Source organism: Vanellus vanellus, assembly GCF_965231255.1.
Source record: "Vanellus vanellus genome assembly, chromosome: 2".
In the NCBI taxonomy this organism is placed as follows: Eukaryota; Metazoa; Chordata; class Aves; order Charadriiformes; family Charadriidae; genus Vanellus; species Vanellus vanellus.
In genome coordinates this window covers 85,703,719-85,847,897 of record NC_138906.1, presented here as the reverse complement: position 1 = coordinate 85,847,897, position 144,179 = coordinate 85,703,719, and positions in this window count along the sequence as shown.

Genomic DNA, 144,179 nt, shown 5'->3' with positions numbered 1-144,179 from the left:
GATATTCATCATTTCATTCTAATATCAGGTATTTTCATATGCAGTATGAATACTGTCTTAATTTACTCGACTAAAATCTGTTGCTATATGTTTTTTAACTCAAGTCTTATAGTTCGCTGAAGTAACTCAATCAGTCTCCTGGCATGGCCTTTCCATGCCATCACTATGTCATGGATACAGATCTGTGGAAGTCTGTTGTCTCTCTTATTTTCTGAATAAGACTGAATGACCAATTCGGAACCTGAAAACACAAGAGAGACGTTTCATCACAATAAAGTAGAGAAAAATAGCAATATAGTACACTACTATCATCCAGAACCAGAGCAGGTGTAAATTTGGATAGCACCATTCATGTAGGTGAAGAGCAGTGGGATATCTGACCTAAGAAAAGCTGTATTGGTGCTTGATAAAGCTCATACACAAACTGCGCATCAGTATATTAGCAGAACTGGGGACAAAACTGCAGGGAGAGCCTTGGGGGAAAAAAAAAAAAAAAGTGTTACCTAGCCTTCATTTTCTGCTGTAGTATGTACAAAGCATTCAGCAACCAATCTTTCAAAATACCCATTAACTAAGGGACCAACAATACATCACTTAAAAAAAAAAAGTTTTCCTTTTCCATTCACTTAAGAATGAGCTGGATCAAACCCACAGTATCTAGGGAGTGAAGAATTAGATTTCAGTCAGAATAATGTCCAAGGCAGCTTCTTTGGAATGGGGATGCTATCTAACTGCTGCATACCATGACTACTGTTTCTGTCTCTTCTGCTAGTACTTCTCACCAGTATATGCTTCTGCTCATTGTATTGCAGTGATTTAAAAACCTGGCAACACTGATTTGGCTTTCACTCTGTTTGCTGCTGGGTTACTCCTCTATTCTACTGTTCTCAGTTTTAAAGATGAATTTGCATCAAGTACAGCTGTATTTATATAGTAGCTTATGAATATTTTTATACTTTTTATTTCAAAGCTTTTTTCCTTAGCTTCTTTTACGTTTTTCCACCATTGCACAAACAGGAGATATGTCTATATTCAAAGCAGGTTTAGAATCTGTAGAAATATTTTATTACTATTGTTCATCTCTGAATATATACTACATTTGTAATCATTGCACGTCTTCTGTTTACGTTTAATACCGTGTACTGAAGCTGTACTCAATATAACAGAAAGTATTTGTATTCCTAACAAATATTACACTTATGAATTTATGCCATGGAATGGAGAAGTGGGCCAAAGTGCTGTTTAAGAGTTTTCACAAATGGGAATAAATGGCTTTAAGGAAATGGTCAAGGAGTGATGAGAAGAAAAAACAAAACAAAACAAAACAAAACCCAACAACAAAAAAAACACTTGCATTCCCTTCTCTTCTGCAGTGCCCATTTCTCTGAAAAAATACAGGAACTGTGCTGAAAGACACAGTAACTCTTTCTTCTTGAAGTATTGCAATATTAAATCTGAAGATTTTTGTAACAGTATCACCACTCCAATGATGCTCTATATTTTGTTTGAAGGTCTAGCTTTTGGACTCCTTTAAGTACATGTGAATATTAGCCTTTGTTAAAGAAAAACACAATTTAAAAAATCTTTGCAGAGGGGGGCATGACGCAAAGCCTTTGACCCAAAGGCAACCTTGTATTCCAAAATTTCTTCTAAAAGAACAAATGATCAGACAGAAAGCCTTCAAGAGAGTAAGTTAAGTCAGTCTGAATTAATGGGTATTTAAAAGACTATGGAACAAATCTTCATCCAGAGGTGAAATGTAGTGCCTCATAGTGAAAAGCAATAAACAGGATTAATGCTTTGATTTGTCAAAGTATTTCTGACAGCAATCAGAAACCAGTTATTCTAACAACCCTGTTTCTGTGGTACCCAGGCACTGAATGAAAACCTCATATTATTTCCTGGGGATGCTCACAGGGTTAGTATGGAGCAAGGATAATTAACTCGGTTTGTCGGATGCACTTTCATTAGTCAGACAGAAGAGTAATGGAACTGAACAGGGGAGTCTGAAGAATGTTATATTTATTCAGGTAACAAATACATCCAAGTAAGGAGTACACTATGTAGAGAGAGTCTTCTGAAATATACTTCAGTCCATCTCTGCTCATCTGTAGAGACTTACTTAATTAGCTTGTGGATTTAGCTTCCTTTTGATGTGTTTATTGACAGTCCATGAATCCTCTCCCTCTTTTGAGAGCAGTAGGTTATTGCTTCTCATTTAACAATCGGCCTTTTGTGAATCCTAAGAAAAATGCAAAGGGTCATCCTATAGCATGAATAAATAATAAACTACAAAGCTGTGTTTTAAACATGTTGTGTATTAAGAAAATCATGCCACTTCTCAGTACAAAGCTCAGAAGTAAAGCAATCAGGCAAAAAAAGCCAGCAGTTCTTTGATGACTTCCCTCCAGCTTTAATGCGCTTTTGTACATGCAACATAAGGGGTTTTCCTACGATAATCCATGAAGATATCATGTGTTCTAATGTGACACACACACACACACGCACACACCCCTTTACTACATATTGATAATTGTTGTAAGACACGCGGGCATCTTTAGATTTGGCCAACCACTCTCGCTGCATTCCTTTTCCTGGATAATACACCACTGTCGTTTTACTGTAATGAAGGTTACTACCACTTCCTAATACTGGCCATACTAAAAGCAGTATATTTTAATGTGTCAGAAAGTAATAGTAAACATGGAAGGATAATACCTATTTAATTTCTGAAGAATAAAGCATAGGGCAGGCAGGAGCAAAGGCTAGGGGACAGAGATCAGTGTGTGCTTGTATGCAGGGCAAGTTCACCTTCATAATCTGACTTGTGAGTCCACAGATAGTAAAATAAGGAGAGACATGGAAGAAGAGGATATATGACAAGATCCTGTTCCACATCATCACTTTGAGAAACAGTAGATGCATGAAGCTTGGCACATTCCTTTGTAGAGCAAGATATAATTTTTTCACTGGTTCCCAAGCTACCTTATATTTTAGTGACGTGATCTAGTTGGATGTATCTTAGTTAATACCACAACTGTTAATACTAATACTAAGTCCTCAGAAGGACTTTAAGGTTAGACTGGTGCTAATAGTTGCCTGGACTGGTGCTAATAGTTGCCTGGTGAGGCCACAGAGAGGTGTTTTGGTCAGAGCCAATACCCCTGGTAACCATATTTTAGAATTTAGGAGTTGTATTAAAAATGTTCATATTAATGTAAAAGCTTCCATTAGGGCAACCTAGATCATTTCCATGAAATAGACTGGTCTTCAGAAATAACAGCATTTTTTATCAATATTATTAGCTTAAGTTGTATCAAACATAGGCATACAAAAATGGTAAACTACATACCAGGGATCATTGTGCTGTATGAGGAGGTTTGGTACCTTTCAGTTAAGAATCTCTGAGAGAAGTTATATAGTATGTGCTTTTATTACCAGTTGATATTAGATCTAGAAGTAGAATCACATTCTGTGATCTGCACTTCTGCACTGAAATTACCGTCTGGCTAGTGTGAAAACCCATAGTATGAGAATTTAAAGGAAACTCCACTGTGGTACAACATTTAGATATCAGTATGTTCCTCAGTGGCTGTAGGTATTTTAGAGCAAGTTTTAGGTGCAACAGAGGAAACTTGAAGGATATTTTAGAGGCAGTAGCTGTTTAAAGCAAAAAAAAAAAAAAGAATCCTTTGATGTTTTTAGTAGCAGAATGTCTTGTTGCTGTTGTTGAAGCTGGTAATGCATTTGAGGTCTGTCTGGGCTCATGTGAAAAATGATTATGTTTGTATGTATGTATGCTTGAATATGGGTATCATTCAGTATGGAATAGTCGAATAACTGTGTATCACCTAAGGTGAAAAAAAACACCCAAACGAAAACAAGATTTCTTTTACCAGTGGGTAGGACATTGGGAAAAGAAGTTTTTACTTGTTTGCTTGTTTAACCTGTGATTCTCCATTTTCATAGGATCTTTGTGAGGGATGGAGTTTTTATCATCTTATAGCTTCAGGAAGTAAATGTTTGAATCGGTCATCCAAGTCTTGGGAGGTAAGACATGCTCTGCTGGATCAGAGTGAACTGTGTGCACATAACAGATGCATCCTTTCTCTGAGGAATATTTTTAGCCTTAGTTTTATTTTGTTTCTGGGTTTTATGTTTTCTGAGTTTTTTTTTAATTTTTTTTTTTCTTTATAAGATGGTAGGGTCAAAAGAAAAAAACATAAAACTGTGGGTTGGGGAGGCAGTTAAGTTCCATGGTGCAAACTGAGGAAAAGGAAATGCTTTCTATCTTGATACTTTTTTTGTTTTGTGCTATGTTTGCTTACATTTATTTTATTTTTCTGAAACACTGAAGGAAAGTAAATACTTCTAAAAAAAATGTCAGACAAACCCAAAACATAGATGCATTTCAGGAAGCTGGCAGAGAATAATATATATTTTCCTCTAAAGGACACGGTAGAATATGTCTCTAAAAGCTCTCTAGTCAGTGCTTATCAGGCCATGCTTGGAGTACTGTGTCCAGTTCCAGTCTCACAATGCAAAAAGACACAGAAAGATTGGAAAGGGTCCATAGAAGGACCACAAAGATAATGAAAGGGCAAGAGAATCTGTCCCATGAGGAAAGACTGAGGGAGGTAGGTCTTTTCTCACTGGAGAAGAGAAGGCTCAAGGGAGACCTCATCACGGTATTCCAGTACTTAAAGGGTGGCTGCAAAGAGGACAGAGGCTCTCTCTTCACATGGAGCCACATGGAGAAGACCAGGGGCAACAGGTACAAGTTGCACTGGAAGAGGTTTCATCTTGACACAAGAAAAATTTTTTACAGTGAGAACAGTCATTAACTGGAACAACATCCCCAGTCATGTGGTAGAGCCCCCGCATCACTGGAGGTTTTCAAGACGTGACTGGACAGCGTGCTATACAATCTCTATCTAGGCTCTCTTTCCCATGAAAGGTTGGACCAGATGATTTTTCAAGGTCCTTTCCAACCTGGGATGTTCTATGAGCATGCTTGGAGCACTTGCTCAGAGGAGATGTTAAAGAAAAATCCCAGAAGGAAAGAACAATGTTTTGGAAGGATTCCCGGAAGCACTGGTGCAGACTCATGTTGAATACCGTGTGCTGTTCTGGGTCCCAGGATTCAAGAAGGATATGAAGTTCAAATGTGTCTAGAGGAGGGCAACAAACCTAGTGAAAGGACTGGAAGGAATGTCCTCTGAAGAGCAGCTAAAGACTTTGGGTTAGTCTAGTTTGGAAAAAAGGAGGATGAGGGGTGACTTCATTGCTCTCTACAGCTTCCTGAGGAGGGGAAGTGGAGAGGGAGGTATTGATCTCTTCTCCCTGGTAACCAGTGACAGGACACATGGGAATGGTACAAAGATGTGTCGGGGAGGTTCAGACTTGACTTTAGGAAGCATTTCTTTACTGTGAGGATGGTCAAACTCTGGAACAGGCTTCCTAGAGAGGTGATAGATGCCCCATGCCTGTCAGTGTTTAAGAGGCATTTGGACAATACCCTTAATAACATGTTTTAACTTTTGGATAGCACTCAGTTGCTCAGGCGTTTGGACTAGATCATTGTAGGTCCCTTCCAACTGGAACTATAGCATTCTATTCTGTTCTGTTCTATGCTACAGGACTGGAAACAAGGCATTGCTTCTACTGCTGTTTTCTATGTACTCTCCCAAAAAGTTTATGGGAGAAAAAAATTTTACAACTTCAGCCATAAATATGCAGATTAACTTTTCACCTTATTGCAGTTTTCTGCATTAATGTGACTTGTTAAAAGTACGTGAATGTGAAAAGTATCCTAGGAGGCAACATTAAAAGCTTTCTTGGAGTGGAACTGGAAGGAGCTTGTACTAGATGGTATCTAGGGGAAAATCTGGTGTAGTTAGGAGTGAAAACAGATTGACCTCAAAAACAAACATCCAGAGGGTGGTCAGTTCTGAGAATAAAGTCATTTCAAAGAAAGATACAGCAGTTTTGAAATAAAAATGGTTCTGCAAAGCAATATACCAGCTGTGAAAATAGACAGAATATTAATTTCTTTCCTCATAGAGGAAAAGAACTGATGATTCAAACAGTCATAAAATGGCACAGGAACCTATTTTGCTGGTCATCTTCATTTTTCATGGGTATGAACCAAAAAGTTACACAGTAGATAAAACTGTGTCTCTGTCCTCCGGAGCCACAGTATCTTCTTCGATTTTTCAAACAATATAGGGGCATATATTTTCAGTTCTTACTTTGTTCCAGACATCATCTTATCCCATTTTCATTGCCATAGCCTTTCACTGGGTTTAAACAGTGCATTAAATGGTAAGACTTAAGATTTCCCATATATGGTTTCATCTCTCATTATTTCCCTACATGTGATTGTTTCATATGCTCGACTGATACTAAGTGATGATAACCTTCTCAACTTTTTCAGCATTCTATTTGCAAAGACTCCATAGAAATGCAGCAGGTATTTTTAGCTAATTTCATAATAGTATTTTGGGTGACAGTCTGATTTTCTTTCTATCTGTCTAAATACATCATTTCAGAGAAATGCCTTTATTCTAATACTATTGTGTAACAGGCATCAGAAACTGGACACTAAAAAAGATTTATTTTTTTTTGCACGTTATATCTTCACAAAGGGTCCTAATGCTCATTTTTCCAACAGAATTGTATAGTTTTTGGGCACTGAAGAGTAATCATAAATTAACATTAGAATGAGGAAAAATAGCTTTGTAATAAGTAATTTGGCAAAAATTTTGCTTCAGCTAAAAATGAATGTGTGCTCGCTATGGCTTCAGCTAAGATGGGTGTGTGCTTGCTATGCGTTTGGAAAAGAGATAGTTTTAAATAGGATATCAGACGAAAGCAACAGTTAGAACTACCGAAAATTTGCAGAACAAAGGGTGGTGTAGTTAGCTAAGATAACCACGGAGGTGTAAAGAATGAAGAAGCCACAAGATAAAGACTTTGTCCCTCCCTCCATGGACTATCAGGAAGACCCCGGAGGAAGCATAGCGCCTGGGAGGGGGGCATGTTGCATTCCCAGAACTCATTGATTATGTATTTGGGGGTGGGTCGCGTTGCAAAACCTCATTGATTATTCAAACTATGTTCCAAGAAGAAACATGAATAATTATAAGGAATACAAAATAAAAACAAGCGGTTGTAAAGGGAAAAATGAGCCACAGAAGGAGAAATCCCCTGTGTAACTCCCAGCGCTGTAATAAATATTCTTTGCTCCACCGAATTTGCCCCAGACTAAAATTCAATACAGTGAGCGCGTTTCTCACAGCTTCCTAAAGCTTTTAGTGAAAACAGTATTCTCAACAAAATATGAAAATAAAACTCCATAGGATTAGGGAAATCTGAGAAATCTGGCATCCTGGCAAGAGAATTTTAAAAAACGCAAATCAGTCAGGCTTCTTTAAACTTTGTAGTCCTCCACAGTTTCATCACATATGTTGTCTTACCATTAAGATACAATGTGCAAGTGTCTGAAAATACAAGAATCAAACTATTTTCCTGAGAGATTAGAGGCTGTTATACTTTTGAAGAAAGCTGGGATCAGGATGATCAATACAATGTAACAGTCTAAAAATCTGATCTAGTGGGAGAAAGACTACAGCAGATTTCAAGGTTTAGCTATCACATTCATCATGGAATAGCGTATCATATTAATTTTTAGAAAACAATATACTATTTCCTGATAACAGTAAACATTTAATTTCAATATAGTGTTCTAATACAGTGTAAGAGGACTTTAATGTTTTATATCCAGTCTATTAAGAACATTGCTTTGGTGGTTTGAGCTGTGGTTAGGTATGATAAATGAAACACAATTTTATTGTTGTAACATTTCCATGGTTTGCCCCTTGGAGAAACATAATAGTACAAGCTGACTTTATTTTTTTAATTTGCAAGTGTGAATTTGTTTTCCCGCTGACTGACAAAGCAATTCAAATGTCAAGCAAGTGGAACCACAGTTCTGAGGTGCAAATACAGATAGATGTGAGAGCAGCTTAAATGAAACTGTTCATGACATTTTGCAGCCCAGTAAGCTTAACAACAGCCCTTAAGAATTTTTTTCTGAGATAGCAAGTTAGAATTTGCACAACAGGAATACTTTCAAGATAGTTGTGACTAATGCTTATGCATCTAAAAACTCCATTAGTAAGTCATCAGTAATTCTTAACACCTTAACATGAAACAAATGGATACTTAAAATGAAAAGCCTTGACTCTTTTCCTTTGTAACTCAAAAATGACATGGATTCAGGAAAGTTAATTTATTTTCTGTTAGAAATAGATTTTCTACTTATAATTTGCTTGTCTATAATAACATTTCAAGTACATTTTAAAAAATATTTTATTAGCTACTGTAGTATATATAGACATTTCTTTCATAGAACTAGGAAACTTTAACTTAATTTCAGTGTGAGAATCAGAGAGAGATGACCTTTTCTATAACCTGAAATCACTGAGATTTCACAGACCTGACATGCCAACAAAACAGTAAAAGACAGGAAGGCTAAGCTGCAAAACCCAAATGTTAATAGAGGGAAAAATGAAAGAATTTTCAGTGAAAGTGAAAATCTAACAGACATTGTAGGAATATAGAATGAGAAATGAGAAGTTTATTTTGTTTATCACTCACAAATTTTTCCAATAATACATACAATCTCTTTGCTTTAAAAAAAAAATAAATCCTGAAAGTCACTTTTTGAGGTGCCTTTCACTTTCATAGTCTTTGTGAGTCAATAAAGCTTTGTAAAGTTTCTTCTGTTTTTCTTTTATCTGAAGAAGTGTGTGAATTAAAATGTTCTTTGAGGATGAAGGTGGAAGGAAGGAGGAAACATAGGATGAATTTGGAGTCCTTCATTCAATTTAATTCGTTAGAGACTTTTTAGCTGGTGCTAAAAACCTTAATGTTGACAGTTGAATTAAACAATCTCTCTGTAAAGCGCCTCTTTTAACTCTGCCTTCTTAGCCACGTGAATTGTATTTCCTTTGCATGGCTAGTACCGTAGCTAGGAGCTTATTACCATCTGCAGAATTTGAGAGAAAATCATTTCAGTAGAAGAGTGAATCATAAGTAGCAAGTTCCTGAAAACAACCTGTGACTTTTTCCTTGAATTATTGATGGATATCTTTAGTAGGCAAGTATCTTCCCCCCGCAATAATAGACACATTTTCAATATTTCAGCTGGGAGCCCCTTGGCTTTCATTTCATTCATTCCTATTCCATTTATTTCATTCATTCATTTTTTCATTTCCTTCCTACTATCTTATCTGCTAAATTGTTTTTTTCTGAGTGTGGTTAGCAACCACCTTTGAGATTTTCCTCCATCTTCTCAGAAATGAGAAGAGTGACCACTTGATTGTATTGTATTTCTCACTTCTCTGTGCAAAGCTGTACTGATCCACATAATGATCCTCTGCTTAAATCACCATTAGACTGAAAATACAGGAGCAAAGTAGTTAGTCATCTCAGCAGGAGTCACTGAAATCAGATGCATGGGCTGAACCAAGATTGTAGGTTTTGTATTGAGACTAATCCTGGAAATACAGCTGCTGAATATACTCAAGCCTATCACCTGACTGTTCTTCCATATTCTTTAAGGAGGTTCTGTTGGTTGGTTACTTGAGAAACAGACCACTTTGGATCAGGAATGTGCAGTCAGCGGAATGATTAGCACAAATGTCTTAACAGAAAATAGCTAGGACAGACCTACAGGTTTATCCAGGACAGGTGCTTGAACACTCTTTTCATTTTTCCCTTTCTTTCCCTCTAATGTTTATTTCCCAAACGTCTGGTGGCAGGACCTGCTTTCATCATGAAAACAAGGCTGCTACCAGTGTCTTGTAGAAGGCCGAAAGTGGAGTCGTGGATCCACATACTAGAATCTGGGCCAAAACTTCCTACTTGAGAGGAGCAAGATCCTGAGAAGTGGAATGAGTGCTCCTGCTGTGCTTCCAAGGTTGACCTGGTTCTCTGTCCTGCTTCAGTTCTGTGTGTGTGCAATAGGCTTTTCCTGTTAAATGGAAATGATCATCTCCATGTGCTCAGAGAGGTTCAGTTACTATATACACTGGTAGATGACTGAAATAGGAGGAGGATACAGAAATTTGCAGACTTCCAATTCAATATAATACAGCGGAAGGAAGAGGTACTTAAAGAGGGAGATTTCTAGAACAAGTAGAACAATTCTAATGATGCATATATATATATATCTGTATAAAATATAGAATATAGCTATAATACAGAATATATGTTTTGTATAGATACAAAATTCATATCTATATAAAATAATAGCTATATTCATTATATTCCTTTTAGTAATATTGGTTTAATTTTAAAACAAGGAAAACATCTTCCTGAAAACAAATAATTGACTACTCATCAGTCTGCAAATCTGTGCCTGGCAAACATAGGAGGGTTATTAACTAGTCTAGCTTTGGCTTTTAGAAATTATGTCGATAAGACTCCTTCTCCAACTTGATAATTCCTTGGGATGATTAAATTTTATGGGGATGTCTTTTCTGGTCTCCATTATACGAATTAACAACGCTGGTGCTAAATAAAATGTTTACGGGTCAGGCAGGTGCTGGTTGAGGATATACACTGCTGTTAAACTGCTCTGAATGCCTCACACCAGGTCTGTACGAAGTCACTGCCTCCATCCCGCATGCCTAGTAGGCTATCATCCCTCCAAAGCATTTTGCGATACTGCCCTTCCCCTTCAAGGCCAGTGTTTGTCTCAAGGCCAGTGCTTGTCAATGTTTGAGACATAATTTTGATCTTTTTTGATCATTCCATTGATCCACAGTGCACCTATGACTGTGAGAATCAGACTGCGCGGTCGAGGGTGCTCTTTATGCTACCTTGAGTTATTGTCAGAGGAAATAGATTTTATAGCTGGGAGAAATCATTAGATCATTAACCTGTTTTCACAGTATATCACAAGCGTTATATTTCACCCAGTTATCCCCATAACAGATTTCTGAGATTAAACATTGCTAAAAGGCAATGATTCTTTTGGAGGAAGCCCCACTGTTCCAGTTGTAAAGATCCTTTTAATACAGATAGCCTCTGCATGGTCCTATTCAGCTTTCCAGATAGGAAGACTGTTTTTCACACCATGATTGGAAGTTCCAGTTCACACAGAGTATGCAGCCATAGATGCTAATTAAAGCCTGAAAGGACATTAATAACTTGACATATTCTTTAAACTGTCACTGGCTTTCTTGCAAACAATATATTCTAACTCAATTAGAAGTTACAAAAAGTATTACTAGTTGAACATTTTCTCTGTTATGTGGAATATCCTATTAAATTGTCATAACAATTTCTTTGGCTGTTAAAGTATGAGCAGCTAGAACTTCTGTTATTGTTACTAAGAGAAATCCAGACGTACCTTCTGTTCATTCTCTGTTGCAGCAATTTAAATATAGGCTAAATAAGCTGTAATAATTTTTATCTCCAGCCACTTTGGTAGCAAGCAAGTAATGTTAAACCATATGTTCACAGTTCGGATGTTCAGAAAGGGAGCCGCCTCTATCAGCAGTTTGTAATTCAGCTGCACTCGTGCCGTATTTTGCCACCTTGCTGGGTGAAGGGAATGAATGTAAAGAAGAGTCATCTGAAGATAGTGAACAGCTGACTAAGCATTAAGTTTAATGAGAGCATTGAGAGCCAGCAGGAGCTGTTGGAAGGGTAAAGTAGCACAGGTGAACCCAGCCAGTTACGTCCAAACTAACTGTGACAATAAATCAGGAAGTTGGGAAATGGCTAGGCCATATACCTTGAAACAGAAACAAAAAGGAAAAGATTGAATTATTTAGTCTAAGGACCTGATGGCCAAGGTGAATGGCCTTTCTTTCTGTATGACTTTCATAGAGAAGAAAATCATGACAAAGGTGAATTCTTTATTTATGGTTATAAATATATCTTTCATTTAAAAAGTACTGAACTAAGGCTAGGATCCCAATTCTGTCATTTTTAATGCAGTGTTTAAAAAGGAGGCGGTTTCCAGTTTGCTTTCCTTCCTGAAGTCCTTCCCTCTCTCTTGTCTGAAAACTCCGTCATGTGGAACTCTACTGCTGAGCCAGAGGAGTAACTGTGCAGACTACTGCCATTTGAGTAAATAAAGTTACAGAGTTGTTTGAAAGAAATAATTTGGGGTGTTTTTACTTCAAGTATGAGAACGAGAAGGTGTGTTGATGAATGTAAGCTTCATCCTATTTTACCTTTGTGTGCCTTTTTTCCAAATGATTTCCATCTGTCTCTTCATCTGTAGTTCTTATCCCAGGTTCATTCTCCTTGTCTCTGTAATTTCCAGACTTTGGGTATCTCGTTGCACCTCCTCCAACTTCTTCTCCATTTTTTTACTGACATAGGTTAGTTTGAGCACTTGCATGACACATTTCCCTTCTCCCCCGTTCCATACAAGCTTTCCCTAAAATTTCTCATGTAATTGTTCACTGATAGTCTTTGTTGCCTACTTTTTATGCTCCTTATTCTGGTCACATTAAACAAATATTTCCTTTGCTTCCCTGCATGTTTTAATCCCCAGGTTCTTTGTACAGCCAGTCCAGTCCAGCTCTCAGTACTGTCTTCTTTTTCCCACTGATGTCTTCTGTTATAGTCTAAGACCTTTTCGTCAGTCTACCCCTGCCCTCTTTGTCTTCACCATAATTAATCCAGCACGCTCCTTAGGCCTGAGAGAAGAAAGTCTCCTTATTCTTTGTCGAGGTATTTTGACTATTCACAAAATGTAGCATTTCAGTGCTTCAAGGAAGATTCTAAGTGGTTCTGTCCTTGAGCATGTATTTGTCTGGAAAGTATGCAGGGGGACAGTGTGAAATATGGATAAATGTTGGAGAACTTTATCAAAGCAACACTTCTGCTTTTTTATTCTTCTCCATGCAGTCTGACACTAACTCTGACAATGCGGGGTGGGCATGAAATGTTAAATTCTTGTCTGCCATCAAAATGAGTCAGAACAGATGGATTCCAGTTGCTGTGTAGAATGTTTCATTTCAGTCATACTATGTGGTAGTGAGAATTTAAGTTCGGTTGCAAATGTATTTATAATAATGAAATTATTTTATGGGAAAAAAGTTGTTTCATAATGACTATGTTCAATAGCATTTTCTGAGTTTCAAGTTTCTTGAGGTTTGCTTTTTATTTCCCATGTTCCCTGTTAATCTTAGTATTGCAAACTATAAATTCATAATACCCAGAAGATGATTTTTTTTAATTATTTTTTTTTTAGTAGTAACATATATTCGTGCCAACTTATAAGAAATAAGCGTTAAGGAAAATTCTCACCACATTCTTTTCAGCTAAGTGTATAGCACACATTTTAACTTACTAGTTTTTTATATGTTCTTTATTATGTTGTAGTTTATGAAAGCACTGGAAAGAACAATGTAAATGATTACCAAGATTGGCAACCTTAGAGGTATCTGGTGGAAGTCAGAGGGCAAAGTAACAAAAGGCACAAGTAACCCCTTAGAATGAACTATGCAAGGCAAGTCAGAGAAGGATCCTACTCCACCTTGGCACCAGATAAGTCAGTGAGTTGAAACTCATTGGAATACAGAAGAGTCTGAGAAGACATGAAGTTGTTCCTCTTTTCCATGGATTGTCTTTCTTCATATCATGAATCCATTCCAGGTTTTCTCTTCTGCTAAAGCAGTTTTGAGAGCACAACTTAGATTAGGGAAAAAAAAAAAACCATCAGTTTTTTTGGGGGAATACCATTATAAGAAACGATTTATATATCTTTTTTAGAAAAAGAATCTCTGGGACAGACAGGAACAACACTTTAAGTAAAACCAATACAATTATTCTATTAATTTCTAATCAAATAGTTTTGCAAGATAAACTGTTGACAAACAGTATGTATTGCCCCTTAATACCTCTCCTTAAAATTTTACTGTTGCTTGTTTTGCTTATTTCAGTTGTCACAAACACAAATTTAACTCATTTAATTTCAAAATTTTATGAGGAACTTGATTTTCATAGAATACAATAAAAATATTTTTGCACGCACTGATGACAGCAGCTCAGTTCAACCATACTAAAGTCAAGAGAAGGCTTTCTATAATATGCAAGGGTTGTTTTTCATTGGATACTGTTTTGTGTTAAACTACTTGCTGCTTCTCTAATGTAGAAAAGCATCCTTGAAGCTGAAGGCAAACAGTGAAGCAGCTTTAACATGCCTTTTACATTGTCTAATACAGGGCTACTCTGCTGCCTGTGACATAGCAGAAAATCATGGGAACTAGTTCTGTAATGCGTGCTTTATGTACCAATGTGCTGTGCAAAAGCTCCAGAGTCCCACAGTACCTTTTTCACCCCCAGCCATGTTAGTGGCTCACCAGCTCTCCCTCTAGTCAGATTTTCAGATGCTCATTAGTGGGTTGCCTTGTGGCTGTTTTCCTCAGTTCCTGAACCAAGGGAATCCTCCTACAGCCAGAAATAAGACTTTGATAGCTACTCTGCCTCATGGGTCTTTGGTACAATGCTTAGGATAAGTTCAGCTCCTGAAATAGAATGCAATAATTCTAGCTATTTTTTAAAAAAATGACATTTTTTTTTGGTGAGAGATTATACAGCTCTTGTAGTTCAATTAATGTTCACTTGTAAATATAAATCAATACCAAATAACCTAGTGGATATAGCCTCCAAATTATCAATTACTATTAATGAAGAGCTCTGAAGAAGTCATGATTCTTTTTCAGAAGAGAAACAGCAAAGGATTGAATGAATAGGGGCACAAAGTCTCCATTCCAAGTTACTTCAGTCTTTGTGTGCAATATATCTTGCTGCAGCCAAGTCTTCATTATTAGTATAGCTGAAAATTGAGTGTGAGGTTGGTGTGCATATGCAACTCATAGCAACTCAGCCAAGGTACGCTTAACCTAATCTATTAGTTGAGACAGTGTAGATATAGCCCTTGGTATGAAAAGCATCCCATATTCAAGGTGTTGTGTAGAAAGAAAAAGTCATCTTGTTTGATACTTTAAGTTATGATAAAACTTGCATGAAACCGCTTGGTTTTAAGAAGTCTGTTAATTTACAAAGACCTGGTTAATATACATAGAATAATTTAGGTTGGAAAAGACCTTTAAGATTAGCAAGTTCAACCACTAACCTAGCACTGCCAAATCCACCACTTAACCTTTCCCTAAGCACCATGTCTATGCATCTTTTAAACACCTTCAGGGACAGTGATTCAACCACTTCCCTGGGCAGCCTCTTCCAGTGCTTGAGGACACTTTCAGTGAAAAAATTTTTCCAATACCCAGTCTAAGGTTCCCCTGGTGCAACTTGAGGCTGTATTCTCCTGTCCTATCACTTGTTACTTGGGAGAAGAGACCGACACCCATCTTGCTACCACCTCCTTTGTTGTAGAGAGCAATAAGGTCTCCCCTCAGCCTCCTTTTCTCTAGACTAAACAACCCCAGTTCCCTCAGCTGCTCCTCATAAGACTGGTTCTCTAGACCTTCCACCAGCATCATTGGTCTTCTTTCGACAAGCTCCAGCACCTCAATATGTTTTTTGTAGTGGCAGGCCTGAAACCTAACACAGTATTTGAGGTATGGCCTTACCAGTGCTGAGTACAGGGGATGATATCTTGCCTTGCAACTTAACCTTGTTGAACCTCATACAATTGGCTTTGGTACATCAATTCAGCTTGTCCAGATCCCTCTGTAGAGCCATCCTACCTTCAAGCAGATCAACACTCCCGCCCAACTTGGTGTCATCTGCAAACTTACTGAGGGTGCGCTTGATGTCCTCATCCAGATCATTGATAAAGATTTGAAACAGAACTGGTCCCAATACTGAGCCCCAGGGAACACCACTTGTGACTGGCTGCCAACTGGATTTAACTCCATTCCCCACCAGTCTTTGGGCCCAGCCATCCAGCCAGTATTTTACCCAGCCAATAGTATTGCCCATCCAAGCCTGAGCAGCCAGTTTTTCCAGGAGAATGCTGTGAGAAACGGTGTCAAAGGCTTTACTAAAGTCTAGGTAGACAACATCCACAGCCTTTCCCTCATCCAATGAGTGGGTCACCATGTCCTAGAAGGAGATCAGGTTAGTCAAGCAGGACCTGCCTTTCATAAACCCATGCTGACTGGGCCTGATCACTTGGTTGTCCTGTATGTGCCACGTGGTGGCACTCAAGATGAGCTGCTCCATAGCCTTCCCGGCACCGAGGTCAGACTGACAGGCCTGTAGTTTCTTGGATCCTCCTTCCAGCCCTTGTTGTAGATAGGCATCACATTTGCTAACCTCTGGTCAACTGAGACCTCCCTGGTTAGCCAGAACTGCTGATAAATGATGGAAAGTGGCTTGGTGAGCGCTTGCACCAGCTCCCTCAGTACCCTTGGGTGGATCCCATCTGGCCCCATAGAGTTGTGTATGTCTAAGTGGTGTAGTGGTTTGCTAACCATGGATTATGAGGGCTTTGTTCTGCTCCTTGTCCCTGTCTTCTATCTCAGCGGGCTAGGAACCCAAAGAAGAACTAGTCTTCCTGTTAAAGACTGAGGCAAGGAAGGGATTCAGTACCTCAGCCTTTTCCTCATCCTTTTTCACTGTTTCCCCTAGCATCCAATAAAGGTTAGAAATTCTCCTTAACCCTCCTTTTTTTGCTAATGTATTCATAGAAACAATTTTTATTGACTTTTATGGCAGTAGCAAGATTAACTTCTAGTTGGGCTTTGGCCCTTCTAATTTTCTCACTGCATAACCTCACGATCTCCTTGTAGTCCTCCTGAGTTGCCTACCCCTTCTTCCAAAGGTCATAAACTCTCTTTCTTTTCCTGACTTCCAGCCAAAGCTTTCTGTTCAGCCAGGCCAGACGTATTCCCCACTGGCTGGTCTTTTGGCACATGGGGAACATGAGAGCACATTGGTACTCCTGCACCTTTAAGATTTCCTTCTTGAAGAGTGTCCAGCCTTCATGGCCTCCTTTGTCCTTCAGGACTGCCTCCCAAAGGACTCTGTCAACCAGTCTCCTAAACAGGTCAAAGTCTGCCCTCCAGAAGTCCAAGGCAGCAGTTCTGCTAACCACCAGCTAATTGACCATGTTATTGCATAGTTTTTCCTTGTTTGTTTGTTTGTTTTTTTTTTCTACTGTGTTCCATTAATCTATAGAATTACTTATTTGTACAAATAAAATGGGATTCAGCAATTATTCTTAAATAGGATATTTATATCCTTCATATATATATATATATATATATATATATATAAAACTCCTGAGGGAGATATATATATAAATATATTAAATTTCCTGATGTGAATGTGCATTTTTAATGGCTATTTTATGTAAATCAAAGGAGAGAGCAGCTACTCATTGGCCTTTATTTTTGTTTAATTCAGTCATTGTTTAGTGATGATTGACTATCAGTCCTACTTTTTAATTGCTATTGCTACTGCATAATTATTGTAACTATAAAATATACTTTAAAAAAAAATAAATTGTTCCTTATCATTATAAACAAGCTATTGTTGTGGTTTGGGCCAGACTGGCCACTGAAACAAATCACAGATGCTCTCCCCACCTCTCTCTCCAAGGAGAAGAGGGAGAGAGAGAAAGACTTCTGTGAATTACTTAACTAGAGTAAGTTGTGATACATCATTGATTTCACTTGAGTAGAAGTGACTTTTGCAACTGAAAAACAAGCCTATTCTGTTTCAATAAAACATGCCTTTAAAGAAAGAACATGCCTGCTTAGACTGCCTAACGCTTAAGGACACTATTGCTGCATGTATTTCTTTAGATAGAATACTGAATAATATAAGCTAATATTAAAAATTACTTATTTGCGGGAAAAAAAATGTAAAGACAATTTTATTAACTATGCAGTTACTCTGTATCTTGGATTATAAGTAACTTCAAAGTATTAAGTTATTTTTAGCTAAAAAAACACAACCCAGATGTTTCTTTTAATCTGTTGCTTAAAGAACAAAGCAGAAACAATATGCCTTATAGCTTCAATATTATATTCCACTAAAAGTCTGTGACTTAGGAAAAGGGAGATTTCTCCCTGTTTTCCTTCTCCATAATGCTGTACTCTTCTACACATGACCTAGTATTTAAGTTTTGCTTGCAGGTATCAACAGGGAAGGCTCTAATGTTGGGTGAGTTGATGAGGACAGACTGCTTTAACCGTGTATATGCTACATGCAGAGCATGCTGGCAGATCTGATCAAGAGCCCACAACGTGACTAGATGGGGGTGGAAGGTAGCTCTGAAGAGTAGGGTCATGGCATAGTCAGGCTATGGAAAGAAAGGAGGATCTTACAAAAATCCGGTGGTCTGTGGGGATAAAACACAGGATGAAGCATATGAGGTCCCAGTAGAGTGATTTTCAATTCCATTTATTTTTGCCATCTGATAAGACTGGAGATACATGTTTTTAAAAAGGTTGTTCTAATTTCTTGTAAGAGCTGAGCCTAGTTCCACGATCTCTCTCATGATTTTGTGGTGGATTGGCTCTGAGGACTAGATACAGGCAGATCAATTACAAAGCTCCACGTCCTTGTTCTGTCACAGCAGTTCATTATTAAACCTAACCTTTTGTAGGTTCTTTGTGTTTTTCTTTAATCTCTGGTCTTCTATTGCTTGATCCCTAATATGACATTGTATTGTCTGGTGTCATTCCTCTCTTCTGAACTGAAAAATTATTCTCTTGACTGAAACAACAGGTATGGTTTTTCAGACTGAGTTTGACTTACAGCTGTTAACAAGAGAACATTTCCCTCTTCTCCCATTTCCCTTAAAAAAAAAAAAAAAAAAGAAAAAGGTTTGGTTAAAAAGAGCTGTGAACATGAAAGGTTTGCCATCTATATATAAAAAGGGACTGACAATACCTTTTGTATTTACTAACAGTAGTGGTGCAATTTCTCAACCTTGTTTGACTGTGCTTTTGTTCCCTATAGCATCGGGAGAAAACTTGAACTCTGCATGGATTGCAGGGCTGAACCTCATCTATTTCAGTGGGACTTAGTGCAGTATTAAGGATCTGTCTTCATAAAAATATGTTACAGAACTGAAATCATAAGCTGTGTACCAATCTAATTGAAAGGTCCAAGCAGAAGCTTCATTCAGCACCATTTGCAGTGATGCTGTTACTGCTATTAGCTGATTTTCTGCCCTCTTAGGTAAGAATTAAATATTCTGTCTCTGATTATATCTGAAAACTGTGTGTTACTGTTTAATCTGTTGGTGGACTTAGATTGTGAGAAATACCAAGGATAATAAAGGCAGCTATAATGTGCTTGACTGTGCCAAGAAATGTCCTGTTCAGAAGATGGACACCTTTGATGGACACCTTTATGTTGAGTGAAGAATAGTTGTCTCTGTATCTTCAGTGGTGGTCTTAGCTTGTGCCATAGTATGGAGCTACAGAATGTGTTAACAAACATCCATAAGTCTGTTAAAAAAGGAAGAATGAAAACAAAAATAATGTATGTGAATAGCAGTAGCAGCACAAATGCAGATGTTCCTATGAATATTCATACCACATGAAACCTATCCCTCCATCCATTTGATTTCTGCAAAAGCCAAGGCTATAAAGTAATTTGTTATTGGATAAAGATCAAACCTTTAAGAGATTGGATTACTGGTCTCTTTTAAAAAAGCACAGTCCATTAGAAGGCTCCATGTCAGTTCAGCCAGGGTGCTGTGGTTGTGCCGGGGTCTGGTCCTGTCTCAAGCTGTCCCTGAATAGTCATTGAGCTTTCATGGATTGACCTCAGTCCTGACTTGTTAACCTTGCCTAAGGCTGAGGGTCACAGGACTGTCATCGGAAGCTGTTGTTGTCACTGTCTGGCACTGCTTATCCTGCTCAGGTGCTGCAGGACAGTGCCCTAGCAGTGAAGGCACTGCCTGTACTGTCACCGTTGGTTCCTGCCCCATCCTCCCTTGAAATGCAACCCTGCTCTTGCTGTTCTCTAACAGAAGCTTCCAAAACCAGACCCTAAGTAACTGCCTTTACAGTTAAACTGTTGAGTATCATGCAAGTCAGAAACTGAAGCAGGAAAAGTCATGGTCAACCAGTCTGTTTGTGATCTCACTGACCTTCATGATTTACACAGTCTGTTCTTCCTGTGAATCATCTGCTATTACAGTGGAACCGTGTTGTACTTGGCAGTTACTCATGGGTTCAAGTGAAAGTAGTGTCAGAGTTCAATACCCTCTGACTGGCTTCTTTTAGATATTCCGTGCATGGAGGGCATAATATTTAATATCAGCTTTACTTATTTAGAGATAGTCTATGTTACATGCATTTTCTGATTTAGCAGAGTGATATAAACCATAGTGAAAATACAATACAGATGTAAGTTACACTTAGAAAAATAGAGCAATTGCAATATACAGTTCAATGCCAATACCAATGTGATTCCCATTACCAGTCTATAATATGTTCACTGTCACAATGCTGGCCATCTCCAGTTGGCAGGAAGGAATATGTGAGTTGAAGAAAGCTCAAGCCCGTTGCTCTGTCCAAAATTCTTTTACTACTTGTCTAGTTTTTATACTTTATGGTGGCCTGGGCCATGCATTCATTCCCCCCATACTGGTCTGGCTAACTCAGGGAGACATTCACACTCTTTTAATCAACTTGGAGAAACATTTACACCACTCAACTGTTGATAGCTGTTTATCTAAAACAAAGGCCACCCCCTGGGTCTCCTTTGTGTTGAGATATAGTCAACTTCTTTGCAACAGCTATGGTGAGTCACAGCCTGTATGATTCTCTGACTTTCATGGGCACATTGCTCTTGCTCATCTCCATTCAGCCTTCTTCCATTGTAGGGGGCACAGGCAAATCAAGTCATTTGAACTTGGGCAGTGTTTGTTCATGTAGTGGAGTTACCTTGTTATATGTTTTTCCTTTAGCTGAAGTTTTCTCCCTCCCTCCAACCTTTTTAAAAATTTTGAGCAAACAATTTAGAGTTGAGAAATCCTGCAAAAATACAGGTGAATGTTTGGACTTTAGACCTAAGGGATACTTACTTTTTGCATGAATATAGAATTTATAGGGTGGGAATTTGGTGAAGGAGGATTGTGAGACAGGAGGGAAAGAAGGCGAAGGCAGGCAATGTCTAGTTTTAATGAAGTGCACAAACACAGGGTAGGTATCTTCCATCCTGGTCTTCTTCCTAGAAGTCAACTATAAATTGCCTCATGTCTTGGCATCTTATCCTTGGCAACCCTCCATGCTGAATGCCTGATGTTTCGGTAATTCTACTGCCTGCAGCTCTGCCACCCCTATGCACAGGCAAGCTCTGGTCCCACTCTTTTTCAAGCCCTTCTCACAGAGCACTCTGAAAGGATGGCCATGAGGAATTCAGCATCTCTGTCACCTGTGACACCACATCTTGGGTGGTGTGTTTGGTTTTGGACTTCCCAGTACAAGAAAAGACACTGACGTTCCAGGGTGTGTCAAGCAGAGGGCCACCAAGTTGATTAGTGGGCTGGAGCACATGACATGAAAGTAGAGATTGAGATAAATGGGCTTGTCCGGTTTCAAGAAAAGAGGACAGAAAGGAAATTTTAAGTCTGACTACCACTGCCTGTTGGGAGGACATCTTGAAGTCGGTGTCAGACTCTTTGTGGAGATGCACAGTAGAAGGATGAGAGGCAACAAACACTGGTTGCAATGTGGGAAATAACTACTTGATGTAAGGAAACTATTTTTTCCCGTGAAGATGTTCAAACACTGGTACAGGTGCCTCAGGAGGTGGTGGTATCTCCAGAACTCAACTGAACTGTACAAGGTGAAAATATTATGGTTTTCTTCAAGAAGCAGCTTTTGTATCAGTCTCCACAAGCTCCTTATAATTCACACCAACTGAATTTATTCTTCATTTCTCTACTTACTATATACATTCTCTACTTACTATATACAAATTTTAGTTTGGCATAGAATAATTTTACTTGCCATGTAGGAAAAGTTGTGCGAATTGACAGATTTTTTTTTATAGCCTTATACTCCAAGAATGATGATGGAAGGAAACAATTTAGCATCAGTTACATGGACACAGAGAAAGAACAACTAGCAGTCTCTCATAGAAAGTAAATAATTTGCTACAAATATAAATATTCTTCTGATCACATAATGTACTCCATTTCTGATTTGCATTTTATCAAACATGGCTTTCAGGAAATACTTAGTTTTACTATTGCAAGCATTTGTGAGTACTCTAGTAAGTAAGGCAAAAATAGTACATTTCAGTGAACAAACACATTTATGAGACATCTTAAAAATTTGTCTTGAGGTACTTTACAGCATTCTCATAACAATACTAGGAAATAAAGGAACAGTCACTTTCTTGGGAGGGGGCGTGTAGACTAGACAAAACATTAAACAAATAACAGCTTTTGCACAATTATCTCTGCTGCAAGGTTTTGAATGTCTCATTATGTCAAGTGCAGTGATTTACTGAACAAATATTTACACTGTCTTTTTCTATCTCTTTGCTAATGACAACATATTAAGTTCTGATTAACTATTCTTTATTGTAACAGCTGAGAGACATGTTCTACTCACACATTTTTCGTGTTTGAATGAGAAAGAATTGATTAGACCATGTAAGTTTAAAAGATTAAAAAAAAAAAAAGAGGAATGCTTAATTTATGAGTCTGCATTATTTCCAGAAGACAAGCTTCAGGTACCTTATGCAGAGTTTTTGTAATTCTTAGTTTTGAAAGCTGCATAAGAACAGGTAGATGTTCAAAGAAGAGTTATCAATACAGTTGATATTTGTACAGTTGTATTTCATTTGTAATCATAACTACTTTACTTAAGGCTTCCAGTGCCTTACCTAAGAACCTTCCCTACCAAAACTGTGATGTATGACAGAGTATTGTAAGTGAAATTTTGATACTTCTTCATTACTGTATACTATCACAAGCAGGAAGAGACTTAGAGTACCTCATTTTAACCTTCAGTCTAAGTCTGCAGCCCCTGTCTCCAAACTTATTCCGAAGAATAGATGTGGTCAAGCGTTGTCATATTTTCATTCAGGTTTTTAACAACCTCCTCCTGGTATTTTCTCTCAGAATAAACTATTGTAGGTACAAAAGAAGGAAAATTCCTCACACAGAAAAATGTGACTGAAATGGGAACAATATTCAGTTGAAATTAGATTGCTTTGGCAGTCTACCAGTAGAGATCTACTCTACTACAAGCAATATAACTACATGTTGTACAGTCTCAGATGCTATACATTTCTCAGGAAGAACCCTATATATAGTAATATGAACCTTGTGGCAGACATTAGCATAGTCCTCTTTTTCCCTGTAACAAACTGTGTAAAGACAGTCATGCAAGCATATGCTGAACTCTCTGTTGCGTTAAGGGGCAAAGTAGTTCCTGCAGAAAATACCCCCCCTTGCATTCTAACACTCCTCACCGAGGTGGGAGGCGAGGTGTGGCTAGGTTTAAATTCTGAGTGATGCCCAATTCACCACTATCAGTCCAGGCGTGTTTAATGTATTAAACTGTTATGGTTCTGGATATACTAATAGTAGACTGCACCTTCAGCCCAGTCATGGTCATGAGCTAACACGGCCTTGCTTTGGTTGCGTTCAATGAGAAACCCCAAACGACGAGCTGCCTGCACAGTGCAGTTTATTTAAACAACAGATACACAAGTTCTTTTGGATTGCTGGTGATAGTGACTGTCTGCAAGGCACGCACGGATACTACAGATGCTAGCAAGATAGCTCGGTTACAAAAGCGTTAAGTTATAAAACCACTCTATATAGAGATTTCTAAGTTTCCCGGGGAAGCACTTGGTATAGCCAAGTGTTCGAATCTTACACACAAGCGTCCTTATGGGAGGAAAATGAGAGGCTCAGGCCATCGACTGGTCCCAGAAGTCCACAATGTTGTCTTCCCTCACATCCCCCTTTTCTTGGGCTATTTTTATACTATTTCTTATCTTCAAGGTGGAGTTTGAGTGACTCTAGTCATAAATACTTTCATTAAGATTGGTGTAAAATTTTCTCGCCTCGCATTTAAAGGTATAGTTTACGAAAAATTCAGGGCGCAGACTCAAGGAGGAGTGGTCGCACCTTGGAGGCAGGTAGCATTTGGGATGGAGGTGTGTTTTGGTATTGTAATGACACTATAATGAGCAAATTTCACTAAAGGACAGCATTTCATCAAAAAACCAACAGATTGTTGGCTCAGGGTAACAAATGGGCAGTTCTACAAGACCTTCGAGGGCTCCATTTGGTCCTCAAGTTCCCAGTTTATCACAGAGTTTTAGCTGCAGTGTCTCCACTCTGCTCCATCCTTCACACTGTTTTTCTTCCGTGGTGCCATCTCGTTCTCATGTTTTCTGGATTATGACAGGGTTTGGCCTTGGAGTCTCCACCCCACTCCACTCCCCGTGTTGCTTTGCGAGCAATATTGTACAGGGAATCGCAGATGTAGCAGATTCTTCACATACCAGCTGCGGCTGTATTTTACCCTAGAAGCCTTTTGATTTTATACCTTTCCTTAATGCATGACCAATGCTGTATTATTGATCATTTTTAGTAATCATTCCACAACTCTCTACAATATATAGTAGAACAGTATGCCAATCTGTATGAAATTAATCTAATTATTTTAAGTTGAAAACTCAGGGTTTTTTTAACAATACTTTATTGAAGCCACAGGAGTTTAAAGAGGCATTGGCACTTACCATGGCACTGTTCTGAAAAACCACGTTAGTTATCAGTCAGTTGGCAGCTAGCATGAATTTTCTGTGACCACAAGCGTAGATAGAGAATATGTTCATTTGAGAACCACTGAGTTATGCTCCTTACAAGATTCTTCAGGATGAACAAAAAAGAAAGTGAGATAACACTTATCATTTAAGCTAGATGATATAAAGGACTGGGGGAGCTGGGGTGCAACCCATTGAAAACTTTATGCTCAGAGACTGAAGATGGGGTAGAAAACAAAGATGTAAATCCTGCTTACCAGTTGTTAATATATTTAAGAAACAGTGTCAGCAAAAGCTTAATACTCCTGTTTCCACTCTAGTACCTAATTCATAGAGTAGTTTGCTCGAATACTCATTCAGTTTGTTGTGCTACAGTTTGTGCATTCTGTGGGACAAAGGAACACACCCTACATACAAAGCCAAGAATTTAGTGTTAGCCTAAAGCTTAAAGATCTAATCAAAGAATTACTGTTATTATTGTTTTTCTCGTTGCAATGATGATAACACTTAACATTCAAGTGGTGTACAGAATCACAGAATCACAGAATAGTCAGGGTTGGAAGGGACCTCTGGAGATCATCTAGTCCAACACCCCTGCCAGAGCAGGGTCACCTACAACAGGTTGCACAGGACAGCGTCCAGGCGGGTTTTGAACGTCTCCAGAGTGGGAGACTCCACAACCTCTCTGGGCAGCCTGTTCCAGTGCTCCACTACCCTCAAAGTGAAGAAGTTCCTCCTCATGTTAAGATGGAACTTCCTATGTTCAAGCTTGTGCCCATTACCCCTCGTCCTATCAATGGGCACCACTGAAAAAAGACTCCTCCCATCCCTCTGGCATCCTCCCTTTAAGTATTTGAAAGCATTAATAAGATCCCCCCTCATTCTTCTTTTCTCTAGACTAAAGAGACCCAAGTTCCTCAGCCTTTCCTCATATGAAAGATGTTCTAATCCCCTAATCATCTTCGTAGCCCTTTGCTGGACCCTCTCCAGCAGATCCCTGTCTTTCTTGAACTGGGGAGCCCAGAACCGGATGCAGTACTCCAGGTGCGGTCTCACCAGGGCAGAGTAGAGGGGGAGGATGACCTCTCTCGACCTGCTGGCCATACTCTTTTTGATGCACCCCAGGATGCCATTGGCCCTCTTGGCCGCCAGGGCACATTGCTGGCTCATGGTCATCCTGTTGTCCACCAGGACTCCCAGGTCCCTTTCCACAGAGCTGCTCTCCAGGAGGTCAGCCCCCAATCTGTACTGATGCGTGGGGTTATTCCTCCCCAGATACAGTACCCTACATTTACCCTTGTTGAATTTCATGAGGTTCCTCTCTGCCCAACTCTCCAGCCTGTCCAGGTCATAAAAGAAACAAAACTTCTAATATCTATCCATTTCTCTTCTGTTCTGCTCCGACTTCCACTGCTCATGTGGACATTAATGTCAGTGCTGCATTCTGGTGATGGAGTTAGAGTGAGCCATCAGCATCCAGAGTCATTCACCAGGAGAAAATTGAGGTTGAGGTTTTCTTCCTCTTTACTCTTTTGTCTGCTTGTGGTACTTTTTTTCTGTTTGCTAATACCTTATTCTTTCTTCTTTTTTTACAGTTCCCCATTATGTCCAAATTTACTATATGTAGTGTCTTAGATAGATTCTGGGTACTGTTTGGGTTTTTGTTACCCTTTAAACTGTTTTTGCCGGCTGCCATGGTTGCATTCTGTTAATGAGCAATGAAGGACCATTGATGACTTGCTCATAGCCATTGGGCCTCCTTTGCTTGTACTTCTGTACCTGTACCTTTGATTCTAGTATTATAGATATTTAATTCCACATAGATTGATTATGTTATTGTCAAGGTCCTGAGCACGACCTCTTCCCTCTACCTCCCATGGCTTTTGTGGTTTGGGCTCTGGTGCAGTTGAGTGATCTTGAATTGGGCTGCTGATGAAAGGACTAATTGTGCAGATGAGCTGCGAGAAGTGTGTGCTCAGGAGCCATGTCAGAGCCCCAGCCCATGGCCTGCCAGGGCTGCCCCAACAGTTATTACAGTAGTTGTATGTACAACAACAACCATGACATAATTAATAAAGCTAAGCAAAAGCTAGAAATATAAAAGGGTATAATAATCAAGCGATGGTTAGATAATTGCTGTTACAGCTAGGAAATGTTACACACAGCTCCAGACAGGCCAAGATGAGTCCAAACAAGGCCTGCCACCACCCACGAGCCTAACACAAGGCCTGTAGCCTGTTACTAGCAGTGGCAATGCCATCTTCTGTGGGCTACAGGGCTACACTACATCTCTCATTCTTCAACACTCTTAACATTTATTCATCTTCACCACAATCTGCGTCTCTTCTGTCAGCCAAATAAAACACATAGTGAACTGCTAGGAAAAAAAGCTGTGTTTTGGGACTGAGAGGAGAGTAATAATCTTTCCTTTCTGCATGGAGACTAGTCAGAGTACATTCTGACATTTAGAAATATGATTCACCTATTAGAAAAAAAAACAACCACCACCAGAAACAGAGAAGAGCTACACTGTTACGTCTATCCTTAACTGACTAGGCAGACTTCTATTTGGATTTGCCTTATATTCTTGATTTTTAAACCCTGTAAGGCTCATTTGATATATTTCTTATATTTGCCTATTTTCTAAGCTACTCTGGTTATTGTTCCCTGAAGCTGACACACTTCTTTTTATTGTTTTTCACAATATCAATATTGTTGATGAGACATCTTTTCTCTTACGCTTCTGCTGTATTCTGTCATATCCTTTCCTTTTTTCAGGAATAGTTCTGGAAATCAGAAATGCAGGGAAATACATCTGTTAGCTTCACGTGGCTGGTTCTCTTAATTTTAATTTGCTATGTATAATTTTCCTTGGGAGGTCTATCTAAATAAAAAGAATGAGAAAAGAATGGTACTTAATTTTGGCACCTTATTTCTATAAATTGTTATGAGTCTTTTTAACATCTTGCAGAAGATGAACTGATGCTCTGTTCTACTGATTTTTAGGTAGGTGAAAAAGCATCCTGGCAGCTGTACAGCTAAGTTAATTTGGGAATACTAGACATTACAGGTATAGTTTTTTTCAACATGTTTATGGATACATGATTCCAATGGGCCATGCCATTTGTTCAGCTGGCTGTTTGCATCATTTAAGACTATTTACCGTGGTTCTGTTATCACCTGCTGTGAAAATCAGTTTGACTAGTAGCTTGTCAATTGCTAGAAGTATTTTGATAAAAAGTTCTTGAGTACCGCCAGTACATACAGGTCTGTATCACCTGTCCTAGTGCACTCACTATCTGTTTTCTCCCTTTCCTTTCTTCAGCAGCCTTTCACGTATTTGAATACTAGCATCATATGTCTGTTGCTTGTCCAGCAATGTTTTCTCTGAGAAAGGAGACTTCATTCAGTCTTTTCTTTAGTTGCAGTTCTGGGAAACATAATTGTATCAATGCTTTTCAAATATGTTTATCTTACTCAAAATTTAGCATTCAGAACTATTCACAACATTATACCTGAGGATTTAATGAGATACAGTCAGTCCTGTTTATTTTCACAGTGTAGCATCTGTCTTGGGTAGAACACTATAGCAACATTGACTTCAATTGATCTTATGTCCTGCTTTCATTCATGGCTTCTTTTTCCTGAACAGCTGCAGCCTAGGATATTGCTTCTCTTCCTATAATTGTGCAGCTGATGATTTCTGCTTGAATATAGTATTTTGCAGTTAATCCTGCTGAATTCTATCAGGTTTCTTTTTCTCCTCAGAAATCTGAAAAAACACTTCAAGGCTTACTTTTGTGGTCATATACAGGGAACAGGATCTAGGGTTTTCGCACTGCACTGTGATTCCAGTTTGATGTGTCTTAATTTTCAAGACTACTGAGTACACTGTAACAAGTTTTGTTCTCTCGGCAATGCCTATTTGTATCACAGCTTGATAAGCTTTCCGTGAGGTTATATCTGCTTTATATTTCTAAAGAACATGTGCACCTGATATTGTAATGGTGCCTTACATCCCCTTTTGCCTTGGCTGCAAAATTTGTGAGATTCTATATGCTTTAATGTGCTCATGTTGAATGCAAGTAAAACACAGGGCAAGATTGCAGTCAGTTCAAAGGATCTGCTCTTTTGCTTTGTTTTCAGTTTGAGATTTGGAATGAGAAATGTTGCATGAAAGTGATTTTTTGCCCTTTTTTTTCTGTAAGTACAACTTCTCAGTTTTACTGAGACCCTATTGTTTTTCTCATTCTAGGCTTTTAGGTAGACATAAAGAAGAACCCTTTCAGCTTATGCTCAGTAGCCATTTCCAAAGGTTTACCATGTTACTTTTTTCCATGTCCCAGCCAAGTAACTGTAAAAAGTTCCCACACAAATGAATAAGATGCTTTCTAGACACAAACCTGCTAAATTGCAGCGGCCAACCAAATCTTTGCTATATGTGATATTTTTTATTGTCTGTTTGTACCATTTCTTCCACAGTTATACAGTGATAATGTTTAACAAAGGATATGTGGGTTTTTTCATGGCTTAAATTAATTTATGTTCAGTATCTTCTGTAGATAGCCAGAGGCCTTGACACTTCATTAAAAGAGGTTTCCTATTATACAACCTACTAAAATAAGTTGTTTTGTTTTTATTATTAGATATTATTCAGTATCCTCATCAAATCTAATTCTGCATTCTGAGCAGACTTTTAGAAAGATTACACACACACAAGCTTGGATTGATCTAATAAACATCTGTTCATTATGACACCGGCTGTAATTATGTTCTTAAAACCAAATAATTTCAGTAAGGTATGAGACATTCAAAATACAATACGAGCACCCAAGCAAAGTCAAGTCAACTCTATATCTGCTATATTCTCTCCCCAATTGTGGTTGCCATTCAGTTCTCTCAAAACTGTTAATTTGGTGTTTCATCTCTTTCTGTAGTAAACTATTTAATATTTTTTCCTGAAAATGTCAACTATCTACTTATACATATAGCACTAGTGTCAGTTTAGCTGAGCCTATTGCTTTATTTATTGATCAGCTTTATACATATAATTTTTCATCAAGACTCTTAATCTCTGAACTGGCCAACTATATTTGTAAAAGACCAATAAGATGTCTCAAGATTTGCTTACCACTAGCAAAATTAGCAATAGGAAACCAGTAGGCTTAAAATTCGCTTACCACAAGCACACCGGCCATGTCCCGTTTGCGATAGGGGATGGAGGCACCTGAAACTTGCCAAACTAAGCAGGCACAAGAAACTTGCTGAACTAAGCTACAAGATGTGCTAAAGTTGTCCGCCAGTGTGGTGTACATGACCACCAAGGGGTATATCAGGGGTGACTGTCTTCCAAGATACTTGTTACGACACATGACCAACTGCCAAAGATTGGCCAAGCCAAAGTGGCCTCTATACTGATTAGTCAAGTATCGAGCAGACTTTAACCATGAATTAGTACCTTGTCCCTCCACAACTGGGACCCTGGGACCTCTGCCATCATTGTGACCAGAGGATCGCGAGTCAATGGGGTGCTGCTGATGCAAAGAGGACCGTCGGGACACCGAAAGGGTCCTATGGTGGTGACTATACTCTTGCTGTGCTCCGTAATACTGTTTCTCTCTCCTGCCTTTCCTTTGCTTCCTCCTTTAGTCTAGCACTTGTTCCAGTAATCAAGGCTGGGAGATAACAATAAAGCTTTAGCAGACAGCATCTGACCTCATTTGTGTCTTAATCTCACATGTGAAATCGTTACGGGTCCTCCCAGACCCCCCTGCCATGTCCCGGTCGGGATGTGACAATATTTCACAGAGATATTGAACTGTGGTTATTTCAGGCAAGTTGCATAGTATTTTTTCTATTCCTTTACTGGAGTTTCATCATTCATAACATGCAGAAGGCTTAAGAGCATCTGGCCTCTGATCCTCTGAAGAAAGAATAATGTAAACCAAACTGGCAATTTTATGTACTTTACAAGTTTTTCCTTTCTGAGCCAAACAGTGGTATGTAATGTATCACTCCTGGAGGAAAACAAAGGAATGCCTCAAAGAGGAAGTTGTCAAAATTGAAAGTGTAGCTTTCTACCCCTTTACATATAGGTCATGTCCTTTACTTGAAAGTCAATAGTAGGTTGCAATAGCTGCTTCAGCCAGCCACGAGAGGGAGGCATAATTGCATGCTCTGGATCAAAGTATGTGAAGAAGTAGGAATGTAGATTATACTCTCATGTTTTGTACTTGGCTTACTCTGCCTGTTTTTGAGGTGAGCACTTGGTCTTGGCGCAAGCTGTGGGATGCACAGGTTTTTTTAAATGGACTGCTGTGAAAACTTTGGCAAGTAATGTCAGAAGTTTGGTTACTCTGCTGTTTCAGTTGGTATCCTATCCCATGCTTGGTTTATGGAGAGACACAAGAGCATGAGACCTGAATTAAACTGAGCAAACTTCTGATTTTAATAGTTTATGAAAAGGTAATTCAGTAATACATTCCTGAAGGCAATTGGACTAAATACTGTCTTCCAAAAAAACCCATGTCCTTCACATGGTCTGCAATAAGTGCTTCATATCTGGGAAAATGAATTGCCTCAGCTTTTCTCAAAGGCAGATTTGTCTCTTAGTAATTTGTTTATTTCCTTTTGGTATGGGACTATAGCTAATGCTTTTAAGTGGAAGACAAAAGAAACTTTGTTGTGGGTCCTGCAAGTGTGAAGAAATGGATGTAGAGACATTCTACTCACTAGGTAGCCACATAAAAAATCCTAGGTAATCTAGTTAGACTACAGATTTGTCCTTTTTTAATAAAGCTTGATGTGTCATTGTACTGAGTTTTCTCAGCAGAATCACAGAATCATGGAATGGTAGGGGTTGGAAGGGACCTTCAGAGATCTAGTCCAATCCCCCTGCCAAAGCAGGTTCACCTAGAGCAGGTTGGACAGGAACGCATCCCAGGTGGGTTTTTAATATCTCCAGAGAAGGAGACTCCACAACCTCTCTGGGCAGCCTGTTCCAGTGCTCTGTCACCCTCAAAGTAAAGCATTTTTTCCTCATGTTCAGATGGAATTTCATGTGTTCCTGTTCATGCCTGTTGCCCCTTGTCCTGTTGCTGGGCACCACTGAAAAGAGTCTGGCCCCATCCTCTTGACACCTGCCCTTTAGATATTTATAAGCATTGATGAGATCCCCTCTCAGTCTGCTCTTCTCCAGGCTAAAACAGCCCCAGGTCTCTCAGCCTTTCCTCATAAGAGAGATGCTCCATTCCCTTGGTCGTCTTTGTAGCCCTCTGCTGGACTCAGCCCTCAGCTGGCTCTTTTACAAGCCAGTCCTATACTGCCTGTGTTTTTTGTGTCTAGAAATCATGGTGAAGTGGTGGAAGTACTTTTAAGAAAGAAGGAGAATAACAGGAAATAAAAGATCTCCTATAAGAACAGAAATTACATTGTTTTCCTCAGCCATTGAGGGACACATGCAAAATTCCTTCCCTGTCAGGACTGGAATTGGATGCAGCCTTTGCCTAGTCATGTTAGATTTTAATGTTCTCAGAATAAGAAGCTACATTTAACCCCAGTAATTTGTGAGGAAAAGAAATTTTGCAATTATTGCCTGTATTGTTGAAGTGCACGTACACATTGCAGTGAAATTTAGTAAATGTTAAGAGAATATTTCTCAATCTGTTTGAAGTGAGCATTATTTGGTTTGGGTACGAGAGTAACATTAATAGCAGTTACTGGAATTTGAGCGAATGACAGAAAGATTACTTAAGGCTGCATTGTGATAGTGTCACAGGAAATGGAGCCATGTGTCATGGCAAACCTGTACGAACTGCAAATAAAGAGGAAAATTCTACTGTCTTCTGGTAGCTATATATTGTAGCAATAGGTCCAGTTATTAAAATATCTGAGGATCTCAGTCTTTAATGTATGTAGCTTCAAAACTACTATACAACTAAATTTGTGTTTAAAGATCAAAATCAACTTCTTAAAAAACACTCAATGTGAGAGCCCGTTCCTAAGAAGAGTGTGCCTACAAAAGGGAGCTGGGGTTAAACTCAGTGACCCTTATGGGTCCCCTCCAACTCAAGATATTCCGTGATTCTGAACAGTGCCTTGAAAATGAATATGTCAGAATTTTATCCACTTGCTCGTTTAGTATACATATGGTATCTAATGCAATGAGATTTAGGTGTTACATCAGCTGTTATCTCCCCTTAAGAAGCATTTTGGGTTCTGGGGAAACAAAATAATTCTGTCCTTCCCATCTCCACCTCTTAAGGTGTGTAATCTTCTTCTCTCGCTTCCTCCTGTGTAACCTTCTTCTCTCTGGCAACTTCTTGCACTACAGCATGCATATTCTGTACCTATCCCCTACACGTAATTCGAAAGTGGTAGAAGCTCCTCTGGTTTGAAGCTAGCTGGAAAGCGTTGTGTCAGTGTTCCCCCCTGAGCAGTAGTCTGGATTCCTTTATATTACTAAACCCAAAAGTACTAGCCTGGCTACTGCCTCTTCTCTCTGGGATAACTACTGTTATAATACTGCAATATAATATGGAGTCAGAGCTATGCTCTCTCAGACTTGTGTTCTTTTAGTATTGAATACATTCAAATTGACAGATGTGGATACAAAATACATCACAGCAGAGAGAATGGATGAAGTACTGATAATTACAAACAAAGAAAATGGCACAATAAGTCTCCTCCTTTGATTAAAAGCTTTAAAAAATTGAAATTAATGGGAATCAAATAACTTTGAATAACAATGGTTTGATGGCATTGGTTATCATTTTTTGGTATTTGTCAGTACAGGTGGTTTAGGAACATATACAGTTGTATTTTTTTCATTTCTGTGATTATGTATGCTAGAACAGCTTCTGTGACTGATGAGAAACTAAAATGCTAAGCTTGAGTCAGGCCATATGTAGCTCTACTCTGCAGCTGTGTGGCTTCTCCATTCCACAGTTGCTGTCAGTCACATGCGCTGGGTGAATGTACCTCTGCAGGCAGCAGTGCACCATTACACGTACATCTATGCTTGTCTGAAGATTGAAGCTTTCTGTTTCCTAATGTCAGATTGCAGAGAAACATTGAAGGGCTTCTAAGTATACCAGATAGAAAGTCTTTCCTGCCTGTGGAACGGAGAAGAGAAAGTAACATGGCAAAGCAATGCCAGCAACAAACAGTGCAGTGTCTCCCTATCTCATGCATAACAGGCTGCAGGACTTGGGCACCGTTTAACCCAAGTATAGTATTTTATTTATGTTCCTCCTCAGATTTCAGTTATTGCAGAACTCTTGCCTTGGATGCCAACAGCTTAAGTACTATTGCAGTTTCACAAGTAAGCAAATGCTTGTTTAATTCCAAAGGGAAAGGAAAACATTAAAAAAAAAACAAAACAAAAAACTAAGCCTGCCCCAGTATTAAGTCTGTAGAACTGTCAAGGGATACCATACGAGGGTGATTTGAGCAATCTGAACTCTGTATGTCTTGGCATGTATATAAATTAGTACATATCTAATGTAAATTAATACATATTTCATAGAATCATGAAATCATAGAATGGTTTAGGTTGGAAGGGACCTTGAAGATCATCGAGTTCCAACCCCCTGCCATAGACAGGGACACCTCCCAAAAGACCAGGTTGCTCAAACCCCCATCCAACGTGGCCTTGAACACTTCCAGGCATGGGGCGTCCACAACTTCTCTGGGCAACCTGTTCCAGTGCCTTGCCACCCTCACAGTGAAAAACTTCTTCCTAATGTTTAATCTAAACCTGCTCTCTTCTACTTTAAAGCCATTCCCTCTCATCCTATCACTACATGCCCTAGTAAAAAGTCCTTCCCCAGCTCTCCTGTAGGCCCCCTTTAGGTACTGGAAGGCCGCAATAAGTTCTCCCCAGATCCTTCTCTTCTCCAGGCTGAACGGCCCCAACTCTTTCAGCCTCTCCTCATAGGTTCTCAAGGTCCCTTCCAACCTAAACCATTCCATGATTCTATGATTCTATGTAAAGGTTGCATGAAGTTGCATGTAAAAGTTACAGAGTAATAATTTGCTGGTTTTCTAAATTAACCCCTCAAACAATTACTATGGACTCTATTTGAGAGATAGTACTTCATCAACTTTTCACAGACAAGGTGTAACAAAGCAGTTTAATAAGTGAACTACTTCCAGTGTTTACATGAAAGTAAACAGCCATATAATAATGGTTGCATGCTCTGCTTTTCACTTCCTAGCAATGCTGCTGTTTGGGAGAAGGAGGAATGGAGATGAATACTACATAGCACAGGTCTGCAGAGAAAACTTAAAAACATATATTGTAAAAAAAAAAAAGAAACCTTTGTAAGAAAATTCAATTGACATGGCGGTCGCAAACGTGATAGTTAGCTTAGAGTATATGTAGGACAGTGAAAAGTAGCTAAATACAATGTGTATCTGAAGATACAGTAAACCAGAATGAAGATTTTGGAGCTTAGAGAAGAAAATACACAATGTTTTAATTGAAAAGCAGGATATGATAAAAGCTGAAAAACAGATTTATACAGCTTGAACAAAAAATATGAATTGAAGCTATTCTACATCTCTATATATGTAAATGGTAATCTCATTCCATATTGTGAAATGCTTTGGGCTCACTCCATTCAAATGGTCTTTTAACACATATTTTGGTATTCAACTTTCTTAAAGGACTGAGGTTAACACAACTGTAACAGCATTCTTAGATGCATCACCTTTGGGAACTTCAGAATCTACAATTTAGCTAGTGCTAAGTACATTGCTTATACTATCCTTGTGGGTATTCCTCTGTTTATTTTTTGAGAGGGAAGATGATCTCATCAAACTTTATGTTTTTTCTTATTTGCTACTTATGCAATTTAGTAAGGATAATCTTATCCCTGTTTCGCTAAGCATACAAATATGCATACTGTGGTTTTTATCTGCAAAAGGAATTCATCCAAGTCAGGGAAATAAGTTTAAAAAATTTTGTAATTCTGTAACAGCTGTATTTCCCTTTGGTCTTTAAGGATTAATTGTCAAAGTCTTTAATTAGTAATTTAATAAAATAGCGAGCAAGGTATATGCAGTACTAAGCAGAGCTATATGAAATAGAGAAATTGTAAATAGCATTTTATAAATCGTCTTCTATGTAACTTTCTTTGCTTTTTTTACACAAAAGGAAAAGTTCTTTAAATAATGGAAGATCAGTTTTGTGTATTATACTTCAGGTCAAAAAAATGGCATGAATGCAGGGAGTTTCAAGGGAACACTTTCTTTCACTGTCAAGAATAGAAATTCATGGTATACAATAGGAAATGACTTCATGACGGCAATATAATATCAATAGCTGGCAACTTCAATTAGAAGATTTTTCTTAAATCCAACTTTGAGTCAATCATTAAAACCTAGTGGGATAGATTAACCTGCCATTCAGATCTTGAGAATTAAAGGTAACGTTCTTGATTTAGAGTAGATTTCTCTTGCTTACGCTGGCAGAGCAAATGCATTAGGGATCTTAACTATTGGAAATATGTAAAATTTTTCTTTTGCTGCAGAGGAAGTATTAGTAAATTTGTTTACCTTTTTAACAGGAACTTTCTGTGTTTTGGGACTTGGAGAGAATTTGTCTAGAAGCTGAAAGGCTGAACACAGGCAAATGGAAATGTTTCAAAATTACTTAAAAAGGAAAATCTATAATTTAAAAACCCCACTTTTCAGAGATTTTTTGAAGTTAAGAAACTTTTTTTTTTTAAAAGAATGTGCAGAAAGATAGGAAGGTGATAGGGAAATTACTGACAGTAAGTCTGACACAAGAATTCCTTTATTGAATTCAGAAAATACTTTAAATTTATGGACATTGGGTCAGTCTTTACTACTTTTCCTATCAATAGCAAATGTATGCATATGTGTGCAAACTCAGACACTCTCCGAGGGTAATCATAAATTACTCATTTATGAAGGAAATATGAAGCTACTGGGGTGGTTGTATGAAACCATGGATAGTTATTTCACAGTTGCAAGAACTGAGACAATTAAGAGTTCAGTTGTAATGAAGACAGCATGTGGACTACCCATGCAAGGCTTTTAACAGCTTACACTTAGTCTTATTAAACAGCTTACACTTAGTCTTATTAATTTGATGTTTTAAAGATTGGATTATTATAAGCATGTTACCTGTAGATAAGAACGTCTTTAGATTCCCTTCTTCTAGTGCCAGCAGACACCTTTCAGCTCAGCAGTGGACCTGACACCTTGGAAAGTCTCAACTAGAGTAAGTTCTCAAAAAAATAGTGTGACTGGTATTCCTATCTTCCTTCTCTCTCATCTGGAATTCCTAGCTGAAGAAGACAGGAGCACTAGGCTATCAAGTTCTTATTATAGAAAAGACAAGTAAGAGGGATAGCCTTCTTTTGATCTCTAGGAAGTTAGAAAATAGACACTGCCATCTCACTGGTACTTCTGTAATTGTTCTGCTAGCACTGACTCGCTAACAAGGGATCAATGAGATATTTCTGGTTTTCCTTTACCCAGTTGCAGCATCTTGTTGCTGACTGTTTTGCAAAGATCACGGTCAGATGACTTCTGCGCATTGACACTGATGGTCCCATTAATAGACATGTTCTCTGTTCTACATCCTCCATCTCTTGCTCAGTGAATTGAGGTTACTAGATGTCTGTCTGTACTCTGACCTTAGATGTCCTCATCACACTAGCTCTTTTTTTTTTTTTTTTAACATTAGTTTTGTGCTTTTGCATGATTTATGTATAAAATCTGTGATGTTTTTGCACTTCATCAGTCATAACACAATGTCACAATAATAAAAAAATTTCCACTGGCTGAATGCTGATTTAAGCATACCTTAACAATTTTCATAAACCCCTGGCATACTGATTTGGTGTATCAGGTTGCTGGCGTATTCAGAGCACAGAGAAGTGAAGGTGAGGGGAAGAAAGTATTTTGCCTTGTAACCCAGCATGCCAGGCATAAATTGTCTGTAACTCTTTGGGTGAGCTGCTGACATGGTTGGTCACTGAAAACTTTGAGCCTGAATCCAAATAATAAAGGCATTGACTTTGAAAAGACCTGAGCATGCAAATAGCTTTCATCTCTTGAATACTCCTATTGATTTTGATGAGACTATAGAAGTTCATTAAGTCCTGTGGGTGCATAAGCTCTAGGATCCAAGCCTGAGGCCAGAGGTGATCTCATTATTTTAGTGTTTGAGATTCCGTAAGGCAACAAAGAACATACCTCATAAATCAGTTCACATTTAGCAGAGGTATTTTCTTTTTATTACTTTTGCTTTCCAGGTCTAGAATCACAGATGATAGACTGAAAACTGGCACAGATCAGAATTTTGTCTTTGGCAGAGAAATATGTCGTAAGGAAAACTAAAACAGCCCTTAGCCCTATCAGTAAAAATATGCAAATGATGAATGTGACAGAAAATATTAGTTGTGCACTACCTACAGAATTGATAATAGCATTACTAAGACTATGTTGACCTCTTGTGAGAGAAAAGATATGAGAGCCCTTTAAATTACTAGGCATTTCTGAAGTTGAATTAAGCTGTCTTAAGCTATTTCCTAATAATTTAAGTATCTGTGGAGGCAATTGCTCCAAAATCTAGGTGAGTTAGACCACTTTTTGACCCTGCTAATTCATGATCTGTGGCATAGCCATCTACTGTGTTACTCAGCCACAGCTGTCTAGAGGGCCCCATCTTGTTCTTGAAGCATAAAATGTAAATGAGTGATCGAAGGCACGGGACTTCTTGACCTTGGTAAGCCTTAGTAAGAAACCAAGGGACTGTGTATGTATAACAGCCATATGTCACAGTCTTTAAGTCAGGATTAATGGCTGGCAGGTCATATATATTTAAGGTATCTAAAAATATTGTAGTAGATCAAAATAGGTATATCACTAAAGCATTCCTCAAATTATGGTTCCAGCAACTGAGCTTTATTTATTATTTTTGGTTTTGCTGAATCAATACTGTAGTATTCCGTACATTTAGACTGTCTAAAATACGGAAAGGGAAAATAGAGATGCTTCTTGTGCATTTCATATGGCTTCCTCTGATGGTTCGTTGTGTCTGTTTTCAGTATAACATCAGGTCATGTGGAATCTGATATGTGTTTGGAGAACACAGCTGGGCAAGAATGCCAGCTGACTAACTGCAAATGCCAGCATGGATTTAAACTGGTCCTGGCAAGGTCTGGGTGAAGGTGATGGGGTTTGTTTCTACGTCAGAGCTAAGAAATACTTGAGTTGCCCGCTACAAAAAGAAGTCTTACATCCAATAGCATGCTATCATAGATTGCAATAAGAAGAGATTCGTTAGTCTGAGCTCAACTAAAAGAAAGATGTTTTCCTACAACTCGCTCAAATTGCTGATTTGCTCGCTTGTTGACTGAAATAGCCAGAGTCTGTTGATCTGAAAGGTCTTTTGTGGGTTTGTGTGGTTTTCTTCCTTATGAACAGCTTTTTAGTAAGAAGGGAGCACTGTAAAAGTTGGTAAAATTAGGTGATTGAAAGGTAAGATTTGGAATTTTTGAAAATTCTGGGGATTTGTTTAACTGTCCATTAGATAAAAATAGGCCCATTGCATTCTTATCAGCCATTATTTATAAGATAGAACACAAATTCGTTCTATTTCTTTTATAGTATGAATTCAGAATATGGAAGAAGTAGTTACGAAAGTCATATACTTATTTCTCTTAAACTGAAACCTTGGATTACACGGTATCCTTGTTTTGCTTCATTTCAATGATTCTGAGAGTTTCCAAGCAGCATGGTGGAAAACTTTTAAAGAACTGTTGTACCTCTTTTTTTTCTAGACTGCTTCTATTTTTGAAAACACAATTACTATTTCATTTAGTGAGAATTACTTTTTAAGTTTGACCTTGAATAAAATCCATAAGAACATTTCAGGTTGGTGACAGAAAATTAGTATCTTAATCCCATAACTGATAAGTAAATTAAAATGATATGACAAGTTGAAGGAATACTGCATGTTTGAATTTAAATGCTTCTTTTTTTGGCACCTGGTATTGGGAAATTGTGCTTAGGATTTTTGTTTGCTTTCAAGCACTTTATGCAAATTTTTACAGAGCTGGAAGCTGATTTCAAATTTGATGTCATACTTTTAGTCATTTTAGTCATACTTTTTATTACTGCAAAACCTAACCATGCATTTCAGCGGAGACCGTACCTTTCTGCCATATGTTCTTTTGCTGCTGTTTTTATTCAAATATGTTACTTCCAGACTGAATCTGAGTCCATGCAACCACTAGGGGTTTAGTAAGGATAATTTTTGCTGGTCAAGATGCGCAGCATTCCTGAGAAAATAACTTGTCCGTGTCATAGGTGACAAGAAGTGAGCACTGCACTCCTTGATATTAATGTCTCAGGCACTCAGAAGTGCCTGAAGAGTCCACGTCAAGTGTGTGTTAGCTATGCGGAGCTAGGAAAGAAATAAAGACTAATGGAAGGAGAAACTAACTTTTTTCAGAGTAGTAAAATAAAACAAACCCTCAAACTTTACCAAAACAAAGGTAAAGCAGTCTTACTACTGCAAATATCACTGTCTTGATGGAGGCACTGTAAATCCTAAAAAGGAGTCACTAAAGCTATTTTTATGCAATGCAGTTTCAAAAGGGAAGCTATTGGCAGGCACAGACAGTAGACATAGACATGTGCATCTGCATTAATTGACCGCCTCTTTCTGCTGAAGTAGTATCAGGCAATTAAAAGATTAACTACAACGGAGAGGGGTAATGTATTCAAAAGTCCTATAATAAGAGCTCCACACCGATGCTGAATTCTTTGGATGTAAATTGTTATGCAGCACAAAGGAATAGTTACAATAAGTGGAAGTCAGGCTGCTGACCTTGTTGAAGATTAAAAATATGTAACATTTGACAATGGTCTTATTATAATATAGAAAAGGCTGTGCACGAATTAGTTTGACTTTATAAAACTATTTTTTAAAGTATTTCAGTGTGTCCTCTTCACCCAGTGGACCCCTCCTTAACGTGGACTTATGAACCATACTTTTTAATAGCTCTAGTTTTGTACTTCAGCTTAATGTACCTTATTAAGAAATTTTCAGCACCTGGGGAACATCATGAATTTGTCAGTGTGGTTAGACATTCATTTCAGTTTGGAGTTGGCCATCTCTCATATATTTTGCATGTTTTCTCTTCTGCATTGTTTTTCATTCTTTTTGAAATATAACTTTTTATTTTCCTCATAATACTCATGTTCAGCATTTCTGGTCAGCTTTTTTTATTATCAGTACAGCATAGCTGGGAAAAACTTCTGAACATTTATACTGATGGATTGATTTTAGAACAATGTATAAGCTAAAAAAAAAAATTAATTTCCTGGGCTCACCTTTCACCTCAGGACCTTTAAAATGGTTCATAGCAGATTTGCAACTGTGTTTTTATAAAATTAGTAAAATTTGGATCTCTGGATGTGAATTAAACTCCATTTGTAGTGAAGTTCTGTACTGGTTTTGGCTAGGATAAGAGTTGATTTTCTTCATTGCAGCTGCTATGGTGCTGTGTTTTGGATTTGTGACCAAAACAATGTTTATAACACAGGGGTCTTCTCTGTTATTGCTGAGCAGTACTTACACAGAGTCAGGGCCTTATCTGCTTCTCACGCTGCTCCATCAGTGAGTAGGCTGGGGGTGCCCAAGAAGTTGGGAGGGGACACACCTGGGACAGCTGACCCCAACTGACCAGAGAGATATCCCACACCATGTGATGTTATGCTCAGCAAGAGAAGCTGGGGGGAAGAAAGAGGAAGAGGGGGACATTTGGAGTGATGGCATTTGTCCTCCAAGTAACTGGTACACACGCTGGAGCCCTGCTTTCCTGAGGATGTCTAAACACCTGCCCGTTGAAGGGAAACAGTGAATTAATTCCTTATTTTCTTTGCTTGCGTGCGCGGCTTTTGCTTTACCTATTAAACTGTATTTATCTCAACTCATGAGTTTTCCCACTTTTACTCTTCTGATTCTCTCTTCCATCCCACCAGAGCGTAGTGAGGGTGTCACTGGCTGGCTGGGTCTCAGCTGCCAGCTGAGTTTAAGCCAATAGAAATAATATAATAGAAGCTTCTTTTGTTATCCTGATTTTTACATAACTGTATTACTTGAAGTTCTTCTTTTAAGCTACGAGAAGATAAACACTAGGTAGCATTCATTTCAGATCGTGGTAGCTCTCTAATTAACTACAAAATTAAAATAGGGACTTGTACTTTGTTTAGTTTCTGCATAACCATTTTTCAAAATAAGCAGAGTAAGCCCAACTAAAATAAGGTTTAACCAATATTCCCTTAGATTCAGTCCTTCTATTGTCTCCATAAATACACGTTAAGCCACCTACCAGCTTGCAGGTGCCTTGAAAAGTAAAGAGTTACAAATACAATTATCTTCAGTCCTGTTTAACTACATGTGTTCAAACCACAATGGAATTAATTCAATTGAAAATTATCACCAAGAAACCAAGCTTCTTAGCAAATAATATCTACATTAGTGTGTCCAACTGCATAAAGCAAATATGTTATCAGGTAAAACTCCTTCCCTTTAGTGTGCTAATCAGCATTGCCACTGCCCTCTGTTGATTATTGGTGAGGAAAAGTAGACCAGGTAACATTTAGCGAGCAATAATAGCTGTGTGACAACTCTGGAGTAACATAAGCTTGTCTCATGTATGCACATGACTACTGCGTCTTTTGGCTACGATGACCTGAGTTACTGTCAAGCCACTGCGTTGTTGGGAGCAATATTTTCTATCTCCAGGAAGACATATTTAGTGAGCTTATACTTCTGTTTTTTATTTCTTTCAAGTGTTTTCTAACTAGACGGCCTAAGTTGTTACTAATTCTCTTCTGTCTGGGATTTCAGCAAACACCTGAAGTGCAGCACTGATATCTTGTTTCTTCATTAGATTTTTTTTAATGTAAATGTTTTTTTAATTAATTTTTTTTGGTCTTAAATTCTCCCCTACTACCGAAACTGTAATCTGAATAAATGGCAAGGGACCTCAAGGACTAAAACCTGTTTTGACTAGACTTTCAAAATTTCACATCTGTATTTAACAGTTCATAAAGAAAAATATTTCTGAGGGATGGAAAATAAAATTCTGAAACCATTATTTCTTTTAAAAAAGAAACTAGGGGGAAAAAAAGTCACTACTCAGTTCCTTATTGGCACATTCAATACAGAAAGTGAAATAGATATTAAAAACTGTACCTCTGAAATCATATGTCAAACTGGTAAATTTAACCACCAAGCTTTTCAACATCAGTGTACTTTCATAGGGTGAACAAAAAAAAGATGTGTCAGAGGTTGTGGAAACAGATAAGCGGAGAAATGGGTCTGCAGCTCACAACAGGTTACTGCAGGCAAAATGTTTTGTCTAGATACAGCAATTTTATATCAATCTTTATTTAAAGTTCTTTGGAATATGGAATATAGGCTCACAGGTCTGTTACATGGAAAGCATTTGCTTTTTCTCTGCAATTGGAACTTTCTGTAATACTCAGGCTTGCATCCAGCTTGGTTTTACCGTGGTCTAGGCCTTTTTGTCATTATGTCCTGGAATTCTGTGCAGCACAAAAATACAACTTATGACTCAGTATAGATGTACATTTCCTATAGTGGCACTCTGTGTTGAAGCATACTGCTTTAGTTCATTCTGTTCTGTCTCTTTGCATCAGCAGTCAGAGATCCAAGTGAGAGATGGAGGCCAAACCCCTACCCCAAATAGCTTTCCACACCCCATCTCGGATGCTAAAACGCAGCCACTGTGCCATGTGGAAGCCTGTTAATGACTGATATACCATATGCGTTACTGAAAAACAACATGATACTCTGGGTTTACGTTATAAATAAAGCAAAGGGGTTTTATTTTTTTTTAATCTTTAGTGTTTAAAGGAATCTATGATAATTCTTCATGCGCTACAGTTAAGATTGCTACGTGCTACAGCCTGCCTGTATGATTAAGTCAGCTTAACAAAACACCTTACTAGCTGATATATTTTGGCCTGATTCAAGCCTGACTGGGAAACTATTAACCTACTGTGGGTTTTACTTAATCTCACCAAGTAACCTGGTTAGATGACATACTCAAATTCCAAACATTTCTCAGCAGAAGCAGCATGGCCACTCAGGAAATGTTTGGAGGAATCAAGGAAACCATAGAGTCAGTTCTCTGCTCTTTTAATTTCTCTCTGTTTTTGGAACGGTGGGTGCAATTCAGCTTTCAGGAGGGTTAATGAAGTGGGTCTTCGCACTTGGCATGAAGTAATTATTTCAGTCTTCAAAATAAAATATTCAGGATGTTCTCAAACTAATTTATATTACTCTAAGCCTAAATAAAATGGTGAAATAACTGCAAGTAAAATAGCTTTTCCCAGACTCCCTTGCGTTGCTGAAATAGCAGACAGAAGGTGAAAACTCAAACATGGTTAGGCTGATAAAAGAAACCGCATGAAAATAGACTGCCATTTTATTTCTGTAGTTTTAAGTTCCTCATATAATAAAGTATAATAACAAGAAGTTCCAGACTTTTTCAAAATCATGCATTATCTAAAATAATTTAAAATTGTTACCACAAATAGTTTACTTTTAAAGATTAGGGGTGAAAAGTCTAGGGATTCCATTCTCTGCTGGACTGTCTGACAGGCGTAATGCAAGAAACACTTTGGTACAGTGATAAGAAGAGCTTCACATAACCTTGCATTTGCCAGTCTAGACTTCTAGATGGCCAATATAGTTACTTATGTAGATCTAAGTAATTAAGAAAATTTGTATAACTTATGAAATAGCAATTAAATCAAGAAATTAACATGTCTCTAGATTCTTGAAGTACCATCACTTTTTTTTTTCTGTCCAAATTGATACTTGAAATGTAAAGGTAACACTTCTTAAGATATATCAATTTCAATAATTATAGTTAAAGGTTTCTCTATTTTAAAGTTCAGAATATAAAAATATTCTTCTTATGATGGAGGAGAAATGAACATTCTTAAAACTTTAAGAACAAGTTTCAAAACTATATGTGATTTCTATGTAAGAGTTTGCACAAACAACAACACGCCTCATTTGGGGAAATATTTCTTCTTCTTGAAGTCAGTCTTCTTCCTCTCTGTTGTTCCTGATTTATAGGAAGCTATTGTGAGATGGGGTAAGAGCATGCAAGTTTCCCTGCTTTCTGTACAGATGGCATCCCTGTAAGTCCCTTACATCAAGTACAGGTATCTCTTGTCCCAGTTTTCCCAAAGTCACACTAGAATTTGCAGCTTCATTGAAACTGAATGGAGGAGACAGTATAGATCACGGTGTTTGAGAGGAAGAAGCAATCAGACACAAGATCCCTACATCAAAACTCTTCTGTGTCTAAATGGTAGTTACCTGCTGCTAGTCTGGACTGCAGTGATTTTTGGATATATGTTCTTATCAAGGGTACAAATTATGTGTGTTTCATGGCAAATTGCCAGATGTCAGCTGCGTCTGTGTGGATGGCTGGTTGGCTTGGTGGCTGAAATAAAGAATTGATTTTTTTTTTTTTTTTTTGCGAGTCATACAAAATATTTGATTTGACCCAAATTAAATGTGTAAACTGGCAGACATTTTATATCTTTATTTCTTCTGTGAGTAGATCGCTCTATCCAGAAACAGTTCAGATGACTTTCACTTCCACTTTGGACAAATAAATTATTCATCTGAAAATTTTCTCTCAATCCTGATTAGCACCGCACAATATTATACTTCTGAAGTCCAAATATACTCAGCTTGATTGCTTTGGTTCCTACCTGTTCAATGATACACATTCCCTGGGGAACTGCTGGGTACAAAGCACAGCAGCCCCATTGTTTAGCAAGTCAGGTTACTGTGAATACATGGTCAAAGTTCTTTGTATTCTGCTTTGGTGTCCCACAGGGACCCAGTGAGGATTTTGACTTTAATATTCAAAGCCATTTATGGGACCAGACCGTGCTATGTCACACACCTGGGTAATATTTTCTCTTCCTCAGGTTAATCCTGATTGTTGGTGCTGCCTGATGATAGAAGGGTAGGAAATTGCAGAAATACTGTGATGAATGCCAATTTTGGCCTTGCTTCTCTACTGTAATATCCTGTGTGTTTTATTAAGCAGGGCTTGTGAAGGTTGAACTCTTTTCTGTGTTTATAGAGAATAAATGCACATGTTGTTTGTTTGATTCTGTTTATGATATTCAGGTAGTGTTCACAGTATAACTGACAAGTACCAGATTTTGACAAAAAATTGTCACAATACAGGGGGCTTGGGGGGAATGTGTTCCTAATTTGTCTGCTTAGATATCCTGATACGTTGTCTGGAAATCCAGGCAAGAATTCAGCAATTTTGTCTTTCATTTGGATCTATTAGACAACAATAGGAGTCAGCTGCATTCCCCGAGGCTTCTCACGCATCAGATTTCCCTCTCAGTAACCTTTCAAAATCAGTCACAAATGGTCTTATTCTAGATCATACTGGCATCTAACCTTTGTAAACTTGGACACTGGAGAGAATTAAAAAAGCAAAGTGTAAAAAGAGATACAATCTTCCATTTCAAAATGTTATCATTTCTGAAAGCAGCAACGATTTCGTGACATATAAAGTTCAAAGTTGTGCTAACTTACTTTTCACTTTTCTTATCTTTTAACCTTGATAATTTCTTATGCTTGTCCATATTAACTGTTAATTTGTCACACTCAAAATGTTTTCAAAAATGCAGAATAAAGGCTTATATGGGAATTTGAGAGGTTACGCCTTCATGGACAGAGAATGCCACAACATTACTTAGGGATATAAAGTCCTGGGTGCTGGGTCATCTTATGAGACGCTGCAGAAGAGTGTTTCTCTTGAGATATGCTGAACTACTGCCCTGATTTGCTGCAGTCGACTGTGTGGCCCCTTACATACAGACTTTGTGTGACTTGAATCTGGTAGATCTGGTCACAGTAACAGAGTTCAATCTCTGTGGTTCTTCAAAACGCTTCCTTAAGGAAAGGGACATAACAATGTATCATATTTAGCAGATGACCAAAAAGAGAAAAACTGGCCAAACTTTTTGTGTATCCTTGGAGTGTTTTCAGTAAAATATGGCAACTAAATACTATTTTTTTTCACCTAAAGTTGCCAAAATCTTCAAATCCATTCCAAAACTCTGATTTCTTCATAGCTGATAATGAGGGACTATTGGAATTCACACAGGTAGCAACAAATTTCAGCCATTGCAGTCTTGTCCTCCCTCTCCCCATCATATAGTATGGGTATGATGTCTTTCTACCTTGCTTTAGGTGCTCAAAAAACTAATATTGAGAAGTAACAGAAGCATAATTAGAAAAATTGTATTACCTTGCTAATATCCCTTGTGTTTAAAGTCACCGTTGCTAGCATTGCCAAATACCTTTTAAAAGGGAGAATACCAGTTATTGAAGCAATCTCTTCAACATAAATGCATGTAAGTGTCATATTCATAGATCAGAAGGGGCCAGTCTGAGTTTTGATTCTTACCTTCTGCATGATGCAGGCCAATGTATTTTGTGAGAATTCTAACCGATAAATATTTTGGAACATTTTCTGGATGGAAATGTATGGAAAAGAAGAAGTAAGGGATCTGTGGTAGAAACAGAAGGGAAAGATGGTTTTGCTTGCTACACCGTTTCCCTAAAAATCCATTTCTGCTGCAGTTCTCATCTCAACAGACCTTTGTCCTGATGCAGTACAGAAAGCCTTGAATAAAGCAGCTAATCTTAAGTATACGCATTTTGGATGACGGAAAACACAATCTGGGTGTTTATCAATTGTGCCAGTGGTTAATAAATAGCAAGCAATAAGGGACATAATGTTTTGTTGCATTAAAAAATTTCTCTTCGTGTTTCCTGGAGTTCATTCACTGTCTCGTGCTGCAATCTTTGCACTGTAGTAACAGCTACTGTAGCGCACTGTAAGCACTTTATATGATAGAAACTTTGCCTGCAATCCCCTGAGGGAGACCCTGAGTAAGAATGCACAGTATTGAAAGCCTACTTTACGGAGTACAAAAAGAACAACCGCTAGGCCCATATTGTTATTGCTCTGCCCGCCTTGCAATTTATGTAGGCTAAAGAAATGCACATAATATGTAGTGCATATGTTTTGCTTGAATGTGCAGTTTTTGCTTTCTCTATTAAGCTGTCTGTATCTCAGCCCAGGAGTTTTCTCACTTTTACCCTTCCAATTCTCTCCCCCATGCCACAGCATTTGGACAGTAGTGCGCAACGCAAGCGAGAGCTGCTACCATAACTAATAAAAGAATAGCATGATCACAACATTATCTAGATATTAAAAAAAAAAAAAAGTCAAAACCCTAAACCACCAAAAACCTGCTATAAAGTCTCGATACTAATATGATTGACTCAGTATCTCCAAGACAAACATATACAGGGGTCTGATAAAAGACAATATGCCTTCAGAATTCAGCAGAATTGATATTTTTCTTAATATCAAAAAATATCACTTCTGTTCAATATTATGCTTGGAAAATAGGGGAGGAACACAAGATGGATGGAGAAAACTGCCTTTTTCTTCTGACTTGATGTTTCCATTTTGAGCAGATTCATCATGTCTCTGACTGGTGCCACGGTCAGCACAACTGGAGAATAAGCAGGTGGAAGCAGTTCCCTTCAGAGTGAGATTAATTCCTTGGTGAGAGACTTTCTAAACTTCACACATTCTTGTTGCACTGTGGTACTGGTCTTTAATGGTCTCTGTGTTGCATTTTAGCCATACTGCTGTTACCGTCTGTTTCATAAAAGAACGAAATGGGGGAAGAAAATGACTGAGCAGGTAGCTAATGTTTTGCCAGAAGTAATATGCTTATTGTAGTGTTTGTATCCAGTGGAGGAAGCTTGTCTTTTTACTTTTATTCTGTATCTTTTTTTTTTTTAACATTATTCATTTGTTGTTCTACTCAATTCCTGTCACAAACGCACAAGCTTGAGTTTGTCCATACAAAGGGCAAAGATCTACCATGTAGCCATCTTTTGCCTCTGAATGTTTTCTTTCTCCTTTCTGTGGGATTTCTGTAGTTTTCATTCCGTGGTTTTATCCCTAACGGGAGGCTTTGGATGGATCACAATGATGAGAGGTGGAGAGAATTGGCGAAAGGTAATCTTATACATGCATCATGCATCCCCTGCTACTATGAAATTTTCACTTTGGAATTAATTTTGCGGTATCTTCTGTGATTCCTATAGAAGTGGTAAATGATGTATGAAATGAAACATTTTTCTTGACTGATTGTACCGAGAATTCAGAGAATAATGTTATAGTCACTGCTGAGGCATATTTAACTTATTTGCCATAATACTTGATATTAAGACAAGCTGTGAAAAGTTTACTTGGGTAAAAAGAGTGCGAATGAGGGCAAGGGATTTTTAAGGCAAACATACTAAGGAAAAGCAAAAGAAAAGAAAAGCAGCATTGTCACTGAACAACCCAATTGTTAGAGCTTATCTCAGAAGTAGGTCACCTTTTCTGAGGCAGGATGAGATTGCCCTAGAGATGGAGCAATGTAAGGTTAATACAATGATTCAGGTGTTAAAAATACTTATTAGAAATAAAGTTTGCACCTATTATGAGAAGCAGAGCTTAGTCTATAATATGTACTTACAGTTATGATTACAAAAGAAACAAGAATTCAAACCAGATGAAGAGCTTAATGTTTATTGTCTATATGTAAATCAGTGGGTTCTGTGATTTACTTCTCTGTGTCTCTTGGATCAGACCCTTAAAAGTTTTTCTTCTGAAGTCCAGAGAGCTGTAGGCTCAAAGCAGCCTACTGACAATAGGCCAGCTTTTCTTCATCAGCTTGTGTGAACCCCTAGGACTTACAGACTTTGTGAACAGTAGATTTAAAGTCATTGTTACGGGGTAGTCTGTCTTGCTGTTTTAAGTGGTAACTTAAGAATGGCAAACTCTTTTCTTTTAAAGGTGAGTGAACACACACCCGCAAAAGCATTCAGAAACACTGACGCCTGCATTGAAATTTCGTGATACAATCCGCTCACTCGGGTTTGCTTTCATCTTCACAGCTGTTGTGACTCATATTTAGTGTTACTGCTGTTGAGGTCCTTAACTTAGTGGACTTACTTGTGTTCTCTGTTGTTGCTCTTTTGACCTCCGCACTTGAAACTGTCAGGAGAGAGACCTGACAGGTTTTTGCAGAACAAAAGTCAAAGACTCCTTTCTCTGCTTCCTCACTATAATTATTTCTTCTTACCCTGTCTAAATCACAGATTGGAAAAAGAGGCAAAACAAAGTGTGCATCTGCGCAATAAATAACTTATGGTGCAGCCACGATTTTGTGTTCATTGCCTTTCTGCAGAGGCATTAGCTTTGTTTTATAGGGGAGAATGCTGCTGCATTTAATATAGGAGTGGAAGCACTGACCTCTGAGTTCTTTCTTCCTCTCCTGCAGACTTCCAGCAAAAATTGGGTGACTTCATTGTTCAGTGTCTTTAAAGCAGTCAATATATCTTGCTGTGTTTTAATGTTACTTGGAATACTTTCTGGGGAAATTGCCTGCATTGTTGTTTGAGTTCACAACTGATGGTTTTATATGGAGAAGAACTAATTATAAGAAAGCAACTACTGCGAAATGAAGAAATGTGGGAATGTTCCTGCTTTTCTTCAGAAAGGTAATTTTTATCAGGTTAGGCTTTCTGCAAAATGTACATTTCCCATCCCACATATTTGCTGGAGTCTCAGGGAGTAAGCTAAAAATCTACCATGGAAGACATAGTAGAATATCCAGAAGATAGTTTCCAATTCAGTTTTTTCTTTTTTTTTTTTCACTTTTCATAAGAAAGTGAAAAAATGTGTAGACTCCCACCCTTGATAGTTCTTAACCAGAATAGACAGAACTGTCAAAAAAACAAACAAAAAAATGCTTTATGAATTTTTAGCTGATGGATAGACTTTTCTCTTGTAAATAGAAGAACAAAGCACAAATTTTTAAATGCAGAACAAGTGCTCACCTTTTCAGGTAATCAAACCATAACATGCAAATTTTTACCATTTTTACCACGACGAAGGCATAGTTACTTTGCATGTGAAAAGAAAGTATAATGAAAACAATTTTTAGTTTCATTCTTCTTGTTCCATAGTTTCGTCTCTTTTTTTTTTCCCCTCTTTTCATTTTAAGGCGTGTTTTTCCTGTTTTTCACTTAGTAATAGCTGATGCGGTGCTCCGATAAACTTTGTCTCATTAAGTGTTAGTGTCTGGTACAGCCCCAGTAGCCCTCAACAAGACTCATCGGAGGTACAGAGCAGATCGAAAAGCAATTAGCATTCTGCCTTGTGATAATTACCCACAGTATGGGAGGCTTATCCAAGATGTAGTTTCCACTGTGTCTAATAATAGGATTCTTTAAACACTGATATATTTTCATGGACACACCAGTGCTCTCATTTCAATTCTGCCACTTATCTCAGATAGGGGAAATAAACATCCCTCACACATTTTTTTTCCTTCATAAAGTAAAGTACACTGCTGTTCTGACAACTTGTAGTGTCACCTGAAAGTCACCTTGAATCATGTTTTAATCAGCTGAAACAAGGCAACATCTCATTTATTTCTGCAGTTTCCTTGCTCTGCAATGCACTGATTGCCGAGACATAGAAATCCAAATTGAGCTCTGATTAAAACGGAATGAGGATGCAGATGCTGCTGTTGGTTCAGAGGGGCACTCTGTTCTGTGCTAGGAAAGGTCAAGGTGATTCAAGTTCCAATTAAAACAAAAAGATTTGCTATAGTTAGATAATATGTTGCATTGTAACCAGTTTATGCTGTGACAGGATGAATAATTTCTGAATCATTTGTCTTTGATCTATTAGTTTTTATTAGCACAAGAGCTTACTTAAAAACAAAGTCAGTGTTTTTCGCATACTGCAGCAGGACCCAATCCTGTTCTCATAAAAGTATTGTTTCAGAAGCTTGGAAATCGTACATCACTTCCCAAATGTAGCCAGTACTGTGAAGAGATTTGAGGTTTTGGTGAATTTTGATTTACTGTTTATTTTTAGCACCTGGACAAATAAATTATTAGTGCAAACACATTTTTATTTTGAACTAAATCTAAAGACACAATGCATAAATCAATGGGTGGTTGTCTAGGTGTGCTTGAGATGAGACACCCATGTCGTCTTTAACTCTTAGCTAAATATAGCTAAAGAAGAAATTATTACAATAATAACCCATGCCACACAGATTTTAAAAATAGACACTGATGGTTGAGTTGCAGTATACAGAAATCATACCTCATTTACACACTTCAGGCTATGCCTGCTACGAGATAGTCCATTTATTGTTAATGTTGTACAATGGATGAAATTGCCTATTAATTGAAGTGCTCTCCTGTTAAGCAGCCCTATGGCCACAAATATGAAAGAAACAACATGATATTATTCTTAGCTGCAGAAATCATGTTTTGGGTTCTGGGAAAGCCGTTATGTCATGTCACTGAGGCAGAAAGTGTAATAACACCAGATGTTTTTTAAATTTACTGTCTGGAACCTTCCAGGAAATAGTGACAGAAAAAGACTGAGGAGTGGGCTAAAATAAACACTGATTCGACTTGGAGACTAAAAATAGATAATGTGAACACACTGGAAGAACGGGGTAGCTATTTTCTATTTTCTAATTTTGTATTTTTGCTGACAGTCTTGACAATACTGACAATATTGCAATTGGACATTTTTCTGAATTAGTACTGCACAGCCTCCTTATACTTACAACTGTTCTCAAATAAAGTACAGTCACAGTGCAGTGCCTCACCCTTACACTGGAGGAGGCAATAAGAAAGGGAAGAAAAATACAGCTGAAACTGCTTCCTAAACTGCTCGTGAGATTGAGAGTGTGGTGACTTACTCATGAGTAAAATGTGAGAGCACTCTCCATTTGTGGACCAAAACTACGCAAAGATACTCCGCAGGAAAGTGTTAGGAACAAAGAAAAGGCCTTGCTGAAGATACCCATGGGAATGGATTTCTGAATGCTGTTCCTTACTGACAATGCAGCAGTGACCCAGCTACAGCCAGTGATTTCTGAAGGAAGGGGGGGTTTGCATGCAGGGCCAGAGAGAGCTACAGCCTGTTCCCACAGGCCCTTTGCTTGGGGCAGCGGGGGAGTCGGGGCTTTGTGGCAGCCTGGCAGTGTGTACCCACAGAGTAGTTGTGTGCACTCCTGTTCTTGAGAGGCGCAGGGAGACTGTTTAGGGGAAGAGCGAATGGAGAGCCATGCTAACTTTACTTGCTGTAAGGATACATCACAAAGATTTTCCCCTCCCGACTCTTTAAGCTCACTTGCCCTTTCCTTTCTGAGAAGCTGGTAGTTCAAAGGTTCAGCCTTTCGGTGTGGCTTTGCTTGGTCGAGTATCTTTGCTTTTATAGCCTAGGTGTGGGGAGATTGCTTACTTTGGGTCACTTGTGTTTTCAATCCTTGACAGAGACCGTTGTTCAGAGAAAACAGTACTTATGCTATATTAGAGAATTAAACTGCTCCATCAAACTTTTGTTGAGTGGCCTGTCGCTGGCACAAACCGCTGACCCCAAATAACAAAAACGGGGCTCTGATCTGGGTAGGATTGGGAAGACAAATTAGTAGTGGGTGCTGGAGGGTAGTTAGTCATCTAATGCCCACTGTGCCTCTGAAAATCTTTTCCTTGTGTTATAACTCTTTTTGACATCGTAAGCTATCTACAATGTCCTGTTCAAATAATTGAGGATGCTAAATTATACTTCATTTTTCTAGACTCTCACATAGGTAAAAGTAGACTGCTTGAATCTATAGATATTAGCAAAGAAAAACTCCATTCATTTTTTAAACGGATGATTTGCTGTGCTTTACTCAAAAATTGTAGTATTTCTCAGCCCTGTTTTCCAATATCAATGGAAAATATTTACCGCAGAGACATTAGTATGAAATATTTCTATCCTTATTTGAATATCACTAATGATAAATGAAATGTGTTGAATATTAATGACAGTGACCAAATCACATAATCCAAAATTTGACTAGCATAATACCTGAGAGTTTAATAGTATTTCGGGGGTTTAATTTTGAGGTAGACTTCATACTTCTTTTGATTCAATACTTCTAGTTGGTCAGTCAGCTTTTTCAGTGGTTTTCCACTTTACGGAGGCTACAATCCTGTTAGTAAATGAAGTCGGCCAGAATTCATTTTCTGGCCCTGACAGCAAGTGGCATGCTACCATTCTTGTGTGCACCCTTTCCACACTGTATTCCCTGGGGTTCATGTGTGCACCCTCATATCTTACTGAATGCCAAAGACCTTTACATGTCAGCAGCAGCCACTGCGGGGTGCATCTGCCTCCCTTGGCCCCAGTGGGACCATCTCTTCACCTGGTGCACACAGCTCAACTGTGCTCAACACTTTGGATGCGTTAAATAAGAAGCTGAAGTCCTTTGCAATACTAAAATATTCCAGAATCTTGGTTTACAGATTTGGCGTGCCTTTGAGGAAGAAGTGCATTGGTGTTAACCAGGCATCTTAAATCACACTTGGACTAAGTTAACTCAAAATGTTCCTAATGCAAGCACTTGTTGACAGCATATAAAACCGGACAAGAAATACAAATTTCTGTTACAGGCATAGAAAAAGGAAGAAGAAACTATCTTCATCTACTTACATTAAGAAAGGTTTCTTTCCTCCTCATTCCGGGCAGTTCCTGTTTCCCTGTCTTAATTGAGACTGACCTTGATGCCAGCGAGCCACTTCGAGTAGTGAGGGGTTTGAGAAGCCTGGTTTCAAACTTCTTATTTTTCAAAGAAATCATAATACTGTCCTCACAGTTTAACTCACTTCCTTTAAAAAACAGGTAATCTCCTCCAGAAAGGTTGCTGACAACAGTCCCTGGCCCATGCAGTTCCCCAGTCTGTGTATGGGTGTTGTCTGGGAAGGTGCTAATTTGGTATGCTCCTATGCCAAAGAGCAGGCCAACAGTTAGGCAGTATGGACAATCATATGCCAGCACTTGAGGCTAGGACCTGGCCAGGTATACTTTAGAATAAGCAAAGCCTGAGAGTACAAAAAATTTGTTGTTGTTTTTTATCACTCTAGAAAAATAATAGGGTTAGGTTTGAAAACTCAAAAATCTTGTGGTCGTTGTTAAACGGTTTCAGAACTTCTTTTTTTATTAAAAGGATTTTTATTGTGTCTTTGATTTCTCATAGCCTGAAACAAAATCTGTTGCCCTTCAAATCCTGTCATGATCATTGGCTATAATCAGGGAGGGATTATATAGACCAATGACAAACTGAATTTCTTCAAGATACTTGTGACCAATTGTGTTCAAAAAAGAATGTTTTGTTCTGTATTAAATATTCTGTGCTTCACTAGGGGCGGGGGGGAAGGCTGTCTTCAATTTTACTTGTATTTATTATAATTTGTAAGTCTGGATAATCAACTTTAATGCTTGTTGTGCTAGCAATTAGTGTCAAGCTTATACACAGATGGTGCATTGTTCCTCTGCTACAGAAAGGACCTATCTCTGAAGAATTAAGAGGAACACTGATTGCTTCTATGCTGAATATGCAAAATTCCAGTTGCTTAAGAAAACAGACATTAAACGAACTTTATGTCAAAAATTGCCCTCATCTACCACTCTACTCTTGCTGCTGGTATTTCAATTGCAGAAGCTGAATTGCAGTTTATAAATTAAGATGTGTAATTTTACCTGTTGAACAAAACGATATGAAGTCAAAGCTAGGTTAAAGTGCCTGCTCTGTTATAGATTTCTTTTAAGACTGGGGGGTAGGGAGCCCTTCAGTCCAGATCCTCAGGTGATTTTGTGCTGAGTCTCCAGTGATACGAGTTAAATATCTTACATGCTTTTTATTACAGGCCTTAACCTCATCAATTATTTTTAAGCTCTTACTTGAAATGTGTGTGTTGAAACTGAATACTGGGGTAGGAAACAGAGCCCTGAGATCCACAGGAATTTTGTTTTTCCTTCCTCCCTGCTGGCTAGTAGCCATGTTGTGTTTGGGTTCAGAGCACCTATGCTGCAGAGAAGCCTGGATAAGCTTCTGATGCTTGTTTCAGCTGGAGCATATACTGGTGTGCCCTTGGCAAGTCTGAGCAGACTCCACGAAGAGCCCATTCTAACATGCTGAGGATGGTCACGCTTTCCTGTGGTGAAGAGGTCTGGCTTGCGACTCTCCAGAGCTAATCCTTGTATGTAAATGGGTGCTGAGTCTTCTCTTGAAATGACTTGTCTTCTCTTGAAATGTCTGCCATTTTATTTTGCCAGAAATTCAGGCCCATCATATGTGTAAATGATATAATAACTGGAATATTTCAGGGGGATGCTTTGGAATAACTGAACAAAATGCTGGAAATAATCTCAGACTTTGCAATTGTGCTCCTGTAAGACTCAGAATTTTACTTTATTCTTATAAAGATTCAGAAAGAAGAAATACTATTGATATGGATAAACATTAAAAATAAGGCTCTAGATCGCCAGCTGATGTAAAGTAATATGGACCTTTTTACCTAGAGACTATAGAATGCATTCAACTTCAGCTGAAACTCCAAGCCCTGTAACTTTTTCTGCTTTCCCATATTGTAAGGTATGACCTTGACTAAGTTTGTTGTCATGAACCTTCCTTGATTCAATGAAAAAGAAATCTGATCATACATGGACTAGGCTAAGAGCTGAAGGTGTAGAATGTACTTCTCTACAGAATATCTATGCCTCTTTAATAGTCTCCAGCTCCTCAAAAAGATGGAGAATGTTCCTTGCACTTACGCCTTTTTTTTTTTTTTTTAAGGAGCACTCGGTATGGCGTAACCTTATTTTTATGGTCAGTGGCCTGAGTGGGAACAGAATTAGGTTAGTGTTAAATGCTTTGGAAAATTGTATAACATATCTAGTTATGCTTCTATTGTTGCAAAAACTTTTCTAAAATTCTTAACTTTTTAATAGCACTTTTAACTGATAGACTTTTTGCCTGGGAATATATCTGCATTTCTAGTACTTTTGCAGAGAAAACAAAATTATCTAGGGTCAGAAGGCAGACTGGGAGTTCTAAAGTTCCCACTTTAATATTTTGGCAATATTATTTTAAAGATTTTATTGGCATAATCTGTTTTAGGAAACTAACATAGTAACCTCTGCTATCTGCATAGTCAGTGAAGATGATAAGGGAGCGGTCTCCTTGGAAGCATGATCCATATGTACACCTCTCTTCATAGTAGCTTTAGGAGGTCTTGATTCCTAATAGATTAGATACTTAAAGCAAATAGTATGACAGACACACAGTTTTTAATACTGACATGATGAATGTGGAGAATTATGTGCAAGAAACCATAGTAGATGTCTGTGTAAGAAGTGCCTTTACTTGGTCTTCTTAGGAAGATGTGGCTGATATCATGTTATTACTTAAGTAATCACTAGATTAAAAGGTATAAGAGATGTCTCTAAGCATGCTATCTCTATTTCCAAAATGTTATTGTATTATTACAACATTAAGATGACTGTAGACACAGGAATATTTATTATGTAGTGGCTGATCAACCTCCAGTTGGGTCAGTATAAAGCCAGTGTACTTTTACAATAGCATTCTAAACTTTTCAGATATTCTGAGTTTTGAATGCGTAGGGAGCTTTGAAGAAAAAAAAAAAGACAAAAGAATAGTTGCAAATAAGTCAATAAGAATGTGCAGTGTACAATAGTTGTCAAAATTTTAGATGCTTACATACATTTAGAAAGCAACATATACATAACTATGACTACTTTGCATTTTCCTCCAGAAGACACTTAGTTCTTCAGTAATGTACCTAATTAGTCCCTGACTTTTAAGAAGGATCACTTTGAGAATGTGACATGGCTCAGAGCACAGAAATTGAAGTAATTTTGTATCGAAAGTTAGATAAAGTTTAGGGTCACTTGATAGCACAAAAATAAAAAATCAAGAAGACCTGACTTAGATGTGCAGAATTACTAAGTTTATAGTGACTGGTTTTGGTACATCCACTATATTCTGATGCAGCATAAAAGATCAAAGGATGTTTTAAAAAATCGTCAGTAATTTTGGGGGGTGGTTGAGGGGATAAGGAAATTTACCACCTGTAGTTTATAAATCAGCCTGTGAATGACTAATCCATTCTTCAAGAGATCACTGACTCCAGTAGAATGGATAGACTTGAAGTATGTCTAACATCACAGCTATGCAAATTAAATAAAGCCTAATGAAAGTTCATGCTTCATATCACAAAATGATCACTTTCTAGGGCAAGAAAGTTTTTTCCCTTGCGCAGCTTTGTACACATTGGCTAGCTGGATAACTGGGAGGAGTTTAATCACCACTTATTCTTCAAGTAGAAAAACATTAATTTTCTCCTCACTATGTTGTTCAAAAAGACTGAATACCCTGACTTTTTCAGCAGCTCAAGGAGATGTACAATATGTTATCTTTGTGGGTCTAAGAGAACAAGGATGTGTGTGTGGCATATACTCTGCAGCTCTACCTCCAGTCTAAAACCAGCTTTCTCAACAGACCGTCCGAGTCTCATGGGGCAGCTCAATTTGTTCTTTTTGTTTTACAATGGTAGGGATCTCGGCTCGGAAATGTATGACATCTCTACAACTCTCTGGAGTCCTTGTATGCACTCCTATAAGTACGTATTTTTTCTTCTAGTATTCTGTGTTACCAAGACAGAGATTAATATGTCATACTGGTAGCTGTATGTGAACTTCTGAGTCTTCATCATAACAGACCAGTGCCAAAGGTACTAACAATTATAAAAGTTCACTTGTAATAGTGGCATCCTCTGAGCAACCAATGACAACATGCAACTTATGATCTTATTAGAAAGTAACTTAAGCTTTTTGAAAAAATTGAATACTGTAGGAGATATTCTATGCCTTCATCTAAAAATATAAAATGTGAATAGCTGGTTTTGCTTTCCAGTGCTACAAATTGGTTTGTAGCTTAATAATGTTCTGAATTACTACTGAAACGTTAACTAATGAATGTAACATAACTCTTTTGCATTTATTTGACTGTACAACTCCACTAGTCAAGGTTATCTTTTTTTTTCTGTCCAGTAATATTAATAGTTTGCAAAAATTGCCATTCTCCAATTAGATGTAGTATGGACATTTCATATGTTCCTTAAACATTTATTTTTTTTAAAGTAAGAATGATTATTTAAACCTCCCCTGTTTTGATGTTTTGGAGGGATGGTTATTCTAGTAACATGAATTTTTGTAAATATACCAGATGGCTACCTTTTTTTTGCTTGTTTGGAAATCATTAATATTTGTTGAGAAATAAAATAACAACCTTAAAATGCAATAACAAAAAATTAATTGGGAAAAAGTTCTGTCAAATTAGCATTTATTTAAAATGCAACAAAAAAAGAGGCAACCTCCCCGTTTCTAAGAACAGTCTTGATCCATTCATCACAAAGAAACCCCTCCAATGTCTCTGTCTTTCAAAGATTCGTGTAATACCTCACAAAATTGATTCCACTACTGGTCAGGTACAATTGATAGCAGCTTACTTTAGAATATGAGTGCTGAGGTCTAAAATGAAAACCTTTATCAGAAATCTTATATTTTTTACAAAGAATGAATCCTTGTGACAATGAAGTATTTCGTTATAGGCTGCTTTAAAACAATTATATTTTCTTTGAAAACTAGATTGTCTAAGCCATTTAAAATGTAGAGAAATGTATAAGTTATTCAGTTAAAGGTCTGTGTACATCCCTGGGAACAGAGGTTTTACAAAATGCACGTCTTTTCTTTCTAGTAACACCTACAGTAGCTGTGCTTTTCTCTTCAAAGCTATTTCCACAAATTCTAATTACACAGTTTTTCTCTTAATGCATTTTAAGTCATTCATAAACATAAGCTGACTGAAGAGATTTGCAAACATGAATAGATTTTTCTTAATAGCAGGCTTCACACAAAATGTGATCTCACATTTGTGATGCAGTGCTACTTATTAAAAACATAGAATCATAGAATTGTTTTGGTTGGAAAAAACCTTTAAGATCATTGAGTCCAACTGTTAACCTAGCACTGCCAAGTCCACTACTAAACTATGTCACTCAGTGCCATCTCTCCACGTCTTTTAAATACCTTCAGGGATGATGACTCAACTGCTTCCCTGGGCAGCCATTTCCAATGCTTGACAGTCCTTTTGGTGAAAAAAAAAAAAAATCCTAATATCCAATCTAAATTTCTCCTGGTGCAACTTGAGGCTGTTGCCTGTTGTCCTATTGCCTGTTGCTTGGGAAAAGAGACCAACACCCACCTCAATACAACCTCCTTTCAGGTAGTTGTAGAGAGCTATAAGGTCTCCCCTCAGCCTCCTTTTCTCAAGGTTAAACAACCCTGGTTCTCTCATTCACTCCTCACAGGACTTGTTCTCTAGGCTCTTAACCAGATGTGTTGCTCTGCTTTGGACAAGCACCTCGATGTCTTTCTTGTAGTGAGAGGCCCGAAAATGAACTCGAAGTGGGGCCTCAACAGTGCCAGGTACAGGGGGCACGACCATTTCTATAGTCCTGCTGGCCACAATATTTCTCATACAGGCCAGGGTTCTATTGGACTTCTTGCCACCTGGGCACACTGCTGGCTCATATTCAGACAGCTGTCAAACAACACCCCCAAGTTCTTTTCTACCAGGCACCTTTCCAACCACTCTTCCCCATGCCTGTAGCATCACATGAGGTTGTTGTGACCTAAGTGCAGGACCCGACACTTGGCCTTGTTGAACCTCATGCCGTTGGCCTCGGCCCATCAATCCAGATTGTTCAGATTGCTATGTAAGAGCCTTCCTACCCTCAAGCAGACCAACACTCCCACCCAGCTTGGTGTCGTCTGCAAACTTACTGAGGGTGCACTCGATCTCCTCATCCAGATCATTGGTAAAGATTTTAAACAAAACTGTCCCCAGTGCTGAGCCCTGGGGAACACCACTTGTGACTGGCTGCCAACTGGATTTAACTTCACCAGAACTCTTTGGGCCCATCCATTCATCCAGTTTTTTTACCCAGGGAAGAGTATGCTGTCTCTGAGCCATGAGCAGACAGTTTCTCCAGGAGAATGCTGTGGGAAATGGTGTCAAAGGCTTTACTAAAGTCTAGGTAGACAACATCCACAGACTTTCCCTCATCCAATGAGTGGGTCACCATGTCCTAGAAGGAGATCAGGTTAGTCAAGCAGGACCTGCCTTTCATAAACCCATGCTGACTGGGCCTGATCACTTGGTTGTCCTGTATGTGCCACGTGGTGGCACTCAAGATGAGCTGCTCCATAGCCTTCCCTGGCACCGAGGTCAGACTGACAGGCCTGTAGTTTCTTGGATCCTCCTTCCAGCCCTTGTTGTAGATAGGCATCACATTTGCTAACCTCTGGTCAACTGGGACCTCCCTGGTTAGCCAGAACTGCTGATAAATGATGGAAAGTGGCTTGGTGAGCGCTTGCACCAGCTCCCTCAGTACCCTTGGGTGGATCCCATCTGGCCCCATAGAGTTGTGTTTGTCTAAGTGGTGTAGTGGTTTGCTAACCATTTCCCCTTGGATTATGAGGGCTTTGTTCTGCTCCCTGTCCCTGTCTTCTATCTCAGGGGGCTGGGAACCCAGAGAACAACTGGTCTTACTGTTAAAGACTGAGGCAAGGAAGGGATTCAGTAACTCAGCCTTTTCCTCATCCATTTTCGCTATGTTTCCCCCACATCCAATAAAGGATGAAAATCTTCTTAGCCCTCTTTTTATTTTTTTAATATATTTAGAGAAACAATTTTTATTCTATGCACTGTTGTTGTGCAAGTCATCCCACCATGTTTCTATGATGGTAACTATATATCACATAGTTTTCCTGCTGTACAATGGCTTCTGAATTGTCTTGTTTGTTGCTCATGTTGTGTGCATTGGTGTACATGCACTTCAGTTCGGCTTTTGATCCCACCACCTTTTCGGGGAGAAGAAGCCCTAATTCCTACCTGACCATTCTCAGGAGCTTTTGTGGTTTCTAACACATCAATAACCCTTTGCTGCCGCGTGGACCTCCATCTCCTACCTCCACTGAGACAGCAGACTGAAGGACCTCGCTAGGCCACTGAACCTTAAACTTCGGCATGCTGCCCCCAGACTTATCTCTAGCAAGCCTGGTTTTATCCTTTTAATGCCTTAGGTCAAAGCTGCGTTACCACCTTTTCTTGTTTTGGGTTTTAACCATGGTATAGACAAGGAGCTCTGTTTCAATACCTCTGTTTATAAATGGCAGATGTCAAGCTCCATTTTTGGCTATATTGCCCCTTTAGTTTCTGGTAACGTGGAAATGTATTTTAAAATATCTTCACGCAGTGACACAGGATTTCAGAGTGACACTTCAAAAATAACCTTTCTGGGAAGAAAATTGGTTTTGAAACCAAAGCATTGCCTAGAAATTATTCCGGTCTCCAAACCATTCGATAAATTGTTGCTGCATATTTGGTGAGTCAGTCAATCAATACCGATGCATTGTTGAAAACAATCACATTTTCTATGTCCTGTCACTATGCAGCTTATTTTTTTTTATTTGATACTTTTGCCTCTTGAAGCTCATTGTATGCATCTGAAAAACGTCATCTGGTTATCAGCTGGAAACTGGGAAACTGCCATACACTTTTTCATAGCCCTTGCTATCAGCACATTAAACTCCCAGTAGAAACACTTCCATCTGTTTATTCATATGTATGAAAACTAGAAAATGAACATCACAAAAAGTCACTATTAGTTTTCATTCCCACTAGGTGTTCAGCTGGGATGTATTTATGTATGTATACATATAGATATAAATATATGTAAATGTGTGTTTAAGTGTTTGTTGGTTTTGTTTTTTTTTTCCTTAGGAGACAATTTATTTTCAAAGCACTTAGTAGCTCTAGTTTGTTTTCCTCAAAAACTTACAGCATTAACTCATGCCATCTTTAGACACACAGAACTACTATTTCTTTCTATCTATAAAGTCATAATTAATGAGAGAGCGAAAGGTATTTTTATCTGATAATACAAATAATTACGATTTTTTTCTATTCTTACCGTATACAAATAATCATGTTAATATACACCTGAATTAGTGTATAATAACCTGAGTAGTTGATCAGACTCACTAACATGGTACTGCTTTATGACAAAGCCATATCACTGGAAACACCTTTCTGATTAACATGCTAAAAGAAAGCCGTGTGTAACACTGGAGCAAAATTATCACTTTTCTGATTAGTGATGGCATACTCAAATGAGGTTGTTTTATTTTTAAACTGAAAGTTTGTTTTTTCCTCAGTGTCAGCATTTTCAACATTGAAATACACATTTAGGACATACAAGAGCAAGACAATCCAATGCTCATTAAATTGAATGGATATATTCTCACTGAACTTAGTAGGAAGCACTGAGCCTAAAACTGATGGAAAAGTCAATTTATGGGAGTAAAAGTATAAGAATCCTGGTTTCATGGGATGTAACTGGTAAGCTAATGATTAGGGCTACAACAGTGGACAAATTATTTCACTTCAGTTTTCCTTATTATCACCAACTCAACAGAACATAAGTAAAAGGCAGACATTTAACAGGAACGCTCCAACACCAACTGGCCTATAAACCCTGAACAATTTTTATGAAAATCACCTAGTCACAACACACGCTTTTTTGACAAGGCAGGCTATAAAATCTTATGTTTTTTCCTATTAGCCACGTCTGCATAGGTCCCTCTGTGTGACCTGCAGGTGAAAGAATTTTCCTGGTTCCAGCCTGGAAAGAGACTTTGTAAAAGGGCAACTGATGTAAAGAGCTGCGTATTACTGAGGCTATTTGTCTTCTAGGCTGAATGCAACTGAGACCAGAAATCAATACAGACAATAAAGCCATGTGAAAAGACTTTAGTGGAGTTTATATAGTTCCAGAGTGAGGTTCTGATCCTTCCCTCGGTGATATATTAAGACTCTTGATGTAAATAGTTTTAAAGAAACATTTATAAATGCTTCCCCTTGCAAAGCAAAATTGAAGATTTAAATGCCAGTATACTTAGTTTGTCTTTTCCTGGAGCCATCCTTCTGGTTGGTTTTTTTTTTTTTGTTTGTTTGGTTGTGTTTTTTTTTACTTCATAAGAAACATGACTGGCCAATAAAGAAGATAGTTGTGGTCAGTGGCAGAAGCTGAACAGTGAATGGGGATCACTTGAAACAGTATTTTTGAAATGTAAGAGAAAAATACAAAGTTCTATAAATAATGAAGGTTGGCTTTGATTTTTTTTTTTCAGTAAGATAGGATTGCAGTGGATAAAAAACTGCATCAAGATAAATAGAAGAAAGGACACAACCAAATGACTCTTCCTTTTCAGTTCATGGAAGGTGAGCTCAGAAACTTAAGTGTTGCTATCACAAAGGAGATGGATGTTATATCTATGATGTAGGAATTATTCTCTCTCAATCATTTATTTTAAAGTTAATTGAATCAGGGTCTTGATGCTTATATGTGGAAATAAATGGAAGTTCTGCCTTTGGCTTTGATCCCAGTTCCAGATGTTCACAAGATTTTTTCAATTTTCCCTCTACTGAATTTCAAAAGCAACAGCTCAATTTTTGGCTATGAAGTAAAGCAGTATTAAAAATGGCTCTTGTGTTAATATGTATATCAGCACATTTCTTCTCTGTACACAGACTGTTTTTACTGATACTTTCAACTTGGCTGAATGGAACGAAAATATTTGGGTATAAACAGATGGTGTTAGCTGAGTGAGAACTACTTTCAAAGACAGTGCAATGTTAGCAAACTGAATGTTTTAGTACATTTACATTATAAGATGGAAATTGGATTAAAATTTCAAATAAGAACTATTTTTAGGGTTCTGTAGCACTTTATACTGAAGTGGCTGAAGTTTTTGGCCATCCAATTCATGCCAATGGAGTACTGATTCTTTGTATCTGTAGGTGTGCATGCATAATTACTTAAATTAAGGCAATGACTGGAAGTTTTAATTAACGATGAAAACTGTTTCATGTTTATCTAATCATACTCAGAGACATCCCCTGCCCTGAGAGTTTGCACCTTTAAAGAGACTGAGTCTCCTAGACTACAGAGGAAGCAAGAGGCAAAAAGGAGTTTGTTTCAAGATAATTACAGATACAAAGTTATTGCCTAAACTCGATTTATATTTCAGTTGTGAATGGCACATAAGCTAATGCATTCTAGTGGCATCTCTACTTCCCTCTGGCAGCTTTCAGAAAGTCCTTCCAGGCAAAAATAGATTAGGATTTCCTCTGCGTCTGCCTTAGAAGACCTTTGCTATAGACTATCAGATTTGGATGAACAATTAGAAAGGTCAGAACTCAACTGAGACCTTAGGTGACATTTGATATCTCGACACTAAAGGACAGAAGACATTCCTGTGAATGCAGAATGTCTACCTGAACCCTTCCAGAGAAAGTAGGTCAAACAGTAAACAGTTACCTAAACATGCCTGAATTCAGAAAACTCCGTTGGGTTGTAACTCACTCCAGGTACTGAGTGAGAGTCTGGCAGTTGTTTTAGAAAGGGAAGGTCAGTTCCCATACAATACTTGAAGGGTTAAACTGAGAAAGGGAGGGAAATTCATTTGGAAGTCTGAATTTTTGTTTTCAGACAACAGCATGGGTAAGTGCATCACCCCATCCTGCACACATAAAAGGGTGCTGGTAGCTGTACTCACTCAGCAGCTGGCAACATCAGTAAGATTCCTGATAGCAAGCAAAGGGAAAAATAGTTTTCCTCTGTGCTAACTGGGCAATGATGAAGGGCTACGTGGCTCTAGAGACTTTTCTGACATGAGTGACCAAGAAACTGCTATCAAGATGCCAAGTAGATTCTCTTGCTGTAGGTACTGATTCAGTAACAGCATCAGTAAGGCTGCACCATGAGCAGCAATTTACATGAGACCTTACTAGAAACAAGGCTAACAATATCACATCAACAAATGGCAGCTTTCTGTATTTCTGTATTTTCTAATGTCTGAACAAATCATAATCTCAAAACTGAATTTATAATTTTGCTTGATACTAGCCCTATAACTTACACTCATCAAATTTCTGAAAATTCACCTGGATAAGTGAAATTCCAACCCATAGTGAACAGTTCTACTCTAAAAGCAAAAGAAAGAAAGAACCCTATTATGGGACTTCTGAGCATGTTTATGTATGTATACAAATGTGCGGCCAGCAGGTTGAGGGAGGTCATCCTCCCCCTCTACTCTGCCCTGGTGAGGCTGCATCTGGAGTACTGTGTCCAGTTCTGGGCTCCCCAGTTCAAGAAAGACAGGGATCTGCTGGAGAGGGTCCAGCAAAGGGCTAGGAAGATGATTAGGGGATTAGAACATCTTTCATATGAGGAAAGGCTGAGGAACTTCGGTCTCTTTAGTCTAGAGAAAAGAAGAACGAGGGGGGGTCTTATTAATGCTTTCAAATACTTAAAGGGAGGATGCCAGAGGGATGGGAGGAGTCTTTTTTCAGTGGTGCCCATTGATAGGACGAGGGTAATGGGCACAAGCTTGAACATAGGAAGTTCCATCTTAACATGAGGAGGAACTTCTTCACTTTGAGGGTAGTGGAGCACTGGAACAGGCTGCCCAGAGAGGTTGTGGAGTCTTCCACTCTGGAGACATTCAAAACCCGCCTGGACGCTGTCCTGTGCAACCTGTTGTAGGTGACCCTGCTCTGGCAGGGGGGTTGGACAAGATGATCTCCAGAGGTCCCTTCCAACCCTGACTATTCTGTGATTCTGTGATTCTGTGAAATGTGGCGTACCACAAAAATTGTTTTTAAGCTCACTGGAAATTGACACAACTCATATATAAAAATACAAGAACAAAACACAAATTTCAGATTTCATATCTGTATTTGTATTTGTAAACCTAAGCTTACAAAGCAAATGACAACAATAGAAAAATGGAGATTAAAATTTAATTTTAAATAAAATTGAATATCTGCATCAAAGGAAACACTTTCATATTTTACATACTTTCTCCGTAAATGTCAAAATAATAAAATAAATGTCAGCACCTTTGGGTATCTTTAATTTTTTTTTTCTGGACTCCAGATGAACTCGGGGAAAGCAAAGCATATGATAAAAATTCATTCTTTGCTCACTGTAACTAGTGAATTTTTCCCAGCTGTAGTTCAGATAGATAGACGATTCAAATTACATTAGAATCAGCTTTTCAATTATGCAGAGTTGTCTTAATATCATAGACAACTATAAAATGGTACAGTTTTTCAGAAACTCTGTGATTGGCAATTACTCTGTAATGCTGTCTAGACAGAAAGCAGTATTTCATTACAAATTATTTCAATGTGTGAGAGAGAGAGTTTGTCTTGCATATTGTTATCCCAGAGGAAACTGAAAGAGTACTTCACAGACTACTACAAACTTTGATCCGGATAAATCTCATGGTAAATTGCAGCAAGAATTTTCAACCTTGAATAATTAGTGTTACTTAAACTGAAAATATAAAACTAAAATCAGTGCAGGTTCAAGCGTGAATATAAGAAATAGACTACTGTTTAATCTGCTCTGTGGAAAAAAATGTGGAACATATTCATAGCTTGTTCACGGCAGGGCTTTAAATATTGGAACTTTTGCCTTTCATATTTAAAATCTGTTTGAAGAAGAATGTTGTAGTTTAACCTCAGCCAACAACTAAGCACCACCCAGCAGCTTGCTCACTCACCCCTGGTGAGATGGGGGAGAGAAGGGGAGCGGTAACACTGAGAAACTTGTGGGTTGAGATAAAGACAGTTTAATAGGTAAAGCAAAAGCCACACATGCAAGCAAAGCAAACCAAGGAATTCATTCACCACTTCCCATGGGCAGGCAGGTGTTCAGCCATCTCCAGGGAAGCAGGGCTCCATCACATGTAACAGTTAATTGGGAAGACAATGCCATTACTCTAACCAGCCCCCCCCTCCTTCCTTCTTCTTCCTTCAGCTTTACATGCTGAGCATGATGTCATATGGCATGGAATGTCCCTTTGGTCAGTTGGAGTCAGCTGTCCAGGCTGTGTCCCCCCCAACTTCTTGTGCATCCCCAGCCTGGCAGGGTGGTGTGAGGAACAGAAAAGGCCTTGGGTCTGTCTAAACACTGCTCTGTAATAATGAAACCATCTCTGTATTATCAACGCTGTTTCCAGCACAAATCCAGAAAACAGCACATACTTATACCATACTAGCCACTATGAAGAATATTAACTCTATCCCAGCCAAAACCAGCACAAAGAGTTAATAATAATGTTGCTTCAAGTCAGCTTTAGGAAAATGACAGAGAAAAGTAAAAAATTAGTTATATTGATAAGTACCAACCCATGTTCTCAGAAAATGTGGCTAATTTCTACCAAATCTTCTTATCACCATAGAAACCATTAAAATTATAGGGAAGATACCAGGGTATGCGTTCAGTAAAAGACGAACACAGCCTAAATTAAGTGATATCTAAAAGTAGTTTAACCCAACTGGACCTGTGCTGTTATTATCTTATGAGGGTACTCTAACTGGTGACAACTGAAACTCAAATAGCCATGGACTGAGGTCAAGATGAAGGAATAACTTACTTACTACTTAAGTGTGCTAGTGATTATTTCAGAAATTATGGATATGGGACAGAGCTGAGCTTTGACCACGCAGCAGTTTTTTGGTGGCTTGTTTGTTTTTTTTTTTTTAATTTATTTTGATTTTCAGTAGTTTTTTATTCCTCATCACCTCCTAGCAGTTGTTTTTAGCATGGGTAGTTAGTTAGGTAATTTATTTCTTGGGTCTAACTTTTGTGTTTTAATAAAGGTACTTTCAGTCCTTCTGGTACCTTACAGGAGCTTCTGCGGGGCACTGCCTATGTTATCTCCTTTCTGATTGGTGGGTCCTTGATTTGTCAGCTGTTGTCTGATTGGTGGGTTGCTCCGTAACAGGGGCCTTCAGGGTGGGGGTTAGTGAGCATTTGGAGGATCTTGGTGTGGGTGAGGTGGCTGTCAATACCCACAGACTTCAGCAGGCAGCAGTGCCTGAAGCCTGCTCTAGGCTATGTGGAAGTGTAGATGTTGATGCCCCACAGGACTGGGTTCCTGGGGGTAATACCTGGGCACATAGAGGCTGTGGCCCAGATGAAGCTCCTGAGAAGGTGGCTGCTCTTTGACTCTGGAGCAGCTGGGATTGCCTCGTGGAAGCAGCAGTGGTCTCACTAGTAGGAAATGAGTGGCGGTGATGCATCCCAACAAAGAGGAAGTTGGGCAAAAACATGAGGAGGCCTGCATGGATAACAAGGAGCTCCTGGACAATCTCAAACACAAAATGTAAGCCTAAAAAGGGTGAAAGCAAGGACAGGTAGCCTGGGAGGAAAACAGAGAAACTCTCTGAGCATCCAGGGATCAGGTTAGGAAAGCTAAAGTCCAGATAGAGTTAAATCTGGCCAGGGATGTCAGGGGCAACAAGAAAGGCTTCCATAGGTATGTTGGTGACAAAAGGAAGACTAGGGAAAATGTGGGCCTTCTCTGAAGGGAAATGGGAGACCTAGTTACCTGGGATATGGAGAAGGCTGAGGTGTTCAATGAGTTTTTTTTACCTTGGTCTTTACCAGCAAGGGCTTTAGCCACACCATCCAAGTTGCAGAAGGCAAAGGCAGGGACCAGGAGAATGAGATACCACCCACTGTAGGAAAAGACCAGGTTTGAGGCCATCTAAGCAACCTGAAGGTGCACAAGTCCATAGCACCTGATGAGATACATCCACGGGGCATGTACATTCCTGAGGGAACTGGTGGATGAAGTTGCTGAGACACTGTTCATCATATTTGAAATGTCATCGCAGTCCAGCAAAGATCCTGCTGACTGGAAAAGGGGAAACATAATGCCCATTTTTAAAAAGGGAAAAAAGGAAAACCATGGGGAGCTACAGGCCAGTCAATCTCACCTCTGTGTGTGGCGAGATCATGGAGCAGATCCTCCTGGAAATCATGCTAAGGCACATGGAAAATAAGGAGGTGATTGGTGACAACCAACATGGCTCCACTGAGGGCAACTTGTGGCAGACAAATTTGGTGGCATTCTACGATGGCATTACAGTATTGGTGGATAAGAGAAGAGCAACTGAAATAATCTACCTGGGCCTGTCCAAAGCATTTGGCACTGTCTCATGTGACATCCTTGTCTCTCAATGGGAGAGACATGGATTTGATGGGTGGACCACTTGGTGGATCAGGAATTGGCTGGATGGATACACTCAGAGTTGTGGTCAAAGGCTCAATGTCCAAGTGGTGACCAGTGATGAGTGCCGTTCCTCAGAGGTCAGTACGGGGATTGGTACTATTTAACATCTTTGACGATGACATGGACGGTGCACCCTCAGCAAGTTTGCTGACACCAAGCTGTGTGGTGCCGTTGACACGCTGGAGGGAAGCGATGCTATCCAGAGAGACCTTGACAAGCTTGAGAGGTGGGCCTGTGTAAATCTTGTGAAGTTCAGCAAGGCCAAGTGCAAGGTCCTGCCTGTGGGTTGGAGCAATCCCAAGCACAGATACAGGCTGGGTGGAGAATGGATTGAGAGCTGCCCTGAGGAGAAGGACCTGGGGGTGTTGTTGTATGTGAAGCTCAACATGACCCAGCAATGTGCACTTGCAGCCCAAAAAGCCAACTGCATCCTGGACTGCGTCAAAAGAAGCGTGGCCAGCAGGTCATGGGAGGTGATTCTGCCCCTCTACTCTGCTCTTGTGAGACCCCACCTGGAGTACTGCATCCAGCTGTGGGGCCGCCAACATAAGAAGGACATGGACCTGTTGGAACAAATCCAGAGAAGGACCACGAAGATGACCAGAGGGCTGGAGCACCTCTCCTATGAGGACGGGCTGAGAGAGTTAGGGTTGTTCATCCTGGAGAAGAGAAAGGAGACCTTACAGCAGCCTTCCAGTACCTAAAGGGGGCCTACAGGAAAGATGGAGAGGGACTCTAGGAGGGTGTGTAGTGATAGGATGAGGTGTAGAGGGTTAACAGTTTTAAACTGAAAAACAATAGATTTAAATTAGATGGTAAGAAGAAATTTTTTACTGTGAGGGTGGTGAGGCACTGGAACAGGTTGCCCCGGGAAGTTGTGGATGCCCCATCCCTGGAAGTGTTCAAGGCCAGGTAGGATGGGGCTTTGAGTAACCTGGTCTAGTGGGAGTTGCCCCTGCCCGTGGGGCAACCTCTTCAAGGTTTGTTCTAACCCAAATCATTCTATGATTCTACGAAATCCCGGAGTTGCTGGGTTGAAATTTATCCTGCTTTTGGATCGTAACAACCCCATGCAATGCTATAATCTTGTGGAAGAGTGGCTGGAAAGCTGCCCTGTGGAAAAGGACCTAGGGGTGTTGGTCGACAGCTGGCTGAATATGAGTCAGCAGTGTGCCCGGGTGGCCAAGGCAGCTAATAGAATCCTGGCTTGTATCAGAAGTAGCGTGGCCAGCAGTTTTGGGCTCCTCACTATAAGAAAGACATTGGGGTGCTGGAGCGCATCAAAAGAAGATCAGCAAAGCTGTTGAAGGGTCTAGAGAGCAAGTCTTATGAGGAGCGGCTGAGAGAAATGGGGTTGTTTAGTCTGGAGAAAAGGAGGCTGAGGGGAGACCTTACCGCCCTCTACAACTACCTGAACAGGAGGTTATAGTGAGGTGGGTGTCAGCGTCTTCTCCCCAGTAACAAGTGATAGGACAAGCGACAACAGCCTCAAGTTGTGCCAGGGGAGGTTTAGATTGGATATTACAAAAAATTCTTCATTGAAATGGTTACCAAGCATAGGAAGAGGCTGCTCAGGGAAGTGGTTGAGTTGCCATCCCTGGAGGTATTTAAAAGACATATAGATGTGGTCCTTAGGGACATGGTTTAGTGGTGGACTTGGCAGTGCTAGGTTAACAGTTGGGTTTGATGATCTTAAAGGTCTTTTCCATCTTAAATGATTCTATGAAATATTATGGGATGGAGGTGAGCAGTCTGTGTGCTATTAGGGAGGATAAATGGGGGGTTGACTGGGGCTTCATAGAAACATTGCAGAGGGAAGAGTCCAAGTTTTATGATGTAGGGAAGGAAAGGCAGACATATAGAGGCTATGTTTGAGTGACTCAGGGTTGGAGACCTGATAGATGGGAGAAGCTTGAAGCTTTTGACTTTCAGGTGTAGGAGAAAGGCTACTTCTCTGATGTCAGACCTGAACTTTTAGAAATGGGTACTGTTCTGTAATAGCCAATACAGAGGAATGGGCTCTGTTAAGAGGGACATAGGAGAAAGCTGGGTCTGAACAGAGCACTAGCACCAAGATGGAGATCCCCTTCTGCTGGGAATGGAAGCACTTAGCTGCTGACCAGACATTCTGTTACAGAAAGTTTACTGCTTGCCATGGATTTAAAACCTGGATTTGTGGCGTTGCAGACACAGCAGAGGACCTGAGACTGTTAACTCTTGCTGTGAGAGGGACCGACAGAACTGGCTGTCATCTTAGGATGGTCTTCAGGCTGCTTTCTGTCATCTTAGGATGGTCATGGAAGCCAGGAGAGGTCCTTGATGACTTGAGACAGACAGACAGATAGATATTGCACTCATCTTAAAGGGTAAGTGGGACTATCAGTGGAACTGCAGGTAGAGGCTGGTCAACCACACTTCACACCCTGGTAATACCATGGTGTGAATGGAACACATACGGGCCACGTGAAGGTGATGGGGAATGGCCAGTGTGAATTTACCAAGGGTAAATCAAGCTTGACTAACCTGGCTGGCCTTTACGAAAAGATTATCCCTTGCCACTGGGCTTATGGTTGTAGGGAGAGCAGTGGCTATTTTCTGCCATGACTAGGAAGGCTTTTGACCCTGTTGACCAGAGCATCGTTGCATTCAAAGTGGGATGTTACAGTGTAGATGGGTGGACTAATAGCTTGCTAGAGTGCTGGCTGGATAGTTGGGCCCAAAGGAAAGGGGTTAACAGTTTGTACTCTACCTGGAAGCCAGTTGCGAGTGGAGTTCCTCAGGGGTTCATCTTGAGGCCTATCCTGTTCCATGTTTTGATCAATAAGCTGGACAAAGCGAGAAAATGCACCTTTATCAAGTTTGTGGAGGACACCGAACTCTGGTTTACAGTTGGTATGTTCCAGAGCATGGCTATAAATGACTTCTCTGTGTGGATGAATGGTGTTAATAGGTAAGGTGTAAGCAGATTGACTTGGCTTGGAGACCAATGCTATTCTTTGTTGTACCTGAAACTTGTTACTTCCATGGCAGTCAATTCAACAAATTTTATTTTGCAGAAATTCTGAAATGAGCTTATGGTAACTTCTGATGCCAGGCCTTTATGATTATGACTTTAAGTGTTGTTCTTGGAACATTTGTGCTTTGGTCTGTATTTTAGCTGTATATACAGGTACAAACACAGGTATGCATGCATATATAAAATGGTATATCACTATAAATGGTAATGATTTAGTGGCATCTGCTATAGTTGTTTTTCTGAACTGACAAAGCAACTCAGTTCTATTCATCATAGTAATTCACTTCATTTCTTTTTAAATAAGGCATAGTGAAACACCCTATTTTAAAAACTTGTTTGCTGCATTTTTTAACTTTGAGGGTGTATTTCCTATGTGTCAGTTCACTGTATCTGTCAGTATTTCCAGTTACCCAAGTTGTGTCGATCAATATTGTTTTGATAACCTGCGGTTGTAGCTGAGGAATTGAATATGATGTAAAGCTCTCTGAACTAGTGTCCAGTGTGTGTGTACATTCACATAGCACAGGGCAACAAAGTGGATGTTAGATTAAATTCCAGAAATAGTACATCAGGTTGGCATGGCTGAGGAGTCCTGCTCATTCATCTGGACTTTCTGTGCTGTCCTGAAGTAGCTACATTGCTTTCAGTTCTAAAGTGAATATAGTCATTTAATTGCCATTGTGTTGACACAATCAGTTTTCCCGTAATATAGATGTGATGAGCTAAGCGTAGCAAAGTAAAGCTGCTAATTCTGTGCAGAGTTCTACAGTGATGTGATTTACATCAGAACAATGCAAAAATCTGGTTGCAGATCTGAGAGTTGGCTTTCAATCATATTAGTACTTGTCAAAATAACTCTGTATAATTATCTCTGCAGAAAATAAGCTTTCTGCACAATTAAAAATCTAAGCTAATGGCTGTTATGAAGGATTTTTAAAATTGCTTTGCATTAAGATGACTGAATTTCGCATTACGTTTTTAATGTCACTGTTTACACAAATGCTCTCATAACTAAAAACACTTGCAAAAATGTTAATGAAAGTTAACACTCTTTGAACCAAGGAGTAAAATACCTGCAATTATTTCTAATAAACTGTTCCAGTTACACTTCCATTCTGTAAAAAGGTTGTTGCAGTTCTAGGGTGGGACTTACCTTGGTTTTCCTGAGCCATCATCCCAGGTATGTATTCTGTGGTTCTTAGGAATCAACTCCTGAACAGGATAGAGTGCTGTGCTGTAAACTGCAGTGATTAAGGGCCTGCAACAAATTTGTTGTCTCATTATACATACCTAGCATCATATGAGATGCCAAGGGTATCCAGCCAGGCTTCTGGAGGCTATTCAAGAAGATCCTAGGTCTCCTGCAGGTCCTGTAAAATACCAGGCAGCCTGTGGCAATATAACTTCATCCCATGCTTTACTGGTTTTGGCTGGGATAGAGTTAATTTTCTTTGTAGCACCTCATATGGTGCTATTTTTTGGATTTGTAACCAAAACAACATTGATAACACAGGGATGTTCTAGGCCATTGCTGAGCAGTGCTTTTCTGTTTCTCACACTGCCCCACCAGCAAGTAGACTGGGGGTGCACACGAAGTTGGGAGGGGACACAGCTGGGACAGCTGACCCCAACTGATCAGAGGGACATCCCACACCATATGATGTGCTCAGCAATAAAAACTAGGGGGGATGATTGGAGTGATGTCATTTGTCCTCCCAAGTAACTGTTACACATGATGGAGCCCTACTTTCCTGGGGATGGCTGAACACCTGCCTGCAGATTGGAAGCAGTGAACAAATGCATCATTTTGCTTTGCTTGCACATGCAGCTTTTGCTTTCCCTATTAAACTGTCTTTACCTCAGCCCACGAGTTTTCTCACTGTTACCCTTCTCCGTCTCTCCCATCCCATTGTAGGGGGAGTGAGCGAGTGGCTGTCTGGGGCTGAGCTGCATACTGGGCTTAATCCACAAAAAATTATTATGGAGTGACACTCTAATTAAGCATGCATGCCCATGCACTGTGAAGCAGGTGGATGGGAGGGGTGATCTGATACACAATCCCAAGCAGAAGTTTCTTATTTCTGTGAAGACCCTGGAGAATATTTAAAGTTCACAGGCCAGGTTATATCCTCCTTGATAGATGGTTCTTAAAATTAATAAGAGTACAAATTTAAAATCCAAAACACTTACCTTTAATTACAGATATGAGGCATCTAATCAAATTTGATAAATAAGTATTTATTTTCCTTGTTGACTGCATACAAATTGTAAATTATAAGGAATTCATTTATACCAGTTTACGAGGATTTATTTGCTTCATTCTACGATACTTTAGTTGGGTTCCAGTTCAGTTGAGAATTATGACGATCACTTACATGTACAATAACTCCATGAAAATCATTGTGTATAGAAACAGAACTGTTATGAACAACAGTACAATTTAAGGAAATAAAAAGATGTGCTTCAAGTACTCTTGTTCTGAAAACAACTCTTTTGTACTTCATTCTTTAGTACTTCTCCAATCCCAGAATATGAATAGAATTATTTCTTCCTATTGTATAGTGAGCTTTGAGTTGAGGAGACAATGATTAATTTTAATAATATTTATGTGGAGAATCATAGAATCAGAGTGGTTTGGCTTGGAAGGGACCTTGAAGATCATTGAATTCCACCCCCCGCCGCCATGGGCAGGGACACCCCCTACTAGACCAGGTTGCTCAATGTCCCGTCCAGCCGGGTCTTGAACACTTCTGGGGATGGAACATTTACAGCTTCTCTGGGCAACCTGTTCCAGTGTCTCACCACCTTCAGAATGAAAAAATTGTTTCCTCATATTTAATTCTAAATCTACCCTCTTCCAGTTTGAAGCCATTAATCCTCATCCTGTCACTACGTGCCCTTGTAAAACAGCCCTCTTCAGCTTTCTTGTAGGCCCCCATTAGGTACTGGAAGGCTACTATAAAGTTTCCCTGGAGCCTTCTTTTCTCCAGGCTGAACAACCCCAACTCTCTCAGGCTGTCCTCGTAGTCATGCCATGTTTCCCTTCCAAGTAAGATGCATGAACTTCAGATAGGTGTGACATAGACTTTGACCTCTGAACTGTCTGGACTGTGTTTATAGGATCTGCATATACAAACAATTTTAGAGCAATTTATCTGTTGAGGGGGCAGGAGCATTTACTTGGTTATGTGACTTGTTGACTGGACGTATGCCTGAGAAGTAGTCTGGGCAGCTGTCCGCAATGTAGACATTGACACCAGAATATCAGCTGCACTCCTGCTGTCTTTGCATTTTACCTGGGGTCATGAGTATGTTAAATAGTAATATGATCTCTGGGGCTGTGTGATCATTTTGGGCTGCATTTTTTTTGCAGTATTGGAAGTTTGAACTCCATGTCCTTAAAAGTTGGAGAAAAATCTTTTGGAAAGATGGAAAAAACACTGGCATTCTGCTGGATTTTCCCCATGGATTTTTAAAAGCCTGAGAGCAAGCACCTAAGACTTTCTGCCCTCTTTGCTATTTCTAGGTCATAAGTTCCATTTATTACGTCTTGTGTAAATTGCAGCAACTCAATTTAAATCACATATCTATCCTTGTTCTTGCTGACACCTTATTAAAAAAAACTTTGGGATGAAAATGGCATGGTTGTTTTATAGGGACACTTCTAGAAAAGGGTATGGTTGAAAATTTTGCAGTCATACCTCATCTGTCTTTGAACTTAAGAGCTTCTTAAGGTTTATTGGACATCTGAATGAAATAGTGAAGATCAGCTTGCACAGAAGTCCCAGTCTAAGTCTAGAACTGTAACCTCATTCAATAATGTGCAAGTTCTTGAAATGACAGTGAGTGAAATGTCATATGAATTTCTAGATTTGCTCAGTCCCTGAGCCAGAGAAAGATCTAATTTTCCTGGTGGAGCATAGTTTGAAGTTCCATAGCTTTGCAAGCCACTGAATATAGGAAACTGAATGTGTATGAAAGGGAAGACTGAAGTACCTTGTGGGTGGAGAGCTGTATGATAAAAGTATAAGCTGTCAAATGATGAATATATCAGGTGCAATGGGGCAGGGGGAAAAAGTGCTGCATGTTGGATATTTTGTACCTGTGGTTCTAGTATAGTAGTTTTAAATGTATATTGGAACTTCCAGACACCTAATGCAGCCATTCCTTAATGAAATAAAAATATTATTACCCCAGATTAATTTGATATCACCGGTTATCAATTTTAGCTTCTAATAATGAAAAATTATCTTTATATTAATTTCTATGTATATGTGTGCAAGATGGTGGAAGTATAAGTGAAATTTTAATACTTAAGCTCCATACAGGGGAATTTTCAGCACTTAAGTCAGAAGCTATGATTTGCAGAAGGTACAGTTCTTGTTCTTGCCCAATACAGTTTTGAAACATGAAAAATAAGACTAGAAAACTTAAGAACCTTTACTAAACACAATTCAGTTAAATCTCTTTATAATTCATACATAAAGATTGTACATGCACAGAAGTCAGAAACGTTTCTAGGTGTGTACAGTTGAACATGTGAAAAACCTTAATGAAAAACAGATTTCAAATATAACTTTTATAGATAAAGTGTAATGTTAAATGTTAACAGGTTTGGGTTTTTTTAACTTATTCCAATTAGTTGTAATATATTTTCTAGTTGTTGTGGCTTTTATTTTTTATTAATTATTTAATTTTCATTTTTTTCTGTAGTGGGGTTTAAGGGTTAAGCTGAAATGCTTGGATTTTGCTTATTGAAAATGTTAGAGTAGGTCCTCATGAGTCCTTAGCACCATTAGCTTTCACTGAAGCTAATGAAATCTTATGAAGAATCCACCTTATCTCATGAATTAGCAACTCATAGTAAGTAGTTTTATGTCAAAAATGTGCTTGCAAGAAATGTTATTTCCTGCTACGACAGTTTCAGTAGATTTTGGATCTACCTATGCTATTCTATTTTATTGTTACATGTACCAATAATGAAAATTTATGTTATTAAAACTGAAGTCAGAATCTCAAGCTTTAAGGAACCGAGAAATTGAGTTTAACTTCTCTATTTGCTATGACTTTACACAGTGGTTGTAATTGTTCACAGTCTTACCATAGATGGAAAGTAAACTAACTGAAAACCTTTCCAGTATCTGAGGAGAAAAAATTAATAACGTATTAGCTCTTCTTTAACTGCCGTACTTAATTTGTTTCGGTATCCGTATGTGGATGTAACTGCCCAGTGCAGTCCCCAGTAATACAGCACAAGTGATTGCAAGTGTTGTGTCAGGTTACTGGGCACAACAGGATCTGCGCGGCACCTTGGGCCTTGGCTCTGCTTAGGGAGGAATGCCAGATGTGTTTTTCCTCAGCTGTTTCTATATTCTCACTGTGTATGGCTCAGTTAGCAAGACTTTCATGCATCAAGTGGATTTCCCTTACCTGTTAAACTGCTGCCCTCAGAAGGTGTTTTTATATCAAAGTACACATCTATAAGTCCATGATTAGGTGCAAAAACAGTCACTGCATGTGTGAAATCCCATCGCCTTTAATGTAAGCTACCATTTACTAATCTGCATGATGTGGTGTACTTGCACCGTGGTCTGGATCACTTCAAATATTCAGAGCCTCCCCGCCCTACCTCCAGATCCTTTGCGTTACTTTTCCCATGCTGTATAATTGACTGTATTTGCTTCTGAGGAACTGACAATTTTCTTGCTAGCATTCTTTCTGAGAGGATTTTTGTTTATGTAGGACATGTCTGTTTGCTAGGCTTGTATAACCTTGAGTGTCTGAACTGACCACACTGGCTAAGATGGAAGTCCAGATGCTGAATCTACATTTGGCTATACATCTTAGAGGTTGCAGCTGGCAACAGGAACCTGTGCATCTGTCTCTGTATTTTTAAAGGCTTCCTCTGACTTCAATATAAAGTTTGGAGCTTTGGCACATGCGACCTTTCAAGGTTGGCTGTTGTGAAAGCAGCCACGCCTGAAAGAAACCTTGTGTTCTGGTAGGGTCTTCATCCTGCTGGTTCTGGCATGAGCAGTACTGGAGGGCAGGTACTCATTTCATCATCTTGGGGTTTGTGTCCTTTGTATGTAGCAGCTTCTGTGGGGTTACCTGTGTAGCTTTGCTGCCAGTAGTATGACTGCATCATCTTTTCTGGGTCTGGGATAGCCAGAAGATCTAGAGAAAACTTGGAACAGAAGGACTGTCAGGGTAGATCTCATGGTACATTAGGGTCTAAGTCTATTCTGTCGGTGTGTTACAAGGTCTGGGAAAATTAGCATAGTGTTTTTCCAGAGTTAAATCTGGTCTCTGGGCTAGTATTTGTAGGCTTGCTTAGAGATTTACACCTCTCCTGTCTAAAACCTACCCTTACTAAAGTACAGGACTCACTCTGGAGTCAAAAGTTCTTTTCTATTATTACTATTACAGTAGGAGTTCTGTTCCCTCCTGCACAACAGAGCCCAGCTGAGACCCATGAGACAGGCTCCAATGGTAGCAAATTTCTCACGCATTTACTCAAATAATCTGCTTTCATCCTGAATCAGAAGAGTAGATTTTCCCACTGAACATCTGCTCCACATTTGGAGACAATGTGTCTCCATGTGTATACCCTGTAAAAAACAAAATCAAGCCCATTGTCTCTTTGAATGTGAGAATTAGAGAACATGAGCGAAATCAGGAGAAACATACATACCAAACAAAAAAAAAGTGTTTCTTTTCAACATGGTTAATGAAACTGTGCAGTTCCTTGCTGCAGAATATTCCGGTCTACTAAAAGTGAGGTCAGAAAACCGGCCAAAAATCATGGAAGCAAAAAACATCTAAAGCTACTGAATGTGGAGGTTTTCTACATCTGACTTATTTTGAAGTTCTTTATGTAGGGAGTCAGTATAATGGACCCTATTTCACAGGATACCCTGAATCATGAAGAGATTGCATAACTTGATGAAATCCATAAGCACTTGGTGCTGAGAAGATAATCTAGTCCCAGTGGTCTTGTCTAGGGAATTACTGTGTCATCTAACATATTTTATGCCATATAAATCATACATCATCTAAGATGCATTGTCATCCAAGTTGCCCCCTATATATGTATTGTTCATATGACACTTCATAATTATTCCTTTTCCCAATAACACAACTGTTAAGAGTACTGGTTTCAACATGTAGTTACACTACCTACTCCATGCATCTAAATCTTAAGCAAGTACTCAGTTTATAGTTTAAGAATTTCAAGCCATATACAATAAAGGGGGTTTGGCCTGGCAACACTCAGTCTTATCACAGCTGAATTTCAGGACCCTGGATCCCTGTGTGGAATCCAGATTCCTCGGTCAGATGACTGCAGTTAAGTCTGGAAGGTGGGGGAGCCAGCTGTGGGCTTCTGTGTCCAAACCCTAAAGTGTTTGGAAGCTGGTTTATGATGTTAACTTCGGTTCATCTCCTTGCTAATACCTCGTCTTCGTCAACCTGTCTCTTAGTAATGAGGCATCAAATTCACTGCCTAAAGCGCTGAAGCTCCCATCTGATGAACTGCAACTTTTGTGGTGCACCTGTAAAGCATAGCACTAAAAATATCACATTAAGTCTTCAGCTAGTGAAAAATGATATATCTTCTTTAATTCAACAGTGCAATGCGTAATAAGAGATTCTGCCTCTGGTGTATTCATGTAGACATATATAACAACACAGGAAGGTGAAATTTAAATGGGCAGTCTTATAAAGTCAAATGAAACTAGCGGGATTTGTTGATTTAAATTTCGGTCTTGCTTAGGGAAGAAATGTGGCTCTCTACAGCACAATTGCATAAGCATATTGGCTGTCAAAGCCCAATCTTGCAGTTATAGTCCCCTAACAAGTCAAAGATAATTTTTTTAAATGCCAACTATTTTTGTCAGTTAATAATTTAAATAACTCATCCCAATCTCCCAATAAGAGAAATGATCTAACAAGAATCTTCAAAGGGCTATATGGTGTCAAGCCATATCCTCACGTAGCCTAGTATCTTTATAACAGTGGCCTTGAGCAGTTGCCAAGAGAAGCCGAAAAGAGTATAACGATTATTCTCAACTGCTCTTGAATCATGAAATGTGAAAGCACAGTAGGCTTTGCCATTGTGAAAACAGTAATATTTTCAGTTAGTCATTAATTCCCAGATTTATCATCCAGGGAGAAGAAGCTAAAAGGAAAATTGCTAAAAATTTGAAGTTACGCACTGAAAGTGAGGCTTTGAAAGTGCTCACAAAAATGTGAGTTGGGAAATAAGAATGTTGAGTTGCTCTGAAATACCTTAAGCTTTCAAATATAGTTTTACTATTTTCATTATTTTTTTTTTTTAGTTTAAATGATTGGTTTTGTTTCAGGTGGGGAATTGCTTGTTTGAATAGCTATTAATAGTGTATAAACACCTGATGTTATCGCTTGTATTACATTTGTGCTTAAAGGAACCAACTGAAAATCTTTTTGCACTTCTCTATGATATCAGCCAAGATGGTTCCCGCTCCTCAAGTATTTTCTAATCCAACTAGAAGTGATATAAACTGATGTTAAAATGACAACATACAGTATGTGTACTATGAAGCTTGAAATGCTAGAAGTATTATGATGTAAAATGTGCCAGCATCTCAGCCTTCAGGTGACTCGTACAGCCTTTGTCAAGTGGATTGGCTAATTTATGTTTGAAGGAAGATGTTATACACAAGACTAAGACCACTATTTTAGTAAACGGGTCAATAGGTTTTGACTGTTTCAAAATTAGTTGTGAGCTGACTTCTTAAAAGGTTTCATAAAACTATTGAATTGAATATGTCAGACAGAACAGTTTATTTCACTTCCTCTCCATCCTATGACTTCCCCTGGTAAGACTTATGGAAAGCCTGAGTATGGCAAAATTTTAATGTGAGCTCCTCTCATAGTCGCACTCCACTGTCATTATGACTCATATAAACTGATACATCAGATTACTGCCACATTTTCACATCTGCTATTTATTGTTCTTCTGATCAGTTGCATTATGACAATCTTCAGATCTCCACTTAACTGTAGCGGATCCCCGATTTTAACTTGCTTCTGGAATGCAGTCCCATGTTGGCTATGATAATATGAAGTTAGAAATATGTCACTGCTTTTATCGAACCAGATCCTTAAAAGAACCAAAGTTAGTCTGTGTGCATACTTTAAACCGTAGCTTGCATTTGTTGCAGACAGCCTACTTGGGAGCCTCAGTCAGGGGTTTTGCCCAAAAGGTTGCGTTTCTACCAGATATCCTTAATAACAACCCTTGCAACTTGCCTTCAGTTAACTTCTCTGATTTCTAGGATTGGCTCAGGTTTTTTGTATTTAATTAAACATGTTACCAGTCTCCTTGTGAAGTCTTTCAGAAGTTCAAGACAATATTTCCTTCTGAAGCTTAATCTTTTCTGTCCTACTGTAAGAGACAGCCTGGTTATTCTTAAATTGTTTCTTTTAAGTATGTGGATGCGGCTTTGTTAAACAAGGAGCCAGCTGCTCAATTTACTTGGCTAGCAGTGAGCTTCTGTCCTGAAAAGCCTTTCTTCTTTCCCATTGGGATATTATCCCTCAGTGGGAGATGTGTCTTAAACTTGCATGAGGCCTTTCATTCTATACCAGTCTGTTAAGTTTACTTAGTTTATAAATGGGATAAATATGTGTACCTACCACTAGCTCTTGACAGAACACAGACATGGTTATAATTAATCACTCTAGGGTGGCAGTGGATTAAGGAACATTGATCCCTAATGTCCTTCTTAGAAAGATGTTATACATGCATGGCATTGCCTTGTTGACTCTAAGTTTTATAATTAAAGGATTATAAAATAAAATTACACTTAGAGTTAGTAAGGAAAAGTTTGAGTGACAATGGACTCATCTCGTAAGGAGTAATACAGAATCCTTGTTGCTTGAGACATTTGAAAATAGACAGGGCAGCTGACCTTTTCCATCTCTGACTCCTATGCTTCAAGCTTTGATTTTAAACAGCCTCATCAAGCATTTGTCTTTGATATTTTTATTTTAAGCAATGAATTTTTGATGTTCAGTAGAACTTAGTTTGCAGAGAATACAAAAGTAAAATTTTTAGGTTTAACAGTTTAATCATAATCCCTTTTGGTTGAAGGCATAATACACTTAATGCTCATATCCTGATTCAGGAGAGGCAGTTAATTGAAAAGAAGGATAACTTTATTTCAAATATAAAAAGAGTCTCTTTGTATTATGTTAATATTTCATTTTTTAATGCTGCACTTACTTTTATTTATGGTACCTTTAAACCCCCAGTTTCTGATAGGAAATAGCTCTATAGTGTTTAATTGCTTCCAGCTGGAAGCTTTATCATAGAAGAAACAACTCATTGGGAAAGCGCAATGCACGAACAAAGCGTATGTTCAAGAATGGATTCTAAAAAAGATGTGCTTCTGAGAAATTCCTTTCACAGAAAGTGTGTTTCTTTCCAATTCAGCTGGGTTCAAGTAGAGAGGGAGGGCTATTAAAGTCCCCACATTTGCAACATCATGGAATACTGTCTTATGGATGTCATTCTTTTGCAAACTGATGATAGTGGTTTAAGAAGGGTAGTTCTGAGTGCATTAGTAACAGAGGAAATTCATGTCGTGCGGAAGGTAACAATTTCTGTAAAATGCAATGAATTACACTATGGTTTTGGAACTGTAGAAACAATGTGAGAAAACACATATAATAAAGGAGATTCTTTGATATCTGTACAAAGAAGAGTGAAGAACAGAAGTATCAACAAAAAGTATATGCTCAGTTTTGCAATTGTAATCCCTTCTGTCACCTGTACTGGAGAAGGTCCACTCAATTAACTCCATGTTTCAGTATCAAATAACCCCAAGGATATAAAAAGTTTCAAAGTTCATATTAAATATATGTGCAGATTAAGAGGGCTCATGAACTTGATCAGCAAGGAAGAGTGGCTGTCAACAGAATCTGCAAAGAATAAAGTATGAATAGTTGAATAGAGAGACATCTTAAGTAGATTACAAGTTGGATTGATGACTGAATACTGCAAGGACAGATTGTTTAGAGACCATTTCTTCCATGAATAAATTAATTTAAAAGCTTTAATCAAAAGGTATTCCAGCTTGCCAAGTGCAGTTAAAATATAGAGTTGGTTGTAGCCGCAAAGTCCGCAATACTGCAGAATAAAATGCTGGAAAGTGTTGCCATTTCTTTTGTGAAACAGAAGATCCCTAGACTGACTGTGCAGCTGTAAGGTTCCACATACATAAAATGTGAGTAATATGGCCCATCCATTCAGCTGGAACTAGCTGTGTCCAGCACAGGGTGACTCCGGCCTCTCCTCACACAGGCCGCGTTTGCAGTACCCCTGCTGACAGCACTTTGCCGTGTAAACTCAATGCAGAAGGTCATTTAAGTCTCCTAAAACTTGAATGCTTTAGAGCATGGGCTGTGTCTTCACTGGTTACATAACAGCAAGCATGTGGATATTCCAATTATGCTATTTCAAGATGGAAAGCCTAGTTGTCTCTTTCTTGCTTTTCTTGTCACTTGCTTCTGAGCAGAGTCTATCCATGAGACACTCCTTATGAAGGCAGCCATCTTTCAGGCCCAAAGGTAGAAGAGCTCCGAATCTGGCAATTCATAAAGCTATCAGAGGAAAAGGGAACTGTCGTGTGCTCTTGAATTCTTCAAAAAAAGGGGCTAGGGTGGGGTATTATCTGCTTATAAGAGCTACAGCTACAGACAGGAGAGGAGAAGAGAAAATGGAACCTCTAAACAGCCTGAGTGGAAGCCTTCAGGCTAACGTAAGCTGGCACAGAGTCACAGTCCAGTACCAAGAGAGGGATAAAGCTACTTGGAAGAAAGATGTTGAGAGAAAATCAATTGTAATGTGCTGAGAATAGGAAAAGTAATTGATCCGTGCCCAGGGCCCTAGTCCTCACAAGCAGCAAAGCTGAGAAGTGTGACACTTCGTGTACATTTAGGGTGCCTCTGTCACTTTTACTGAGTTCCTCTGCGTGCTCCGTATGTGTCAGAAGTGAGAAGTAAAGCAAATGACAACTTCTTCAGGGCTGGAGAACATACAGTAAATTATAAGATTATTAAAAGACTGAGACTAAAAGGCTTCAAAAATAATTAAGCTTCAGTTTCAGGACAGAGTATTGGTAGTCTTAAATCGAACAAAACACACGGAATTTTTTTTTTCTTTTTCTGATGGGGGTGTATTTTGCGTTGTGGTATGGTTTGTTTTTTTTTTTTTTTTTTCCTGTTGGGAGCATGAGCAGTGAAGAGTGCAGCTGCATTTAGCTTGTATACAAATGGAGAAGTGATGTGTCCCAGCTACATGGTTGGGAGAAAGTGTATGGGACGACTGGTGAAAGGACTTCTTTCATATCTTTAATAAGTTTCGGGCCTCAGTAGAAGACACTGGATCTGGTTTTATGGTTGTGATCATGTATGTTCACAACTACTGTTATATTTAAAGATGTTGCACATCAACTCTGACTCATTCTTTCTGTTAATCAATTGCAGCTGAAATTTATTCTTATTGTAAAACTCATTACTGGTAAAACAGTGCTTTTTCACTAGCTTTCAATTGAAGATAGCAGAAAATGTCTCCTTATAAAAATAAGAGGAGAAACAAGTGAAGAGAGAGATAAGGTCTCTGACTAATGAAAATCAGGAAAGTTCTTCTGAGTTTGGTGGAATAGTTGCCAAGGCTGGGAGCTGGGACCTGTGAGGTGCAGTTAGACTTCTGTTATGTCGAAGTAAGCAGCCTGTGAAGTATCTTTACTGCATTGTATTTTTTTCTCAATAATTTTTTATTTTTTTTAAAAAGTGTCTGATTTACAGTAATGCTTTCCATGAAGGCTAAGTATTAATTTATTATACATCTTCTACGCCACAAACACTGTCTGACTTTATTTATTAGGTAAATCTTAAAGAGAAGTCAAGGTGAATTGACTTTAGCGATTCCTGAATAGATGGATTAATTTTATCCTGCCATAATGTGACTGAAGCCAACAGAATCATGTAAGAGATTAACTTCACCCACAATGTTGCTACTTTTTTTTTTTTCTATTGCATGCTGTAGTTTGCCATGTGGCTAAAGAACATTTATGTCTTTTTATCTTGTTTTTTTGATATTCTTACGCATTCTTCCTGGGTGGAAGTGCAGCCTTCAAGTTTACTCTTGTGGCTTTGCTACTTTCAATCTGTACACCACCTTGTTCCCTTAAATAGGCAAAATAACTTGTTCAACTTAATTTATGAAAGAATAAAAAAATTAAAAAAAAATCTCTTCAAACACAAAAAAGCCTATGGGAGTTAGCTTGAATTTGGGGGGGGGGGGGGGGGAGGGGGATGGAAGAGGAAAAGAATGTCTATGATTCCCTATTTTTGATTAGACATAGAATTAAACAAAAAATAAACTTTTCAAGTGCAGCATCCTTACTGGAATAAGGGAAAAAAACAAACATCCTCCTGCCCCCACCCCCCCAAAAAAAAAAAAAAAAAAGAAAGCACAGCAATTACCACTGTTCCACAGGAGCCATAAAATCCTGAATGCCACTTTGGATTTGCTTCTCAAAAGAACAGTGTCCCTGTGGCAGTTCTGAAGCTTGAAAAGCTTTGTTCTCAGCTGGAGTGACAGACTTGGCTTTATTATTGATGTTCAAATGCTTCTTTGCAACTCAAGAAAATCATTCTTTAAGAAGGCTCATGGGGATTTGATCCTTCTGAGAGATGGATCAAAAATGGCAGCCACACGCAAGTCTTCTGTCAAATTTCTATTGCCATTTAAAATTTGAGCACTGTATAATTAAAATCTATATAGAACCCCTCCGAGAAACAATATATTTTAAGCATGACACAGATTAAGGAAGATGCACATACTTTCCAGGAAGGAAGATGAGTTATCCAAACTATTTGGAGATCCCTTTCTGCAGCATTTGTATTGTATGTGTTTTATTTGAATAAATGTCATGAGCTAATGGATGCTATATGATGAAAATGTAAACAAAGCCTCTGCCCTTTTAATTGTGGTTGAAAATTTTGAGATGCAGAATTTCAGGCAGGTGCAAGTTGCAGTATTTTTTTTCTCAGAGTATCTGAATACAGAAGAAAACAATGTTAATAGCTTTTACTATTTCTTTATAGTAAGACAATGACTCCCTTGCTTGAACTCTCACTGTGATACATATTTATAAAACTCCTAAAACTTGTGCAGTGTAAATAAACACCCGGACCCCAAGAGAGGCATGGGAGGACAGCTCCCAGCTCTCCTTGTTTAAAAACAACGACCCCTTGTGTTTCCCTACTCCTTTGTAGACATACAGTTGCAAAGTACAAATAGTTACTGTGATAAAGGATACTGATCCTTATACCAGTTGAACATTTAAACTTGATATTCAAACAGTACTGTATGCTTTAATTTCTACAGAGCTGTCTGAAGGTATATCCATTAATATGTTTTAAGGTAATAAAGCTTATTAGGCTTTTAAATTTATTTTATGATGTCTCTTCCTTGAGCACTAGCTTGAGTGGGAAGAGTGCATTTCTAAGAAATCTGACCACTATTTCTGAATTGCCTGTATCCAACTATATTAAAATAGACCATTGTACCAAAAGGTGTGGAAGTTGACTTCAGAAGATGAGTAGACAATGCTAGCATAACAGATTACATTGTGTAGCTGGCATTGTCTTGTTTCAGTGAAACATGGTTTAATCTGTATGCTTGCTCTTCAGTCATAAATGGCATTTACTTAGACTAACAAAAATTCAGGCGGTTTTCTCAATGAACTGTCTGAAGGGAGGCTTCATGATAAGCAATTGCACATTTTATTCTGTGCTATGTTATGGAGTCTGTTTTCACACAGGTTTAATTTTTTTCTTTCATATCTCATTCTTCCGTTACAGGCTCTATAAGCCCAGAGAAAAAGGCTGTTACCAGACTTCTGAATATACCTATTTTGTAATATTTCAATAAGAATGCAAAATAATTTGAAGTCTCAATCATGAACGGTCCATGATGCACACTATTTTAGGGGGAAAAATCAAGGAATTATTTCAAATAGCATTCTTAACTGGTGTGCGTTCTGCTCTGTAATTCAGCTTTTATGTGCCCTGATGTATACGTTTAAATTATACTTTCATTCAACTGAAGATAGTTATGATGAAAATTATGTATATGTAAGAAACTACGGTCTAACTGTTTCAGTTGTGTCCGAAGTCCGGGGTTATTTTCAGCTATTTCAGAAGGCAAATATCAACATGATAATTTGGAAAGATGGTAGCTATAAGCAGTTATATCTTTTTAGCTGTTCTTAAGAGTAGAATAAAGCAAATATTCTATATTTCCCTTTCAGATTTTGAATGTTGTGAATTCATTATGCAAAATTGCTGTTTACATAGAACAGCCTCAGAAAATACTGTCTTAGTGCTTACTATCTTTAAAGCCTTGCAATATTTTTAAATCTAGAACATGACTAGTTGCTTTTGAATCCATTTAACTTAAATATTATAAATCCCTGTCCAGATACTTACTGCTTCTTTTGATTCACCTGAAACTGATTCCTAATTGATTTAAGGTAAACCAAAATGAACCCAGCTTAATTAAGAGTAAAAGTTTGTTGGGCATCTGTGATCACAGAATCATAGAATCATTTAGGTTGGAAAAGACCTTTAAGATCATCAAGCCCAACCATTAACCTAGCACTGCCAAGTCCACCACTAAACCATGTCATGAAGTGCCATCTCTACACATCTTTTAAATACCTCCAGGTGTGATGACTCAACCGCTTCCCTGGGCAGCCTCTTCCAATGCTTGACAATCCTTTCAGTGAAGAAGTATTTCCTAATCTCCAATCTAAACCTTCCCTGGTGCAACTTGAGGCCATTTCCTCTTGTCCTGTCAGTTGTTACTTGGGAGAAGAGACCAACAACCACGTCGCTACTACCTCCTTTCGGGTAGTTTTAGAGGGTGATGAGGTCTCCCCTCAGCCTCCTTTTCTCCAAGCTAAACAACCCCAGTTCCCTCAGCCGCTCCTCATAAGACTTAGAATCATAAGATCATAGAATGGTTTAGGCTGGAAAGGACCTTAAAGATCATCGAGTTCCAACCCCACTGCCATAGGCAGGGACACCTCCCACTAGACCAGGTTGCCCAAGGCCACATCCAGCCTGGCCTTGAACACCTTCAGGGATGGGGCCTCAACAACTCTGGGCAACCTGTTCCAGTGCCTTGCCACCCTCACAGTGAAAAATTTCTTCCTAATGTTCAATCTGAACCTGCCCTCTTCCAGTCTAAAGCCATTCCCCCTCGTCCTGTCATTAGATGCCCTAGTAAGAAGTCCTTTCCCAGCTCTTCTGTAGGGGGACAAACCCTTCACTAGCTTTGTTGCTCTTCTCTGGACACTTCTCCAGCACCTCAATGTCTTTCTTATAGTGAGGAGCCCAAAACTGAACACAGTATTCGAGGTGTGGCCTCATCAGTGCTGAGTACAGAGGTACAATCACTTCCCTAGTCCTGCTTGCCACGCTATTTCTGATACAAGCCAGGATTCTATTGGACTTCTTGCCACCTGGGCACACTGCTGGCTCATATTCAGACAGCTGTCGACCAACACCCCGAGGTTCTTTTCCACCAGACACCTTTCCAACCACTCTTCCCCATGCCTGTGGCACTGCATGGAGTTGTTGTGACCAAAGTGCAGGACCTGGCACCTGGCCTTGTTGAACCTCATACCATTGGCCTCGGCCCATCAATCCAGCCTGTCCAGATCCCTCTGTAGAGCCTTCCTACCCTCAAGCAGATCAACTCTCCCACCCAACTTGGTGACATCTGCAAACTTACTAAGGGTGCACTCAATCCCCTTGTCCAGATCATTGATAAAGATATTAAACAGAACTGTTCCCAATACTGAGCCCTGGGGAACAGCAGTTGTGACTGGCCAGCAACTGGATTTAACTCTGTTCAGCACAATTCTTGGGCCCAGCCATCTATCCAGTTTTTTATCCAGTGAAGAGTATGCCTGTCTAAGCCATGAGCAGCCAGTTTCTCCAGGAAAATGTGGGAGTGCAGTGTGACGATTTAACTAAACGGATTTTCAACAACATTTTCAGTGTAACAAAAAAAATTATTTCTTCGAATTTCACAAGACTGACCATCATAGGAAATAGCAACGTAATGCTTGCACAAGGGATGTTATCTTAATAAATTAGAGGGAGTTTGTACCTTTCCTGTCTACAAAGGGAAAAGCTCAACAGAATAAGTATACTTGTAATATTTAGATCAATAAAAAGAATATGTTAGTCATGCCTCTGCAGCATGTCAGTTTTCTAAAGCAAGGAAAATTTTTTTCCTTTCTTCAGCTGATTGTTGTAGAGGATCTGAATCCTGCTAGAAGGCATTAATTTTCAGTATCTCCTCATCTGTAGCACTCATTATTAATATTGCTCTAGAATGAAGCAGAACTAATGCTGTAGTATGAATAAGATAGCAGCAACGGATATTGGATCACCTATGTTATCTCAGCATAGCTTGGTACACCTTTCCCTTAAGCCAAGATACTTAAATAGAGGTTTTTCAAAACAGTTTTGAAGGAACAAAAAGGAAAGACATTTGAGATGTTGCAAAGAACTAAAGCTGACCTTTTCTAAAAGGTTTCTAACTTTACTCATTCTGGCACTTTGAAAATTATTATAATTGCTCCAAATATTTGTTATACATGAATAGTTTGAAGCAGGAGTGGAGATATCCTCTCAACACTTCCATGTCTCCTTGTCTGTAAAACAAAGAGAGGCACCGAAACGTGAATTAACTCGTTCAGTGTCAAAGGGTTCAAGTACATGCTAAGTTACCAGACCTCGTAGAATTACAAAGTACTAGCTGATCCATGGCAACTGCATATTTCAGATGTAAGATAAGGCACTCAGGATCAAATGTTTTTCACAATGATCATTCCTAATGTATTGGGTTTGTGTGGGAAGGTTTTTGGCAGTGCAGGGTTGCAGGTGTGGCTTCTGTGAGAAGACACCAGGAGCTTCCCCCGTGTCCAATAGAGCCTGTGCCAGCTGGCTCCAAGACGGACCCACCGCTGGCCAAAGCTGAGCCAGTTGGCAATGGTGGTAGTGCCTCTGTGATTTAAGAAGGGAAAAAAAATGCTGCACAACAACAGCTGGAAAAGAGGAGTGAGGATATCTGAAAGAAACAACTCTGCAGACACCAAAGTCAGTGCAGAAGGGGGAGGAGGTGGATTCTCTGCAGGAGGGATTCTCCTGCAGCTGGTGGCGAAAGACCATGGTAAGGCAGGTTGTCCCTGTGCAGCCCATGGAGGTCTGTGGTGGAGCAGATATCCATCTGTAGCCTGTGGAGGACCCCATCTGGAACAGGTGGATGTGCCTGAAGGAAGCTGTGATCCCGTGGACAGCCCACGCTGGAGCAGGCTCCCTGTGGACAGAGGAGCCCACGCTGGAGCAGATTTGCTGGCAGGAATTGTGCCCCCATGGAGAAACCCGTACTGGAGAAGTCCGTTCCTGAAGGACTGCGCCCTGTGGAAAGGACCCATGTTGGAGACCCCCATGAAGAACTGCAGCCTGTGGGAAGGACTCATGTGGAGATGTTAGTGGACTGTCTCCTGTGGGTGGGAACCCATGCTGGAGCAAGGGAACAGTGTGAAGAGGAGGGAGCGGCAGAAACTACGTGTGATGAACTGGCCAGAACCCCCATTCCACTCGGGGGAGGTAGAGAAGATCAGGAGTGAAGTTGAGCCACAGAAAAAGGGAGAGATGGGAGGAAGGGGGTTTAAGATTTGTTTCTATCTTTCATTATTGTACTCTGATTTGATTGGTAATAAATTAATTTTCCCCAAGTCAAGTCTATTTTGCCCACGATGGTAATTGCTGAGTGATCTCTCCCTATCCTAATCTCAACCCACAAACCTTTTGTTGTATTTTTCTCTCCCCTGTCCAGTTGAGGAGGGGGAGTGATAGAGTGGCTTGGTGGACATCTGGTGTGCAGCCAAGGTTAACCCACCACACCTACCCTGCATCTTCGATTGAAAAAATTCTGTCTCACTCTCACAGGAAACAAAACTGGGAAACTAAAGTGCGGACTGAGTTCACAGATTTTAACACAAGATTGTGTCTTCACTTACAGAAATAGTTATCCATTCTGATACTATTTTTTACATTAAAAAATAATAAAAATATTGTACCAAATGCACCCTTGAAGAGGGCTTCAGTTCAGCATTTTGGGAGGATAGAGAAGAGCTGAAGGAGATCTGAGTGAACCCCTTCAGTTTTCTCTCTCTAGTAAAGTATAAGAAAACTTCTGTGGCTCATGCTTATAAAGACGGAAGGTAGCAAGCATCTCAAATGAAAAGAAAAGTGGGTGGTAGTTGTTCTAAGTTGTGAGAAATACAGCATCAAGGTCTCTCTTTCTTAGTCATCTTTCTTACTGCAAAAAGAGGGAACGGGGTAATAAATGCCTGCAATGAAGACAACAGAGGAATGTAGCAGCAGAATTCTCCTTAACAAGCTGTACAATGATTTGGGCCTTGCTATTTCTTCAAGATTGAAGTAACAGAGGACTTTTTTTTTTTCTTTAACATATTTTGTTTGTTTCAGCTCTCCTCTGCTTCCTCCCTGCATTTCAAAGGACCCGGCAGAATAGAACTGAATTCAGGCAACTCCTTGATGTTTTTTGCTTAAAGAAATTTTACTATAGGTTTCTCCACTCTGGTGAAGGCAAAAGCCCAATTTGTTCTTGAGTACTCTAAAGAACAGGCTGGGAAGGGTTCACAATATTTTTCTGATTACCTGTAGTGGTGTTTATTCTCCAAGAACTCATGGCACTACCAACGAAGAAATGGAGTAAGTACAAGGAAAATAATTGCAATATTTGGAGCTAAAGATATTTTTTTTATATATCTATCTAAAGCTTAGTTTTTCCTTTCATATAGAAGGCAAGTTTAGTAGGAGCTTAGTTTTTCCTTTCATATAGAAGTCAAGTTTAGTAGGAGAGATTCAACTTTACCTAGACCCACCCGTCTACACTCATCCTTGCAGTGTCTCTGTCTCCTTCTCTGTTCATTGATAGTGATGCAGTGGGAAAAATCTGATAATTAATGGCGATAGAACCAGCTTTTCAAATGAGCACCAAAATTCATAATTAGTTTTCAGAAACAATCCACTCTGTAATCCAGGTTGGAGAGGAGGACATGATGTCATCTTGCCCTGTTAAAACTGGAAGGAGAATAGCATCACAGCCAATAAAAAATAATAAAAAAGGACATGTTAGCATTAACAACCCTCTACTTGGCCATGACTATATAGAGTAAAGAACAGAATCTCTTTATGGTGGCAAAACAAGTGACCTTTGGAAATAATCACAAAATGTAAATAAATCCAAAGAGAAGTATAGCATTATTAGAGAATACTTTCTGACATCTGGGTAAAATCTTTTGGTTATTTACCAAAAGGGTTTATGCTCTAGTGCTCAGTGAAGATATTTTTATTCTTTCTGTGCCTGAAGTGTTTAATTTTTACTTATTGAATGCTTAGCCATGATTAAAGTAATGATGTCTGAAAGCCATCAAGGAGCACCTTTTTTGCCTCTTCTGTCTCTGTAAGAAGAGATTCATTGCTGTAGTAGCGATAAGATAGTTCAATGCTAATCAGCTCCTGGAGGTCAGGTTTTGGCATGTTTTTACTGGCTGCTTGAAAGCACCTATGACTCTTGTAGCTCATGATTTGACTTATGAAATCAATAAACTAAACATACTATATTCACACATTTTCTTTAGAAACTCCTGCCCACTTGAAATACAGATATACTCAGATGCTCTGTAAAACAGAAGAGCATTTTCTTTACTATTTCTGTATAACTGTGATTCTGTTTCTCGCCTAAATCAATTCCAGATCACTTGATCCTCATATACCCAGATCCCTGCAGATCCAACCCAGGAATACTCCACTTTGTAGTATTTATTCACTAGGTAACAAATCGTGCTAATTCAGGATTTCCAACTTTTTCACAATCAACTTTTTTTCCTTCTGAAAACCTTTTTTCTCTGATTTCTGTTTCACGTGCTTATAGTTGCTGTCATGACAACAACACAGAGTTTTCTTGCAACACATCTTAACATGTTAAAGCTCTACTTGGAGTTCTCTTGGAAAGTGGTAGTAGGATTATTCAGCATATTGGTTAAGACAATCTAACCTTTGACTTAGGGTAGGACTAAAGGGGGAAGAAGGGGAAGTATTTGCCTGTTTATTTGGTGGGTTTGTTTTTTTTTTCAGATGACAGCATGAGGTATGTCATATTTTGTTATGACTCAGAGATTTATTTAGTTCTGAACATTCTTCAGAATATTCAATCCTATTGATATTTAGCAGCACCTCTTCTGAAAAGTGCTGAGACCTTGGAGTTGATGTTTAAATTGTATATTAACCTTGGAGCACAGTAGTGAACATACAATAATCATAAGACCTCTGTATCTATTATTCTCTCTCACAAATATGGAAAGATATTTGTGCATTCAGTACAGAGCCTGGCTGAATGCCTTCACTCATTTTGAGATAGCTGTAGTTCTGCTGCCTCTCTTAAACTTTACTGTACCGTTTTTCTGATTTCTGTTCAACCACTTTTTGATTTTAAACTTCCACTGCTGTGCTCTACCTAACTCCCTTCCCAAATTCATGGCGAGGGAATCAGCAAAAATGGAGCTTTCAAATGCTCGGTAGATTTGCTCTAATATAGCTTCAATAACAGCTAACCAGTCTTGTGCAATGATGTTGCTGTATAGAAAGTTTGCAGCTATCTACTCTCAGCAGCCATGAAGACTGTACCATCTCTTGGGATGTACACAGTCTCACTTGGGGCAATAGATAAATATAAAAGCTCATGATAATGCTGTTACGAGCAGGCACAATAGGAAGAAGTTTGGCTGTTAAGGAAGTACGATTGAACAGCCTTTTCCTATTTCATCTAAGGAAAACATGGCAAACTGCTTTCAGTCTGTGGTCTGCTCATTGGACCTCACCAAGTTCCCGTATATCAATCAGTTCCAGTGTATTTTCATACTTTAGATCAGTCTTTTAATTTGAAATTTAAATCTTGTCTTGTGTAGCTTTACTAAGAATAATAGTATAATTGAGTAGATTTTAATATGAAATATACATGAGATATTTTACTATGCAGTGGTGTTGAAGGTACTTGTAATTACCCAGTTGACTTTTGCTATAACAAGGCTTTTTTCAGCTGATAGATAGTTGAGCTCTGTGAAGAAAAGCGTCGACAGTTCTTGCTTTTCCAACTCTGCATTATAATTAGAGGTACTGAAATAACTCTGCAGTTCCCTGATTTTGTATATTGTCTTGCAAATCTGTTTCATAGTCTGCTTGTCAAAACCAGCTAAGCAGGAAAACTAGCTTTGAATAGTATTCTGTGGTGCAGAAAGAGAAGTTGTTCTACCTGCTACAGACATGATAAAGGCTCTCAGTGTACAGCCACTTGTGCAGTAGTTTTGAAGCTGCTGGAATTAGTTTTTAAATATGATATTCACTGTTAGCTAGAACAATGGGATTTTGACTTGTTGCTTGTATTTATTCTTTGTTATAAATATTTTTATTCAGTGAAATATTTTTTGTTTGATATTTCACTTCAGGAAAGATTCGTGATGAAAGTATGTTCAATGCAAGAATATGTATTAATGGGTTATACTATAAACTTTTTATCTATTGAAACTGAAATGAGTGAATTTATTAAAATGTTTTATTTGTTTTTGCAGAACAGTGCAGAGTTATTTGTGTCGTGTGTGCGTATGTGTGCGCTGCTTTTCACAGTAAATGAAATTACTTTGGTTGCTGTTTGTGTGAGAAATAAGGTAGAATGCATGGAGCTCTCCCTGGTGTCAGATGATGAGCCAGCAAAGAACTGGTAGGTGTCCTGGTTTCAGCTGGGATAGAGTTAATTTTCTTTCTAGTGGTTGCTGTGTTTCAGATTTGGTTTGAAGGGAACTCTGATAATGCATATTGGTTTAGTTTTGCCAGGTGATGTTTATATTAGTCAAAGACTTTTTTCATCTTCCCGTAGAAACTGAAAGGGAGCACAGACAGAAAAAGATGGCCAAAGGAGTATTCCATACCATAGACATAATTCTCAGTATATAAATGGGGGTTGGCTGGGGAGCAGGGATCCGCGATCGCTGCTCGGAACGGAATAGGCAATTGTTCATCGAGTGGTGAGAGCAATTTGTGTTGCATTGCTTTATTCTGTATATTCTTTTACTATTGTTATTATCATTATTGTTATTTTCCTTTTCTTTTACTGTTCTATTAAACTGTCTTTACCTCAGCCCACGAGTGTTTTTTTTCCTTCCCCCTCCTTTTCTCTCTCTTCTCCCTACCCTTCTGGGGGGCAGAGGGAGAAGTGAGCGAGCAGCTGTGTGGTCCTAGCTGCTGGCTGGGGTTAAATCATGCAAGTGGGTAAGGATTAAAGGGCAGACCAACATGTATAAAGTTGTAAGACCACCTGATTAGGAAGTAGTGTATGAGGCCTTCTTCAGACAACTGGAAGAAACCTTGTGTTTGGAGGCCTTGGGCCTTCTGAGGAATTTCCAACACAGGTTATCAAAGAGCTGATGGGGAAGATGTTCTGCTGTACCTGATACATACGGGTAAGGAGGAACTGGTCAGGGATGTGAAGGGCAGGGGTTCATTGGTGGAGCTCAGGATCTTGAGAGAAGGAAACAAGGCAAACAGCCAGAACACAACCATGAACTTCAGGAGAGCAGACTTTGACCTGTTCAGGAACTTGCTTAGAAGAGCACCATGCCATATAATCCTGGAGAGAAGAGGAGTCTAACAAAGCTAGTTGATTTTCAACAGTCATCGAATCCAAGCCCAAGAATATTCCATTTCTATGTGGGGGAATTAAAACAAAAGAAGCAGGAAGTTTGCATGGATAAATAAAAGGCTCCTGAGAAAACTCAATTGTAAAAAGGTGGAAGCAGCATCATGTGATCCAGGAGAAAACTGGGATTGTTCAGAGTTTATGACCACACAATACAAATATTTCAATCAATGCTCAAGGTCCCACTCCAGCATTAAAATTGCCCTGTGGTGAGACTACCTAGAATTGTTGGTTTAGACAGTTGTGATGTAAAAGAGATTATTTTATCCTGTTCAGTATATTAGTATGATCTACCACTCATGTATCTCAACCTGGAAGCTGCAAATGAATTCAGAGTTCAAAGCCTGGTCATATGGTTGGTCAATGGTCATTTGAGATTATTCGTGTTAGATGAGGAAAATATTTTGCAACTGTATCCAGAAGAGTATATTCTATACTGAAAAATGTTATGTAGGTTAAAAGTTACATATGCTGAAAACCCAATCACTCAGAAGTAAGCAAACAGTATTGGTAGTGTTATTTCTGTTTAGTTCACCTGTACACACACATTTTCATCTTACCGTACACTTTTCTCACAGGTTCTTGGTCTGTTTCAGTTCACAAATTGCTGTCTGAAAAAAAAAGTGCATGGATTGCAGAGATAATTGTAAACATCTCTGTGGAAAGGGACCTGGGAGTCCTGGTGGACAACAGGATGACCATGAGCCGGCAATGTGCCCTGGTGGCCAAGAAGGCAAATGGCATCCTGGGGTGCATCAAGAAGAGTGTGGCCAGCAGGTCGAGGGAGGTCATCCTCCCCCTCTACTCTGCCGTGGTGAGGCCACATCTAGAGTATTGTGTCCAGTTCTGGGCTTCCCGGTTCAAGAAAGACAGGGATCTGCTGGAGAGGGTCCAGCAAAGGGTTACAAAGATGATTAGGGTGTTAGAATATGTCTCTTATGAGGAAAGACTGAGGGACTTGGGTCTTTTTAATCTAGAGAAAAGAAGAATGAGGGGGTGATCTTATTAATGCTTATAAATACTTAAAGGGAGGGTGCCAGGGGGATGGGAACAGTCTTTTCTCAGTGGTGCCCAGTGATAGGACAAGAGGTAATGGGCACAAACTCGAACATAGGAAGTTCCATCTTAACATGAGGAGGAACTTCTTTACTTTGAGGGTGGCAGAGCACCGGCACAGGCTGCCCAGAGAGGTTGTGGAGTCTCCCACTCTGGAGATATTCAAAACCCGCCTGGACACTGTCCTGTGCAACCTGCTGTGGGTGACCCTGCTCTGGCGGGGGGATGAGACTAGATGATCTCCAGAGGTCCCTTCCAACCCTGACCATTCTGTGATTCTGTGATTGCGTTTTCTAACTCTGAAATATTTACATTCTTAACTATAGAAATTTACTATTTGAAATAAACCCCTTTAAAAATTAGCTACCAAAATACTCAACTTGTAATGAAAATTGATGGGTGTCATATTTGGGTGCAAGACTCATATCTGTGTGAAACATAGCACAGGTGTTTTTTTCTGCAGAAAACAGACTGAGTAGGAATAGGACTCTGGGCTCTCTTCTTGGATCTTTTTTTCCAGGCTGAATTAACGTAATGAGATAAACAGGAGGAATTAGAGGTAGTTGCATGTGTTTCTATAGTACAGGCAGAATATACGTAAGTGATCATAAGTTATTGCTCCCTCTGTTTTTCCTCAAATTATTCCATGCAAACAGTCTGAAAATGTTCCAGTTTATAACTGGCAGTTACATGATTTAGGTAGAAAACAAAACCAGCAGCAACCATGACATCCTACACCAGTTTATACCTTAAGCCAGATTTCCTGGTTTTGAGCTTCATTGAAGAGAGAGACAGTTCTGCTTGTATTCACAAATTTGGAGCCAGGAGAGATGCCAGCAGTGCTCTTTGTTAGTGCGCTGGAACTAGATCCAGATGAAAGATATATTTGGGGAAGAAGTCCTACACCTTGAGATTTTTGCATCTATACTTTCTCAGAAGTTTTGCACTGATATGGAACTTTAATATGTATTGTGTTTCTCTTCCTTTTTCTTTTCTTCTCTGGAAACAGTATGTTTTCCATGGTATATGGATTTTGTGGCCAAAATTACTTGTCTACAAAGTTTTTCAAACTTTGCTAGCACTGTGTATAATGTATGAGGTTTCCGGAGTTAAAATTCTTTTAACCTACTCATATAACTCTTCTGTAATGGATACCTAGAAGAGTTGGGTTTTGAGACCTACAAAATAGCAGCTGGGAAGCGTTCTTAGTTGGCAGAGAAGACTGCACTTTAGGTGGGACACCGCAATATGCTACAGGCTTATGGGGTGTCTGTGACTTAGAAACCAGAGTGTTTAGAAGAAGAAAGATTTGAACAAACATTGGACTTAAATGACAGTAATGAATAGACTGCTTATTGCAGACAATCGGGTATTGCACCAAAGTGACTTTCAAGTGTCTTGCATGAAAAGCATTGCGTATTTTACTTCTAAAAGAAGGGCTATTGTTAGGACTTTAGAGACTCTTATTTTTTTTCAAGTTTTGTTCTTTCAAGAAAGAGATGTAAAGACTGGCGTGGGAGAATAAGGAGAATCTGCCTTTTATTGTTGTTACTGTTACTGTGACAACCTCTTAGTAGGCTCTGAATAGTCAGTGAACCCCGTCTTCCAATTATCAAGTCAATAACAGATTGGCTTTCAAGTTGATCTGAATTGCTGTGTCAAGATGGAAGGCAGGTTTTAATCATCAGTGCTTCATGCAACAACAGATCGGGTCTTTGGATATTACATGGCTATAATCATTAAGATTCAAAATGAAAAGTATTTTTCACTGTCTTGGAAGTTACACAAGATAATAAAATGTAAAGGAAGCTGTCTATGAAAAACAAGGAAGTCATATGTGTCCGAGTGTTTTGATGAAAATTTATCTGAAATACAAAGCAAGGCTTCTGGTCACCCAGGATACACTGGTTTGATTGGGCACATACAGCTCCACACTGCTTCATTGCGTGCTCTGTTCAAAAAACCAGGCACAAACATGAGTTACAGAGCACAGAATGTGTATTTCTGCACAGGTTGGTAAAAATTATCCAGTGGTTTGTATTGTTGCTAGGTCAATCTACTAGTTCAAAGGAGTTCTTCTGGGAAAAGGTATGAGAGAAGATCTGTCAGATAAGGAAACCATAAAAAGAATTGACACCATGAGTCTCTCTTATAATAAGGGTTATGTCTGCATTTCAAAGCAGGTACCCTTTGTGATGTGCCCTGCATTTCTGATTGCCTAATTATTCAAATGGACATTCTCTGTCATTCTGAAAAGTTCCCTCTCTGCCCTGTTCCTATGCAAGTAGGATGTGGGAATATAGGCTACAAGGTGCTGTTTTGCATTTTCTTGATTCACTGATTGTTTACAGTTGCTGTCATTACATTTCCAAACTTTAAACTGTACTTTCTGTGAATGTGTTTAACCTATTTGGGTTTTTTCAGTATTGGTCCACATATCAGTCAATGCCCATTGAAGTTCTCCTTTGCCCATACCAATACTGTAATACCATGAGCACATTTTTTTACCAGAAGTAAATATTTGTTATCATGCTTACCCAAAGGAGCACACCAGTACCCTGTTCTACCTGCAAAATGGCTGGTTTCAAATGCCTGAAAAGTACTTTCTTGCCTTGTTTTTGTCTTATTCTTTCAGTATATTTTCTTTTTCAATTTGGATCACTCTCTGTTTTGGTGCCTATGCTGTGCGAACGCTCCATTAATCCCGGGATATTTTCTGCAGTCCAGCAGTGAGGTTTCCCCCCAGACAAAACCTAAGGCGATTCAGTTGGTCTAGGAGCTACTTTAAAGGGCAGTACTGTGCCAGATCTCATTCCATCTGCCCACTGTGGTCCTTCAACCCAAATGGACAGGCATCATGCTATAAAAACACATGTATGTCAGGTAGCTAGGTAGACTTTGGTGTGTTATAAAAGTATCTATATGATGCATTTTTTAAATACATCAGGCCCTTCAAGAGTTTACATAAGGCTTTTGCTGCAGTCTACCTCAAGCTATCTTGGAGCAAAGAGAAGGATTTCTGCCTTCACAAATCTGTCTTATTATTTGTAAGCAAAGCAACCTCATGCTGAGAGTTAGAGTGGAGCTCTGAGCAATCTGAGTAGAAAATAAAAAGAACTGCTAAAAATAGCACACGTTGATAATTATCATAAGGTGGCCTGGTCACATGGAACCACAGGAAAAAGAGATGTGTTGTATAGGATGCAACTGATATATCAAAGAGGTTTTTGAGTGTGTACTGAATTTGTAGTATGCCTTTCTATATCTGACAATACTGATATGGGAAGGGACAGTTGTGATATAAAAGAAGAGACTTAATCAGTCCTTTTGCTTTCTTATGTGTGTTTCCCATGTAAACTGACTTAATTTTACCTTAAACTCTTTGTTATAATGAGAGCACCCATATGCCTGGGGGAATAGAGTAAGCAAGTGGGTTAGAGATGGAAGAATGGGATTGCAAATGGGACTTCGAATAGGGGAGTTCTAAAACTACCTGAATACAGGGAGCAAGTGAAAGACCTGGTGGAAACAGGGGAGACAATGTTTGAATAAGAAATCAAATATAATATAGTGGTTTTTTGCAGTGTTGGAATAGAAGCATGAGATCAGAGGATTCAAAAAATAGGTGGAATGCATAATCAAAGTAAAAGGGATTGAGGTGTGTAGGCAGGGTCAAAGAGTTAAGGCAAGGTGTGCAATACACAAACTGAATTATACTAAGTTATACTTTTAAAAGGTTAAGTCCCAGTGAAATATCTTCTCGGTAATAGTTTGTGCAGTATTGCCTAGTTTAGGTTTCAAAAGAACAGGAACTGAATCACTGTCTCGCTGTCCTACTGCTAGAATTCAGTTCCTTTTCTGGATAATGTTATGTTGTTGATTTGTTTTCTTATTTTGAAGATTAGAACTTTGAGCTTTTGATAGATTACATCTGAAAAACAGCTGATATTTTTTCCCCATTACATATAATAAGATATGCCAAAAAGACTGATCACAGATCTTTGAAGTTCTTTCCTGTCGTTACTCCACTTTCAGTATAGTCATGAAATCACAAAAAGTTTAGAGATTGTTTGGAAGAGAAGCAGGGTCAGGTGAATGGGAATGAGGTTTTCTTATTAAGTTTTTGTACTTATTTATTCATTCCATTAAAATGACACCTCACAGGATATTAATTTTCAGTGTAAGTGTGTTTCATTATACCTCAAGGGCCTAACTTGATATGTAACAATGGGACATGACTAATGCTGTCTATTCCTGTTACTGCAAGAACCAGACTATTTCAGATGCGAAAGTTGTGCTTTGTCTAAACAGTCTGGGAATAGTTTCAGTTTATGTTGCCTTCTTAGTTGCCTCTGGCAAATAGCAGATTTCAGGTACTAATCTTTACAAATGAATGCAAAACAAAAATATTTTTTTTTAATGTAACATGAGTCATGAAGTTGCAGCATTAAAATTCACGAGTGAGAACACTGAAAAATTAGATACCCATTGCAAGTGTTTATGAGGCCAGTAGATTTGGATCAAACACAGGTTCCATTATACAAATTATCTGTATTGCCATATGGGCCATATCTACCTTCATATTTATATAAATTTTTTATATATGTACTAAGGCAGATGTTTAAGTGAGAAAGAGGAGGTAATACGGTGTACTTCAAATGAAATAACAGTTTTACATTCTCCATCTTTTTGTAGTTACCAGAGGGAGACTGTAACAGTGTTTTACTGAAGGTGATATAGTAATCTTGTTTTTAAAAAATAATAATTTGTCTGTATCTTGTAATGCTGTATGGTAGTTGAAATTCACCTAATCTGAAACTTAAATGAATTCCTGAATTTACTGTTGTCGTATATTCAAAGTTTTCTTTGCTACCTATTCTGTGATGACTGTGTACTTGCTCAGAAAAAATGAAAATATTTATAGAATATTTTTCGTTAAGAGGCAAAAAAGTGTTGACTTAGTGATCGTTGTAAAGGGACTTATTCAGCCACTGGAAAGCAAACTTCATTCAGCAACACTAAAATCTTACATACTTCTTGGGTATAATTTGGCATGACTGAAAATTACAAGGAACTGAAAAAAAATACAAACAAACAATCAAGGTCCATGAAAAATCTTAAGATTGCAGATATCATATGCATGTGTTCAAGTAACTTTGATTGAAACACCTTTTTTGATAAGTGTGGTGACGATTTTTGTTCATAGTGCAAGTGCAATTTTCTCATCAGCTTCCAAGAAATCAACTTCACTTAATAAAAAAATCTGGTTTTGAATGGTGTTAAAGGAGCAAATAGCTTCCACTATCTCTTCCAGTTTATATTTCTGTGCTTATATATTCCCTCAAATTGTCCTCATTCGGACTTTTTTTCCTTAGACATCTGGGAATTCTAGAGAAGAATGCATCTTCACATTGCAATGGGCATATCTTGGGCAATCTACATACAGTGTATTAAAAAGCGAGTATCTAGAGGTCTTACTTTCTGCATTGTTTTCATTTATAGAGTATCACGCAAGTTGTGACACATATCTAAATCAGTAATTTCAACAGTCATAAATGACTTCCTCAGTGTTATAAGAAACATTTTCTCCCTCTGTGTCAATAAAGTGTTTTTATGACAAAACAGCTCTCTCTTAGAATAAGAGAACATTTACTGCAATTATGCAGGGAAACAAAAGAAAAGGAAAATCTTCATCACTTTTAACACCCAACTGTGACTAAATTATAATCTATTACCTTAGTTATTGGGAGATGGAGGTGGAGAAGAAAGCAAAACCATTGAATGAAGGGCAACATTCATCCTGTGGAGATACACAACCTAAATAAATGCTATATAGGATTTTTACAGTTTTTCGTATGAGACTGATAGAACCCCGAGTTAACTCAAGACCTTCTCTGAAAAATTCGAAGTAGTTTGGTGTTTGTAATATGTGGGCCCTTTTAGTTTTGGAGGTAGTCTAGGGATGTCCATCAGAAAATGAATATTGTAATTATAGACACATTTCTGTGATTCAAAAGTAGCATTTTAGAAACTCAAGATTTCATTTCTGATTAGTAGCAATTTACATTATATTAATTTCTTCTGTTAAACATGTTAAAACTTCACTTCCTTTTAACACAAAAAGAAGCTATTTCAGTATAGTTTTGTTTGAATTTTTAAAATGTGTGAGATTTTTAAATAAGCTTTTGAAATATGGTGGGTTTTAAAAGTTTTTGAGTATTTTTAAAATAAATTTTGAAATGTTCTATCATGAAAGCTCTCTCAATTACAGATGTTCAGTGAAGCTTTCTGACAAGTTCACATCTCTTCTACATGATTAGTGTTCATTAAGGCAAGAACTCTGTTGGTCATAGAACTTCAATCATTTCATTTGTAGCTCAACTGAATGGGAAGTAGGTTTTGTCTCTAAAACCGGCTTGGTGTAGTTGACTCCCAGAGTGCTGCTTTTGCTCTCCTCTTATTAGACACATGGGCAACCGAATTTTACTTTTTTAGCTCCTTTCAGCAGGATATTACTTAGGCTTCTAGAGTTCTCCTTCTTTTCACTTCCACAACTTCTATTGCTTAATGTTTCCTAACTCAAAAAAGGGCAAGATAATTGTCTTGGGAGAGGGAAGAACAAACCTACAAATCTGTTCATTAAGTTTGAAGTAGGAGTACAATGCAGAAAGAGGTTGAGGGTATACCCTTTCATAATCATACTTGAATTTGCTTTGTCCAAACAGAAGCGCTGTGGATTGGCCGGTGAAATATATAAGCTTCATATATTCTGCAATTTAGTACATGCAGTACTAAGCAGAAGATAATGCTGCTTGCTAAGAGACAAGCTGTAGTAGTTAGAAGTTGGAACAAGTTGGAATATAGGAAGTTACATTCAAACACAAGAAAAAAACTTCTTTAAGGTTCGGGTGAGAGAGCACTGGCACAGGCTGCCCAGGGAGGTTGTGGAGTCCCCTTCTCTGGAGATTTTCAAGACGCGCCTGGATGCAGTCCTGAGTAATGTGCTCTGGGCAATCCTGCTGTAGCAGGGGAGTTGGACTAGATGATCTCTAGAGGTCCCTTCCAACTCTGAAAATTCCGTGATTCTGTGATCCGGTGAAGTGTAGAGAGCCTGGGAGGGGACCTTTTATAAGAGACTGGAACGTCAAATATTTGTTTCAAAGCTTGCTTGCGCCTATCTTGCAAGGTGCAGACGACTGGCAGCAGCAGGCCGTTCTTTTGCAAATCAGGCACCGCCAAAACGGACAGCAGAAGACCATCATCAGGCGCCACCAAAACCCACCCCTGTGTGGGCCAGGCTGGCAGCCCGCCAGGGCCTTTTCCTGGTGTATAAAAAGCCCGTGGAAAGGAACTGTGGTGTGCATCCACCACGGGAGAATTCAAGACTGAGGACCAACGAGACGTTGATGGATCCATGGTGGTGACTATCCTTTGCTTATCTTTCTGAATGCTTGCTTAGTTTCCTTCTAATATTTCCCGCCTTTCCTATCACTCCATCCCTCTGTACCTATTCAATAAAAATGGCTGGATTGGCGGTATTTGACCTCGTTTGTGTCTCAGTCTCTCTCTTGGGATCATTCCAAACCTCCCCCAAGCCAGAAATTGCATGGGGACTTAACACCTTTCAAATCCTTCTGAGTTTAACATCACATTGCTTATTAAAAACTTTGATAAATAATATTTCTAATGACTATTGCGTTTAGAAATTATTAATTTAAACATTGATGCACCTAGTTTTCTTCTTGTACCATAATCGTGGAGCAGAACAAGGGCTCCCGAGTACCTGCCCAGGATGTTACTACAGGCCCCCAAGAGTAAAAGCAGGAGACCACAAAATGCTCAGTTACCATTTACTAAAGGAACAGAGCCTTGAGAACTGGGTACAGCTGGTTTTCGGACAGAGAAAGGAGAACAAAACATATATCCAGTATATGTAAGTTAAGGCGTAGTGAAAACAAAAAAGGGAGATGATAAGAAGGTATAAAGGTCAGTGACAGCCTCTGCAGGAACAGGAAGAAGGAAGAACAGGAAGAGAAGGGTTTTTCCCACGGTGCTTAGGGACATGGTTTAGTGGTGGTTTTGGCAGTGTTAGGTTGATGGTTGGACCTGATGATCTTAAAGGTCCATTCCAACCTAGACAATTCTATGGTTCTATGGTACTATGTCTCCTGGTCTTAATGACACTGCCTCCCATCATTTTTGATACAGCAGCTTCCCCCTTCCTTTTCTGCAAAGAAAAAGCACAGCTTTCTGTTTTGTCTCTTGCTGCTTTTTTGTTGTTTTTTTTTTTTTTTATTTTTCCGCTCATACCTTTTGCTATCAAAGACATAACAATCACAAATAAAATTCTGTCTTTCACAATGTTACTGGGAGAAGCAAATGACAGTTTTAAAGAAGAATATCCATCTGCGTTCTGCGCTAGCCTTCCCTTGTGACAAGGTGATTGATACCACCGCACCAAATCTGAGTAAACATAGATGAAAGAGTGTTTTACAGTTTTTCTCAAAAGCTGTTTGTAACAGGTGCAAGTAACAGGAGTGTTCCTAACAAAGCCCTGAAAATACCAAATACGGCCATTTTGGGGAAAATTACAGGTGAATGATTTCAGTTTTGTAAGACTCCTCATCCACAATATACACGTCCTAAAACCAGGCAGGCCGGAAGAACAATGTCAAAGTGGTATTTGAAATCTTGAGAACACTAAGTACTGGAAATGTATTTTTATCAAATGTCTAGAATACAAGTCCCTGAGGAAATAAGGGGAAAAAAAAAACCAAACCCCTAGTATTTACAGGGGGGTGGGGACAGGATTAACGCTGTAAATAGTGTGAACTAATAATTTAAAAATAGGGAAACAAGTGACCAAGAGCATGTTCAAACTTTCAACCTATGTTGGTACTATTCAGTAGGTGAAAGTAGTTTCATTATTTGTGAAGCTGGAAAAAGTTTATGTACCCATTGTTAATAGGTTTGAAGACTTAAGTTTGTGGCATGAGTTACCCTTTTAATTGGGGGTGGGGTAAAGAAGGAAAGAGGTGAAAAAGGGAAAAGTACTATTCTCCAAGCTTCTGAGTGCCTGAAACTAACAATGGATTAAAAAGCTTGTGTAAAAGGTTAAGATAGGAATAAATAGATTTTGCTTGTTTATACTCTTGGGTAGAAATCATGTTTTCACTAATTTTTGTTGAAATCATTGCAGAATTTAGATTTTTTCCTGGTTCTGAAGTTCTGGGAAATATTTGGGAAAGATCAAGAACTGAGCTATGCTGCATTTCTAGCATCCCTTGTGACTATACTTTGAATTAAATTACAAAAGAATGAAAGTGGTAAAGGAAATAACCCATATAGTTAGTTACGAGGGAAGGTTATCAACAGTAATATAGACAAAGCTTAACAAGAGTCTAATAGATGCTTTGAAATTAGTATTTTAAAAGAAATTGCATATAATAAGCCCTCTTACAGGCAGTGTTAATGGATTGAATTTACACAGAAGGGCTATTCAGAACAATTTGTATATCGTAATACTTGCACTTCTGTAGTTCAGTACTGAATACAAAATGAGTCCTAGCCAAGCTGCATTCCAATAATATAGTATTTAATGGCTCTGTTCATTATTCTGCTCTGATGTCTTCTGTGGTGTACTGCCTACCTGAATTGTAGGTGTTTCATCATTCAGCTTGCAATCTTTAGGGAGGAGTCAAGGATTTTGAAATATATACAATAGCACATATTATAGCAAGAGATTTACAACTTTCTGTTTCGGTAGAAGCCATTCAAACAGCAGAACCTTTTAGCTTGCTGGAAATGAGTGCTCATGCCACTAACAAATGGTGATGCAGAAGTCAAGCTAACAGTTTAATACATCAAAGTATTTCCTTTTTTATTTTTCTCCAAAATTGTTCAAAGCAAAAATCCTCAGCATCCTTGTACTAGTGGGTTCTGTATTTTACAGAGCTAATGCCATAGAGTGTGAATACTAGAAAGACTCATTAAAGACTGCCTGTGTGCTAAGTACGTGGATTGGCTTTGGACACAGTTCGAGGGCTTGACATTTTGAGTGACTAAAACTGTGAGGCTCCTTGTTTTGGTCATATAACTACACTATGGCTGCACAGATTCCTCTACTGACTTCATAAAGCTGAAAAGAACTGTGTGTGTATACTTTCACCAGTTCCTTGAAAGATATGTTGTGTCAGTGCTGGTGTTTGTATCAGTAATGTCATTAGCCTGTGGAAGTAGAATCAATGTTCTTATTTCTGTTGGGAGGTTATTTTTCCTCCCCTTTTTTATGACCTTCAAAATTATACAGATAGCAGGATACATCCAAGAATGTTTTGGAAACTATACAGACCACGGCTATCTTTAGTACACTCCCAGTTTTATAACATACATGTAGTTTGTTTTGGCATCAGTGCAGTCACTTATTTTCATAAATTCTGTGTAGCAACATAACAACCTAATTCTCTTTCTAGCTTGAGTGATAGCAGAGTCTCGTTCAATTTATATGCCAGTCTATATAATCTGACTGTCCCTACTAGCCTTTTTTGATCATGTATTGTTATGGTCCTGTTATGAACCTACATCACAGTATAATTGCATTTCATCCCTTAATGACAATGCTGGTATGTATGAAAGTATGAGTGCTGGTATGGTTGCTGGTACATACGAAAGTATGAGTGTGAGTGAATAAAAATGGGTTTGTTTTAAAATAAACTCACCTTTGCTTCCTGTAAGATCTTACATTGCACTCTCTTACATCTTTGTTACAATTACAATATTTCTATGTATATAAAACAGCCTGTCTTGTTGACTTTCTGCATTTAGATTTCTTTTTAAATGAGATCTCCATATTTGCAGAAGGCTCTTATGAACAACTGAATAGTTGTGTGAATATATTAAATTACCCTCTTCCCTAGGCAGTATTAAATAACTATAGTTCTAAATTATTCCAAACATCAGGGATTAAGCTAAATTTAATCTGTAATAATCCTAAATATGTTGATGCTGTAGTTTATCACAAGTCTGCCTTTCATATACTTGGATAGAGACTCCACAAATGGTACTTCAACTTGATGTGGTCACTGGATTTTTGGCGTGTCTTTGTATGCATCCATCTGCGAGACTATCTGTATGCTTGGTGTGATGGTTTAACCCCAGCTGGCACATAGAACCATGCAGCCACTCGCTCGCTCACCCCTAGTTGCAATGGGGGAGAGAATCAGAAGAATAAAAGTGAGGAAAAACTCGTGGGTTGAGATAAAGACAGTTTAATACGTAGAGCAAAAGCCCCGCACACAAGCAAAGCAAAACAAGAAATTCATTCTCTGCTTCCCATCGGCAGGCAGGTGTTCAGCCATCTCCAAGAAAGCAGGGCTCCATCTCCCATAATGGTTATTTGGGAAGATAAATGCCATCACTCCAAATGCCCCCTCTCCCCCTTCTTTTTCCACAGCTTTATATACTGAGCATGACATCATATGATATGGAATATTTCTTTGGTCAGTTGGGGTCAGCTGTCCTGGCTGTGTCTCCTCCCAATTTCTTGTGCCCCCCAAGCCTACCTGCTGGTGGGGTGGTGTGAGGATCAGGAAAAACCTGGAGTGCTTAACAACAATCAAAAGCACCAGTATGCTATCACACTATTCCCATCCCAAATCCAAAATACAGCACTACACCAGCAGCTAGTAATAAAGTTAACTCTATCCCAACTGAAACCAGGACACGTGGTCACCAGGTGATAGATAAAGAAGTTAAAGTGTTACTGTCTTCATGAGCATCCCCTTGGTGAGAAGCAGTCCTAAAGGAGGAACACATTTGTAACCAATTAAGGCATCCTGCTCCCAAATGCTTGTTGTTCCTGCCAGGTCATGCTGTCTCACTGATGTATCATTCCTGAGAAAGAAGGCTGCAAAGGAGAAACTTGTAAATACCCTTTTTGAAAGATTTCTAAACTGTGTTTTGAGGCTTTGCACTTTGACTTTCAAATCAACTTTTCTTATATCCCCTTAATAAATCTTTGTGATTTCTTTCTTCTTATTTTTCCCTAAATCTACAGCTTCCCTAGCAGAATTTTAAGGTTCAGCTCTGCTTAAATCACAGGGTCTTGTCACATTGATCTGATTTATAGTTTTAAATATTCCTTTCTGTTAACTGTATATTTATGTTGATAAGCTAATGAGCAGGTGAAGAGTTGGGAATGCGTTATTAGGTGTGAAGGAAAATGAAATTTTTCATAATTTGGATCAAGTTTGTGCTACTAACAGTCACGGAGAACTGTGTAATTTTACAAGCTGTTTTCATGAAACAAATGTCAGTTTCCTAAGGAAGATAACATAGCTCCATTAAAAGCAGCAGAAATTTGCCCATTTTACTGAAAGTTAATATTAGAAATAATTGTTTCTGGCTGACCTGTAACTGACCCATACAATGATACATCATTAATGACTAAATAATACTTTTTTAAAAATTTAGTTTATTTGTCCTTCCCTCTTCCTTTCTGTTTGATAAGGATGCCATATGGCAGTTATTGAACTCTAATGTCAAAGACAACTGCGTATTTGTGACTTTTGACTGGAAAAAAAGTGCTTATTCATTTAAATTAATGAGTCAAGGTATTCTTGGAACAATGTGACTCAAGGCTGAGAATAGTTGTTAGACAGCAAGAGAAAGACTAGTTGGTCACAAGACTCTGGTGGTGGTGTGAGTACATCAGATGTGCTGCTTCATTCTCCCTTTCTTGGGACAATGACAGACCAGGTTAATTCAGTGATTTTGCAAATAATGCAACACCAATGGAAAATAATTAAATTATGCCTATCTCTAAACCAGTCTCTGCCTCATCCTTAAGGTACTGTGCTCAAAAATTTTCCCTCTTCCAAAGTATAGAGCAGGTATACCTTTGTGTACATGCATGTAGAAGTCTCCCTAGTGTCCTGCTTCCGGCAAGGATGGGGTTCATTTCCCCAAGGAGCCGGCGGGGAGGTGGGTATTCCATGCCACGTGCCCCATGCCCCGCTATAAGAGGCGCGAGCCGGGGAGGGAGGGCAGTCGCCACTCGGGGGCGGGCTGCGGCGGTGCGGGTCCGGTCGGCGTGCTGCGGTACTGTAATCGCGTTCTTATATTCCTTTACCGGTGTTATTGTTTTTCTTTCTTCTTCCCTTTGTCTGTTCTGTTAAATTACACTATTTCAACCCACGAGTTTTGCCCTTTTCTGCCGATTTTTCCCACGGCTGTGGGAGTCGTGCGAGCGGCTGCGTGGGTCTCTGTTGCTGGCTGAGGCCAAACCACGACACCTCGTTTACCCAGTGCTCACATAGGATTGTGCAGTTGAGGGAGGTAACTAGCTAACAGTCTTGAAAAATTTGGCCTTTGTTTAGACAGCTAAGTAGACAAAGACTATACACTTAATATTAGACCATCTCTTTAGAAAAAATACTGTCCTGCTGCCTCACTCACTTCTACATGTATCTAGAAATGATGACACTGCATGGCTTGGAAGCTGTGTAGAGACAAAGATACGCAACTACTTGGTGGCCTAATCCTTGCTTACTGATATCTAGAGTGATTTGGAGAGTTGGTAATCAAAATAATTTCTATACTGCTTCCATTCAGAAATTTTTGTTTGGACAAATATCAGGAAAAAGAAATGTAGATGAACAGACCTAAAAATAAAACCACAGTCACATAATTTAAGTAAATACCACTTGTAGATATTTTCAAAACTCTGGCAAATTGTTTCTTTTGTACAAAATGGTGCCTGTTATTTGTCCTGGGGAAAAAAACTTAGAAACAAAGAAACCAACCACTTTTCCCCTTACAACAGCTTTATAGACTGCAAAGTCCTGAGTGGTGCAAAATTGATAAGATGGATGTATTTAAAAAATGAAAATCTAAGAGCACACAAATACAATCAGAGTGATTGTTGTATAATATGAATAAAATTTTGGATAATTCTTCAATGAATTTAAAGAAATTAACTAAAAGAGAAACTGTAATCATAAGATGAAACAGGAGATTTCTAGCAGAGAAAAACAAAGTTCAAGTTGTAGAAACAACTGAAGTGGGATTACAAATGCTCAACTGGATAATGGTGTAAATTAATGGTATTATGTTCTATTTGTTGGCTGAGAACTTCAGTAGCAGAGGATGTTTTAGAAGGTGATGCAAAAACTAGCTATGTGGAAAAGATTGGTGAGTCAGATCAAGAGAAACTCATGTACTTGTATATTTCTTTCATTTCTTTTTATATTTATATTTTCAAAATTTGTCTCTGATGTCTAAGATTTATTATGTTTAAGCTTTTTCTTAATGAGAATCTGATACTTAACGAAACCCAGAATGATAGAACATTTAGGTTACAATGCCAAGAAAGACATAGAAACTCTCTTAGTTAAGTGTCAGAACCCTGAGTGCACCACAAAACCTTAACTGTCCCGGGTAGCCTCCCTCAGGTCCACCCTCACCCTCTGTCTGGGGGTCCTGGGCCTCATTGCAGGTCAGGCCAGGCCCCACCTCCTTGTCAGAGCCGTGCTGGAGGTGTGCCTCTCTCAAGTTTTGTCTCTGGTCCCGGCTCCTGGATGAACCTTGGACTTATGTTGTAGTCTTCTTTCTGGCCCCATCTCTTGAATGGACTCACTGGAGGGACTCTGGACCCAGTTCATTGCTTTGATTTCTCTGGGACTGTCAGTGCAGCCTGTTACCTGCACCTTGCTCTGCCCGCGTTCGGGTGTTGTGCTATTGTGTCCTGGCTGGTGAGGGCACTGTCTGAGTCGGGATCACCCATGGCATCCACCTCATCCTCCCACATGGAGAAGTGCCACTCCCTGACATATAAGTTCTAATTAATATATTATCATTTTTAGATTCAATACATCTGACATTTTCAGTATATATATAGCTTTGTTACGGAAGGTTTTAGTGTAATGTACCATATAGCAATTTTGTTTTTAAAAAAACCTGTAACCTAATGGAAGTTCTATTTTGGGGAAAAAAAAAAAGTGATGAAAAGCAAGAGGTTTTTCTTTTTTATTATGGGCTGAGAACTTCAATATCAGAGAAGGCTTAAAATCCACAGCGATATAAAGACCAGCTGTTTGAAAAAGAATTGGGAATGGAATTGGGAATGAGATCATCAGTTGCCAACATGGGTTGACAAAGAACAGATCTGGACAAACTATCTGATACATATTTTGAATGGTTTTCAAAAATAAATCTCAGGGAGAGAGAAGAATGTAGTCTAGATTTTATTAAAGACTTATTCAAGAGTCACTTAGCCTAATCAAAAGGGTCAAAAGTATGAGTATTAATTTTGGGATGGAGTCTTCGGTCAAAAGCTGACTAGAAGAAAGAGTGTAGAGTATTATAATTAGCCGTATCAAGCTGGTTTCTGTAAAGCTTAGTACTAACAGTAGTTTTATTGAGCATCTTTATTCAAATAATAGTTTTTAACCTGGTGCAAGCTGCCATATACATTTACACATAACACTTTATAAAACTGAACAGACTACAGAGTAATATTCATGAAAGTTTTGTAAAGAATCAAATATAGAATGAAACAATTTCAAACTATAAAGCCATTCATGTTGGCAGAATCCAAGAACAAGTGAAAAGAGTAGAATGAAAGGAAATAAAAAAACTTTCTGGGAAATTACATTCATACTGTACATAATATGCATTATGAAGAATATTTTTTTTGTCAAGTGCAGGAAATGCAGCTAAAGGAATTGCATTGAACTTTAGTCGGCTGCAGTCTTCAAGACTGTTATTTCTGGGTTCTGTTGCTCAACTAGGTATATGGCCTGAGGGATGAGAGGCAGAGGAAGTGAAGAAAGCGTAGATTCAGAGAAGCTAGAGTTACAGTAACTTAATTTGGAGGAAAAACAAAAAAAGACAAGACATTTCTGAAGTAACAGTAAGTGTCTGTACATTGTCAGACCTATAAAATTATACTTAAAAAAATCTTTAGTTTGTGCTGAGCATGAAAGATAGTAGACTAAAAGCTACCCTGTGCTTTCAATCTAATCAGATTGCAATGGAGAATCAGTTGAGGCCAGAAGGCAACTGTAGACTGCCTTGTCTGCGTTCTGTTTACAGGGCTAATAGATTTTATGGAAACTTGAAGATGCAGGTGATGTGGATTTTTTTCAGAGGAAATTGATGAGGTAATTTGAGCATACTGAGTATATTTAACCTCTTACTAAGTAAGATGGAGAGCTTACTGTAATTAAGATTCTTTTTATTTCAATTTTTCTGTTTGCCCTCATCTCAAACGTAGCCACAAAGAACTTCATCATTTCTCTTGCATTTGTTTGTGATTGGAGATTTGCTCTTGATGGAAAGAGTGAACTCCCACTGTAAAATCAACAAGTGTTTTCACCAAGTTGAGTGAATAATTTACAACTTGGCAAAAATAGCACTGATAATGATTAAGTGAATGTGTTTTATCATCTCCATTGATGGACTAAGCTGCAATGTATTACATAAAAGGTTAAATTCTGAATATTCAATGTCTTCTCTGCCTACTGAAATAAAAATAAGAAAATAAATCATATGCACTTTGTTGGCCTATATTACTACTGACAATAATGATAGCACAGGAAAGAAATTGAACTGTATTATCTGCAGAAATTAATTCAGTCAGTGAAATGACTGACTTTGATGCTTTCTTTGGTCAATTACAGAACATTAAGAAGATATTAAAAGGGAAAAGGCAGCAAAGGGTAACCAAACTCATACAATGAACTATTTTAAAAGGCTGAATGAACTAAAATGGATATTATTTTTTTCATTCAAAAAGGAGATTAATGTTCTAAGGTGTATTTTAATCCAATGTTAAATATAAGATTAAGGATGCGTTCATACTGAAGTAGGACAGGGCATTAATGGGGTTTATACCACATTTCTGTACTGTTAGGATCTTACTGGATTGGCTTGAACACATAAATTCAACCTCAAATCTTAAAGGATATGGAAGTAAATGGTACAAATCAAATATACCAGAAACATCGTGTTAGATTCTCCTAGTCTACTGTTTCTTCTGGTTTTGACTGAGCTAAATTTAGCAGATGCAATCTGGTCATCCATAAAGCATCTGATATAGTGTCAAATGGGAAGTGATGGATTAAACTAAGTTCCTGTGCAAGACTCGGTTTGAAGAACTGGCTATATGAGACAATAAGGGATTGCACCTAAAAGGAAACTAGTGGGGAAGGTTCCTAATGGATACCTTTAAAAATCTTATTCTTTGGGAAGTGTATTTTCAGTTTAAAATCTTTACAGAAGGAAAAGTAGAAATGGGCTAAAGATACATGCAGGCACAAAGGTGGGAAGCTTTACCAAAGCAGGGGGACAACAGCAGGTAGGAAGAATTGAATAGCCTGAAGAATTGTGATAATACAGGTGGCATAACATTGAGCACCACAGCAGTTACAGAGGAATAACGGGTATTGACTGCAGACTGGGACCTTAAGGTGTTTAATAAGTGGGAAAAAAATCTGAGTTCTTGTGTACCACATCATAGATCTATGTCATCAATGTGATGCTGCCTTGAAAAGAAAAAGAATACAATCTTAGTCTGTGTAAAGCATTTGCGTAGATACAGGAAAGTATTCATACATAGAAGAAGACACTAGAAAATCTTGGTGTGGAAGGAATACCATGAATGATTTTTTGTGACATGAATTCTTACAAGAAGAGGTTCATAGAACATATATATATGTATGTATGAATAAAAATCCTACTGGATAAAGCCAGTGATCTTGTTGCCCCCTTTTTGGCTTCTATCAGCAGAATGAGATTAAAAGTGCATATTTAGTTAACATATCAGACTGTGACATATCATACCAGTAACATATCAGACTGTGAGGGAATTTCTATCATTAAATCACTGGTGAAAGGTAAAGGAGTGGAATGCCAGAGAGAAAAACTGTTTAACTAAAGGAAAAGAGCGGCATGAAAGTATGTAGGACTGACCACGGACATTCTAGAGAAAGCTAGTAGCTATTTGATTAAGTGTACACTACACTTTTTTTGGTGGAATTTTCTGCTAGGAACTTGGAGGAAAATATCCTAACAAAAACAGTGCATGTAAAAGAGGAACTAGGCAACAAATGCCTTCCTTTGATAGTGGTAGATGGAGTTAATTCATGCTGTTATTAACATATATGCATATATCTAGGGAAGAGTAGACAGAATTTAAATGGAGTCTTGGATTTAAAAAGTCTGGCGTACGTGGCCATCTAGTTCCCTTCTAGAAAGAATGCAGGAGCAGGGAGCGACTGTTGAAAATTATTTTTTCTTTCTGTCTGGACAAATTAAAATAGGACACTGTAAAAGAAAAAACAAACCCAACTGCTCAGAGACAGATTGTCTCAGATGGAATAGGAATGTTTTGAAAACAATAGAGTACACTTGATATGCAGGTGAGGAAAACAGGATATATTCAAGTATAGATTGTGCTAGAAAAGGGAATTGAACCATATAAATAATAGCTGTTCGGTTCATTTCTATGTGAACAAGATAGATTGCATCCAGTATAGTGTTTGTATAGCACAGTGTAACTGTGCTTTTTATGTTAAACAGTGCCTCAATTCAGCATATGAATCTCACTTCTAGAGTCTACAGTCGTGTACCTTTTAGGTGATATCAGAACTTACAAAGTCAATGTCCTGGATTCAAAGAATTGCCACTGTTATATTAATTTTCAGCACCTGAAATGTAATTATTTCATATAAATTCCTCATGAAAAGAACCTGAATGGTTTATACTATAAGGGGAAAAAGTGTTGTTTTTGTTGAAGTTCAGCAATTTAGGTATTCACTTGAATACTGCAGGTGTAAGAAGCTCTGAGCTCACATAATACAGCAGTGCAAGGAGATTCCGTATCAGGAAAAGGGATACTATCAGAGTTGAGTTACCACCGTAAAATGCTTCATGCAACTTAGAAATCAAGAGAGCACTAAGGCCTACGCAGCCTTCTGCTGGGATCTCAGAACCAGCCCTACGCGGGACTTGGCTTTCTGATACATCAACAGAGAGAACTTCAAAGCGGTATGTAGGTGTCGTTGTTGGGACGGACACGACACAGAACATCAAGTTGCAGCAATCCACTTTCTTTATTTAACAAGCAGTGCTTTTTTATATTCTTTTACCCAGGTGCTTATCTATGCATATATTCTAGCATTCTACTTTTGCCCGATACGCTCTCACATCACATGCTGTTCATGCTCTGGTCAAAGCCAGGATGTTTGCCAACCCTTATCTTTTTACTTAGCTCTTCTCAGGACTCCCCAGTCTCTTCAAGGGTACACGGATATCTGCTCAAGGTTAATGTTGAACTTGCATTCTGATCCCTCGGACCAGCTGAGGTTTCCCACATGGAAAGGAAAGGAGTCCCTTTAAAACAAAACAAACAAACAAAAACTCCTTAGGTTTTTACTTCTTAAGCAGTCTCTTTGGAGCTTTACATGAAATATGAAAAAGATCAGACAAATGAGTGTAAGTCTCCAATGTGACATGTATAGTTGTTGGAAGGAAGGCTTAAGGGAGTTAAGGAGAAGGTCTTTTACAAGCTTATCAGGAGAAATATAGTAAGATAAAGTGGTCTGATTGATAAATGGGGAATTATACTAATGATAATTCAAAAAAAAAAAAAAGACTGAGTTCAGTTAACTATCTTTAATAAGAAGAAAAAATGACCAGATAATTAGAAAGTAATGAAATTTTCTAAAATAGCTATGAATAGTCAGTTAGATTAGGGAATACTTGAAGATGTTGAGAATAAAAAGTTAAGCTAACTTTCAATGATGTGTAACTCAGAGCATTAAGGGAAATTAAAAAATGCTTAAGTAGATTTTAATTGATGTTGAGTTGACATCATTGATTTTAATGACAGAATGATTTGAGCAAGATAAACTCTGGAAAATTAGTTTAGAACCTTTCAAAAACAAAAGAAATCTGCAAAACTACAGAAATATAGAAGTCTCTATGAAGATGGAAAAAATTGCTTAGTATAAGTCCTAATAAGCTAAATTAAAGAAAAGGAAAGAATCAAAGTATTTAGGTTAGAGATACATACACAGAACTATTATAACCAGGGTAGTAAATCCAGTTTCGTAACACTTCCCTGTTCTTAATGTCATGTCTCTTGAAATAACCTAAATTATGCAAAAGGACAGTGAAAATAAATTTATTCCATTTCAATTATAAGTCTATAATTCAGCTTCTGCAATCATTCTTTTGTAAAATGAAGGATAAATATATTTGATTTAAATTATAAAAGTATTTTTTTATGACAATATACTCTTTATATATACTAGGAACAGAAAATGTTTCCCACAACCACTGTTTTTGACAGATTATTGGGGGATCTCTTAAGTTGAGGACAATCAAAATATTGCTATCAAAATATTTAATATTTTGGTGATGCAGGAGAAAGAGTAAACATTATGTTAATGAAGTTCAGAGATGATAACTTATGTTCAAATAGCAGTGATAAAAACCTACTTTTGCTTTTAAAGGTGTGACAAGAAAATAGACAGAATAGGACTATATTAGAAAAAACGGCTAGTATTTTTTTTTTTTTTTTTAAAGGAAGATTTTCTGTAGGAAAAGATGAACCTAAGCCAGAGTTTTTAAAAGGTTGTGGTAATGTGGTCAACAGATTAAACATGAGCATGCAATGAAATATGGCCAACACAATGACCAGTATCATTTACTCAGCTTTACTAGATAACTACTCAGTTGTAATGATATTTATGGTCTCATCTAGCATAAGAATTAGACTGTGATATTAATATTTATTGAATAGTCCATTAGAAACTATAGTATAATAATATAATTGTACTAAGGTCTTTGTACTAAGTTGCTGGAATCATTAACATACACTACCAAGAAAATGCAGAATTAGTATATACTTCTAATTTCTTGCAAATTAAGCTTGTTCTTTCAACATTTTGTGTGTGCTGCAGTTGCTTAAATTATAATCAGAACCCTCACGAGAAAGATTAGATTCTAAATCTCAAGAAATGTAGTGCTTATAATACCCCAGTGGTTAAACATGGGAATAATTTAAGGAAGGACAGAAGGCTTAAAATAAGTTGCAGCATAGTCATTTAATAAAATGTTTCTATCTCATCTGTGGAAACATCCACAATGATGTAGTTTTAGAAACATTGCTCCTCCTTGGTTGTTTGGGGTTTTTTTTTTGAGGTTTCTCTTTCTGATATTGACAGTGTTACATTTTAATGAATTTCTAGGGCTTTAAATGTCTATTTAGAAGAGAGAAAACATGTCACGTGTAACCTATGTATATTCTAAATTTCACCTGCTGAGACCCAAATACAGAAGTCGTAGAACAGAGTAAGGATAAATGACATATTATCTTGCAAAAATCATATTTCCAGTAGAAATCATATTGCTGGTAAAATGCATTGGATGGCTACTGATTCTAGCAGAAGGACCACTTCTGGGTAAATGTACTGACTTCCTTAATGCAGAGCTCTTAGTAATTGAACAAACACAGCCTTTCTTCTAGTTTAAGCAAGACCAGAAATGCACTTCTGGTTAAGAATTTGGATGAGGGCATACAGTGCATGCTGTTCATACTATGTAAGATTCGGAACATTTAAGAGCTCCTACCAATACATTGAGATCCTGAAGTTAAGAAATGGCATGGAATCCAGGAAAAAAAACCTCCCTTTTGAGCTCCTTTATAAGTTTTCCAGATAGCCTAACTTCCATGTTTTAAGAAACTTTATTTCAGGAACTTTTCTCCCATTTTTAGAATTGTTCTGTTTGTGCGCCAAGAAGAGGCCAGCAGGGTTTGGGTGGGAGGGTGTCTTTTTGTCACTTTACTAGTAAAATCAGTGTGTAGTTAGTTACTCAAGATTATTATGGCAGTCCTAAAGTTAGAATCTTTTATGGTCTTCCATTACTACGTACGTATTTCTAAGTTTAAAATGAATCTGTTCATGCTGATGAACTGAAAACGTTGGAGGCCAAAGTAATTTCATAGAGATTATATCTTCTGAGATTTTGTTTCCCTGAGCTCTGTATACATAAATGTTGTTAGCTTCTTGTATAACTTGTGCCATGTCATAGTTAACTTTGCAAATCAGTATTAATTTTCCACATAATTTTTCAGAAACATGCTTACTGTAAATGCCTTTTTTTTTTTTTCTTTTGTAAAATAAAAGGATATTTCTGTGTTTGGGAAATAGTAAATATGCAAGGATTTTTTTCATTAATTTTAATGATAAAATTTTAAATGTCCCATTTTAATTAATTTGATTCAGGAATTATCTAAAAATTATATTCCCAGTGGAATTGTCTTCTATTATAGAGGAAAATTTTTTTGTTGAAACTTCCCATTCCTAAGATAATATTCGCATACTGTTACTCACAGTGGTTATTTCTGACAATATTTTGAAATGCAGAATAGTTATGTACTTCATGTCTGTTGACTCCTAAAGGGCTATTATTTATATTGTCTTGTGATTTTTCTCAGTTTTGTATTAATGTAACTATAGCTATAATATAGTTAAACCATAGCCATTTTGAAATAAAACCTGCGCTAACTAATAGAATAATTAATCACTAAAGCCCCCTTACCTTCATGATATAAATACGCAATTACTGTACACTCCTCCGCTGAGACAACTTTTTTTATTCTCAATTCTGGCTATATTGCTAACAAATTACTATTGCAGTTTTGAGTCCTGGTCTTGTATTATTCTTGTTTAACAGGTCTCACAACTTGGAAGGATAAATTTGGTATAATCGAGTTACTGTATATTTGTCTTTTGTAATCTTTTGCTATGTAATCAGCTGAATTGGAACTTTTTTATCTCAGAAAATCTCAATCTCTCCTCAGTAATTTACTGTGAGTCAGGCAACACTAGAATTCACACAGCAGATACAAAGCAGTTATCTGCTCTTCATTTCGTCTGCAAAATGGCTTCAGAGCTCCTTAGGTGAACTGCCGTCATCCCCTTCTTCGCTGCTCAGCAAATGATCGCACCCCACTTTTCTAGAAGCATTCTACCTCAGTGCCTGAGTGCACTTCTTGGAAGTGCAGGGTAATAGAATAAGAGTCAACAAGCACAGGTTGCAACAAGGGAACTTCCCATTCGATATACAGAAATAATTCTTCCAATGAGGGTAATCAAACATATTGGAATAGGTTGTTAAGAAAGACAGTGGACTGTCCATCCATGGAAATGTTTAAAACTTGTCTGAAGTCAAGGCAAGTTGTGCAAGTCCTCACACAACCAAGCAAGGAATTGCACTGGATGGCTTCCCGTGGTCCCTTCCAACTTAAATTATTCCATAATTCCATTGAATGTTAAGAGAAATTGCTTAAAGCAGGGTTTGATAGAGGGACATAAGTTTTCCTTCCCTTGTTTTGGACTCATTCCTGCATCATTCAAACAGATTTCTTCTCTGACTTGAACGAGAATATAATGAAAACCTTTCTTGACTTAAAATACCTGGGATCTAATTAGCATAGGTATGGAGTGATCACAGCTTCCACCAAGAATTACCAATAATTCTGAAAAAATCTATACTTTTTGAATTTGGAATTCAGGCCTTATGCCATTCAATTAATGTATTTTCAACTAAGTCTACAAAGACCCCATCTGTGAAGTGGGAACAATAATCCCTTCTTGCTTAATGGGTGTGTTGTGAATATTAAACTCCTTAAATGATTAGCTAGATATGACAATAAGCAGTACTATAGAAAAGCCTGACAGGAAAATACTAATTCTATTTTTGGTCCTGCATTAGTATGGGAAATAGTAAAGTCTGGTTGTACATATTGAATGATGCAAATACAAAGTAAAATTTAAGATCTGCCTCATTCCCTAAGCAGTTTTTAGCTTGTAGATGAAATCGAGTAGAACAAAGCAATGAGAAAATATTACTTGAAATACTGTACAACCTGTCTACCTAACATGCCACTAAATCTGAATTCTTCACTAGGTGCTTTTAAGCATAATGTGAGTATAAAGTTGTCCAGAGTAACAGGTATTTCTGGAAAATCAAATTAAGATGCTATTGCTAATAGTATGCATAGGTAATTTAAGACTTAAAAAAAACCCTTAATATTATGCACTCTCCAAAACTAAGTGATATGAACTCAATAAATTAAAAGGTAAGTTTTAAAAGAAATCACATTAGATTAAGAAAAATAATGCTTGACATAGGCAGCTATCCAGTCTCAGTCCTCTGTTGTGGTGACACTGTCAAATTAAGAAATGTCAGCGCTTTTGACCTCAGTTGCAATTACTTTGAATTTACAGGTATAACCAAACACCTTTTAGGGATGGAAACTGAAGAAAAACCGAGGTTGTATGGTTATTTTCACCAAATTCTCTTTCCCTGGAAATCTGTTTCCTTAGTATGAACTATGCTGCCCTTAGAATCCTTGGATAAGCCACCGTTAACTCTCAGTGACTGAACAGTGCAAAAAATGACAGAAACAATATAATTACATCTACTGAGGAATGCCACAGATGTTTCTAGAGCCTCAGGCCAAGCAAGAGGGAATACCCCAAAGCTGCATGAGTTGTGCTGTTAACATCCAGAACAGAGAGACTGCATGGAAATTTGTCTCTTGGCCGTCTTTCCTGGAGCACTCTCACTCTTAAACTGAACCCAGGGGCTGGTTTGGAGAATGGGGGTTGGCATGGGGCCAAAATCACAGCAGGGAGTGCTCTAATCATCTGCTAGTATAGACAACTGCATTTCTGTTTAGCTTTCCTCTTAGGGTCCTAACTTAACTGTCCGAAAGGTCAGGACTTTGCCTGGTGTAAACATCCATAGATTTCATTCAGCAATTAAAAGAAAGGATGTGGCGATGTTGCACAATACAGAGCTGTACCAAAAATAGCTTGCTCAGAGCCACATTCCGGCCTCTCGCGGTAGAAGCAGTTTAACACTTTTATAATGTGGTATTCAAGTCTGTTGGAAGGCTCCTGTTTTTTAAAGGGCTAATCAGTCTAAGCTGAGCTCCAGATTGTTTTTACTGCTGAATCTATCTTGGGTATCTTTGTTCAGCCCTGCATTATGCCCTGAGATGAACTAGTCCCTACTTGCAGTACTCAACAGATACAGTGTATGTATAGAAGAAGGCAGATTGCTGTAAAATGGGGAATAGGTGTGGTTTCTTTGGACTGACCAGGTTAGGATTGCCATTAATTTGTATAAAAGGTGAGGATTAAACACTCATGCACTTTTCCAGAGCTTTAAAGATTAAATTGCATTAGAAGAAATTAAACAGAATGGAGTGAACTGGAGGTTCCAGGAAGCAGAAAATAATTTGGGTTTTAACCAAATTTGTGGGCAGTGTAGGCAGTTGTAGGCACAGGCATAGTCACTATGTTCTGCATTGGCTTTGAAACTTCTGTTGAAAAGAAAGGTGCTGGGGTGGAAGGAAAATCTTCAAAATGGAAACACAAACCAGATGAAAGATTTTGCAGCTTTTAAGGAAAACTTATTTTCCTAATAACAGGTATTACAACAGGTAATCCCCAGAACTGATTTATGGATTGGCATGTGGGTATATGCCACAATACGTCTTTAACTTGCAGCTGTGTGAGTGGGCGAATCATTTTACACCTCTCTATTCTCCCTACTCTATTTTTTTCTTGCTTATTTACGTAATGATGTCTTAAGGGTAGAGACTTTTTCTCTTAGTGTGTGCAATACCCAGTATAAATCTTAAAGCCTTTGAGGGCTACCATCCCACAAACTAAAATTTAACTAATGATGAGATTACGTGGTACATCATAGAATAATAGTGGGCTAAATTTTTCACAAGATGAACACATTCTATATTTGTCTGTTTTCACAGTATATTCACATATACCGCATTCTGAAGAAGAAAGGTAAGCATGTTCCTAGAATTTTATTTTGGAGAAAAAGGAAAAATGAAAACTTATAGAAAATAACATGGTGCATGCTTCGTTAGGTACAAGTAGACTTCTTTCTGAATCTCAGTCTTAGAATATTTACATAACATTGTCTTCTTCTTTTCAATTTAGATTTGAGCTTCATCACACAATGAATTTCTCTGTTTTCCATCCCTGTAAATTCTGAAACTGATTTCCATCAATTTGGCTAATATGCTTTGGAGACTTGGTGTGAATAAAACCAATAAAAATTCCATAGTCTTTGTTGCAGTTTCAAGGTGTATATGTATTTGTATTTTCATGGACAAGTACAGATATTAAGAATGCACATCGATTTTAATACTTCATTTTGCAAAGGGAACCCTTGAAACACCTACCAGTTCAATTTTAACAATACCTAATGGTGAAGTGTTTGGATTTAATAGATCACACAGAGTACTGTAATAGTTCTTTGTAGCAGTTTTGGTTTTGGTTTGTATTTTGATTTTACACGTGCATGCAAATTTTTCACACAAGAGATAAATGCTTTTTTAAGATTTCAAATCCCGATTGAAACCTCTGTATTTCTGGTAATCAATAGTTAGCTGAATCTGCAGTTCTCATCTTCCTTCTGCCCTTGGCATATTTTTATCTAATCTTGCATGAATTGATTCAAAATATTTTGAACTTTACAACAAATATTCCACATAGCTTGATTTATGTAGATTTGTTTTAAATGTTAATATGACCATTCAGAAGGTCAAAATTGTATATTCTTATCTGCAAAGATACTAGTGCAATTAAACAAATCTGCTTGACATTTTAAAATGTTAACCGTTGTACATTATTGTTCGGTGTAATGAATCAACTTGCCAAGAAATAGAAGTAGATTTTATTTTTGTTTATTTAAGTGTATTCACTTCTATTCGAAACTGCATGAATGATAGCATTTTACTGAAATTTACAATGTTGAAGACTATTAAGTGAGAAGATTGCCTCATATTAAAACTTAAAAACGAGAAGGCCACAGACAATGTTAAAGATCTAAGCAAGAAAAACTGGTTGCATTAAAGGAAAAGTATATGTATATTTTTGCCTTCTAATGCAACATATGATTTTCTGTTATGTAAGTAAGAAATAGTGGAGTGTAGCCCCAATTGCCTTTCGGAATTTCTCAAGGTTTTAGGAATTTTCTTTGTAGTCTGGTTTTGAATCACAAATTGCATAGACTTTTTAGTGCCTGCCTCTTTTGCTGGTGTTATTCTTACTCCTCCAGTGCTCCTATTGTTCTGAGGTCACCAGCTTCAAGTCTTCTTGTGATATTCTTTTTAATTGCTTCATAACATCATGTTATTTCCTAATTTACTATTCATGGATATGTTGGAGAGTTGTTCTTTGTTATCCCTAAAACCAGTTTTACCCAGTTCCCAAAGTTGTATTCCTAGAAACAATAGTAATTGTTAGTAATTGACCACCCGTAATCAGTGTGTGAAGTCCAAGAGCGTCTGGTGTCATCTTCTGCTTGTACTTTTGTGTAGTCTTGTCAAAACTCCCAGTTCTGGACCTTTCAAGCTGTAGTCTCCTGACAGCAGAACTACTACTGTAATAGCCAAATCTATTCGCACGTACACCCTTGTTCTAAGGTGATTAATAATACAATCTAAGTATCTACTAGTTATGACAATATCACTGGTATGTTCTCAAAACTTACATACTTTGCACAAGCGTATGAAGATGTTTCTTTTTACCACATAAAAATGCAGCTGCCATGTAAAGCACCTGCAGATGGGTTCATCTGAGGGAGGATATGATATGTACTATTAAAATTTCAAGGTCTCAGTATATCACATTGCATAGATGCGAGAAATACCCTGAGCAAAGACCTCTGATAAAAACAGAAATGAAATTAGGCATGAGAGCTGCAGTTATTTGTTAACATGTGAGCAGCTGAAATACGCAGTTACGGGTAGAAATCCAGTTCTATCCCTCACTACCTTTTTATAAAGAGGAGTTATGAAACAGTGTACTATTTAAACATGTATCTGATGCATAACCTTATTTCTCCAACACAAGTCAGTAGACCACTGCTAGGCTACCTTTACAAATCTTAGTGGGCAGTTCAAAAAATCTGGGTTTTGTTCTACTTTACTGAGCATTTTAAAGCACAAAGTCTGAATTTTGTAATGACATCATGTATTTTGAGTGACAGTTCCCTATATCACTCATAACCCTAGAGTATTAGGTAGGTAGGACTTATAAGATCGGTGAGACGTACAATTAATTGCTTGCATTTCACCTATCTGATATGATTAATATTTCTTCCCTAAGGAGGAATGTTATTATTAAATAATTATTATCCATTAATAGAAATCACATTGCACAAAATAGCTTTTAAGTAGGACAATAGTTTTCTGCAAACAGATTTTGCAAGAGATGGGAATGTTTCATTGAGTAACCATGTTAACATTCATACCGTAAATTGTACATAAAGCCTTAAAAATTGTCAATCTTATTGCATTGTGTTACATTTCATCTTCTGTATGAACTGGAAGAAAATTACCCCAAACATTTCTTGTACAACTAAATTGTGATCACTGCCAATAAAATGATGAGTTGTTTTTTGTTGTTTTTTTTTTTACAAAATCCATTTATCTATTTCCATCACAGCAGAATGCATTGATTCCTTTTTTTTTTTTTAGGGGGGAAGGGGTGTGTCAGCAGTATGGAAAAACTTACAGCTTCATTTGCCTTTGAATGTTGGAGGGAAAAAAAAAAAAACCAAACGTTGACCAAACATCAGAAATAGTTTGCATCTATTTTGTATTTTAGAAGTATTTTTTTTCACCTATTTTTCAATTGCCCCTTGTCTGGCTTCACCATTCAACCACAATAGGTGGAACTCAGTGCCTAGGAAGACTCAAGCAGCCCAAATCTGGGAATTAAGATCAGTGTATGCAATCTAAGTTCTCTACATAGAAGCTTATTTATGATTTTTCAAGTGTTGTTCCCAGAATCTTCCCACTGAACATAAATCATACTTTTATATTCTTCCTCCACATTGCAGAACCAGCTCTATGCATTACTGTCTCTTGGATGAATTTCAGTATTTGCCCCACTTTCACCTTACCATCCATTCTTCTTTTTTAATTTTATGAAGAATTTTACTGGATTGTATTTTGTAACACTTCAGCATTTTAGTTTTCTGCTAAAGAAGCTGCTTCCAAAAGCTATGTCTACTGGGTCTCCATTATGTCTGTATTTCCTTCTCTGTTTCCCCAGCAATCTTTTTTTCTTAAATAGTTGAGAGTGTATCTTTTTTTCTCATTGTTTATTAATTTTCCCAGTGTTTGTTTTTTTCCTCTCCTCTTTAATTTATTACATCTTCGTGCTCATTTACAATTGTCTTGTTTTTGTGTTTTGCCTTGGTTTAGAGTATGTTTTAAATTATCGTGTCCTGTAAGTTTTACTTTCTCCGAATTCCACCAGTATCATTTCTTCCTGTATCTTCTCTCCTTTTTCCTAAGAGATCTAATGTCTGCCTGCTTTCTTTATTCTTTCACTATTTTTTCATATCTGACCTTGTGTGATATGCATTCCAGTTGAGTTCAGTCCCTTCACTACTGATTAGTGTAAGTAGGATTGACAAAAGGTTTCGAGATATGTATAGGTATTGATCCCAAAGGCACCTGCCTACATAAGGACTACAGCTAGGCTTTAAAAATCCTATTTTAAAATATTATTTTTGGGTTTTTTAGTAGGAAAATTATAAATTCCTGGGAGAAATCATACTACTTCTGCTGGCTGACAGTGGTTTTCAGAAGAGTTGCATGAGTTGTGTGCTGCTGTTTTTTTGGTGTGTGTTTTTTTTGTTTTGTTTTTTATGCAAACAGATTTTTTACCAAGTTTTTGAAAGAAATAGGTAGTCAATATAACATACAGGCATTTCATTCACAAATACAATTGCTTTAGTAATGATGTAAACCTTCTGGTCAGCAAAATACATTTTTATTATAATTCCTGTGTAAGTCCTTTACTATAGTTATAATTTACTATAATTTTTCCTGATTTTGATGTAAGGCATCATCTTACAATGGAAGCTTTGTTATATGTGGATAATATATCTGGTCTTGTAAATTATCTTCTGAAATTTATCTTCTGAAAGACCTGAACATATTACATTTTGGCTAGCATTTCATACAACTAGAACTCCTTACTCTTAAAATGCAAAGATTCATAAACTTTGTTACAGTATACAACAATGTCCCTACCATTAAAACCAAGAAAGGCTGAATTCTTTGTTTTGCATGCTCTCTTGGACACTGAAGACAATAAATTACGTTCCATCTCTTAACATTTCCACATCTCATATTTATTTGCTTCTGACTGTCAAGCTAAATGAAATTTGCTATGATATATGTTTTATCTTCTTTCTTCATAAGTTAGTCCCAAATCTCTGACCAGTGTCCTTATTGAACCCTGGAGACTTATAACAATTATTGCTATCATATTTTTTTCCTGTCAGTTTAATCTATCCTCCCAGTTTGGGCAGAGTCTGCCTTTCTGGTCATTTTCTATAATAGATATTTCTGGATTGAGAAGCTACATTAGATATTATTTCTTTCTGTCCATTGTTCTTTTCATCCAAACTGTGCATTGGGCTAAACTGTATCTTTTACAAACAGCTTGCTGTTGAAAGAAGCTTCTAAAAACACCTCATCTCACAGAGGCACCATGCTTGTTGGAATTCACACACAGACTACCCACTGCAACTTATTGAGAACATGACAATAGTCATCCTGGGTCACATCGGAAAATCAGTTTCCCAAGTGTCTTCTCTCTAGCAGTGGCCGAGCCCACTTAGTCCCAATTGCTGTGAGGGTAAGGAACATAAAAAGAAGGAGTTGCTTCTACAAACTTTTGGATATTAGGAAAAATTTCTTCACCAAAAGGCTTATCAAGCATTGGAACAGGCTGCCCAGGTCAGTGGTTGAGTCACCATCCCTGGAGGTATTTAGAAAATGTGTAGATGTGGTGCTTAGGGACATAGTTTAGTGGTGGACTTGGCAGTGCTAGGTCAATGGTTGGACTTGATGAACTTAAAGGTCTTTACCAACCTAAATGATTCTCTGATTCTACTGTTACTTACCAACACCATGCTTTCATCATCAGGACAGCCAAAGCCCAACTGGAATTGAATCTGGTGAGGGATGTGGGGGGCAACGTGGAGCGCTTCTGAAAGTACAACAGCAAAAGGAAAACCAGGGAAAATCTGCTGCTGTGTGGGGCAGGGATCAGGGTGTCAAAGGACATGGAAAAGGCTGAAGTTTGCAATGCCTTCTTTGAGTCAGTTTGGAGCAAGAAACAGGCTTGGTGGATGAGGATCCAGTTAGGGAACATTTAAACAAATTGGACATGCATAAGCTCATGGGATGTGACAGGAAGCACCCAGAGTGCCAAGGGAGCTGGCTGATAAGATTGCAAGGCCACTCTCAATTATCTCTGAAAGGTCATGGCAATATTGAAAGGTTCCTTAGGACTGGAAGAAAGCAAATGTCACTACTATCTTCAAGAAGGGCAAGAACAAGAATCTGGGGAACTACAGGCCAATCAGGCTCACTTCAGTCCCTAAAAAGGTGGGCAAGAAGGTGATTGAGAGTAGTCAGTATGAATTTAAAAAGGGAAAATACTACTTAACCAATCTGATAGACTTCTCCAATTATGATGATTATTATTAATAATAATGATCATTATTGGGAAGACCATATCTGCCATATCAAAATTAAACAACTAGTGGCCAACCACTGTTGCTTTGCAACATCAGCAGCCTCTGTTCCTGCTCCCTATTCCCTCCCTCAGGAGAAGGGGGAGAAACAGCCAATGTCATCACTGTTGCTGAATGCCACTATGCCATCACTATTGTCACTACCACCCTTACTTCTGAGGTCATTCCTTCTAACTTTGCTCTCATGTCCAAGTAGGCATTATAGCTCATACGTCTTAACTACATCAAGTATATATGTTAACAGTGTCTATGTCTCCCACTCTGTCTCCTTTCAGGGACCCTTCCCTGGTTTTGACTAAAGTCCACTTCTTGCTGAAGCTGTCATGGAAAAGCCAACAATAACAAAAAAAAAAAAAAGACCAGAGAAATCCCCTTGTGTCTTGTAGCCCAACAAATAAAATATTATCATTGCTATTAACAGATCACAGGCATTGCACTAACTTCGCAAGGCCTCGGGACTGAGGCTTGCCAGTATTGCTTTATCTGAACTTACCATGGCCTGCCTGAAGCTTTGTTCTGTCTTACTGAGCTGGGATGGCAGTTTGCCTAATGACTAGGTGGTTATGCCTAATTTGTTTTACTTTTGCTTAGCTTTGAATGGTATAGCCACAGGTTTTAGATAGATAGTAGTAACAAGTAGTTTTGTGTGAAAGTCCATATTTACAACACAATGATGTAGAGGAACACGTTTGATATGATAACAGAGGTCTTAAAACTGGGGGGACAGTGTAGAGATGTACAGATGTAGGATGATACGAAAAAGGACCCATGCTTACATTTGAGAACCTAGGGCTGTAAAATGTTCAGTAAAGATCAATCAAAAAGTTCAGATCTAGGAGCAGGAGTAAAGCAGTTAGAGGAGTAACAATGAAGAAGGAGTTAACGTACATAAATGTTGCACAAATGGTAAATTTCAGTGCAACTGGACTTGCAGACAGTGAAGAAAACAAGGTGGAGAATGTGTTAGCAAACATATAAAAATGACCCCAAACAGATCCTAGAGTGAGGAGGAGGAAACCATCAACTTGATAAGCAAAAATTAACCTCCCAGCAAAGAACTAAGGACATAATGTGTTTTGGCTTTACACCCTCCCCCAAGTCCAAACTGAAGACATAAACTTTAGGGCCTGGCAGGACAGCGGAAGTGTGACTATAACATTGGAAAAAGGGGTAGCTACTGGGAAATGTGTGTAGTTTTAGCTATATTATTATTATTGAGACTTTCTCATAGAATAGTATTCTTTTATTTTCCTGTACTTTTCTTTTCCTATAATTAGATCCGGACTATTAGCAATTCATTGATCAAACTGTTAGGATTTCAGTTATACTAACTAAATCTTGGCTTTACATAAGAGATGTGTTTCTTTTTTGCCCATAGCAGTATTTCGAGTAGAACTCGTTACATTAGCTACTTCCCTGTTATTACAGAACAGCAACCTGAACCACGTGTACTGAAAAATTCAGTTTCAGGATCATGACTTTGTGGGGATAATACCCCTATTCCAGAAGAAAAAAACTAGTTCCTATTTCTCAATTTAAAGCTTATTTCCAGGTCTCTACCGGCTCTTTGTACTATAAGTGCCTTACATTCACAATAGGCCAGGATCATTATCCATTCCTGCTTCTGGCCTTTGGTCTTCACGTGGCACTGAATGGATTTAATGAGTAAGTGTTTACTGACATTCCTAGTTTCAGTGATAGCATGTTGTAACCTTCAACCTGTCACTTCAGACCTCATTTGGTGCAGCGCAGTGGTGTGGTCTTGACTCAATTTTGTTATGAACCCTGTTGCTAAGTCATGAGAAGGTACGTGAGCTAAAGCCTTGTATGACAGTAGGAAGAAGAACACAGACAGGACTGAAATTGTTGAGATGGTGACAGTTAGCAGCTCAAGAATTCAAGAGAAAAACTAAGAATATATGAGACACTAAGGAAAAAGTGGGAAGCCTGAAGAAAGCAATTTGGCAAGAATGAGGATCGGCCTGTTCCGAGAAGCAGTGGAGACCACCGTTCCCTAGCTGGCCACTAGGGACACCGTGTATATCCTGATACCATAGTTTTGCTGCCTGATGTGGAAGATGCCTGAAAAAAAGGGACGTAATTCCTAAATGTCAGATGTTGAAGCCACATCCCTGTCTTGATAACTGGTTGTTAAAGGGTCTTTTATTTTTACAAAGCAGTGGATTTCATGAATGAAACCATAGGAATCCTGAGTTCTCTGAACCGCAAGATGAATGTTCAAAGATCACACCTGGCACACTCAGCAGATAGAAATCCTGGGAGCATTATTGAAGCCTACAGCAGCTAGGACTTGGATCAATCTCATCTTGTCTGTATACACCAGCCACCATACATTGACAAAAGACTCCTGTCTCTTGCCTATATCGCAGCATGTAGTTTCATGACCCTTTCCTGGTGCAGGGAAGTGACCTTTCAAATTTGACTCTAGTTTAAACATCAAATATTTGCTCCACAGACATGTGAATTCATGCATAAATCCATGCACTGGAAGGAAAGACCTAAGCAATGTATGGAAAGTATGTCCTTTCATGGAATCTCCTCGAACCACAGCATGACCTTTCATTCATCCATACTTGGGCAGGGAGCACAATCAGAAGAACATGTACCCCAAGATATCTGTAATGTGAAGACTTGTCAATCATATGTTAGTAGTGTTCAGGAACTCAGACCAGTCAAGTACACGTGTCCCACTCTTCTTCCAGACATTGCAATTTCAAGTACTCATGACAATTAGCAATTAGCATTGCTGTTGTCTGTTACTGCAGCAGTAAATGAAGTGACCACTTATTTTGCAACTACAGAGCCACTCTTTGGAATTGGTGTGTGTGCTACATCATCCATGATCCAAACCTACCTCTTGGACTTTTAGCAGTCCAGCAGATATCCCCAGCTGTTGCAGACTCCAATAAATTATATACAGACAAATGTCCTGATGCTGGTACCTTGACACTAAGGTACTGATGGAATCACACTCTTCATGTCAGAGTCCATCAAAGAGAATTATGTTTTCTGGCTCTAAAATCCATTTTGAATGACTAGTTGCTTTGAATACATACTGATAATGATTGATAGTGAATAGAAGCTGTCCACTGGCAGCATGTTTTGTTACTGAATGTCAATCCAGTAAGTTTTTTGAAATATGAAAGCGATCTGATTGTTCAATCTTTTAAACACTGTCAACAGAGCAATCTCTAACTCCCCGATGGATAAATATTTTTACAATACATTTATTTGTGACACCAGCAAAATATTTCCCTTGAATTTCAGTGATTGTCATCTAAGTGCCAAGATATTGATGCTTCCCAGGATTAGACAGTAGTTCTTCCTCCCTAGTAAGGAACCTTTTTAATAACAAAAAGGAGTTTATCAGAATAATCTAGCAAAACCAGCGAGAGACATTTGTAGCTGGGTTTTCTCATGATTTAATTTACTCAGAATCAAGCTCTTCCTCACTTCTAGAATAAAGAAATCTGGCCAGTTGGTTCAGTAAGCAGTAGCTCAACGTTGGCTTTCCAATGTAAGGTTACAGAAAAGTATTCTGTCCTTCCCTTCAGCTTTGCTTATTTTGTAAATGAGTGCTTGTTTCTAACTCATAGCTGTGCAGAACTATATTCCAGAGCTCAAAGACTTTTTTTCCTCTCAAAAGTCTACAGCTTTATCCACAGCAGTGACAGGAAGCCTGGTTGTAAGTTTGGGATGCAAGATGGAGATACAAGAGGATTGAATATGTTATGTGTTCTGACATAGGGTTTTTTTTGTGGGATTTTGAGCAAATCTCTTTAATTCCTTGTTTCTTACTCCCTTATCTTTAAAACAGGGAGGTAGACCTGGAGTTATTTTGAAGATTACTGTAGTTTATGTATGACAGTTTGAAAGTGGTAATCTCTTCCATAGAGTTAAATCTGTCTCTGACTTGGTAGCAATGTACCAAATCATAAGTTAGAAATCCTTACTCAGGTGCAGAGATATGAGCAAATTCATACAAGCTGAACTGTTGAGTAACTGGGCAGTATGTGTTACTTTAATCACTGAGGCCTAAAAGCAGTAAGATTAATCTAGAGTTCCATAATGTCTCCTGCAAAAAATTACTTTGGGAGTTAGAAGGCATTACAGAAAAATACAAACACTGCAAGTTTTTTTATCAAAGTAATTTCAGAAGAAACTTCATCACTAATCTAGACATATATTAGATTTCTCCTTTGTTCCACTAATGTTTAAAAGATCAAATAACATTATATGCAACTAAAAATATATTAATCGAGCTTGTGTAATACGGTGTTGGGATGTTGCATTTTTTGCACCATTTAATCAGTGAAGCCAAGTTGTATTCAAAGTAGGAACCACCCTAAAATAGATGTATTCATGAAAACTTTGTGCAAGTTTGCCACTGATACCAAGTTAAGGTCTACACAGTTTTAAAAAGATAACATTTTATATTTAAAGTGGAGAGGAGTGATTGCTGAGCAGAACAAAGTACTGAAGTCTGAATGGGATTTGGATTTCTAATCTGCTGAGAAGTCATAAAGAAAAATACAAAATCATTTAGTGTAGTCTTTTTGTAAGAACAACTCCAAGAGGTATATGCCTTATGGTGCATCATATTCCTATAATCCTTATTTCACATAAAGATCACCAGCTTTATCATAATATATCATAATTATTTATGGATATTTATATTCATAAACTTTAACTGTTATTATGGGTTTCTTTCAAGTGAATCCAATGTACCCTGCAGGTAAACCATAATTTCTCTGAGATTTAGCTGTTTTAAAATATTTTCTTTAGCTGATCTTTTCATTTATAAGGGCATTGCTAAAGAGAAAGTTTTCAGGTGATCTAGGGGAATGAGCAAAAAACCCCACAACCCTGGCATGAGAGGCTGATGATATAGCAGCCTGTTTGTTTTAATTGCTTTTTGTAGGCATGTTCCAGATAATTCTTGTGAAATCCATTCTGAATACAATTTGAAAAATAAGTGCAGTACTCAGCGATTCCTTAAAAAGTTCCCTTGCTGTCCTCAGCAACAGAAATGTTTTATATAGAATCTGATTTTTAAATCATAATATGTGTTTGATTCATCACAATGTCACAAGACAGATGTGATTAAGAAACGTCATCAAAACTTATGCAGACTTTATTTTTATTTGTAACTTAAGATGAAGTTTTGTAAGGGCGTATATAATTGCTTGTTTGATTATTTTATTGTGTTCCTACTGTACACCCTGTTGGGGTAAATAATCACTTGCTGATGTTAAGAACATGTATCTTTCGGACTGTTTTAGTTATGAACAATGTAGTCAGCAGCTTTAGTTTGAAGTTATTTATTATAAATAGACTGTGCATTACTGGCTTTTGTATGTGTATATGGATTTGTAGAGAAAGGAGACAAACTGTTTCAGCTGCGAAATACTAACTGCATAACAGCATGGGTGATGAGGACATGAAAGAGCAGGAAGAGATTTTTACTTACTTGTATTTCTTGCTTGAACTATGGAGTCACCCTAGATTGTGACTCTGTGTTTGTAGGTAAAGATTTGCAATAATGGGTTCTTTTGATTCAAAGGGTGAATTAGGATATACCTGAAGAGAAAGAAGCATTGGCTTTGCTTGATGAGAAGTGAAAGTTTTTCGTGATGCATGAGCAAACCTGGGCTGGGAAAAAGGGTTAACTTTGACTTGAAATAAAACACTGACTTTGTTTCAAATTTGTTTTATTTGTTACCCTTGAAAACTTACGTGAAGTTGAACTAAAAAAATTCCATGATTGAGTTTGAAACTTCTTGAAAAATTACCTTTGCAAAATATCACCATGTTTTTAGTTTTCTTGTTTAAAAAGAATTCACCAAAAATGATTCATTTACCTTTTCATGTGGTTATGAAACTGCACGTTTAACTAATAATACATTTGCCAAACATTACTGGAAAAGGAATTGCTCTCAGGAACTGTATGCCTCTTAGTGAGAGTAAAAAAAATAAAAACCTCTCTTTTATTCCAGGAGTTTACAGAGCCATTTGAAATTCAGCTAGAAGCTGCAAGAAGGGGTCTCATATCTTTTTTAAGTAGAACACTTTACTGACAGTATTTCACTCAAGGCAGGGTTGTTTTCAGTGCCCAGGTGCTGATTAATAGGTAGAAGTGGAGGAAGACAGCTGAAAGCATGAGCCCCCAGATGAGATCAGGCCCCCTCCCTATTTAGGTCCAGATTGCAGCTCATGAGCAAAAGGAGTTGTCCCTTGCAAAAGAGGAGCACAGAGGGGACTGGGGATCAGCTGATTAGAACAGCTCACCTTAATTAACTTCTGAATGGGAACCTACTGTCACTCCCTGAGCACACCAGGACACTGCTCTGCAACCCCTTCTCCAAACCCATCTCCCAACGCCCAGTATGTTGCTGGCCTTGATTTTCCCAGGCCTCAGGTCCAGCCCCAGTCCTGGCCCTGCTCAGCTCGTTGGGTGGGACTGTGGCTCCAGAAAATGTGTTTCTTCTTACAGGAAATGTTGGATGAAAATCTGGCTCTGAACCAGATGTGCCCTCCTAAAACTTAAAGGTGAGGGAAGGGTAACTCCCAAGAGTTTGCGATTTGCTGTGAGTTGTGATCCAAGTTAGCTCCAGTGGCTCGACTTCCCAGTGGTGCTGTAACTGAAGGAAAATTCATGGCAGGAGGTCGGACAGAGCTTTAGGCTGTCTGTACTAAGCATACTTCTAGGAATGGTTGCACCCAAACTGTTTGCAGCTGGCTATTGATAAATCAATACTTTATGAGAGAAGCCCAGAAGATCCCCTTTTGAGGGCTGGTGGTGAAAGCCAACTTGCTCACACTGGTGAGTGCGGCATTTGAACATGTAATATAAGAAATGCTTGATTTTTCTTCTCTGTTCTGACACTGCATTTCAGTGAGAGAGAACTAATTTCTGTTTGTGCTTTTGTGACCAATTGCAGTATTGTTTGTAATGCTACCATATCTGGAGTCCTGCAGTGAAATGCTTTTAATCTTGTCTTTGAATCTTTTACATTCTCTGTAAATTTTTTTCAAAATAATATGTAAACCAGTTCTTCTAAGTGTTAGAAACATACCAAATCCTGTTTCTAATACTGTTGAGAATACTTTTTCTTTTCCTGTTTCACACTGGATATGATAAATAATCTGTGCCGTACTGTATAGGTTTAATATGAAATTGCCTGTGTTGCTGAATTGCGTGCTTTACCACAGCTTGAAATTACATGGGGAGCTAGTACACTAGCTACATATTATTACCTACTTTGTAGCAGCTAAAACTGATCATGATTTATTATTAAAATAGCAAACTGGAAAATAGATGTACGCACCAGCTATACGTGTGTGGGTTTTTTAACAAACAAATACTACAGTAAAATAATTCCAAAAGCTCTGCTTTACTAGTCTGGGAGGTTGTACTTACCTGAAAGATTTAGGTGAAAGCCTTGGAGATACTTTGTTGCAAACAGTTTTATCCGAAAAGAAGACAGATAAGCTGTCATTCAATTGTGTTTAAAATATAGGGAGGTACTAAAACCAAATGGACGACGTTGAACTGACAAGTAAGTACAGCCATGTGCTTGGTTGCTAAAACAGTGAAAAAATCAAGAAAGCTTTTCAGAATGTACTATGTAAATTATGGAGCAAATAGGAAGTTTTGGTACAACGTTCTTTTGAGCTGCACCTTGCAAAATCCTTCAAAATCTAACTATTTTTTTTTACTTTTCATCATAACATTTATTTACATTTTTAAATGTGACTGTAGGAGGTTGAAATTTACTGAAGTGACTAGAAAAATTGGTATCTCATCAGAATAGACTGTAGTGTTCTGAAATTTGAACATATGTTCTCTAATAAGCAAATTATGAAACTAGACTTTTCTTTCTGTACAGAAGTAACTTCTTTCTATGTAGTCCAGTGCTACAGAGATCATTGCAAGTCCTTCTGTAGTAGATTGCCACAATTAGTTAGTTTCATCAATATCATAATTTATCAGCAACAAGATAATATGATAGATAAATATGATAGATATACGTGATAAAATATAATATGATAGATAAATCTGAAGAAATCTAGATCTGAGAAATATAGATTATAGTAATAAACAAAAAAACCAGTGTGACTGATCTGCACAATATTAATATAAAATCTCATATATTGCCCATTTTGCGAGAGACTTCTTTTTCTAATTACTTTCTTGAAATTTTACCTGTGAAATTTTACTTTAAGGAAGGATTTAAATGATACTTTTTTTTTTTTTTTGAAAGTAATAGAGTGAGGAGGGACTTGAATGGGAAACAAAACAATAGATAGCATTGGGAGAGAAATTTACAAGCACAGAAAAGTACAAGCAATTCAAATAATTAAAGGGTGAAAGAAAAAGACACAAGAAAAGCAAGTGTGGGAACACTTACATAAATTACCAAGTAAGTTTCTTCATTTTGCATTCTCTTTTCTCCTTTTGGGCATTCATCAAGAGAGCAGGTCTCCCAGGCTTAATCAATTACAATGAATTATGCTTTATTTTGGTCAAGTATTTTGGTCTCAGTACAGACCCCTGTGGTATTTCACTTGTTACAAGCCTCCAGGCAGAGTACAACTCATTAACCATGATCCTCTGAGTCCAATCTTCTACCCTTTTTTTTTTTGTCCATGTAGCAGTTCAACCATCTAGACCTTAATGTGGAAAAGAGTATTGAAAGCCTTGTTACAGTCAAGATACTTGGCATCCATGGCTTTCCCCTTCTCTACAATCTAGTAATTTTATTAGAGAAGCATAATACGGACCTGTAGGAAGGCATTTGGAGACCAGGACACCTATAGTAACATTCTCCTAAATTCTTATAGTAGTCTGCGTTGTTTTGGAAATTGTCTGAAAGGCAGATTTTTAGTGCCTGGCTGTTGAAGGGGCAGTAAGCAGGAATTCAGATTCTTCAGAGACGGGGGATGCCTCTGTGATAATGAAAGCCTATACAGAAGGGGTGAAGTTAATTTGAATGAAGAATTAGGGCTCTTGAAATTGATAACTGACTAGCTTATATATAAATTTAAGAGCGTGGTAAAGTCAGCAACAGTGGAAGAGAACATTATTCAGCGTAGAGTATCTGTTGTTGATGAAATCACAAACATTCTGCGTCCTTGAGCAGAGATGCAACAGGTATGAAATCTTCAGTTATAGGGCCTCTCTGTAACAATGAGCGTGATGAGTTTATATTCAATGTCCCTGCAGATTCAATCAAAAATCATGGCATCTCTGCCTAGTTTCAAAAAGGGAAACTGCATGAAAACAAGATGAGCAAAAGAATCCCCACAATGACAGTAAATAGCTATTCCAGTTTACCATGACAATCCCAACTACAAATACAGTGAGTGACTCATTATGTCACTAGTCACCTAATGTGCAATTTATTATCAGCAGCTACAGAGTATGTTAAGTATGTCAGAATAACATCTGTTACAGATAACAGTATGGTTAGGTGAGATCTGATCCCATATTATGCACCATGTAGGGGACTGAAAATTATTATGTTATTTCTTGACTTCTGGAGTTCCTTCCTGGATGCAAACAGATCAAGACCTTTCTTTCCCCTCTCCACTTTGGTTACCCCATCAAGGATTTTTATAAGCTACTGTGTGCCTTATAAACTAACGGGAATGGTTGCCTGAGATATTTTGAACACCGAAGGATTGTGTGAATAACATTGTATCCTATAGATTATGTAAAGTACACTTCAACTTCTGGTGTGCTGCAGAAGACTTTTGTGAATCTGTCTAAAATGAAACCTGGGTTGTCAGACAAGGGCCAACTGTGATGAACTGTAGAAAAATCTTATGCGACTCAGTGACCAGAAAATAAAATGGAATTCAATATAGATGAATGTAAAGTGATGCTGATGGCAAAGAAAGCAGACAAACCCAATTTACCACTTAAAATAGAATCCCAGTCATTGCAGTCAGATAGTAGATTTCAGTTAGGAAGGATTGAGCCTCAAAAATGTAAGCTTGCTCATCACTGGCAGTCACAAAAGAATTGTTAGGGATTATTAGGAATGCAGTGCAGATCAGAGCAGAGAAAATCATTAAGCCACTGTATAATCATATGCTTTTCCAGAGGATGTATACTTTGTACAATTCTCCCTTAGCATGAGAGGAAAGAATGATACAAAGTGGGAAAATTTAGGGGAGCATGGTAGTGGTGATCAAAGATACGGAAAAGCCTCCACCTGAGAAACAAGTCGGCTAGGACTCTGCAGTCTTGAAAAGAGGTGTTTCAGAAAGGATATGGCAGAGAGATTTATTGCATTTTCTTATGGGTTACATAGGAAGAGCGGAAAGGAATGATTATGCCCTCTCTCTTCTGATATAGCAACTGGGCTATCAATTTACACTAATGGGAGTCACATTCATAATAAATGAGAGAAAGCAGCTCTTCATGTATCATTTAGTTTAGCAATGGAACTGCTAGCCACAGGACATTGTGGCTCCTAAAAATGTACAAAGACTCAAGACAAGACCAAAGCAACTACAAAACATTTTCTAACATGGTTTTTGGTTTCTGGCATTCAAATTAAATGAAATTATTTTAAAACAAGCTCAGCATTTGTAACTCACTGACTATTCAGGTTGATTTGAGAACTGAATTCTACTTTGAAATGTAGAGTGGATTTTCTAAAAAGGATTTGAAGTGGGCATTGAGAACAAACCTTTGCAAATTGTTTGCTTTTGCCAATTGCCTATTATAGACTTTTGCAAACTATTAGAACATTCTTAGGTAACCAAACAGAAACAAATTCTATATGTTTTTTTCTGCAAGCTTTATTTTCATAGAACACACACAGAAAACCCTATGCAATTCTCTGGCTGCATTTTTCATCTTTTAACAAGTCTAGTAATCTAAATTTAAACATAGCACAGAAACCATTGTTATTACCTACTTCAATTACCTAACAAATGTGATGACATATTTCAATTTGGGCCTTTCTTGGAAAAATAAACATGGTCTGAGGTCTGTGTTTTCTGTTTTATGTGTAATAAGGTTTTTCTTGATAATCCTTCTCAAACACGCTAAGATTGCCAAAAATCTGAGTGAAAAGGAACTCCGATGAAAAGCAAACAAAAACTTTGCTTGTAACATTTGAAGTTCAGCAAATACAAAGGGGGGAAAACAGAGCCAAAATGGAACCAAATAAAAGAAGCAGTCAGGGAAGCGTGGATTTCACAGGGAGAGTAGTTTTGCTAGTTTATTTAATCCAAATGTTTCTGTTCCTCTGTTCATTCCAAAATGCACCTGTAACTACCTTTGATGTGGAAAAATATGGTTGTTAATTAACATGTGCTGTAAGCCATAACAGCACTTCTTAATTTTAAAAAAGAGACTCTTCTAAATTACATGATGGATTATAAAGTCATTACAAAGCACTGGTGATTCAGAGTAGTGTTTCTACATGTAAGAATATTAATAATTTGTGGTTTTAAATAAAATTATTCCTTCAAACATAGAGTTTTGTTCAGCAAACTGCTGATACTAGCCTAGAAAGTTATTTTTTGCTTTCCTCTTCATTCCTGTATTTTATCATCTGACTTCAGTAGTGATTTCATCTAGTCAAAAAATCCTTTAAAAACATATTTCAGGTAAAACGAAATCTCGAGTTTCAAAACTGTAGTTAATTACTCTTAAGATGATAGTGTGGCAGAAGTAGCAGTTGCTGCTCTGACTGATGAGTTTTGCTCTCTACTTTAAATACACCCGTATGCTTTAAAATTGGCACAAAAAAAATTAATGCCATGTTGTATATACCTACAGTAACAACTTGTTTAGTCAAAGGTGTTTTTATATTTCTGTAATGAATAATGTCAGAGCCAAACACTGAGTTGTGACTTAGTATTAACAATTTCTCCTGGAATTCAAAATTCAAGATACTTTTTTTTTTTTTTTTAATAAAGCTTTTCGTACACTTGCCTTTCTTGCCTAGGATGAGTAAGCTATCCTGGAATATGTAAATCAAAAAAATGTTAAGAGCTTGGGATTCTTGATTTTGGTGTGGGGTGTTTTTTGTTTTTTTTTTTTTGTTGTTTTTTTTTTTTCTGAGCTGCAGAGAACAGGATTCAGAAGGCAGAAGTGAAAAAAAAAAAGTCAAATGCTACACGCATTTTAATGTTACAGTGTGAAATGATTTTTGTAGGCATTTATTTTAATAATCATTGGAGCTTGGTTTCAGTACTGTGTAATAAAACAAAAAATATTTAGTAAAAATAGAGTTACTCATATAAAACACTTCTTATGAAACTTTGTTCATTGGTAAATTTCAAGTGACATCATAGAATCATAGGGTTGAAAGGGACCTCTGAAGATCATCTAGTCCAACCCCCCTGCCAGAGCAGGGACACCTTAGAGCAGGTTGCACGGGAACGCGTCCAGGCGGGTTTTGAATGTCTCCAGAGATGGAGACTTCACCACCTCCCTGGGCAGCTTGTTCCAGTGCTCTACCACCCTCAAAGTAAAGAAGTTCCTCCTCATGTTTAGGTGGAACTTCCTATACTCAAGTTTGTGCCCGTTACCTCTCTCGTCCTGTCACTGGGAACCACTGAAAAGAGCCTGGCCCCATCCTCCTGGCACCCACCCTTTGAGTATTTATAAGCATTGATCAGGTCCCCCCTCAACCGTCTTTTTTCCAGACAAAAGAGACCCAATTCCCTCAGTCTTTCTTCATGAGAGGTGCTCCAGTCCCCTAATCATCTTCGTAGCCCTATGCTGCACCCTCTCCACCAGTTCCCTGTCCTTCTTGAGCTGGGGAGCCCAGAACTGGACACAGTACTCCAGGTGCGGCCTCACCAAGGCAGAGTAGAGGGGGAGGATGACCTCCCTTGACCTGCTGGCCACACTCTTCTTGATGCACCCCAGGATGCCATTGGCCTTCTTGGCCACAAGGGCACATTGCTGGCTCATGGTCATCCTGTTGTCTACCAGAACTCCCAGGTCCCTTTCCACAGAGCTGCTCTCCAGCAGGTCAGCCCCCAACCTGTACTGCTGCATGGGGTTATTCCTCCCCAGGTGCAGCACCCTACACTTGCCCTTACGGAATTTCATAAGATTCCTCTCCGCCCAACTCTCCAGCCTGTCCAGGTCTCTCTGTATGGCGGCACAGCCTTCTGGTGTGTCAGCCACCCCTCCCAGCTTTATATCATCAGCAAACTTGCTGAGGGTGCACTCTATCCCCTCATCCAAGTCATTGATGAATATATTGAACAGGACTGGACCCAGTACTGACCCCTGGGGAACACCACTCATCACTGACCTCCAACTAGACTCTGCATCCCTAACCACAACCTTCTGAGCTCTGTCTTGCAACCAGTTTTCTATCCACCTTACTGTCCATTCATCTAACCCACTCTTCCTAAGCTTCCCTATGAGGATGCTGTGGGAGACTGCGTCGAACGCCTTGCTGAAGTCAAGGTAGACCACATCTACCGCTCTTCCCTCATCTATCCATCCAGTCACCCCATCATAGAAGGCTATCAGATTAGTCAGGCATGATTTCCCCTTGGTGAATCCATGCTGAGTAGTTCTGATAGCCTTCTCTTCCTCCACGTGCCTTAAGATGACGCCCAGAACAAGCTGTTCCATCATCTTTCCAGGGCTGGAGGTGAGGCTGACCGGCCTGTAGTTCCCCGGGTCCTCCTTCTTGCCCTTTTTGAAGACCGGAGTGACACTGGCTTTCCTCCAGTCCTCAGGCACCTCGCCTGTTCTCCAGGACCTTTCAAAGATGGTGGAGAGTGGCCCAGCAATGACCTCTGCCAGCTCCCTCAGCACTCTTGGGTGCATCCCATCAGGGCCCATGGACTTGTGAATATCTAATTGACCTAATTGGTCCCTCACTTGATCCTCCTCAACCCCGGGGGACGTCTTCCTCTTTCCCTGTTACTTTCTCCAAGGCCTGGGACTCCTGAGGGCTCGGCCGGGTAGTAAAGACCGATGCAAAAAAGGCATTCAATAACTCCGCCTTCTCCGCATCCTCTGTCACCATGGCTCCTGTCTCATTCAACAGTGGGCCCACAGCTTCTCTGGTCATCCTTTTGTCTCCAATATACCTGAAGAAGCCCTTCCTGTTGAGCTTGACATCCCTTGCCAGGTTTAGTTCCAAGGCGGCCTTGGCTTTCCTTGTTTCATCCCTGCACACTCTGGCAGCATTCTTGTAATCTTCCCAAGGGGTTAGGCCATTCTTCCACTGAGTGTAAACTTCCTTCTTCCACTTGAGCTTGTTCAGAAGCTCCCTGCTCAACCAGGCAGGCCTCCTGCGTCCCTTGGCCTATTTCTTGCTCTTCAGGACCGATCCTGAGCTTGGAGGAAGTGGTCTTTGAATACCAACCAACTTTCTTGAGCCCCTTTGCCTTCCAGAGCTCTAGTCCACGGGATCTCCCCAAGCAGTTTCTTGAAGAGATCAAA